Genomic DNA, 144,179 nt, shown 5'->3' on the forward strand with positions numbered 1-144,179 from the left:
AAAGCTTATTCTTGGACCAGAAGGAAGAATATAGGAAACTACATGAAAACATGAATAATTCAGTGAAAATGACTGTAAACAGATGAGAACTTGATTAGAACAGCTGAAAGAGATTCTCCAAGTCAGTTCTTAGTGTAGAAAAGGTAGCTAAGATAAGGGAAATCTGTAATTCCAGTTAAATTCACATGAAACACTGTATGAATCCTATATTCTTTACTTAAAGGAGACTAGAGTGGTAAATGTGTGTTATACAAGGCAGAATACCATTGAAATAGAGAAAGAAACACGTTCGGCAGCTTTGGAAAGCCTTACACTTCACTGAAATGTAGTACTACACTCTATCACACAGTTGAGAGACAATGTTCCCAAACTGCCTCAGTTCATAACAGTGTGTAGGAAGTTGTTTGATAAAGTGGGCAAAGCTTATACTTGGACCAGAAGGCTGAATATAGGAAACTACATGAAAACATGAATAATTCAGTGAAAATGACTGTAAACAGATGAGAATTTGTTTAGAACAGCTGAAAGAGAATCTCCAAGTCAGTTCTTAGTGTAGAAAAGGTAGCTAAGATAAGGGAAATCCTTAATTCGAGTTAAGATAACATCAAACAATGTATGAATCCTATATTGTTTACTTAAAGGAGACTAGAGTGGTAAATGTGTGTTATATAAGGCAGAATACCATTGAAATAGAGAAAGAAACACGTTCGGCAGCTTTGGAAATCCTTACACTTCACTGAAATGTAGTACTACACTCTATAACACAGTTGAGAGACAATGTTCCCCAGCTCCCTCAGTTCATAACAGTGTGTAGGAAGTTGTTTGATAAAGTGGGCAAAGCTTATTCTTGGACCAGAAGGAAGAATATAGGAAACTACATGAAAACATGAATAATTCAGTGAAAATGACTGTAAACAGATGAGAACTTGTTTAGAACAGCTGAAAGAGATTCTCCAAGTCAGTTCTTAGTGTAGAAAAGGTAGCTAAGATAAGGGAAATCTGTAATTCCAGTTAAATTCACATGAAACACTGTATGAATCCTATATTCTTTACTTAAAGGAGACTAGAGTGGTAAATGTGTGTTATACAAGGCAGAATACCATTGAAATAGAGAAAGAAACACGTTCGGCAGCTTTGGAAAGCCTTACACTTCACTGAAATGTAATACTACACTCTATCACACAGTTGAGAGACAATGTTCCCGAGCTGCCTCAGTTCATAACAGTGTGTAGGAAGTTGTTTGATAAAGTGGGCAAAGCTTATACTTGGGCCAGAAGGCAGAATATAGGAAACTACATGAAAACATGAATAATTCAGTGAAAATGACTGTAAACAGATGAGAACTTGTTTAGAACAGCTGAAAGAGATTCTCCAAGTTTGTTCTTAATGTAGAAAAGGTAGCTAAGATCCGGGAAATCCTTAATTGGAGTTAAGATCCCATGAAACACTGTATGAATCCTATATTCTTTACTTAAAGGAGACTAGAGTGGTAAATGTGTGTTATACAAGGCAGAATACCATTGAAATAGAGAAAGAAACACGTTCGGCAGCTTTGGAAAGCCTTACACTTCACTGAAATGTAGTACTACACTCTATAACACAGTTGAGAGACAATGTTCCCTAGCTGCCTCAGTTCATAACAGTGTGGAGGAAGTTGTTTGATAAAGTGGGCAAAGCTTATTCTTGGACCAGAAGGAAGAATATAGGAAACTACATGAAAACATGAATAATTCAGTGAAAATGACTGTAAACAGATGAGAATTTGTTTAGAACAGCTGAAAGAGATTCTCCAAGTCAGTTCTTAGTGTAGAAAAGGTAGCTAAGATCCGGGAAATCCTTAATTGGAGTTAAGATCCCATGAAACACTTTATGAATCCTATATTCTTTACTTAAAGGAGACTAGAGTGGTAAATGTGTGTTATACAAGGCAGAATACCATTGAAATAGAGAAAGAAACACGTTCGGCAGCTTTGGAAAGCCTTACACTTCACTGAAATGTAGTACTACACTCTATCACACAGTTGAGAGACAATGTTCCCGAGCTGCCTCAGTTCATAACAGTGTGTAGGAAGTTGTTTGATAAAGTGGGCAAAGCTTATACTTGGACCAGAAGGCAGAATATAGGAAACTACATGAAAACATGAATAATTCAGTGAAAATGACTGTAAACAGATGAGAACTTGTTTAGAACAGCTGAAAGAGAATCTCCAAGTCAGTTCTTAGTGTAGAAAAGGTAGCTAAGATAAGGGAAATCCTTAATTCGAGTTAAGATAACATCAAACACTGTATGAATCCTATATTGTTTACTTAAAGGAGACTAGAGTGGTAAATGTGTGTTATATAAGGCAGAATACCATTGAAATAGAGAAAGAAACACGTTCGGCAGCTTTGGAAAGCCTTACACTTCACTGAAATGTAGTACTACACTCTATAACACAGTTGAGAGACAATGTTCCCCAGCTCCCTCAGTTCATAACAGTGTGTAGGAAGTTGTTTGATAAAGTGGACAAAGCTTATTCTTGGACCAGAAGGAAGAATATAGGAAACTACATGAAAACATGAATAATTCAGTGAAAATGACTGTAAACAGATGAGAAATTGTTTAGAACAGATGAAAGAGAATCTCCAAGTCAGTTCTTAGTGTAGAAAAGGTAGCTAAGATAAGGGAAATCTGTAATTCCAGTTAAATTCACATGAAACACTGTATGAATCCTATATTCTTTACTTAAAGGAGACTAGAGTGGTAAATGTGTGTTATACAAGGCAGAATACCATTGAAATAGAGAAAGAAACACGTTCGGCAGCTTTGGAAAGCCTTACACTTCACTGAAATGTAGTACTACACTCTATCACACAGTTGAGAGACAATGTTCCCAAACTGCCTCAGTTCATAACAGTGTGTAGGAAGTTGTTTGATAAAGTGGGCAAAGCTTATACTTGGACCAGAAGGCTGAATATAGGAAACTACATGAAAACATGAATAATTCAGTGAAAATGACTGTAAACAGATGAGAATTTGTTTAGAACAGCTGAAAGAGAATCTCCAAGTCAGTTCTTAGTGTAGAAAAGGTAGCTAAGATAAGGGAAATCCTTAATTCGAGTTAAGATAACATCAAACACTGTATGAATCCTATATTGTTTACTTAAAGGAGACTAGAGTGGTAAATGTGTGTTATATAAGGCAGAATACCATTGAAATAGAGAAAGAAACAGGTTCCGCAGCTTTGGAAAGCCTTACACTTCACTGAAATGTAGTACTACAATCTATAACACAGTTGAGAGACAATGTTCCCCAGCTCCCTCAGTTCATAACAGTGTGTAGGAAGTTGTTTGATAAAGTGGACAAAGCTTATTCTTGGACCAGAAGGAAGAATATAGGAAACTACATGAAAACATGAATAATTCAGTGAAAATGACTGTAAACAGATGAGAACTTGTTTAGAACAGCTGAAAGAGATTCTCCAAGTCAGTTCTTAATGTAGAAAAGGTAGCTAAGATCCGGGAAATCCTTAATTGGAGTTAAGATCCCATGAAACACTGTATGAATCCTATATTCTTTACTTAAAGGAGACTAGAGTGGTAAATGTGTGTTATACAAGGCAGAATACCATTGAAATAGAGAAAGAAACACGTTCGGCAGCTTTGGAAAGCCTTACACTTCACTGAAATGTAGTACTACACTCTATAACACAGTTGAGAGACAAAGTTCCCTAGCTGCCTCAGTTCATAACAGTGTGGAGGAAGTTGTTTGATAAAGTGGGCAAAGCTTATTCTTGGACCAGAAGGAAGAATATAGGAAACTACATGAAAACATGAATAATTCAGTGAAAATGACTGTAAACAGATGAGAACTTGTTTAGAACAGCTGAAAGAGAATCTGCAAGTCAGTTCTTAGTGTAGAAAAGGTAGCTAAGATAAGGGAAATCCTTAATTCGAGTTAAGATAACATCAAACACTGTATGAATCCTATATTGTTTACTTAAAGGAGACTAGAGTGGTAAATGTGTGTTATATAAGGCAGAATACCATTGAAATAGAGAAAGAAACACGTTCGGCAGCTTTGGAAAGCCTTACACTTCACTGAAATGTAGTACTACACTCTATAACACAGTTGAGAGACAATGTTCCCCAGCTCCCTCAGTTCATAACAGTGTGTAGGAAGTTGTTTGATAAAGTGGACAAAGCTTATTCTTGGACCAGAAGGAAGAATATAGGAAACTACATGAAAACATGAATAATTCAGTGAAAATGACTGTAAACAGATGAGAACTTGTTTAGAACAGCTGAAAGAGAATCTCCAAGTCAGTTCTTAGTGTAGAAAAGGTAGCTAAGATAAGGGAAATCTGTAATTCCAGTTAAATTCACATGAAACACTGTATGAATCCTATATTGTTTACTTAAAGGAGACTAGAGTGGTAAATGTGTGTTATATAAGGCAGAATACCATTGAAATAGAGAAAGAAACACGTTCGGCAGCTTTGGAAAGCCTTACACTTCACTGAAATGTAGTACTACAATCTATAACACAGTTGAGAGACAATGTTCCCCAGCTCCCTCACTTCATAACAGTGTGTAGGAAGTTGTTTGATAAAGTGGACAAAGCTTATTCTTGGACCAGAAGGAAGAATATAGGAAACTACATGAAAACATGAATAATTCAGTGAAAATGACTGTAAACAGATGAGAACTTGTTTAGAACAGCTGAAAGAGATTCTCCAAGTCAGTTCTTAATGTAGAAAAGGTAGCTAAGATCCGGGAAATCCTTAATTGGAGTTAAGATCCCATGAAACACTGTATGAATCCTATATTCTTTACTTAAAGGAGACTAGAGTGGTAAATGTGTGTTATACAAGGCAGAATACCATTGAAATAGAGAAAGAAACACGTTCGGCAGCTTTGGAAAGCCTTACACTTCACTGAAATGTAGTACTACACTCTATAACACAGTTGAGAGACAAAGTTCCCTAGCTGCCTCAGTTCATAACAGTGTGGAGGAAGTTGTTTGATAAAGTGGGCAAAGCTTATTCTTGGACCAGAAGGAAGAATATAGGAAACTACATGAAAACATGAATAATTCAGTGAAAATGACTGTAAACAGATGAGAACTTGTTTAGAACAGCTGAAAGAGATTCTCCAAGTCAGTTCTTAGTGTACAAAAGGTAGCTAAGATCCGGGAAATCCTTAATTGGAGTTAAGATTCCATGAAACACTGTATGAATCCTATATTCTTTACTTAAAGGAGACTAGAGTGGTAAATGTGTGTTATACAAGGCAGAATACCATTGAAATAGAGAAAGAAACACGTTCGGCAGCTTTGGAAAGCCTTACACTTCACTGAAATGTAGTACTACACTCTATCACACAGTTGAGAGACAATGTTCCCGAGCTGCCTCAGTTCATAACAGTGTGTAGGAAGTTGTTTGATAAAGTGGGCAAAGCTTATACTTGGACCAGAAGGCAGAATATAGGAAACTACATGAAAACATGAATAATTCAGTGAAAATGACTGTAAACAGATGAGAACTTGTTTAGAACAGCTGAAAGAGAATCTCCAAGTCAGTTCTTAGTGTAGAAAAGGTAGCTAAGATAAGGGAAATCCTTAATTCGAGTTAAGATAACATCAAACACTGTATGAATCCTATATTGTTTACTTAAAGGAGACTAGAGTGGTAAATGTGTGTTATATAAGGCAGAATACCATTGAAATAGAGAAAGAAACACGTTCGGCAGCTTTGGAAAGCCTTACACTTCACTGAAATGTAGTACTACACTCTATAACACAGTTGAGAGACAATGTTCCCCAGCTCCCTCAGTTCATAACAGTGTGTAGGAAGTTGTTTGATAAAGTGGACAAAGCTTATTCTTGGACCAGAAGGAAGAATATAGGAAACTACATGAAAACATGAATAATTCAGTGAAAATGACTGTAAACAGATGAGAACTTGTTTAGAACAGCTGAAAGAGAATCTCCATGTCAGTTCTTAGTGTAGAAAAGGTAGCTAAGATAAGGGAAATCTGTAATTCCAGTTAAATTCACATGAAACACTGTATGAATCCTATATTGTTTACTTAAAGGAGACTAGAGTGGTAAATGTGTGTTATATAAGGCAGAATACCATTGAAATAGAGAAAGAAACACGTTCGGCAGCTTTGGAAAGCCTTACACTTCACTGAAATGTAGTACTACAATCTATAACACAGTTGAGAGACAATGTTCCCCAGCTCCCTCACTTCATAACAGTGTGTAGGAAGTTGTTTGATAAAGTGGACAAAGCTTATTCTTGGACCAGAAGGAAGAATATAGGAAACTACATGAAAACATGAATAATTCAGTGAAAATGACTGTAAACAGATGAGAACTTGTTTAGAACAGCTGAAAGAGATTCTCCAAGTCAGTTCTTAGTGTAGAAAAGGTAGCTAAGATAAGGGAAATCTGTAATTCCAGTTAAATTCACATGAAACACTGTATGAATCCTATATTCTTTACTTAAAGGAGACTAGAGTGGTAAATGTGTGTTATACAAGGCAGAATACCATTGAAATAGAGAAAGAAACACGTTCGGCAGCTTTGGAAAGCCTTACACTTCACTGAAATGTAGTACTACACTCTATCACACAGTTGAGAGACAATGTTCCCAAACTGCCTCAGTTCATAACAGTGTGTAGGAAGTTGTTTGATAAAGTGGGCAAAGCTTATACTTGGACCAGAAGGCTGAATATAGGAAACTACATGAAAACATGAATAATTCAGTGAAAATGACTGTAAACAGATGAGAATTTCTTTAGAACAGCTGAAAGAGAATCTCCAAGTCAGTTCTTAGTGTAGAAAAGGTAGCTAAGATAAGGGAAATTCTTAATTCGAGTTAAGATAACATCAAACACTGTATGAATCCTATATTGTTTACTTAAAGGAGACTAGAGTGGTAAATGTGTGTTATATAAGGCAGAATACCATTGAAATAGAGAAAGAAACACGTTCGGCAGCTTTGGAAAGCATTACACTTCACTGAAATGTAGTACTACACTCGATAACACAGTTGAGAGACAATGTTCCCCAGCTCCCTCGGTTCATAACAGTGTGTAGGAAGTTGTTTGATAAAGTGGGCAAAGCTTATTCTTGGACCAGAAGGAAGAATATAGGAAACTACATGAAAACATGAATAATTCAGTGAAAATGACTGTAAACAGATGAGAACTTGGTTAGAACAGCTGAAAGAGATTCTCCAAGTCAGTTCTTAGTGTAGAAAAGGTAGCTAAGATAAGGGAAATCCGTAATTCCTGTTAAATTCACATGAAACACTGTTTGAATCTTATATTCTTTACTTAAAGGAGACTAGAGTGGTAAATGTGTGTTATACAAGGCAGAATACCATTGAAATAGAGAAAGAAACACGTTCGGCAGCTTTGGAAAGCCTTACACTTCACTGAAATGTAATACTACACTCTATCACACAGTTGAGAGACAATGTTCCCGAGCTGCCTCAGTTCATAACAGTGTGTAGGAAGTTGTTTGATAAAGTGGGCAAAGCTTATACTTGGGCCAGAAGGCAGAATATAGGAAACTACATGAAAACATGAATAATTCAGTGAAAATGACTGTAAACAGATGAGAACTTGTTTAGAACAGCTGAAAGAGATTCTCCAAGTTTGTTCTTAATGTAGAAAAGGTAGCTAAGATCCGCAAATCCTTAATTGGAGTTAAGATCCCATGAAACACTGTATGAATCCTATATTCTTTACTTAAAGGAGACTAGAGTGGTAAATGTGTGTTATACAAGGCAGAATACCATTGAAATAGAGAAAGAAAAACGTTCGGCAGCTTTGGAAAGCCTTACACTTCACTGAAATGTAGTACTACACTCTATCACACAGTTGAGAGACAATGTTCCCGAAATGCCTCAGTTCATAACAGTGTGTAGGAAGTTGTTTGATAAAGTGGGCAAAGCTTATACTTGGACCAGAAGGCAGAATATAGGAAACTACATGAAAACATGAATAATTCAGTGAAAATGACTGTAAACAGATGAGAACTTGTTTAGAACAGCTGAAAGAGAATCTCCAAGTCAGTTCTTAGTGTAGAAAAGGTAGCTAAGATAAGGGAAATCCTTAATTCGAGTTAAGATAACATCAAACATTGTATGAATCCTATATTGTTTACTTAAAGGAGACTAGAGTGGTAAATGTGTGTTATATAAGGCAGAATACCATTGAAATAGAGAAAGAAACACGTTCGGCAGCTTTGGAAAGCCTTACACTTCACTGAAATGTAGTACTACACTCTATAACACAGTTGAGAGACAATGTTCCCCAGCCCCCTCGGTTCATAACAGTGTGTAGGAAGTTGTTTGATAAAGTGGGCAAAGCTTATTCTTGGACCAGAAGGAAGAATATAGGAAACTACATGAAAACATGAATAATTCAGTGAAAATGACTGTAAACAGATGAGAACTTGTTTAGAACAGCTGAAAGAGAATCTCCAAGTCAGTTCTTAGTGTAGAAAAGGTAGCTAAGATAAGGGAAATCCTTAATTCGAGTTAAGATAACATCAAACACTGTATGAATCCTATATTGTTTACTTAAAGGAGACTAGCGTGGTAAATGTGTGTTATATAAGGCAGAATACCATTGAAATAGAGAAAGAAACACGTTCGGCAGCTTTGGAAAGCCTTACACTTCACTGAAATGTAGTACTACACTCTATAACACAGTTGAGAGACAATGTTCCCCAGCTCCCTCAGTTCATAACAGTGTGTAGGAAGTTGTTTGATAAAGTGGGCAAAGCTTATTCTTGGACCAGAAGGAAGAATATAGGAAACTACATGAAAACGAATAATTCAGTGAAAATGACTGTAAAGAGATGAGAACTTGGTTAGAACAGGTGAAAGAGATTCTCCAAGTCAGTTCTTAGTGTAGAAAAGGTAGCTAAGATAAGGGAAATGCGTAATTCCTGTTAAATTCACATGAAACACTGTATGAATCTTATATTCTTTACTTAAAGGAGACTAGAGTGGTAAATGTCTGTTATACAAGGCAGAATACCATTGAAATAGAGAAAGAAAAACGTTCGGCAGCTTTGGAAAGCCTTACACTTCACTGAAATGTAGTACTACACTCTATAACACAGTTGAGAGACAATGTTCCCCAGCTCCCTCAGTTCATAACTGTGTGTAGAAAGTTGTTTGATAAAGTGGGCAAAGCTTATTCTTGGACCAGAAGGAAGAATATAGGAAACTACATGAAAACATGAATAATTCAGTGAAAATGACTGTAAACAGATGAGAACTTGTTTAGAACAGCTGAAAGAGATTCTCCAAGTCAGTTCTTAGTGTAGAAAAGGTAGCTAAGATAAGGGAAATCTGTAATTCCAGTTAAATTCACATGAAACACTGTATGAATCCTATATTCTTTACTTAAAGGAGACTAGAGTGGTAAATGTGTGTTATACAAGGCAGAATACCATTGAAATAGAGAAAGAAACACGTTCGGCAGCTTTGGAAAGCCTTACACTTCACTGAAATGTAGTACTACACTCTATCACACAGTTGAGAGACAATGTTCCCAAACTGCCTCAGTTCATAACAGTGTGTAGGAAGTTGTTTGATAAAGTGGGCAAAGCTTATACTTGGACCAGAAGGCTGAATATAGGAAACTACATGAAAACATGAATAATTCAGTGAAAATGACTGTAAACAGATGAGAATTTCTTTAGAACAGCTGAAAGAGAATCTCCAAGTCAGTTCTTAGTGTAGAAAAGGTAGCTAAGATAAGGGAAATTCTTAATTCGAGTTAAGATAACATCAAACACTGTATGAATCCTATATTGTTTACTTAAAGGAGACTAGAGTGGTAAATGTGTGTTATATAAGGCAGAATACCATTGAAATAGAGAAAGAAACACGTTCGGCAGCTTTGGAAAGCCTTACACTTCACTGAAATGTAGTACTACACTCTATAACACAGTTGAGAGACAATGTTCCCCAGCTCCCTCAGTTCATAACAGTGTGTAGGAAGTTGTTTGATAAAGTGGGCAAAGCTTATTCTTTGACCAGAAGGAAGAATATAGGAAACTACATGAAAACGAATAATTCAGTGAAAATGACTGTAAAGAGATGAGAACTTGGTTAGAACAGGTGAAAGAGATTCTCCAAGTCAGTTCTTAGTGTAGAAAAGGTAGCTAAGATAAGGGAAATGCGTAATTCCTGTTAAATTCACATGAAACACTGTATGAATCTTATATTCTTTACTTAAAGGAGACTAGAGTGGTAAATGTCTGTTATACAAGGCAGAATACCATTGAAATAGAGAAAGAAAAACGTTCGGCAGCTTTGGAAAGCCTTACACTTCACTGAAATGTAGTACTACACTCTATCACACAGTTGAGAGACAATGTTCCCGAACTGCCTCAGTTCATAACAGTGTGTAGGAAGTTGTTTGATAAAGTGGGCAAAGCTTATACTTGGACCAGAAGGCAGAATATAGGAAACTACATGAAAACATGAATAATTCAGTGAAAATGACTGTAAACAGATGAGAACTTGTTTAGAACAGCTGAAAGAGAATCTCCAAGTCAGTTCTTAGTGTAGAAAAGGTAGCTAAGATAAGGGAAATCCTTAATTCGAGTTAAGATAACATCAAACATTGTATGAATCCTATATTGTTTACTTAAAGGAGACTAGAGTGGTAAATGTGTGTTATATAAGGCAGAATACCATTGAAATAGAGAAAGAAACACGTTCGGCAGCTTTGGAAAGCCTTACACTTCACTGAAATGTAGTACTACACTCTATAACACAGTTGAGAGACAATGTTCCCCAGCTCCCTCAGTTCATAACTGTGTGTAGAAAGTTGTTTGATAAAGTGGGCAAAGCTTATTCTTGGACCAGAAGGAAGAATATAGGAAACTACATGAAAACATGAATAATTCAGTGAAAATGACTGTAAACAGATGAGAACTTGTTTAGAACAGCTGAAAGAGATTCTCCAAGTCAGTTCTTAGTGTAGAAAAGGTAGCTAAGATAAGGGAAATCTGTAATTCCAGTTAAATTCACATGAAACACTGTATGAATCCTATATTCTTTACTTAAAGGAGACTAGAGTGGTAAATGTGTGTTATACAAGGCAGAATACCATTGAAATAGAGAAAGAAACACGTTCGGCAGCTTTGGAAAGCCTTACACTTCACTGAAATGTAGTACTACACTCTATCACACAGTTGAGAGACAATGTTCCCAAACTGCCTCAGTTCATAACAGTGTGTAGGAAGTTGTTTGATAAAGTGGGCAAAGCTTATACTTGGACCAGAAGGCTGAATATAGGAAACTACATGAAAACATGAATAATTCAGTGAAAATGACTGTAAACAGATGAGAATTTCTTTAGAACAGCTGAAAGAGAATCTCCAAGTCAGTTCTTAGTGTAGAAAAGGTAGCTAAGATAAGGGAAATTCTTAATTCGAGTTAAGATAACATCAAACACTGTATGAATCCTATATTGTTTACTTAAAGGAGACTAGAGTGGTAAATGTGTGTTATATAAGGCAGAATACCATTGAAATAGAGAAAGAAACACGTTCGGCAGCTTTGGAAAGCATTACACTTCACTGAAATGTAGTACTACACTCGATAACACAGTTGAGAGACAATGTTCCCCAGCTCCCTCGGTTCATAACAGTGTGTAGGAAGTTGTTTGATAAAGTGGGCAAAGCTTATTCTTGGACCAGAAGGCAGAATATAGGAAACTACATGAAAACATGAATAATTCAGTGAAAATGACTGTAAACAGATGAGAACTTGGTTAGAACAGCTGAAAGAGATTCTCCAAGTCAGTTCTTAGTGTAGAAAAGGTAGCTAAGATAAGGGAAATCCGTAATTCCTGTTAAATTCACATGAAACACTGTTTGAATCTTATATTCTTTACTTAAAGGAGACTAGAGTGGTAAATGTGTGTTATACAAGGCAGAATACCATTGAAATAGAGAAAGAAACACGTTCGGCAGCTTTGGAAAGCCTTACACTTCACTGAAATGTAATACTACACTCTATCACACAGTTGAGAGACAATGTTCCCGAGCTGCCTCAGTTCATAACAGTGTGTAGGAAGTTGTTTGATAAAGTGGGCAAAGCTTATACTTGGGCCAGAAGGCAGAATATAGGAAACTACATGAAAACATGAATAATTCAGTGAAAATGACTGTAAACAGATGAGAACTTGTTTAGAACAGCTGAAAGAGATTCTCCAAGTCAGTTCTTAGTGTAGAAAAGGTAGCTAAGATAAGGGAAATCCGTAATTCCAGTTAAATTCACATGAAACACTGTATGAATCTTATATTCTTTACTTAAAGGAGACTAGAGGGGTAAATGTGTGTTATACAACGCAGAATACCATTGAAATAGAGAAAGAAACACGTTCGGCAGCTTTGGAAAGCCTTACACTTCACTGAAATGTAGTACTACATTCTATCACACAGTTGAGAGACAATGTTCCCTAGCTGCCTCAGTTCATAACAGTGTGTAGGAAGTTGTTTGATAAAGTGGGCAAAGCTTATTCTTGGACCAGAAGGAAGAATATAGGAAACTACATGAAAACGAATAATTCAGTGAAAATGACTGTAAACAGATGAGAACTTGGTTAGAACAGCTGAAAGAGATTCTCCAAGTCAGTTCTTAGTGTAGAAAAGGTAGCTAAGATAAGGGAAATCCGTAATTCCTGTTAAATTCACATGAAACACTGTATGAATCTTATATTCTTTACTTAAAGGAGACTAGAGTGGTAAATGTGTGTTATACAAGGCAGAATACCATTGAAATAGAGAAAGAAACACGTTCGGCAGCTTTGGAAAGCCTTACACTTCACTGAAATGTAGTACTACACTCTATCACACAGTTGAGAGACAATGTTCCCGAGCTGCCTCAGTTCATAACAGTGTGTAGGAAGTTGTTTGATAAAGTGGGCAAAGCTTATACTTGGGCCAGAAGGCAGAATATAGGAAACTACATGAAAACATGAATAATTCAGTGAAAATGACTGTAAACAGATGAGAACTTGTTTAGAACAGCTGAAAGAGATTCTCCAAGTTTGTTCTTAATGTAGAAAAGGTAGCTAAGATCCGGGAAATCCTTAATTGGAGTTAAGATCCCATGAAACACTGTATGAATCCTATATTCTTTACTTAAAGGAGACTAGAGTGGTAAATGTGTGTTATACAAGGCAGAATACCATTGAAATAGAGAAAGAAAAACGTTCGGCAGCTTTAAAAAGCCTTACACTTCACTGAAATGTAGTACTACACTCTATCACACAGTTGAGAGACAATGTTCCCGAACTGCCTCAGTTCATAACAATGTGTAGGAAGTTGTTTGATAAAGTGGGCAAAGCTTATACTTGGACCAGAAGGCAGAATATAGGAAACTACATGAAAACATGAATAATTCAGTGAAAATGACTGTAAACAGATGAGAACTTGTTTAGAACAGCTGAAAGAGAATCTCCAAGTCAGTTCTTAGTGTAGAAAAGGTAGCTAAGATAAGGGAAATCCTTAATTCGAGTTAAGATAACATCAAACATTGTATGAATCCTATATTGTTTACTTAAAGGAGACTAGAGTGGTAAATGTGTGTTATATAAGGCAGAATACCATTGAAATAGAGAAAGAAACACGTTCGGCAGCTTTGGAAAGCATTACACTTCACTGAAATGTAGTACTACACTCGATAACACAGTTGAGAGACAATGTTCCCCAGCTCCCTCGGTTCATAACAGTGTGTAGGAAGTTGTTTGATAAAGTGGGCAAAGCTTATTCTTGGACCAGAAGGCAGAATATAGGAAACTACATGAAAACATGAATAATTCAGTGAAAATGACTGTAAACAGATGAGAACTTGGTTAGAACAGCTGAAAGAGATTCTCCAAGTCAGTTCTTAGTGTAGAAAAGGTAGCTAAGATAAGGGAAATCCGTAATTCCTGTTAAATTCACATGAAACACTGTTTGAATCTTATATTCTTTACTTAAAGGAGACTAGAGTGGTAAATGTGTGTTATACAAGGCAGAATACCATTGAAATAGAGAAAGAAACACGTTCGGCAGCTTTGGAAAGCCTTACACTTCACTGAAATGTAATACTACACTCTATCACACAGTTGAGAGACAATGTTCCCTAGCTGCCTCAGTTCATAACAGTGTGTAGGAAGTTGTTTGATAAAGTGGGCAAAGCTTATACTTGGGCCAGAAGGCAGAATATAGGAAACTACATGAAAACATGAATAATTCAGTGAAAATGACTGTAAACAGATGAGAACTTGTTTAGAACAGCTGAAAGAGATTCTCCAAGTTTGTTCTTAATGTAGAAAAGGTAGCTAAGATCCGGGAAATCCTTAATTGGAGTTAAGATCCCATGAAACACTGTATGAATCCTATATTCTTTACTTAAAGGAGACTAGAGTGGTAAATGTGTGTTATACAAGGCAGAATACCATTGAAATAGAGAAAGAAAAACGTTCGGCAGCTTTGGAAAGCCTTACACTTCACTGAAATGTAGTACTACACTCTATCACACAGTTGAGAGACAATGTTCCCCAGCTCCCTCGGTTCATAACAGTGTGTAGGAAGTTGTTTGATAAAGTGGGCAAAGCTTATTCTTGGACCAGAAGGAAGAATATAGGAAACTACATGAAAACATGAATAATTCAGTGAAAATGACTGTAAACAGATGAGAACTTGTTTAGAACAGCTGAAAGAGATTCTCCAAGTCAGTTCTTAGTGTAGAAAAGGTAGCTAAGATAAGGGAAATCTGTAATTCCAGTTAAATTCCCATGAAACACTGTATGAATCCTATATTGTTTACTTAAAGGAGACTAGAGTGGTAAATGTGTGTTATACAAGGCAGAATACCATTGAAATAGAGAAAGAAACACGTTCGGCAGCTTTGGAAAGCCTTACACTTCACTGAAATGTAGTACTACACTCTATCACACAGTTGAGAGACAATGTTCCCGAGCTGCCTCAGTTCATAACAGTGTGTAGGAAGTTGTTTGATAAAGTGGGCAAAGCTTATACTTGGACCAGAAGGCAGAATATAGGAAACTACATGAAAACATGAATAATTCAGTGAAAATGACTGTAAACAGATGAGAACTTGTTTAGAACAGCTGAAAGAGAATCTCCAAGTCAGTTCTTAGTGTAGAAAAGGTAGCTAAGATAAGGGAAATCCTTAATTCGAGTTAAGATCCCATGAAACACTGTATGAATCCTATATTGTTTACTTAAAGGAGACTAGAGTGGTAAATGTGTGTTATACAAGGCAGAATACCATTGAAATAGAGAAACAAACACATTCGGCAGCTTTGGAAAGCCTTACACTTCACTGAAATGTAGTACTACACTCTATCACACAGTTGAGAGACAATGTTCCAGAGCTGCCTCAGTTCATAACAGTGTGTAGGAAGTTGTTTGATAAAGTGGGCAAAGCTTATACTTGGACCAGAAGGCAGAATATAGGAAACTACATGAAAACATGAATAATTCAGTGAAAATGACTGTAAACAGATGAGAACTTGTTTAGAACAGCTGAAAGAGAATCTCCAAGTCAGTTCTTAGTGTAGAAAAGGTAGCTAAGATAAGGGAAATCCTTAATTCGAGTTAAGATAACATCAAACATTGTATGAATCCTATATTGTTTACTTAAAGGAGACTAGAGTGGTAAATGTGTGTTATATAAGGCAGAATACCATTGAAATAGAGAAAGAAACACGTTCGGCAGCTTTGGAAAGCCTTACACTTCACTGAAATGTAGTACTACACTCTATAACACAGTTGAGAGACAATGTTCCCCAGCCCCCTCGGTTCATAACAGTGTGTAGGAAGTTGTTTGATAAAGTGGGCAAAGCTTATTCTTGGACCAGAAGGAAGAATATAGGAAACTACATGAAAACATGAATAATTCAGTGAAAATGACTGTAAACAGATGAGAACTTGTTTAGAACAGCTGAAAGAGAATCTCCAAGTCAGTTCTTAGTGTAGAAAAGGTAGCTAAGATAAGGGAAATCCTTAATTCGAGTTAAGATAACATCAAACACTGTATGAATCCTATATTGTTTACTTAAAGGAGACTAGCGTGGTAAATGTGTGTTATATAAGGCAGAATACCATTGAAATAGAGAAAGAAACACGTTCGGCAGCTTTGGAAAGCCTTACACTTCACTGAAATGTAGTACTACACTCTATAACACAGTTGAGAGACAATGTTCCCCAGCTCCCTCAGTTCATAACAGTGTGTAGGAAGTTGTTTGATAAAGTGGGCAAAGCTTATTCTTGGACCAGAAGGAAGAATATAGGAAACTACATGAAAACGAATAATTCAGTGAAAATGACTGTAAAGAGATGAGAACTTGGTTAGAACAGGTGAAAGAGATTCTCCAAGTCAGTTCTTAGTGTAGAAAAGGTAGCTAAGATAAGGGAAATGCGTAATTCCTGTTAAATTCACATGAAACACTGTATGAATCTTATATTCTTTACTTAAAGGAGACTAGAGTGGTAAATGTCTGTTATACAAGGCAGAATACCATTGAAATAGAGAAAGAAAAACGTTCGGCAGCTTTGGAAAGCCTTACACTTCACTGAAATGTAGTACTACACTCTATCACACAGTTGAGAGACAATGTTCCCGAACTGCCTCAGTTCATAACAGTGTGTAGGAAGTTGTTTGATAAAGTGGGCAAAGCTTATACTTGGACCAGAAGGCAGAATATAGGAAACTACATGAAAACATGAATAATTCAGTGAAAATGACTGTAAACAGATGAGAACTTGTTTAGAACAGCTGAAAGAGAATCTCCAAGTCAGTTCTTAGTGTAGAAAAGGTAGCTAAGATAAGGGAAATCCTTAATTCGAGTTAAGATAACATCAAACATTGTATGAATCCTATATTGTTTACTTAAAGGAGACTAGAGTGGTAAATGTGTGTTATATAAGGCAGAATACCATTGAAATAGAGAAAGAAACACGTTCGGCAGCTTTGGAAAGCCTTACACTTCACTGAAATGTAGTACTACACTCTATAACACAGTTGAGAGACAATGTTCCCCAGCTCCCTCAGTTCATAACTGTGTGTAGAAAGTTGTTTGATAAAGTGGGCAAAGCTTATTCTTGGACCAGAAGGAAGAATATAGGAAACTACATGAAAACATGAATAATTCAGTGAAAATGACTGTAAACAGATGAGAACTTGTTTAGAACAGCTGAAAGAGATTCTCCAAGTCAGTTCTTAGTGTAGAAAAGGTAGCTAAGATAAGGGAAATCTGTAATTCCAGTTAAATTCACATGAAACACTGTATGAATCCTATATTCTTTACTTAAAGGAGACTAGAGTGGTAAATGTGTGTTATACAAGGCAGAATACCATTGAAATAGAGAAAGAAACACGTTCGGCAGCTTTGGAAAGCCTTACACTTCACTGAAATGTAGTACTACACTCTATCACACAGTTGAGAGACAATGTTCCCAAACTGCCTCAGTTCATAACAGTGTGTAGGAAGTTGTTTGATAAAGTGGGCAAAGCTTATACTTGGACCAGAAGGCTGAATATAGGAAACTACATGAAAACATGAATAATTCAGTGAAAATGACTGTAAACAGATGAGAATTTCTTTAGAACAGCTGAAAGAGAATCTCCAAGTCAGTTCTTAGTGTAGAAAAGGTAGCTAAGATAAGGGAAATTCTTAATTCGAGTTAAGATAACATCAAACACTGTATGAATCCTATATTGTTTACTTAAAGGAGACTAGAGTGGTAAATGTGTGTTATATAAGGCAGAATACCATTGAAATAGAGAAAGAAACACGTTCGGCAGCTTTGGAAAGCCTTACACTTCACTGAAATGTAGTACTACACTCTATAACACAGTTGAGAGACAATGTTCCCCAGCTCCCTCAGTTCATAACAGTGTGTAGGAAGTTGTTTGATAAAGTGGGCAAAGCTTATTCTTTGACCAGAAGGAAGAATATAGGAAACTACATGAAAACGAATAATTCAGTGAAAATGACTGTAAAGAGATGAGAACTTGGTTAGAACAGGTGAAAGAGATTCTCCAAGTCAGTTCTTAGTGTAGAAAAGGTAGCTAAGATAAGGGAAATGCATAATTCCTGTTAAATTCACATGAAACACTGTATGAATCTTATATTCTTTACTTAAAGGAGACTAGAGTGGTAAATGTCTGTTATACAAGGCAGAATACCATTGAAATAGAGAAAGAAAAACGTTCGGCAGCTTTGGAAAGCCTTACACTTCACTGAAATGTAGTACTACACTCTATCACACAGTTGAGAGACAATGTTCCCGAACTGCCTCAGTTCATAACAGTGTGTAGGAAGTTGTTTGATAAAGTGGGCAAAGCTTATACTTGGACCAGAAGGCAGAATATAGGAAACTACATGAAAACATGAATAATTCAGTGAAAATGACTGTAAACAGATGAGAACTTGTTTAGAACAGCTGAAAGAGAATCTCCAAGTCAGTTCTTAGTGTAGAAAAGGTAGCTAAGATAAGGGAAATCCTTAATTCGAGTTAAGATAACATCAAACATTGTATGAATCCTATATTGTTTACTTAAAGGAGACTAGAGTGGTAAATGTGTGTTATATAAGGCAGAATACCATTGAAATAGAGAAAGAAACACGTTCGGCAGCTTTGGAAAGCCTTACACTTCACTGAAATGTAGTACTACACTCTATAACACAGTTGAGAGACAATGTTCCCCAGCTCCCTCAGTTCATAACTGTGTGTAGAAAGTTGTTTGATAAAGTGGGCAAAGCTTATTCTTGGACCAGAAGGAAGAATATAGGAAACTACATGAAAACATGAATAATTCAGTGAAAATGACTGTAAACAGATGAGAACTTGTTTAGAACAGCTGAAAGAGATTCTCCAAGTCAGTTCTTAGTGTAGAAAAGGTAGCTAAGATAAGGGAAATCTGTAATTCCAGTTAAATTCACATGAAACACTGTATGAATCCTATATTCTTTACTTAAAGGAGACTAGAGTGGTAAATGTGTGTTATACAAGGCAGAATACCATTGAAATAGAGAAAGAAACACGTTCGGCAGCTTTGGAAAGCCTTACACTTCACTGAAATGTAGTACTACACTCTATCACACAGTTGAGAGACAATGTTCCCAAACTGCCTCAGTTCATAACAGTGTGTAGGAAGTTGTTTGATAAAGTGGGCAAAGCTTATACTTGGACCAGAAGGCTGAATATAGGAAACTACATGAAAACATGAATAATTCAGTGAAAATGACTGTAAACAGATGAGAATTTCTTTAGAACAGCTGAAAGAGAATCTCCAAGTCAGTTCTTAGTGTAGAAAAGGTAGCTAAGATAAGGGAAATTCTTAATTCGAGTTAAGATAACATCAAACACTGTATGAATCCTATATTGTTTACTTAAAGGAGACTAGAGTGGTAAATGTGTGTTATATAAGGCAGAATACCATTGAAATAGAGAAAGAAACACGTTCGGCAGCTTTGGAAAGCATTACACTTCACTGAAATGTAGTACTACACTCGATAACACAGTTGAGAGACAATGTTCCCCAGCTCCCTCGGTTCATAACAGTGTGTAGGAAGTTGTTTGATAAAGTGGGCAAAGCTTATTCTTGGACCAGAAGGCAGAATATAGGAAACTACATGAAAACATGAATAATTCAGTGAAAATGACTGTAAACAGATGAGAACTTGGTTAGAACAGCTGAAAGAGATTCTCCAAGTCAGTTCTTAGTGTAGAAAAGGTAGCTAAGATAAGGGAAATCCGTAATTCCTGTTAAATTCACATGAAACACTGTTTGAATCTTATATTCTTTACTTAAAGGAGACTAGAGTGGTAAATGTGTGTTATACAAGGCAGAATACCATTGAAATAGAGAAAGAAACACGTTCGGCAGCTTTGGAAAGCCTTACACTTCACTGAAATGTAATACTACACTCTATCACACAGTTGAGAGACAATGTTCCCGAGCTGCCTCAGTTCATAACAGTGTGTAGGAAGTTGTTTGATAAAGTGGGCAAAGCTTATACTTGGGCCAGAAGGCAGAATATAGGAAACTACATGAAAACATGAATAATTCAGTGAAAATGACTGTAAACAGATGAGAACTTGTTTAGAACAGCTGAAAGAGATTCTCCAAGTCAGTTCTTAGTGTAGAAAAGGTAGCTAAGATAAGGGAAATCCGTAATTCCAGTTAAATTCACATGAAACACTGTATGAATCTTATATTCTTTACTTAAAGGAGACTAGAGGGGTAAATGTGTGTTATACAACGCAGAATACCATTGAAATAGAGAAAGAAACACGTTCGGCAGCTTTGGAAAGCCTTACACTTCACTGAAATGTAGTACTACATTCTATCACACAGTTGAGAGACAATGTTCCCTAGCTGCCTCAGTTCATAACAGTGTGTAGGAAGTTGTTTGATAAAGTGGGCAAAGCTTATTCTTGGACCAGAAGGAAGAATATAGGAAACTACATGAAAACGAATAATTCAGTGAAAATGACTGTAAACAGATGAGAACTTGGTTAGAACAGCTGAAAGAGATTCTCCAAGTCAGTTCTTAGTGTAGAAAAGGTAGCTAAGATAAGGGAAATCCGTAATTCCTGTTAAATTCACATGAAACACTGTATGAATCTTATATTCTTTACTTAAAGGAGACTAGAGTGGTAAATGTGTGTTATACAAGGCAGAATACCATTGAAATAGAGAAAGAAACACGTTCGGCAGCTTTGGAAAGCCTTACACTTCACTGAAATGTAGTACTACACTCTATCACACAGTTGAGAGACAATGTTCCCGAGCTGCCTCAGTTCATAACAGTGTGTAGGAAGTTGTTTGATAAAGTGGGCAAAGCTTATACTTGGGCCAGAAGGCAGAATATAGGAAACTACATGAAAACATGAATAATTCAGTGAAAATGACTGTAAACAGATGAGAACTTGTTTAGAACAGCTGAAAGAGATTCTCCAAGTTTGTTCTTAATGTAGAAAAGGTAGCTAAGATCCGGGAAATCCTTAATTGGAGTTAAGATCCCATGAAACACTGTATGAATCCTATATTCTTTACTTAAAGGAGACTAGAGTGGTAAATGTGTGTTATACAAGGCAGAATACCATTGAAATAGAGAAAGAAAAACGTTCGGCAGCTTTAAAAAGCCTTACACTTCACTGAAATGTAGTACTACACTCTATCACACAGTTGAGAGACAATGTTCCCGAACTGCCTCAGTTCATAACAATGTGTAGGAAGTTGTTTGATAAAGTGGGCAAAGCTTATACTTGGACCAGAAGGCAGAATATAGGAAACTACATGAAAACATGAATAATTCAGTGAAAATGACTGTAAACAGATGAGAACTTGTTTAGAACAGCTGAAAGAGAATCTCCAAGTCAGTTCTTAGTGTAGAAAAGGTAGCTAAGATAAGGGAAATCCTTAATTCGAGTTAAGATAACATCAAACATTGTATAAATCCTATATTGTTTACTTAAAGGAGACTAGAGTGGTAAATGTGTGTTATATAAGGCAGAATACCATTGAAATAGAGAAAGAAACACGTTCGGCAGCTTTGGAAAGCATTACACTTCACTGAAATGTAGTACTACACTCGATAACACAGTTGAGAGACAATGTTCCCCAGCTCCCTCGGTTCATAACAGTGTGTAGGAAGTTGTTTGATAAAGTGGGGAAAGCTTATTCTTGGACCAGAAGGCAGAATATAGGAAACTACATGAAAACATGAATAATTCAGTGAAAATGACTGTAAACAGATGAGAACTTGGTTAGAACAGCTGAAAGAGATTCTCCAAGTCAGTTCTTAGTGTAGAAAAGGTAGCTAAGATAAGGGAAATCCGTAATTCCTGTTAAATTCACATGAAACACTGTTTGAATCTTATATTCTTTACTTAAAGGAGACTAGAGTGGTAAATGTGTGTTATACAAGGCAGAATACCATTGAAATAGAGAAAGAAACACGTTCGGCAGCTTTGGAAAGCCTTACACTTCACTGAAATGTAATACTACACTCTATCACACAGTTGAGAGACAATGTTCCCGAGCTGCCTCAGTTCATAACAGTGTGTAGGAAGTTGTTTGATAAAGTGGGCAAAGCTTATACTTGGGCCAGAAGGCAGAATATAGGAAACTACATGAAAACATGAATAATTCAGTGAAAATGACTGTAAACAGATGAGAACTTGTTTAGAACAGCTGAAAGAGATTCTCCAAGTTTGTTCTTAATGTAGAAAAGGTAGCTAAGATCCGGGAAATCCTTAATTGGAGTTAAGATCCCATGAAACACTGTATGAATCCTATATTCTTTACTTAAAGGAGACTAGAGTGGTAAATGTGTGTTATACAAGGCAGAATACCATTGAAATAGAGAAAGAAACACGTTCGGCAGCTTTGGAAAGCCTTACACTTCACTGAAATGTAATACTACACTCTATCACACAGTTGAGAGACAATGTTCCCTAGCTGCCTCAGTTCATAACAGTGTGTAGGAAGTTGTTTGATAAAGTGGGCAAAGCTTATACTTGGGCCAGAAGGCAGAATATAGGAAACTACATGAAAACATGAATAATTCAGTGAAAATGACTGTAAACAGATGAGAACTTGTTTAGAACAGCTGAAAGAGATTCTCCAAGTTTGTTCTTAATGTAGAAAAGGTAGCTAAGATCCGGGAAATCCTTAATTGGAGTTAAGATCCCATGAAACACTGTATGAATCCTATATTCTTTACTTAAAGGAGACTAGAGTGGTAAATGTGTGTTATACAAGGCAGAATACCATTGAAATAGAGAAAGAAAAACGTTCGGCAGCTTTGGAAAGCCTTACACTTCACTGAAATGTAGTACTACACTCTATCACACAGTTGAGAGACAATGTTCCCCAGCTCCCTCGGTTCATAACAGTGTGTAGGAAGTTGTTTGATAAAGTGGGCAAAGCTTATTCTTGGACCAGAAGGAAGAATATAGGAAACTACATGAAAACATGAATAATTCAGTGAAAATGACTGTAAACAGATGAGAACTTGTTTAGAACAGCTGAAAGAGATTCTCCAAGTCAGTTCTTAGTGTAGAAAAGGTAGCTAAGATAAGGGAAATCTGTAATTCCAGTTAAATTCCCATGAAACACTGTATGAATCCTATATTGTTTACTTAAAGGAGACTAGAGTGGTAAATGTGTGTTATACAAGGCAGAATACCATTGAAATAGAGAAAGAAACACGTTCGGCAGCTTTGGAAAGCCTTACACTTCACTGAAATGTAGTACTACACTCTATCACACAGTTGAGAGACAATGTTCCCGAGCTGCCTCAGTTCATAACAGTGTGTAGGAAGTTGTTTGATAAAGTGGGCAAAGCTTATACTTGGACCAGAAGGCAGAATATAGGAAACTACATGAAAACATGAATAATTCAGTGAAAATGACTGTAAACAGATGAGAACTTGTTTAGAACAGCTGAAAGAGAATCTCCAAGTCAGTTCTTAGTGTAGAAAAGGTAGCTAAGATAAGGGAAATCCTTAATTCGAGTTAAGATCCCATGAAACACTGTATGAATCCTATATTGTTTACTTAAAGGAGACTAGAGTGGTAAATGTGTGTTATACAAGGCAGAATACCATTGAAATAGAGAAACAAACACATTCGGCAGCTTTGGAAAGCCTTACACTTCACTGAAATGTAGTACTACACTCTATCACACAGTTGAGAGACAATGTTCCAGAGCTGCCTCAGTTCATAACAGTGTGTAGGAAGTTGTTTGATAAAGTGGGCAAAGCTTATACTTGGACCAGAAGGCAGAATATAGGAAACTACATGAAAACATGAATAATTCAGTGAAAATGACTGTAAACAGATGAGAACTTGTTTAGAACAGCTGAAAGAGAATCTCCAAGTCAGTTCTTAGTGTAGAAAAGGTAGCTAAGATAAGGGAAATCCTTAATTCGAGTTAAGATAACATCAAACACTGTATGAATCCTATATTGTTTACTTAAAGGAGACTAGAGTGGTAAATGTGTGTTATATAAGGCAGAATACCATTGAAATAGAGAAAGAAACACGTTCGGCAGCTTTGGAAAGCCTTACACTTCACTGAAATGTAGTACTACAATCTATAACACAGTTGAGAGACAATGTTCCCCAGCTCCCTCACTTCATAACAGTGTGTAGGAAGTTGTTTGATAAAGTGGACAAAGCTTATTCTTGGACCAGAAGGAAGAATATAGGAAACTACATGAAAACATGAATAATTCAGTGAAAATGACTGTAAACAGATGAGAACTTGTTTAGAACAGCTGAAAGAGATTCTCCAAGTCAGTTCTTAGTGTAGAAAAGGTAGCTAAGATAAGGGAAATCTGTAATTCCAGTTAAATTCACATGAAACACTGTATGACTCCTATATTCTTTACTTAAAGGAGACTAGAGTGGTAAATGTGTGTTATACAAGGCAGAATACCATTGAAATAGAGAAAGAAACACGTTCGGCAGCTTTGGAAAGCCTTACACTTCACTGAAATGTAGTACTACACTCTATCACACAGTTGAGAGACAATGTTCCCAAACTGCCTCAGTTCATAACAGTGTGTAGGAAGTTGTTTGATAAAGTGGGCAAAGCTTATACTTGGACCAGAAGGCTGAATATAGGAAACTACATGAAAACATGAATAATTCAGTGAAAATGACTGTAAACAGATGAGAATTTGTTTAGAACAGCTGAAAGAGAATCTCCAAGTCAGTTCTTAGTGTAGAAAAGGTAGCTAAGATAAGGGAAATTCTTAATTCGAGTTAAGATAACATCAAACACTGTATGAATCCTATATTGTTTACTTAAAGGAGACTAGAGTGGTAAATGTGTGTTATATAAGGCAGAATACCATTGAAATAGAGAAAGAAACACGTTCGGCAGCTTTGGAAAGCCTTACACTTCACTGAAATGTAGTACTACACTCTATAACACAGTTGAGAGACAATGTTCCCCAGCTCCCTCGGTTCATAACAGTGTGTAGGAAGTTGTTTGATAAAGTGGGCAAAGCTTATTCTTGGACCAGAAGGAAGAATATAGGAAACTACATGAAAACATGAATAATTCAGTGAAAATGACTGTAAACAGATGAGAACTTGTTTAGAACAGCTGAAAGAGATTCTCCAAGTCAGTTCTTAGTGTAGAAAAGGTAGCTAAGATAAGGGAAATCCGTAATTCCAGTTAAATTCACATGAAACACTGTATGAATCTTATATTCTTTACTTAAAGGAGACTAGAGGGGTAAATGTGTGTTATACAAAGCAGAATACCATTGAAATAGAGAAAGAAACACGTTCGGCAGCTTTGGAAAGCCTTACACTTCACTGAAATGAAGTACTACACTCTATAACACAGTTGAGAGACAATGTTCCCTAGCTGCCTCAGTTCATAGCAGTGTGTAGGAAGTTGTTAGATAAAGTGGGCAAAGCTTATTCTTGGACCAGAAGGAAGAATATAGGAAACTACATGAAAACATGAATAATTCAGTGAAAATGACTGTAAACAGATGAGAACTTGTTTAGAACAGCTGAAAGAGATTCTCCAAGTTTGTTCTTAATGTAGAAAAGGTAGCTAAGATCCGGGAAATCCTTAATTGGAGTTAAGATCCCATGAAACACTGTATGAATCCTATATTCTTTACTTAAAGGAGACTAGAGTGGTAAATGTGTGTTATACAAGGCAGAATACCATTGAAATAGAGAAAGAAAAACGTTCGGCAGCTTTGGAAAGCCTTACACTTCACTGAAATGTAGTACTACACTCTATCACACAGTTGAGAGACAATGTTCCCCAGCTCCCTCGGTTCATAACAGTGTGTAGGAAGTTGTTTGATAAAGTGGGCAAAGCTTATTCTTGGACCAGAAGGAAGAATATAGGAAACTACATGAAAACATGAATAATTCAGTGAAAATGACTGTAAACAGATGAGAACTTGTTTAGAACAGCTGAAAGAGATTCTCCAAGTCAGTTCTTAGTGTAGAAAAGGTAGCTAAGATAAGGGAAATCTGTAATTCCAGTTAAATTCCCATGAAACACTGTATGAATCCTATATTGTTTACTTAAAGGAGACTAGAGTGGTAAATGTGTGTTATACAAGGCAGAATACCATTGAAATAGAGAAAGAAACACGTTCGGCAGCTTTGGAAAGCCTTACACTTCACTGAAATGTAGTACTACACTCTATAACACAGTTGAGAGACAATGTTCCCTAGCTGCCTCAGTTCATAACAGTGTGTAGGAAGTTGTTTGATAAAGTGGGCAAAGCTTATTCTTGGACCAGAAGGAAGAATATAGGAAACTACATGAAAACATGAATAATTCAGTGAAAATGACTGTAAACAGATGAGAACTTGTTTAGAACAGCTGAAAGAGATTCTCCAAGTCAGTTCTTAGTGTAGAAAAGGTAGCTAAGATCCGGGAAATCCTTAATTGGAGTTAAGATCCCATGAAACACTGTATGAATCCTATATTCTTTACTTAAAGGAGACTAGAGTGGTAAATGTGTGTTATACAAGGCAGAATACCATTGAAATAGAGAAAGAAACACGTTCGGCAGCTTTGGAAAGCCTTACACTTCACTGAAATGTAGTACTACACTCTATCACACAGTTGAGAGACAATGTTCCCGAGCTGCCTCAGTTCATAACAGTGTGTAGGAAGTTGTTTGATAAAGTGGGCAAAGCTTATACTCAGACCAGAAGGCAGAATATAGGAAACTACATGAAAACATGAATAATTCAGTGAAAATGACTGTAAACAGATGAGAACTTGTTTAGAACAGCTGAAAGAGAATCTCCAAGTCAGTTCTTAGTGTAGAAAAGGTAGCTAAGATAAGGGAAATCCTTAATTCGAGTTAAGATAACATCAAACACTGTATGAATCCTATATTGTTTACTTAAAGGAGACTAGAGTGGTAAATGTGTGTTATATAAGGAAGAATACCATTGAAATAGAGAAAGAAACACGTTCGGCAGCTTTGGAAAGCCTTACACTTCACTGAAATGTAGTACTACAATCTATAACACAGTTGAGAGACAATGTTCCCCAGCTCCCTCACTTCATAACAGTGTGTAGGAAGTTGTTTGATAAAGTGGACAAAGCTTATTCTTGGACCAGAAGGAAGAATATAGGAAACTACATGAAAACATGAATAATTCAGTGAAAATGACTGTAAACAGATGAGAACTTGTTTAGAACAGCTGAAAGAGATTCTCCAAGTCAGTTCTTAGTGTAGAAAAGGTAGCTAAGATAAGGGAAATCTGTAATTCCAGTTAAATTCACATGAAACACTGTATGACTCCTATATTCTTTACTTAAAGAAGACTAGAGTGGTAAATGTGTGTTATACAACGCAGAATACCATTGAAATAGAGAAAGAAACACGTTCGGCAGCTTTGGAAAGCCTTACACTTCACTGAAATGTAGTACTACATTCTATCACACAGTTGAGAGACAATGTTCCCTAGCTGCCTCAGTTCATAACAGTGTGTAGGAAGTTGTTTGATAAAGTGGGCAAAGCATATTCTTGGACCAGAAGGAAGAATATACGAAACTACATGAAAACGAATAATTCAGTGAAAATGACTGTAAACAGATGAGAACTTGGTTAGAACAGCTGAAAGAGATTCTCCAAGTCAGTTCTTAGTGTAGAAAAGGTAGCTAAGATAAGGGAAATCCTTAATTCGAGTTAAGATCCCATGAAACACTGTATGAATCCTATATTGTTTACTTAAAGGAGACTAGAGTGGTAAATGTGTGTTATATAAGGCAGAATAACATTGAAATAGAGAAAGAAACACGTTCGGCAGCTTTGGAAAGCCTTACACTTCACTGAAATGAAGTACTACACTCTATAACACAGTAGAGAGACAATGTTCCCCAGCTCCCTCAGTTCATAACAGTGTGTAGGAAGTTGTTTGATAAAGTTGGCAAAGCTTATTCTTGGACCAGAAGGAAGAATATAGGAAACTACATGAAAACATGAATAATTCAGTGAAAATGACTGTAAACAGATGAGAACTTGTTTAGAACAGCTGAAAGAGATTCTCCAAGTCAGTTCTTAGTGTAGAAAAGGTAGCTAAGATAAGGGAAATCTGTAATTCCAGTTAAATTCACATGAAACACTGTATGAATCCTATATTCTTTACTTAAAGGAGACTAGAGTGGTAAATGTGTGTTATACAAGGCAGAATACCATGGAAATAGAGAAAGAAACACGTTCGGCAGCTTTGGAAAGCCTTACACTTCACTGAAATGTAGTACTACACTCTATCACACAGTTGAGAGACAATGTTCCCAAACTGCCTCAGTTCATAACAGTGTGTAGGAAGTTGTTTGATAAAGTGGGCAAAGCTTATACTTGGACCAGAAGGCTGAATATAGGAAACTACATGAAAACATGAATAATTCAGTGAAAATGACTGTAAACAGATGAGAATTTGTTTAGAACAGCTGAAAGAGAATCTCCAAGTCAGTTCTTAGTGTAGAAAAGGTAGCTAAGATAAGGGAAATTCTTAATTCGAGTTAAGATAACATCAAACACTGTATGAATCCTATATTGTTTACTTAAAGGAGACTAGAGTGGGAAATGTGTGTTATATAAGGCAGAATACCATTGAAATAGAGAAAGAAACACGTTCGGCAGCTTTGGAAAGCCTTACACTTCACTGAAATGTAGGACTACACTCTATAACACAGTTGAGAGACAATGTTCCCCAGCTCCCTCGGTTCATAACAGTGTGTAGGAAGTTGTTTGATAAAGTGGGCAAAGCTTATTCTTGGACCAGAAGGAAGAATATAGGAAACTACATGAAAACATGAATAATTCAGTGAAAATGACTGTAAACAAATGAGAATTTGTTTAGAACAGCTGAAAGAGAATCTCCAAGTCAGTTCTTAGTGTAGAAAAGGTAGCTAAGATAAGGGAAATCCTTAATTCGAGTTAAGATCCCATGAAACACTGTATGAATCCTATATTGTTTACTTAAAGGAGACTAGAGTGGTAAATGTGTGTTATATAAGGCAGAATAACATTGAAATAGAGAAAGAAACACGTTCGGCAGCTTTGGAAAGCCTTACACTTCACTGAAATGAAGTACTACACTCTATAACACAGTTGAGAGACAATGTTCCCCAGCTCCCTCAGTTCATAACAGTGTGTAGGAAGTTGTTTGATAAAGTTGGCAAAGCTTATTCTTGGACCAGAAGGAAGAATATAGGAAACTACATGAAAACATGAATAATTCAGTGAAAATGACTGTAAACAGATGAGAACTTGTTTAGAACAGCTGAAAGAGATTCTCCAAGTCAGTTCTTAGTGTAGAAAAGGTAGCTAAGATCCGGGAAATCCTTAATTGGAGTTAAGATCCCATGAAACACTGTATGAATCCTATATTCTTTACTTAAAGGAGACTAGAGTGGTAAATGTGTGTTATACAAGGCAGAATACCATTGAAATAGAGAAAGAAACACGTTCGGCAGCTTTGGAAAGCCTTACACTTCACTGAAATGTAGTACTACACTCTATCACACAGTTGAGAGACAATGTTCCCGAGCTGCCTCAGTTCATAACAGTGTGTAGGAAGTTGTTTGATAAAGTGGGCAAAGCTTATACTTGGACCAGAAGGCAGAATATAGGAAACTACATGAAAACATGAATAATTCGGTGAAAATGACTGTAAACAGATGAGAACTTGTTTAGAACAGCTGAAAGAGAATCTCCAAGTCAGTTCTTAGTGTAGAAAAGGTAGCTAAGATAAGGGAAATCCTTAATTCGAGTTAAGATAACATCAAACACTGTATGAATCCTATATTGTTTACTTAAAGGAGACTAGAGTGGTAAATGTGTGTTATATAAGGCAGAATACCATTGAAATAGAGAAAGAAACACGTTCGGCAGCTTTGGAAAGCCTTACACTTCACTGAAATGTAGTACTACAATCTATAACACAGTTGAGAGACAATGTTCCCCAGCTCCCTCACTTCATAACAGTGTGTAGGAAGTTGTTTGATAAAGTGGACAAAGCTTATTCTTGGACCAGAAGGCAGAATATAGGAAACTACATGAAAACATGAATAATTCAGTGAAAATGACTCTAAACAGATGAGAACTTGTTTAGAACAGCTGAAAGAGATTCTCCAAGTCAGTTCTTAGTGTAGAAAAGGTAGCTAAGATAAGGGAAATCTGTAATTCCAGTTAAATTCACATGAAACACTGTATGAATCCTATATTCTTTACTTAAAGGAGACTAGAGTGGTAAATGTGTGTTATACAAGGCAGAATACCATGGAAATAGAGAAAGAAACACGTTCGGCAGCTTTGGAAAGCCTTACACTTCACTGAAATGTAGTACTACACTCTATCACACAGTTGAGAGACAATGTTCCCAAACTGCCTCAGTTCATAACAGTGTGTAGGAAGTTGTTTGATAAAGTGGGCAAAGCTTATTCTTGGACCAGAAGGAAGAATATAGGAAACTACATGAAAACGAATAATTCAGTGAAAATGACTGTAAACAGATGAGAACTTGGTTAGAACAGCTGAAAGAGATTCTCCAAGTCAGTTCTTAGTGTAGAAAAGGTAGCTAAGATAAGGGAAATCCGTAATTCCTGTTAAATTCACATGAAACACTGTATGAATCTTATATTCTTTACTTAAAGGAGACTAGAGTGGTAAATGTGTGTTATACAAGGCAGAATACCATTGAAATAGAGAAAGAAACACGTTCGGCAGCTTTGGAAAGCCTTACACTTCACTGAAATGTAGTACTACACTCTATCGCACAGTTGAGAGACAATGTTCCCGAGCTGCCTCAGTTCATAACAGTGTGTAGGAAGTTGTTTGATAAAGTGGGCAAAGCTTATACTTGGGCCAGAAGGCAGAATATAGGAAACTACATGAAAACATGAATAATTCAGTGAAAATGACTGTAAACAGATGAGAACTTGTTTAGAACAGCTGAAAGAGATTCTCCAAGTTTGTTCTTAATGTAGAAAAGGTAGCTAAGATCCGGGAAATCCTTAATTGGAGTTAAGATCCCATGAAACACGGTATGAATCCTATATTCTTTACTTAAAGGAGACTAGAGTGGTAAATGTGTGTTATACAAGGCAGAATACCATTGAAATAGAGATAGAAAAACGTTCGGCAGCTTTAAAAAGCCTTACACTTCACTGAAATGTAGTACTACACTCTATCACACAGTTGAGAGACAATGTTCCCGAACTGCCTCAGTTCATAACAGTGTGTAGGAAGTTGTTTGATAAAGTGGGCAAAGCTTATACTTGGACCAGAAGGCAGAATATAGGAAACTACATGAAAACATGAATAATTCAGAGAAAATGACTGCAAACAGATGAGAACTTGTTTAGAACAGAGGAAAGAGAATCTCCAAGTCAGTTCTTAGTGTAGAAAAGGTAGCTAAGATAAGGGAAATCCTTAATTCGAGTTAAGATAACATCAAACACTGTATGAATCCTATATTGTTTACTTAAAGGAGACTAGAGTGGTAAATGTGTGTTATATAAGGCAGAATACCATTGAAATAGAGAAAGAAACACGTTCGGCAGCTTTGGAAAGCCTTACACTTCACTGAAATGTAGTACTACAATCTATAACACAGTTGAGAGACAATGTTCCCCAGCTCCCTCACTTCATAACAGTGTGTAGGAAGTTGTTTGATAAAGTGGACAAAGCTTATTCTTGGACCAGAAGGCAGAATATAGGAAACTACATGAAAACATGAATAATTCAGTGAAAATGACTGTAAACAGATGAGAACTTGTTTAGAACAGCTGAAAGAGATTCTCCAAGTCAGTTCTTAGTGTAGAAAAGGTAGCTAAGATAAGGGAAATCTGTAATTCCAGTTAAATTCACATGAAACACTGTATGAATCCTATATTCTTTACTTAAAGGAGACTAGAGTGGTAAATGTGTGTTATACAAGGCAGAATACCATGGAAATAGAGAAAGAAACACGTTCGGCAGCTTTGGAAAGCCTTACACTTCACTGAAATGTAGTACTACACTCTATCACACAGTTGAGAGACAATGTTCCCAAACTGCCTCAGTTCATAACAGTGTGTAGGAAGTTGTTTGATAAAGTGGGCAAAGCTTATACTTGGACCAGAAGGCTGAATATAGGAAACTACATGAAAACATGAATAATTCAGTGAAAATGACTGTAAACAGATGAGAATTTGTTTAGAACAGCTGAAAGAGAATCTCCAAGTCAGTTCTTAGTGTAGAAAAGGTAGCTAAGATAAGGGAAATTCTTAATTCGAGTTAAGATAACATCAAACACTGTATGAATCCTATATTGTTTACTTAAAGGAGACTAGAGTGGTAAATGTGTGTTATATAAGGCAGAATACCATTGAAATAGAGAAAGAAACACGTTCGGCAGCTTTGGAAAGCCTTACACTTCACTGAAATGTAGGACTACACTCTATAACACAGTTGAGAGACAATGTTCCCCAGCTCCCTCGGTTCATAACAGTGTGTAGGAAGTTGTTTGATAAAGTGGGCAAAGCTTATTCTTGGACCAGAAGGAAGAATATAGGAAACTACATGAAAACATGAATAAATCAGTGAAAATGACTGTAAACAAATGAGAACTTGTTTAGAACAGCTGAAAGAGAATCTCCAAGTCAGTTCTTAGTGTAGAAAAGGTAGCTAAGATAAGGGAAATCCTTAATTCGAGTTAAGATCCCATGAAACACTGTATGAATCCTATATTGTTTACTTAAAGGAGACTAGAGTGGTAAATGTGTGTTATATAAGGCAGAATAACATTGAAATAGAGAAAGAAACACGTTCGGCAGCTTTGGAAAGCCTTACACTTCACTGAAATGAAGTACTACACTCTATAACACAGTAGAGAGACAATGTTCGCCAGCTCCCTCAGTTCATAACAGTGTGTAGGAAGTTGTTTGATAAAGTTGGCAAAGCTTATTCTTGGACCAGAAGGAAGAATATAGGAAACTACATGAAAACATGAATAATTCAGTGAAAATGACTGTAAACAGATGAGAACTTGTTTAGAACAGCTGAAAGAGATTCTCCAAGTCAGTTCTTAGTGTAGAAAAGGTAGCTAAGATCCGGGAAATCCTTAATTGGAGTTAAGATCCCATGAAACACTGTATGAATCCTATATTCTTTACTTAAAGGAGAGTAGAGTGGTAAATGTGTGTTATACAAGGCAGAATACCATTGAAATAGAGAAAGAAACACGTTCGGCAGCTTTGGAAAGCCTTACACTTCACTGAAATGTAGTACTACACTCTATCACACAGTTGAGAGACAATGTTCCCGAGCTGCCTCAGTTCATAACAGTGTGTAGGAAGTTGTTTGATAAAGTGGGCAAAGCTTATACTTGGACCAGAAGGCAGAATATAGGAAACTACATGAAAACATGAATAATTCGGTGAAAATGACTGTAAACAGATGAGAACTTGTTTAGAACAGCTGAAAGAGAATCTCCAAGTCAGTTCTTAGTGTAGAAAAGGTAGCTAAGATAAGGGAAATCCTTAATTCGAGTTAAGATAACATCAAACACTGTATGAATCCTATATTGTTTACTTAAAGGAGACTAGAGTGGTAAATGTGTGTTATATAAGGCAGAATACCATTGAAATAGAGAAAGAAACACGTTCGGCAGCTTTGGAAAGCCTTACACTTCACTGAAATGTAGTACTACAATCTATAACACAGTTGAGAGACAATGTTCCCCAGCTCCCTCACTTCATAACAGTGTGTAGGAAGTTGTTTGATAAAGTGGACAAAGCTTATTCTTGGACCAGAAGGCAGAATATAGGAAACTACATGAAAACATGAATAATTCAGTGAAAATGACTGTAAACAGATGAGAACTTGTTTAGAACAGCTGAAAGAGATTCTCCAAGTCAGTTCTTAGTGTAGAAAAGGTAGCTAAGATAAGGGAAATCTGTAATTCCAGTTAAATTCACATGAAACACTGTATGAATCCTATATTCTTTACTTAAAGGAGACTAGAGTGGTAAATGTGTGTTATACAAGGCAGAATACCATGGAAATAGAGAAAGAAACACGTTCGGCAGCTTTGGAAAGCCTTACACTTCACTGAAATGTAGTACTACACTCTATCACACAGTTGAGAGACAATGTTCCCAAACTGCCTCAGTTCATAACAGTGTGTAGGAAGTTGTTTGATAAAGTGGGCAAAGCTTATACTTGGACCAGAAGGCTGAATATAGGAAACTACATGAAAACATGAATAATTCAGTGAAAATGACTGTAAACAGATGAGAATTTGTTTAGAACAGCTGAAAGAGAATCTCCAAGTCAGTTCTTAGTGTAGAAAAGGTAGCTAAGATAAGGGAAATTCTTAATTCGAGTTAAGATAACATCAAACACTGTATGAATCCTATATTGTTTACTTAAAGGAGACTAGAGTGGTAAATGTGTGTTATATAAGGCAGAATACCATTGAAATAGAGAAAGAAACACGTTCGGCAGCTTTGGAAAGCCTTACACTTCACTGAAATGTAGTACTACACTCTATAACACAGTTGAGAGACAATGTTCGCCAGCTCCCTCGGTTCATAACAGTGTGTAGGAAGTTGTTTGATAAAGTGGGCAAAGCTTATTCTTGGACCAGAAGGAAGAATATAGGAAACTACATGAAAACATGAATAATTCAGTGAAAATGACTGTAAACAGATGAGAACTTGTTTAGAACAGCTGAAAGAGATTCTCCAAGTCAGTTCTTAGTGTAGAAAAGGTAGCTAAGATAAGGGAAATCCGTAATTCCAGTTAAATTCACATGAAACACTGTATGAATCTTATATTCTTTACTTAAAGGAGACTAGAGGGGTAAATGTGTGTTATACAACGCAGAATACCATTGAAATAGAGAAAGAAACACGTTCGGCAGCTTTGGAAAGCCTTACACTTCACTGAAATGTAGTACTACATTCTATCACACAGTTGAGAGACAATGTTCCCTAGCTGCCTCAGTTCATAACAGTGTGTAGGAAGTTGTTTGATAAAGTGGGCAAAGCTTATTCTTGGACCAGAAGGAAGAATATAGGAAACTACATGAAAACGAATAATTCAGTGAAAATGACTGTAAACAGATGAGAACTTGGTTAGAACAGCTGAAAGAGATTCTCCAAGTCAGTTCTTAGTGTAGAAAAGGTAGCTAAGATAAGGGAAATCCGTAATTCCTGTTAAATTCACATGAAACACTGTATGAATCTTATATTCTTTACTTAAAGGAGACTAGAGTGGTAAATGTGTGTTATACAAGGCAGAATACCATTGAAATAGAGAAAGAAACACGTTCGGCAGCTTTGGAAAGCCTTACACTTCACTGAAATGTAGTACTACACTCTATCGCACAGTTGAGAGACAATGTTCCCGAGCTGCCTCAGTTCATAACAGTGTGTAGGAAGTTGTTTGATAAAGTGGGCAAAGCTTATACTTGGGCCAGAAGGCAGAATATAGGAAACTACATGAAAACATGAATAATTCAGTGAAAATGACTGTAAACAGATGAGAACTTGTTTAGAACAGCTGAAAGAGATTCTCCAAGTTTGTTCTTAATGTAGAAAAGGTAGCTAAGATCCGGGAAATCCTTAATTGGAGTTAAGATCCCATGAAACACTGTATGAATCCTATATTCTTTACTTAAAGGAGACTAGAGTGGTAAATGTGTGTTATACAAGGCAGAATACCATTGAAATAGAGAAAGAAAAACGTTCGGCAGCTTTAAAAAGCCTTACACTTCACTGAAATGTAGTACTACACTCTATCACACAGTTGAGAGACAATGTTCCCGAACTGCTTCAGTTCATAACAGTGTGTAGGAAGTTGTTTGATAAAGTGGGCAAAGCTTATACTTGGACCAGAAGGCAGAATATAGGAAACTACATGAAAACATGAATAATTCAGTGAAAATGACTGTAAACAAATGAGAATTTGTTTAGAACAGCTGAAAGAGAATCTCCAAGTCAGTTCTTAGTGTAGAAAAGGTAGCTAAGATAAGGGAAATCCTTAATTCGAGTTAAGATCCCATGAAACACTGTATGAATCCTATATTGTTTACTTAAAGGAGACTAGAGTGGTAAATGTGTGTTATATAAGGCAGAATACCATTTAAATAGAGAAAGAAACACGTTCGGCAGCTTTGGAAAGCCTTACACTTCACTGAAATGAAGTACTACACTCTATAACACAGTTGAGAGACAATGTTCCCCAGCTCCCTCAGTTCATAACAGTGTGTAGGAAGTTGTTTGATAAAGTTGTCAAAGCTTATTCTTGGACCAGAAGGAAGAATATAGGAAACTACATGAAAACATGAATAATTCAGTGAAAATGACTGTAAACAGATGAGAACTTGTTTAGAACAGCTGAAAGAGATTCTCCAAGTCAGTTCTTAGTGTAGAAAAGGTAGCTAAGATCCGGGAAATCCTTAATTGGAGTTAAGATCCCATGAAACACTGTATGAATCCTATATTCTTTACTTAAAGGAGACTAGAGTGGTAAATGTGTGTTATACAAGGCAGAATACCATTGAAATAGAGAAAGAAACACGTTCGGCAGCTTTGGAAAGCCTTACACTTCACTGAAATGTAGTACTACACTCTATCACACAGTTGAGAGACAATGTTCCCGAGCTGCCTCAGTTCATAACAGTGTGTAGGAAGTTGTTTGATAAAGTGGGCAAAGCTTATACTTGGACCAGAAGGCAGAATATAGGAAACTACATGAAAACATGAATAATTCGGTGAAAATGACTGTAAACAGATGAGAACTTGTTTAGAACAGCTGAAAGAGAATCTCCAAGTCAGTTCTTAGTGTAGAAAAGGTAGCTAAGATAAGGGAAATCCTTAATTCGAGTTAAGATAACATCAAACACTGTATGAATCCTATATTGTTTACTTAAAGGAGACTAGAGTGGTAAATGTGTGTTATATAAGGCAGAATACCATTGAAATAGAGAAAGAAACACGTTCGGCAGCTTTGGAAAGCCTTACACTTCACTGAAATGTAGTACTACAATCTATAACACAGTTGAGAGACAATGTTCCCCAGCTCCCTCACTTCATAACAGTGTGTAGGAAGTTGTTTGATAAAGTGGACAAAGCTTATTCTTGGACCAGAAGGAAGAATATAGGAAACTACATGAAAACGAATAATTCAGTGAAAATGACTGTAAACAGATGAGAACTTGGTTAGAACAGCTGAAAGAGATTCTCCAAGTCAGTTCTTAGTGTAGAAAAGGTAGCTAAGATAAGGGAAATCCGTAATTCCTGTTAAATTCACATGAAACACTGTATGAATCTTATATTCTTTACTTAAAGGAGACTAGAGTGGTAAATGTGTGTTATACAAGGCAGAATACCATTGAAATAGAGAAAGAAACACGTTCGGCAGCTTTGGAAAGCCTTACACTTCACTGAAATGTAGTACTACACTCTATCGCACAGTTGAGAGACAATGTTCCCGAGCTGCCTCAGTTCATAACAGTGTGTAGGAAGTTGTTTGATAAAGTGGGCAAAGCTTATACTTGGGCCAGAAGGCAGAATATAGGAAACTACATGAAAACATGAATAATTCAGTGAAAATGACTGTAAACAGATGAGAACTTGTTTAGAACAGCTGAAAGAGATTCTCCAAGTTTGTTCTTAATGTAGAAAAGGTAGCTAAGATCCGGGAAATCCTTAATTGGAGTTAAGATCCCATGAAACACTGTATGAATTCTATATTCTTTACTTAAAGGAGACTAGAGTGGTAAATGTGTGTTATACAAGGCAGAATACCATTGAAATAGAGAAAGAAAAACGTTCGGCAGCTTTAAAAAGCCTTACACTTCACTGAAATGTAGTACTACACTCTATCACACAGTTGAGAGACAATGTTCCCGAACTGCCTCAGTTCATAACAGTGTGTAGGAAGTTGTTTGATAAAGTGGGCAAAGCTTATACTTGGACCAGAAGGCAGAATATAGGAAACTACATGAAAACATGAATAATTCAGTGAAAATGACTGTAAACAAATGAGAATTTGTTTAGAACAGCTGAAAGAGAATCTCCAAGTCAGTTCTTAGTGTAGAAAAGGTAGCTAAGATAAGGGAAATCCTTAATTCGAGTTAAGATCCCATGAAACACTGTATGAATCCTATATTGTTTACTTAAAGGAGACTAGAGTGGTAAATGTGTGTTATATAAGGCAGAATACCATTGAAATAGAGAAAGAAACACGTTCGGCAGCTTTGGAAAGCCTTACACTTCACTGAAATGAAGTACTACACTCTATAACACAGTTGAGAGACAATGTTCCCCAGCTCCCTCAGTTCATAACAGTGTGTAGGAAGTTGTTTGATAAAGTTGGCAAAGCTTATTCTTGGACCAGAAGGAAGAATATAGGAAACTACATGAAAACATGAATAATTCAGTGAAAATGACTGTAAACAGATGAGAACTTGTTTAGAACAGCTGAAAGAGATTCTCCAAGTCAGTTCTTAGTGTAGAAAAGGTAGCTAAGATAAGGGAAATCTGTAATTCCAGTTAAATTCACATGAAACACTGTATGAATCCTATATTCTTTACTTAAAGGAGACTAGAGTGGTAAATGTGTGTTATACAAGGCAGAATACCATGGAAATAGAGAAAGAAACACGTTCGGCAGCTTTGGAAAGCCTTACACTTCACTGAAATGTAGTACTACACTCTATCACACAGTTGAGAGACAATGTTCCCAAACTGCCTCAGTTCATAACAGTGTGTAGGAAGTTGTTTGATAAAGTGGGCAAAGCTTATACTTGGGCCAGAAGGCAGAATATAGGAAACTACAAGAAAACATGAATAATTCAGTGAAAATGACTGTAAACAGATGAGAACTTGTTTAGAACAGCTGAAAGAGATTCTCCAAGTTTGTTCTTAATGTAGAAAAGGTAGCTAAGATCCGGGAAATCCTTAATTGGAGTTAAGATCCCATGAAACACTGTATGAATCCTATATTCTTTACTTAAAGGAGACTAGAGTGGTAAATGTGTGTTATACAAGGCAGAATACCATTGAAATAGAGAAAGAAAAACGTTCGGCAGCTTTAAAAAGCCTTACACTTCACTGAAATGTAGTACTACACTCTATCACACAGTTGAGAGACAATGTTCCCGAACTGCCTCAGTTCATAACAGTGTGTAGGAAGTTGTTTGATAAAGTGGGCAAAGCTTATACTTGGACCAGAAGGCAGAATATAGGAAACTACATGAAAACATGAATAATTCAGTGAAAATGACTGTAAACAGATGAGAACTTGTTTAGAACAGCTGAAAGAGAATCTCCAAGTCAGTTCTTAGTGTAGAAAAGGTAGCTAAGATAAGGGAAATCCTTAATTCGAGTTAAGATAACATCAAACATTGTATGAATCCTATATTGTTTACTTAAAGGAGACTAGAGTGGTAAATGTGTGTTATATAAAGCAGAATACCATTGAAATAGAGAAAGAAACACGTTCGGCAGCTTTGGAAAGCCTTACACTTCACTGAAATGTAGTACTACACTCTATAACACAGTTGAGAGACAATGTTCCCCAGCTCCTTCAGTTCATAACAGTGTGTAGGAAGTTGTTTGATAAAGTGGGCAAAGCTTATTCTTGGACCAGAAGGAAGAATATAGGAAACTACATGAAAACATGAATAATTCAGTGAAAATGACTGTAAACAAATGAGAATTTGTTTAGAACAGCTGAAAGAGAATCTCCAAGTCAGTTCTTAGTGTAGAAAAGGTAGCTAAGATAAGGGAAATCCTTAATTCGAGTTAAGATCCCATGAAACACTGTATGAATCCTATATTGTTTACTTAAAGGAGACTAGAGTGGTAAATGTGTGTTATATAAGGCAGAATACCATTGAAATAGAGAAAGAAACACGTTCGGCAGCTTTGGAAAGCCTTACACTTCACTGAAATGAAGTACTACACTCTATAACACAGTTGAGGGACAATGTTCCCCAGCTCCCTCAGTTCATAACAGTGTGTAGGAAGTTGTTTGATAAAGTTGGCAAAGCTTATTCTTGGACCAGAAGGAAGAATATAGGAAACTACATGAAAACATGAATAATTCAGTGAAAATGACTGTAAACAGATGAGAACTTGTTTAGAACAGCTGAAAGAGATTCTCCAAGTCAGTTCTTAGTGTAGAAAAGGTAGCTAAGATCCGGGAAATCCTTAATTGGAGTTAAGATCCCATGAAACACTGTATGAATCCTATATTCTTTACTTAAAGGAGACTAGAGTGGTAAATGTGTGTTATACAAGGCAGAATACCATTGAAATAGAGAAAGAAACACGTTCGGCAGCTTTGGAAAGCCTTACACTTCACTGAAATGTAGTACTACACTCTATCACACAGTTGAGAGACAATGTTCCCGAGCTGCCTCAGTTCATAACAGTGTGTAGGAAGTTGTTTGATAAAGTGGGCAAAGCTTATACTTGGACCAGAAGGCAGAATATAGGAAACTACATGAAAACATGAATAATTCAGTGAAAATGACTGTAAACAGATGAGAACTTGTTTAGAACAGCTGAAAGAGAATCTCCAAGTCAGTTCTTAGTGTAGAAAAGGTAGCTAAGATAAGGGAAATCCTTAATTCGAGTTAAGATAACATCAAACACTGTATGAATCCTATATTGTTTACTTAAAGGAGACTAGAGTGGTAAATGTGTGTTATATAAGGCAGAATACCATTGAAATAGAGAAAGAAACACGTTCGGCAGCTTTGGAAAGCCTTACACTTAACTGAAATGTAGTACTACAATCTATAACACAGTTGAGAGACAATGTTCCCCAGCTCCCTCACTTCATAACAGTGTGTAGGAAGTTGTTTGATAAAGTGGACAAAGCTTATTCTTGGACCAGAAGGAAGAATATAGGAAACTACATGAAAACATGAATAATTCAGTGAAAATGACTGTAAACAAATGAGAACTTGTTTAGAACAGCTGAAAGAGATTCTCCAAGTCAGTTCTTAGTGTAGAAAAGGTAGCTAAGATAAGGGAAATCTGTAATTCCAGTTAAATTCACATGAAACACTGTATGAATCCTATATTCTTTACTTAAAGGAGACTAGAGTGGTAAATGTGTGTTATACAAGGCAGTATACCATGGAAATAGAGAAAGAAACACGTTCGGCAGCTTTGGAAATCCTTACACTTCACTGAAATGTAGTACTACACTCTATCACACAGTTCAGAGACAATGTTCCCAAACTGCCTCAGTTCATAACAGTGTGTAGGAAGTTGTTTGATAAAGTGGGCAAAGCTTATACTTGGACCAGAAGGCTGAATATAGGAAACTACATGAAAACATGAATAATTCAGTGAAAATGACTGTAAACAGATGAGAATTTGTTTAGAACAGCTGAAAGAGAATCTCCAAGTCAGTTCTTAGTGTAGAAAAGGTAGCTAAGATAAGGGAAATCCTTAATTCGAGTTAAGATAACATCAAACACTGTATGAATCCTATATTGTTTACTTAAAGGAGACTAGAGTGGTAAATGTGTGTTATATAAGGCAGAATACCATTGAAATAGAGAAAGAAACACGTTCGGCAGCTTTGGAAAGCCTTACACTTCACTGAAATGTAGTACTACACTCTATAACACAGTTGAGAGACAATGTTCCCCAGCTCCCTCGGTTCATAACAGTGTGTAGGAAGTTGTTTGATAAAGTGGGCAAAGCTTATTCTTGGACCAGAAGGAAGAATATAGGAAACTACATGAAAACATGAATAATTCAGTGAAAATGACTGTAAACAGATGAGAACTTGTTTAGAACAGCTGAAAGAGATTCTCCAAGTCAGTTCTTAGTGTAGAAAAGGTAGCTAAGATAAGGGAAATCCGTAATTCCAGTTAAATTCACATGAAACACTGTATGAATCTTATATTCTTTACTTAAAGGAGACTAGAGGGGTAAATGTGTGTTATACAACGCAGAATACCATTGAAATAGAGAAAGAAACACGTTCGGCAGCTTTGGAAAGCCTTACACTTCACTGAAATGTAGTACTACACTCTATCACACAGTTGAGAGACAATGTTCCCGAGCTGCCTCAGTTCATAACAGTGTGTAGGAAGTTGTTTGATAAAGTGGGCAAAGCTTATACTTGGACCAGAAGGCAGAATATAGGAAACTACATGAAAACATGAATAATTCGGTGAAAATGACTGTAAACAGATGAGAACTTGTTTAGAACAGCTGAAAGAGAATCTCCAAGTCAGTTCTTAGTGTAGAAAAGGTAGCTAAGATAAGGGAAATCCTTAATTCGAGTTAAGATAACATCAAACACTGTATGAATCCTATATTGTTTACTTAAAGGAGACTAGAGTGGTAAATGTGTGTTATATAAGGCAGAATACCATTGAAATAGAGAAAGAAACACGTTCGGCAGCTTTGGAAAGCCTTACACTTCACTGAAATGTAGTACTACAATCTATAACACAGTTGAGAGACAATGTTCCCCAGCTCCCTCACTTCATAACAGTGTGTAGGAAGTTGTTTGATAAAGTGGACAAAGCTTATTCTTGGACCAGAAGGCAGAATATAGGAAACTACATGAAAACATGAATAATTCAGTGAAAATGACTCTAAACAGATGAGAACTTGTTTAGAACAGCTGAAAGAGATTCTCCAAGTCAGTTCTTAGTGTAGAAAAGGTAGCTAAGATAAGGGAAATCTGTAATTCCAGTTAAATTCACATGAAACACTGTATGAATCCTATATTCTTTACTTAAAGGAGACTAGAGTGGTAAATGTGTGTTATACAAGGCAGAATACCATGGAAATAGAGAAAGAAACACGTTCGGCAGCTTTGGAAAGCCTTACACTTCACTGAAATGTAGTACTACACTCTATCACACAGTTGAGAGACAATGTTCCCAAACTGCCTCAGTTCATAACAGTGTGTAGGAAGTTGTTTGATAAAGTGGGCAAAGCTTATTCTTGGACCAGAAGGAAGAATATAGGAAACTACATGAAAACGAATAATTCAGTGAAAATGACTGTAAACAGATGAGAACTTGGTTAGAACAGCTGAAAGAGATTCTCCAAGTCAGTTCTTAGTGTAGAAAAGGTAGCTAAGATAAGGGAAATCCGTAATTCCTGTTAAATTCACATGAAACACTGTATGAATCTTATATTCTTTACTTAAAGGAGACTAGAGTGGTAAATGTGTGTTATACAAGGCAGAATACCATTGAAATAGAGAAAGAAACACGTTCGGCAGCTTTGGAAAGCCTTACACTTCACTGAAATGTAGTACTACACTCTATCGCACAGTTGAGAGACAATGTTCCCGAGCTGCCTCAGTTCATAACAGTGTGTAGGAAGTTGTTTGATAAAGTGGGCAAAGCTTATACTTGGGCCAGAAGGCAGAATATAGGAAACTACATGAAAACATGAATAATTCAGTGAAAATGACTGTAAACAGATGAGAACTTGTTTAGAACAGCTGAAAGAGATTCTCCAAGTTTGTTCTTAATGTAGAAAAGGTAGCTAAGATCCGGGAAATCCTTAATTGGAGTTAAGATCCCATGAAACACGGTATGAATCCTATATTCTTTACTTAAAGGAGACTAGAGTGGTAAATGTGTGTTATACAAGGCAGAATACCATTGAAATAGAGATAGAAAAACGTTCGGCAGCTTTAAAAAGCCTTACACTTCACTGAAATGTAGTACTACACTCTATCACACAGTTGAGAGACAATGTTCCCGAACTGCCTCAGTTCATAACAGTGTGTAGGAAGTTGTTTGATAAAGTGGGCAAAGCTTATACTTGGACCAGAAGGCAGAATATAGGAAACTACATGAAAACATGAATAATTCAGAGAAAATGACTGCAAACAGATGAGAACTTGTTTAGAACAGAGGAAAGAGAATCTCCAAGTCAGTTCTTAGTGTAGAAAAGGTAGCTAAGATAAGGGAAATCCTTAATTCGAGTTAAGATAACATCAAACACTGTATGAATCCTATATTGTTTACTTAAAGGAGACTAGAGTGGTAAATGTGTGTTATATAAGGCAGAATACCATTGAAATAGAGAAAGAAACACGTTCGGCAGCTTTGGAAAGCCTTACACTTCACTGAAATGTAGTACTACAATCTATAACACAGTTGAGAGACAATGTTCCCCAGCTCCCTCACTTCATAACAGTGTGTAGGAAGTTGTTTGATAAAGTGGACAAAGCTTATTCTTGGACCAGAAGGCAGAATATAGGAAACTACATGAAAACATGAATAATTCAGTGAAAATGACTGTAAACAGATGAGAACTTGTTTAGAACAGCTGAAAGAGATTCTCCAAGTCAGTTCTTAGTGTAGAAAAGGTAGCTAAGATAAGGGAAATCTGTAATTCCAGTTAAATTCACATGAAACACTGTATGAATCCTATATTCTTTACTTAAAGGAGACTAGAGTGGTAAATGTGTGTTATACAAGGCAGAATACCATGGAAATAGAGAAAGAAACACGTTCGGCAGCTTTGGAAAGCCTTACACTTCACTGAAATGTAGTACTACACTCTATCACACAGTTGAGAGACAATGTTCCCAAACTGCCTCAGTTCATAACAGTGTGTAGGAAGTTGTTTGATAAAGTGGGCAAAGCTTATACTTGGACCAGAAGGCTGAATATAGGAAACTACATGAAAACATGAATAATTCAGTGAAAATGACTGTAAACAGATGAGAATTTGTTTAGAACAGCTGAAAGAGAATCTCCAAGTCAGTTCTTAGTGTAGAAAAGGTAGCTAAGATAAGGGAAATTCTTAATTCGAGTTAAGATAACATCAAACACTGTATGAATCCTATATTGTTTACTTAAAGGAGACTAGAGTGGTAAATGTGTGTTATATAAGGCAGAATACCATTGAAATAGAGAAAGAAACACGTTCGGCAGCTTTGGAAAGCCTTACACTTCACTGAAATGTAGGACTACACTCTATAACACAGTTGAGAGACAATGTTCCCCAGCTCCCTCGGTTCATAACAGTGTGTAGGAAGTTGTTTGATAAAGTGGGCAAAGCTTATTCTTGGACCAGAAGGAAGAATATAGGAAACTACATGAAAACATGAATAAATCAGTGAAAATGACTGTAAACAAATGAGAACTTGTTTAGAACAGCTGAAAGAGAATCTCCAAGTCAGTTCTTAGTGTAGAAAAGGTAGCTAAGATAAGGGAAATCCTTAATTCGAGTTAAGATCCCATGAAACACTGTATGAATCCTATATTGTTTACTTAAAGGAGACTAGAGTGGTAAATGTGTGTTATATAAGGCAGAATAACATTGAAATAGAGAAAGAAACACGTTCGGCAGCTTTGGAAAGCCTTACACTTCACTGAAATGAAGTACTACACTCTATAACACAGTAGAGAGACAATGTTCGCCAGCTCCCTCAGTTCATAACAGTGTGTAGGAAGTTGTTTGATAAAGTTGGCAAAGCTTATTCTTGGACCAGAAGGAAGAATATAGGAAACTACATGAAAACATGAATAATTCAGTGAAAATGACTGTAAACAGATGAGAACTTGTTTAGAACAGCTGAAAGAGATTCTCCAAGTCAGTTCTTAGTGTAGAAAAGGTAGCTAAGATCCGGGAAATCCTTAATTGGAGTTAAGATCCCATGAAACACTGTATGAATCCTATATTCTTTACTTAAAGGAGACTAGAGTGGTAAATGTGTGTTATACAAGGCAGAATACCATTGAAATAGAGAAAGAAACACGTTCGGCAGCTTTGGAAAGCCTTACACTTCACTGAAATGTAGTACTACACTCTATCACACAGTTGAGAGACAATGTTCCCGAGCTGCCTCAGTTCATAACAGTGTGTAGGAAGTTGTTTGATAAAGTGGGCAAAGCTTATACTTGGACCAGAAGGCAGAATATAGGAAACTACATGAAAACATGAATAATTCGGTGAAAATGACTGTAAACAGATGAGAACTTGTTTAGAACAGCTGAAAGAGAATCTCCAAGTCAGTTCTTAGTGTAGAAAAGGTAGCTAAGATAAGGGAAATCCTTAATTCGAGTTAAGATAACATCAAACACTGTATGAATCCTATATTGTTTACTTAAAGGAGACTAGAGTGGTAAATGTGTGTTATATAAGGCAGAATACCATTGAAATAGAGAAAGAAACACGTTCGGCAGCTTTGGAAAGCCTTACACTTCACTGAAATGTAGTACTACAATCTATAACACAGTTGAGAGACAATGTTCCCCAGCTCCCTCACTTCATAACAGTGTGTAGGAAGTTGTTTGATAAAGTGGACAAAGCTTATTCTTGGACCAGAAGGCAGAATATAGGAAACTACATGAAAACATGAATAATTCAGTGAAAATGACTGTAAACAGATGAGAACTTGTTTAGAACAGCTGAAAGAGATTCTCCAAATCAGTTCTTAGTGTAGAAAAGGTAGCTAAGATAAGGGAAATCTGTAATTCCAGTTAAATTCACATGAAACACTGTATGAATCCTATATTCTTTACTTAAAGGAGACTAGAGTGGTAAATGTGTGTTATACAAGGCAGAATACCATGGAAATAGAGAAAGAAACACGTTCGGCAGCTTTGGAAAGCCTTACACTTCACTGAAATGTAGTACTACACTCTATCACACAGTTGAGAGACAATGTTCCCAAACTGCCTCAGTTCATAACAGTGTGTAGGAAGTTGTTTGATAAAGTGGGCAAAGCTTATACTTGGACCAGAAGGCTGAATATAGGAAACTACATGAAAACATGAATAATTCAGTGAAAATGACTGTAAACAGATGAGAATTTGTTTAGAACAGCTGAAAGAGAATCTCCAAGTCAGTTCTTAGTGTAGAAAAGGTAGCTAAGATAAGGGAAATTCTTAATTCGAGTTAAGATAACATCAAACACTGTATGAATCCTATATTGTTTACTTAAAGGAGACTAGAGTGGTAAATGTGTGTTATATAAGGCAGAATACCATTGAAATAGAGAAAGAAACACGTTCGGCAGCTTTGGAAAGCCTTACACTTCACTGAAATGTAGTACTACACTCTATAACACAGTTGAGAGACAATGTTCGCCAGCTCCCTCGGTTCATAACAGTGTGTAGGAAGTTGTTTGATAAAGTGGGCAAAGCTTATTCTTGGACCAGAAGGAAGAATATAGGAAACTACATGAAAACATGAATAATTCAGTGAAAATGACTGTAAACAGATGAGAACTTGTTTAGAACAGCTGAAAGAGATTCTCCAAGTCAGTTCTTAGTGTAGAAAAGGTAGCTAAGATAAGGGAAATCCGTAATTCCAGTTAAATTCACATGAAACACTGTATGAATCTTATATTCTTTACTTAAAGGAGACTAGAGGGGTAAATGTGTGTTATACAACGCAGAATACCATTGAAATAGAGAAAGAAACACGTTCGGCAGCTTTGGAAAGCCTTACACTTCACTGAAATGTAGTACTACATTCTATCACACAGTTGAGAGACAATGTTCCCTAGCTGCCTCAGTTCATAACAGTGTGTAGGAAGTTGTTTGATAAAGTGGGCAAAGCTTATTCTTGGACCAGAAGGAAGAATATAGGAAACTACATGAAAACGAATAATTCAGTGAAAATGACTGTAAACAGATGAGAACTTGGTTAGAACAGCTGAAAGAGATTCTCCAAGTCAGTTCTTAGTGTAGAAAAGGTAGCTAAGATAAGGGAAATCCGTAATTCCTGTTAAATTCACATGAAACACTGTATGAATCTTATATTCTTTACTTAAAGGAGACTAGAGTGGTAAATGTGTGTTATACAAGGCAGAATACCATTGAAATAGAGAAAGAAACACGTTCGGCAGCTTTGGAAAGCCTTACACTTCACTGAAATGTAGTACTACACTCTATCGCACAGTTGAGAGACAATGTTCCCGAGCTGCCTCAGTTCATAACAGTGTGTAGGAAGTTGTTTGATAAAGTGGGCAAAGCTTATACTTGGGCCAGAAGGCAGAATATAGGAAACTACATGAAAACATGAATAATTCAGTGAAAATGACTGTAAACAGATGAGAACTTGTTTAGAACAGCTGAAAGAGATTCTCCAAGTTTGTTCTTAATGTAGAAAAGGTAGCTAAGATCCGGGAAATCCTTAATTGGAGTTAAGATCCCATGAAACACTGTATGAATCCTATATTCTTTACTTAAAGGAGACTAGAGTGGTAAATGTGTGTTATACAAGGCAGAATACCATTGAAATAGAGAAAGAAAAACGTTCGGCAGCTTTAAAAAGCCTTACACTTCACTGAAATGTAGTACTACACTCTATCACACAGTTGAGAGACAATGTTCCCGAACTGCTTCAGTTCATAACAGTGTGTAGGAAGTTGTTTGATAAAGTGGGCAAAGCTTATACTTGGACCAGAAGGCAGAATATAGGAAACTACATGAAAACATGAATAATTCAGTGAAAATGACTGTAAACAAATGAGAATTTGTTTAGAACAGCTGAAAGAGAATCTCCAAGTCAGTTCTTAGTGTAGAAAAGGTAGCTAAGATAAGGGAAATCCTTAATTCGAGTTAAGATCCCATGAAACACTGTATGAATCCTATATTGTTTACTTAAAGGAGACTAGAGTGGTAAATGTGTGTTATATAAGGCAGAATACCATTTAAATAGAGAAAGAAACACGTTCGGCAGCTTTGGAAAGCCTTACACTTCACTGAAATGAAGTACTACACTCTATAACACAGTTGAGAGACAATGTTCCCCAGCTCCCTCAGTTCATAACAGTGTGTAGGAAGTTGTTTGATAAAGTTGGCAAAGCTTATTCTTGGACCAGAAGGAAGAATATAGGAAACTACATGAAAACATGAATAATTCAGTGAAAATGACTGTAAACAGATGAGAACTTGTTTAGAACAGCTGAAAGAGATTCTCCAAGTCAGTTCTTAGTGTAGAAAAGGTAGCTAAGATCCGGGAAATCCTTAATTGGAGTTAAGATCCCATGAAACACTGTATGAATCCTATATTCTTTACTTAAAGGAGACTAGAGTGGTAAATGTGTGTTATACAAGGCAGAATACCATTGAAATAGAGAAAGAAACACGTTCGGCAGCTTTGGAAAGCCTTACACTTCACTGAAATGTAGTACTACACTCTATCACACAGTTGAGAGACAATGTTCCCGAGCTGCCTCAGTTCATAACAGTGTGTAGGAAGTTGTTTGATAAAGTGGGCAAAGCTTATACTTGGACCAGAAGGCAGAATATAGGAAACTACATGAAAACATGAATAATTCGGTGAAAATGACTGTAAACAGATGAGAACTTGTTTAGAACAGCTGAAAGAGAATCTCCAAGTCAGTTCTTAGTGTAGAAAAGGTAGCTAAGATAAGGGAAATCCTTAATTCGAGTTAAGATAACATCAAACACTGTATGAATCCTATATTGTTTACTTAAAGGAGACTAGAGTGGTAAATGTGTGTTATATAAGGCAGAATACCATTGAAATAGAGAAAGAAACACGTTCGGCAGCTTTGGAAAGCCTTACACTTCACTGAAATGTAGTACTACAATCTATAACACAGTTGAGAGACAATGTTCCCCAGCTCCCTCACTTCATAACAGTGTGTAGGAAGTTGTTTGATAAAGTGGACAAAGCTTATTCTTGGACCAGAAGGAAGAATATAGGAAACTACATGAAAACGAATAATTCAGTGAAAATGACTGTAAACAGATGAGAACTTGGTTAGAACAGCTGAAAGAGATTCTCCAAGTCAGTTCTTAGTGTAGAAAAGGTAGCTAAGATAAGGGAAATCCGTAATTCCTGTTAAATTCACATGAAACACTGTATGAATCTTATATTCTTTACTTAAAGGAGACTAGAGTGGTAAATGTGTGTTATACAAGGCAGAATACCATTGAAATAGAGAAAGAAACACGTTCGGCAGCTTTGGAAAGCCTTACACTTCACTGAAATGTAGTACTACACTCTATCGCACAGTTGAGAGACAATGTTCCCGAGCTGCCTCAGTTCATAACAGTGTGTAGGAAGTTGTTTGATAAAGTGGGCAAAGCTTATACTTGGGCCAGAAGGCAGAATATAGGAAACTACATGAAAACATGAATAATTCAGTGAAAATGACTGTAAACAGATGAGAACTTGTTTAGAACAGCTGAAAGAGATTCTCCAAGTTTGTTCTTAATGTAGAAAAGGTAGCTAAGATCCGGGAAATCCTTAATTGGAGTTAAGATCCCATGAAACACTGTATGAATTCTATATTCTTTACTTAAAGGAGACTAGAGTGGTAAATGTGTGTTATACAAGGCAGAATACCATTGAAATAGAGAAAGAAAAACGTTCGGCAGCTTTAAAAAGCCTTACACTTCACTGAAATGTAGTACTACACTCTATCACACAGTTGAGAGACAATGTTCCCGAACTGCCTCAGTTCATAACAGTGTGTAGGAAGTTGTTTGATAAAGTGGGCAAAGCTTATACTTGGACCAGAAGGCAGAATATAGGAAACTACATGAAAACATGAATAATTCAGTGAAAATGACTGTAAACAAATGAGAATTTGTTTAGAACAGCTGAAAGAGAATCTCCAAGTCAGTTCTTAGTGTAGAAAAGGTAGCTAAGATAAGGGAAATCCTTAATTCGAGTTAAGATCCCATGAAACACTGTATGAATCCTATATTGTTTACTTAAAGGAGACTAGAGTGGTAAATGTGTGTTATATAAGGCAGAATACCATTGAAATAGAGAAAGAAACACGTTCGGCAGCTTTGGAAAGCCTTACACTTCACTGAAATGAAGTACTACACTCTATAACACAGTTGAGAGACAATGTTCCCCAGCTCCCTCAGTTCATAACAGTGTGTAGGAAGTTGTTTGATAAAGTTGGCAAAGCTTATTCTTGGACCAGAAGGAAGAATATAGGAAACTACATGAAAACATGAATAATTCAGTGAAAATGACTGTAAACAGATGAGAACTTGTTTAGAACAGCTGAAAGAGATTCTCCAAGTCAGTTCTTAGTGTAGAAAAGGTAGCTAAGATAAGGGAAATCTGTAATTCCAGTTAAATTCACATGAAACACTGTATGAATCCTATATTCTTTACTTAAAGGAGACTAGAGTGGTAAATGTGTGTTATACAAGGCAGAATACCATGGAAATAGAGAAAGAAACACGTTCGGCAGCTTTGGAAAGCCTTACACTTCACTGAAATGTAGTACTACACTCTATCACACAGTTGAGAGACAATGTTCCCAAACTGCCTCAGTTCATAACAGTGTGTAGGAAGTTGTTTGATAAAGTGGGCAAAGCTTATACTTGGGCCAGAAGGCAGAATATAGGAAACTACAAGAAAACATGAATAATTCAGTGAAAATGACTGTAAACAGATGAGAACTTGTTTAGAACAGCTGAAAGAGATTCTCCAAGTTTGTTCTTAATGTAGAAAAGGTAGCTAAGATCCGGGAAATCCTTAATTGGAGTTAAGATCCCATGAAACACTGTATGAATCCTATATTCTTTACTTAAAGGAGACTAGAGTGGTAAATGTGTGTTATACAAGGCAGAATACCATTGAAATAGAGAAAGAAAAACGTTCGGCAGCTTTAAAAAGCCTTACACTTCACTGAAATGTAGTACTACACTCTATCACACAGTTGAGAGACAATGTTCCCGAACTGCCTCAGTTCATAACAGTGTGTAGGAAGTTGTTTGATAAAGTGGGCAAAGCTTATACTTGGACCAGAAGGCAGAATATAGGAAACTACATGAAAACATGAATAATTCAGTGAAAATGACTGTAAACAGATGAGAACTTGTTTAGAACAGCTGAAAGAGAATCTCCAAGTCAGTTCTTAGTGTAGAAAAGGTAGCTAAGATAAGGGAAATCCTTAATTCGAGTTAAGATAACATCAAACATTGTATGAATCCTATATTGTTTACTTAAAGGAGACTAGAGTGGTAAATGTGTGTTATATAAAGCAGAATACCATTGAAATAGAGAAAGAAACACGTTCGGCAGCTTTGGAAAGCCTTACACTTCACTGAAATGTAGTACTACACTCTATAACACAGTTGAGAGACAATGTTCCCCAGCTCCTTCAGTTCATAACAGTGTGTAGGAAGTTGTTTGATAAAGTGGGCAAAGCTTATTCTTGGACCAGAAGGAAGAATATAGGAAACTACATGAAAACATGAATAATTCAGTGAAAATGACTGTAAACAAATGAGAATTTGTTTAGAACAGCTGAAAGAGAATCTCCAAGTCAGTTCTTAGTGTAGAAAAGGTAGCTAAGATAAGGGAAATCCTTAATTCGAGTTAAGATCCCATGAAACACTGTATGAATCCTATATTGTTTACTTAAAGGAGACTAGAGTGGTAAATGTGTGTTATATAAGGCAGAATACCATTGAAATAGAGAAAGAAACACGTTCGGCAGCTTTGGAAAGCCTTACACTTCACTGAAATGAAGTACTACACTCTATAACACAGTTGAGGGACAATGTTCCCCAGCTCCCTCAGTTCATAACAGTGTGTAGGAAGTTGTTTGATAAAGTTGGCAAAGCTTATTCTTGGACCAGAAGGAAGAATATAGGAAACTACATGAAAACATGAATAATTCAGTGAAAATGACTGTAAACAGATGAGAACTTGTTTAGAACAGCTGAAAGAGATTCTCCAAGTCAGTTCTTAGTGTAGAAAAGGTAGCTAAGATCCGGGAAATCCTTAATTGGAGTTAAGATCCCATGAAACACTGTATGAATCCTATATTCTTTACTTAAAGGAGACTAGAGTGGTAAATGTGTGTTATACAAGGCAGAATACCATTGAAATAGAGAAAGAAACACGTTCGGCAGCTTTGGAAAGCCTTACACTTCACTGAAATGTAGTACTACACTCTATCACACAGTTGAGAGACAATGTTCCCGAGCTGCCTCAGTTCATAACAGTGTGTAGGAAGTTGTTTGATAAAGTGGGCAAAGCTTATACTTGGACCAGAAGGCAGAATATAGGAAACTACATGAAAACATGAATAATTCAGTGAAAATGACTGTAAACAGATGAGAACTTGTTTAGAACAGCTGAAAGAGAATCTCCAAGTCAGTTCTTAGTGTAGAAAAGGTAGCTAAGATAAGGGAAATCCTTAATTCGAGTTAAGATAACATCAAACACTGTATGAATCCTATATTGTTTACTTAAAGGAGACTAGAGTGGTAAATGTGTGTTATATAAGGCAGAATACCATTGAAATAGAGAAAGAAACACGTTCGGCAGCTTTGGAAAGCCTTACACTTAACTGAAATGTAGTACTACAATCTATAACACAGTTGAGAGACAATGTTCCCCAGCTCCCTCACTTCATAACAGTGTGTAGGAAGTTGTTTGATAAAGTGGACAAAGCTTATTCTTGGACCAGAAGGAAGAATATAGGAAACTACATGAAAACATGAATAATTCAGTGAAAATGACTGTAAACAAATGAGAACTTGTTTAGAACAGCTGAAAGAGATTCTCCAAGTCAGTTCTTAGTGTAGAAAAGGTAGCTAAGATAAGGGAAATCTGTAATTCCAGTTAAATTCACATGAAACACTGTATGAATCCTATATTCTTTACTTAAAGGAGACTAGAGTGGTAAATGTGTGTTATACAAGGCAGTATACCATGGAAATAGAGAAAGAAACACGTTCGGCAGCTTTGGAAATCCTTACACTTCACTGAAATGTAGTACTACACTCTATCACACAGTTCAGAGACAATGTTCCCAAACTGCCTCAGTTCATAACAGTGTGTAGGAAGTTGTTTGATAAAGTGGGCAAAGCTTATACTTGGACCAGAAGGCTGAATATAGGAAACTACATGAAAACATGAATAATTCAGTGAAAATGACTGTAAACAGATGAGAATTTGTTTAGAACAGCTGAAAGAGAATCTCCAAGTCAGTTCTTAGTGTAGAAAAGGTAGCTAAGATAAGGGAAATCCTTAATTCGAGTTAAGATAACATCAAACACTGTATGAATCCTATATTGTTTACTTAAAGGAGACTAGAGTGGTAAATGTGTGTTATATAAGGCAGAATACCATTGAAATAGAGAAAGAAACACGTTCGGCAGCTTTGGAAAGCCTTACACTTCACTGAAATGTAGTACTACACTCTATAACACAGTTGAGAGACAATGTTCCCCAGCTCCCTCGGTTCATAACAGTGTGTAGGAAGTTGTTTGATAAAGTGGGCAAAGCTTATTCTTGGACCAGAAGGAAGAATATAGGAAACTACATGAAAACATGAATAATTCAGTGAAAATGACTGTAAACAGATGAGAACTTGTTTAGAACAGCTGAAAGAGATTCTCCAAGTCAGTTCTTAGTGTAGAAAAGGTAGCTAAGATAAGGGAAATCCGTAATTCCAGTTAAATTCACATGAAACACTGTATGAATCTTATATTCTTTACTTAAAGGAGACTAGAGGGGTAAATGTGTGTTATACAACGCAGAATACCATTGAAATAGAGAAAGAAACACGTTCGGCAGCTTTGGAAAGCCTTACACTTCACTGAAATGTAGTACTACACTCTATCACACAGTTGAGAGACAATGTTCCCGAACTGCCTCAGTTCATAACAGTGTGTAGGAAGTTGTTTGATAAAGTGGGCAAAGCCTATACTTGGACCAGAAGGCAGAATATAGGAAACTACATGAAAACATGAATAATTCAGTGAAAATGACTGTAAACAGATGAGAACTTGTTTAGAACAGCTGAAAGAGATTCTCCAAGTCAGTTCTTAGTGTAGAAAAGGTAGCTAAGATAAGGGAAATCCTTAATTCGAGTTAAGATAACATCAAACATTGTATGAATCCTATATTGTTTACTTAAAGGAGACTAGAGTGGTAAATGTGTGTTATATAAGGCAGAATACCATTGAAATAGAGAAAGAAACACGTTCGGCAGCTTTGGAAAGCCTTACACTTCACTGAAATGTAGTACTACACTCTATCACACAGTTGAGAGACAATGTTCCCTAGCTGCCTCAGTTCATAACAGTGTGTAGGAAGTTGTTTGATAAAGTGGGCAAAGCTTATTCTTGGACCAGAAGGAAGAATATAGGAAACTACATGAAAACGAATAATTCAGTGAAAATGACTGTAAACAGATGAGAACTTGGTTAGAACAGCTGAAAGAGATTCTCCAAGTCAGTTCTTAGTGTAGAAAAGGTAGCTAAGATAAGGGAAATCCGTAATTCCTGTTAAATTCACATGAAACACTGTATGAATCTTATATTCTTTACTTAAAGGAGACTAGAGTGGTAAATGTGTGTTATACAAGGCAGAATACCATTGAAATAGAGAAAGAAACACGTTCGGCAGCTTTGGAAAGCCTTACACTTCACTGAAATGTAGTACTACACTCTATCGCACAGTTGAGAGACAATGTTCCCGAGCTGCCTCAGTTCATAACAGTGTGTAGGAAGTTGTTTGATAAAGTGGGCAAAGCTTATACTTGGGCCAGAAGGCAGAATATAGGAAACTACATGAAAACATGAATAATTCAGTGAAAATGACTGTAAACAGATGAGAACTTGTTTAGAACAGCTGAAAGAGATTCTCCAAGTTTGTTCTTAATGTAGAAAAGGTAGCTAAGATCCGGGAAATCCTTAATTGGAGTTAAGATCCCATGAAACACTGTATGAATCCTATATTCTTTACTTAAAGGAGACTAGAGTGGTAAATGTGTGTTATACAAGGCAGAATACCATTGAAATATAGAAAGAAAAACGTTCGGCAGCTTTAAAAAGCCTTACACTTCACTGAAATGTAGTACTACACTCTATCACACAGTTGAGAGACAATGTTCCCGAACTGCCTCAGTTCATAACAGTGTGTAGGAAGTTGTTTGATAAAGTGGGCAAAGCTTATACTTGGACCAGAAGGCAGAATATAGGAAACTACATGAAAACATGAATAATTCAGTGAAAATGACTGTAAACAGATGAGAACTTGTTTAGAACAGCTGAAAGAGAATCTCCAAGTCAGTTCTTAGTGTAGAAAAGGTAGCTAAGATAAGGGAAATCCTTAATTCGAGTTAAGATAACATCAAACATTGTATGAATCCTATATTGTTTACTTAAAGGAGACTAGAGTGGTAAATGTGTGTTATATAAGGCAGAATACCATTGAAATAGAGAAAGAAACACGTTCGGCAGCTTTGGAAAGCCTTACACTTCACTGAAATGTAGTACTACACTCTATAACACAGTTGAGAGACAATGTTCCCCAGCTCCCTCAGTTCATAACAGTGTGTAGGAAGTTGTTTGATAAAGTGGGCAAAGCTTATTCTTGGACCAGAAGGAAGAATATAGGAAACTACATGAAAACATGAATAATTCAGTGAAAATGACTGTAAACAAATGAGAATTTGTTTAGAACAGCTGAAAGAGAATCTCCAAGTCAGTTCTTAGTGTAGAAAAGGTAGCTAAGATCCGGGAAATCCTTAATTGGAGTTAAGATCCCATGAAACACTGTATGAATCCTATATTCTTTACTTAAAGGAGACTAGAGTGGTAAATGTGTGTTATACAAGGCAGAATACCATTGAAATAGAGAAAGAAACACGTTCGGCAGCTTTGGAAAGCCTTACACTTCACTGAAATGTAGTACTACAATCTATAACACAGTTGAGAGACAATGTTCCCCAGCTCCCTCACTTCATAACAGTGTGTAGGAAGTTGTTTGATAAAGTGGAAAAAGCTTATTCTTGGACCAGAAGGAAGAATATAGGAAACTACATGAAAACATGAATAATTCAGTGAAAATGACTGTAAACAAATGAGAACTTGTTTAGAACAGCTGAAAGAGATTCTCCAAGTCAGTTCTTAGTGTAGAAAAGGTAGCTAAGATAAGGGAAATCTGTAATTCCAGTTAAATTCACATGAAACACTGTATGAATCCTATATTCTTTACTTAAAGGAGACTAGAGTGGTAAATGTGTGTTATACAAGGCAGTATACCATGGAAATAGAGAAAGAAACACGTTCGGCAGCTTTGGAAATCCTTACACTTCACTGAAATGTAGTACTACACTCTATCACACAGTTCAGAGACAATGTTCCCAAACTGCCTCAGTTCATAACAGTGTGTAGGAAGTTGTTTGATAAAGTGGGCAAAGCTTATACTTGGACCAGAAGGCTGAATATAGGAAACTACATGAAAACATGAATAATTCAGTGAAAATGACTGTAAACAGATGAGAATTTGTTTAGAACAGCTGAAAGAGAATCTCCAAGTCAGTTCTTAGTGTAGAAAAGGTAGCTAAGATAAGGGAAATTCTTAATTCGAGTTAAGATAACATCAAACACTATATGAATCCAATATTGTTTACTTAAAGGAGACTAGAGTGGTAAATGTGTGTTATATAAGGCAGAATACCATTGAAATAGAGAAAGAAACACGTTCGGCAGCTTTGGAAAGCCTTACACTTCACTGAAATGTAGTACTACACTCTATAACACAGTTGAGAGACAATGTTCCCCAGCTCCCTCGGTTCATAACAGTGTGTAGGAAGTTGTTTGATAAAGTGGGCAAAGCTTATTCTTGGACCAGAAGGAAGAATATAGGAAACTACATGAAAACATGAATAATTCAGTGAAAATGACTGTAAACAGATGAGAACTTGTTTAGAACAGCTGAAAGAGATTCTCCAAGTCAGTTCTTAGTGTAGAAAAGGTAGCTAAGATAAGGCAAATCCGTAATTCCAGTTAAATTCACATGAAACACTGTATGAATCTTATATTCTTTACTTAAAGGAGACTAGAGGGGTAAATGTATGTTATACAACGCAGAATACCATTGAAATAGAGAAAGAAACACGTTCGGCAGCTTTGGAAAGCCTTACACTTCACTGAAATGTAGTACTACATTCTATCACACAGTTGAGAGACAATGTTCCCTAGCTGCCTCAGTTCATAACAGTGTGTAGGAAGTTGTTTGATAAAGTGGGCAAAGCTTATTCTTGGACCAGAAGGAAGAATATAGGAAACTACATGAAAACGAATAATTCAGTGAAAATGACTGTAAACAGATGAGAACTTGGTTAGAACAGCTGAAAGAGATTCTCCAAGTCAGTTCTTAGTGTAGAAAAGGTAGCTAAGATAAGGGAAATCCGTAATTCCTGTTAAATTCACATGAAACACTGTATGAATCTTATATTCTTTACTTAAAGGAGACTAGAGTGGTAAATGTGTGTTATACAAGGCAGAATACCATTGAAATAGAGAAAGAAAAACGTTCGGCAGCTTTGGAAAGCCTTACACTTCACTGAAATGTAGTACTACACTCTATCACACAGTTGAGAGACAATGTTCCCGAACTGCCTCAGTTCATAACAGTGTGTAGGAAGTTGTTTGATAAAGTGGGCAAAGCTTATACTTGGACCAGAAGGCAGAATATAGGAAACTACATGAAAACATGAATAATTCAGTGAAAATGACTGTAAACAGATGAGAACTTGTTTAGAACAGCTGAAAGAGATTCTCCAAGTTTGTTCTTAATGTAGAAAAGGTAGCTAAGATCCGGGAAATCCTTAATTGGAGTTAAGATCCCATGAAACACTGTATGAATCCTATATTCTTTACTTAAAGAAGACTAGAGTGGTAAATGTGTGTTATACAAGGCAGAATACCATTGAAATAGGGAAAGAAAAACGTTCGGCAGCTTTAAAAAGCCTTACACTTCACTGAAATGTAGTACTACACTCTATCACACAGTTGAGAGACAATGTTCCCGAACTGCCTCAGTTCATAACAGTGTGTAGCAAGTTGTTTGATAAAGTGGGCAAAGCTTATACTTGGACCAGAAGGCAGAATATAGGAAACTACATGAAAACATGAATAATTCAGTGAAAATGACTGTAAACAGATGAGAACTTGTTTAGAACAGCTGAAAGAGAATCTCCAAGTCAGTTCTTAGTGTAGAAAAGGTAGCTAAGATAAGGGAAATCCGTAATTCCAGTTAAATTCACATGAAACACTGTATGAATCTTATATTCTTTACTTAAAGGAGACTAGAGTGGTAAATGTGTGTTATACAAGGCAGAATACCATTGAAATAGAGAAAGAAACACGTTCGGCAGCTTTGGAAAGCCTTACACTTCACTGAAATGTAGTACTACACTCTATCACACAGTTGAGAGACAATGTTCCCGAGCTGCCTCAGTTCATAACAGTGTGTAGGAAGTTGTTTGATAAAGTGGGCAAAGCTTATACTTGGACCAGAAGGCTGAATATAGGAAACTACATGAAAACATGAATAATTCAGTGAAAATGACTGTAAACAGATGAGAATTTGTTTAGAACAGCTGAAAGAGAATCTCCAAGTCAGTTCTTAGTGTAGAAAAGGTAGCTAAGATAAGGGAAATTCTTAATTCGAGTTAAGATAACATCAAACACTGTATGAATCCTATATTGTTTACTTAAAGGAGACTAGAGTGGTAAATGTGTGTTATATAAGGTAGAATACCATTGAAATAGAGAAAGAAACACGTTCGGCAGCTTTGGAAAGCCTTACACTTCACTGAAATGTAGTACTACACTCTATAACACAGTTGAGAGACAATGTTCCCCAGCTCCCTCGGTTCATAACAGTGTGTAGGAAGTTGTTTGATAAACTGGGCAAAGCTTATTCTTGGACCAGAAGGAAGAATATAGGAAACTACATGAAAACATGAATAATTCAGTGAAAATGACTGTAAACAGATGAGAACTTGTTTAGAACAGCTGAAAGAGATTCTCCAAGTCAGTTCTTAGTGTAGAAAAGGTAGCTAAGATAAGGGAAATCCGTAATTCCAGTTAAATTCACATGAAACACTGTATGAATCTTATATTCTTTACTTAAAGGAGACTAGAGTGGTAAATGTGTGTTATACAATGCAGAATACCATTGAAATAGAGAAAGAAACACGTTCGGCAGCTTTGGAAAGCCTTACACTTCACTGAAATGTAGTACTACATTCTATCACACAGTTGAGAGACAATGTTCCCTAGCTGCCTCAGTTCATAACAGTGTGTAGGAAGTTGTTTGATAAAGTGGGCAAAGCTTATACTTGGACCAGAAGGCTGAATAAAGGAAACTACATGAAAACATGAATAATTCAGTGAAAATGACTGTAAACAGATGAGAATTTGTTTAGAACAGCTGAAAGAGAATCTCCAAGTCAGTTCTTAGTGTAGAAAAGGTAGCTAAGATAAGGGAAATTCTTAATTCGAGTTAAGATAACATCAAACACTGTATGAATCCTATATTGTTTACTTAAAGGAGACTAGAGTGGTAAATGTGTGTTATATAAGGCAGAATACCATTGAAATAGAGAAAGAAACACGTTCGGCAGCTTTGGAAAGTCTTACACTTCACTGAAATGTAGTACTACACTCTATAACACAGTTGAGAGACAATGTTCCCCAGCTCCCTCGGTTCATAACAGTGTGTAGGAGGTTGTTTGATAAAGTGGGCAAAGCTTATTCTTGGACCAGAAGGAAGAATATAGGAAACTACATGAAAACATGAATAATTCAGTGAAAATGACTGTAAACAGATGAGAACTTGTTTAGAACAGCTGAAAGAGATTCTCCAAGTCAGTTCTTAGTGTAGAAAAGGTAGCTAAGATAAGGGAAATCTGTAATTCCAGTTAAATTCACATGAAACACTGTATGAATCCTATATTCTTTACTTAAAGGAGACTAGAGTGGTAAATGTGTGTAATACAAGGCAGAATACCATTGAAATAGAGAAAGAAACACGTTCGGCAGCTTTGGAAAGCCTTACACTTCACTGAAATGTAGTACTACACTCTATCACACAGTTGAGAGACAATGTTCCCGAGCTGCCTCAGTTCATAACAGTGTGTAGGAAGTTGTTTGATAAAGTGGGCAAAGCTTATACTTGGACCAGAAGGCAGAATATAGGAAACTACATGAAAACATGAATAATTCAGTGAAAATGACTGTAAACAGATGAGAACTTGTTTAGAAGAGCTGAAAGAGAATCTCCAAGTCAGTTCTTAGTGTAGAAAAGGTAGCTAAGATAAGGGAAATCCTTAATTCGAGTTAAGATCCCATGAAACACTGTATGAATCCTATATTGTTTACTTAAAGGAGACTAGAGTGGTAAATGTGTGTTATATAAGGCAGAATACCATTGAAATAGAGAAAGAAACACGTTCGGCAGCTTTGGAAAGCCTTACACTTCACTGAAATGTAGTACTACACTCTGTAACACAGTTGAGAGACAATGTTCCCCAGCTCCCTCAGTTCATAACAGTGTGTAGGAAGTTGTTTGATAAAGTTGGCAAAGCTTATTCTTGGACCAGAAGGAAGAATATAGGAAACTACATGAAAACATGAATAATTCAGTGAAAATGACTGTAAACAGATGAGAACTTGTTTAGAACAGCTGAAAGAGATTCTCCAAGTCAGTTCTTAGTGTAGAAAAGGTAGCTAAGATCCGGGAAATCCTTAATTGGAGTTAAGATGCCATGAAACACTGTATGAATCCTATATTCTTTACTTAAAGGAGACTAGAGTGGTAAATGTGTGTTATACAAGGCAGAATACCATTGAAATAGAGAAAGAAACACGTTCGGCAGCTTTGGAAAGCCTTACACTTCACTGAAATGTAGTACTACACTCTATCACACAGTTGAGAGACAATGTTCCCCAGCTCCCTCACTTCATAACAGTGTGTAGGAAGTTGTTTGATAAAGTGGACAAAGCTTATTCTTGGACCAGAAGGAAGAATATAGGAAACTACATGAAAACATGAATAATTCAGTGAAAATGACTGTAAACAGATGAGAACTTGTTTAGAACAGCTGAAAGAGATTCTCCAAGTCAGTTCTTAGTGTAGAAAAGGTAGCTAAGATAAGGGAAATCTGTAATTCCAGTTAAATTCACATGAAACACTGTATGAATCCTATATTCTTTACTTAAAGGAGACTAGAGTGGTAAATGTGTGTTATACAAGGCAGAATACCATTGAAATAGAGAAAGAAACACGTTCGGCAGCTTTGGAAAGCCTTAGACTTCACTGAAATGTAGTACTACACTCTATCACACAGTTGAGAGACAATGTTCCCGAGCTGCCTCAGTTCATAACAGTGTGTAGGAAGTTGTTTGATAAAGTGGGCAAAGCTTATACTTGGACCAGAAGGCAGAATATAGGAAACTACATGAAAACATGAATAATTCAGTGAAAATGACTGTAAACAGATGAGAACTTGTTTAGAACAGCTGAAAGAGAATCTCCAAGTCAGTTCTTAGTGTAGAAAAGGTAGCTAAGATAAGGGAAATCCTTAATTCGAGTTAAGATCCCATGAAACACTGTATGAATCCTATATTGTTTACTTAAAGGAGACTAGAGTGGTAAATGTGTGTTATATAAGGCAGAATACCATTGAAATAGAGAAAGAAACACGTTCGGCAGCTTTGGAAAGCCTTACACTTCACTGAAATGTAGTACTACACTCTATAACACAGTTGAGAGACAATGTTCCCCAGCTCCCTCGGTTCATAACAGTGTGTAGGAAGTTGTTTGATAAAGTGGGCAAAGCTTATTCTTGGACCAGAAGGAAGAATATAGGAAACTACATGAAAACATGAATAATTCAGTGAAAATGACTGTAAACAGATGAGAACTTGTTTAGAACAGCTGAAAGAGATTCTCCAAGTCAGTTCTTAGTGTAGAAAAGGTAGCTAAGATAAGGGAAATCCGTAATTCCAGTTAAATTCACATGAAACACTGTATGAATCTTATATTCTTTACTTAAAGGAGACTAGAGGGGTAAATGTGTGTTATACAACGCAGAATACCATTGAAATAGAGAAAGAAACACGTTCGGCAGCTTTGGAAAGCCTTACACTTCACTGAAATGTAGTACTACATTCTATCACACAGTTTAGAGACAATGTTCCCTAGCTGCCTCAGTTCATAACAGTGTGTAGGAAGTTGTTTGATAAAGTGGGCAAAGCTTATTCTTGGACCAGAAGGAAGAATATAGGAAACTACATGAAAACGAATAATTCAGTGAAAATGACTGTAAACAGATGAGAACTTGGTTAGAACAGCTGAAAGAGATTCTCCAAGTCAGTTCTTAGTGTAGAAAAGGTAGCTAAGATAAGGGAAATCCGTAATTCCTGTTAAATTCACATGAAACACTGTATGAATCTTATATTCTTTACTTAAAGGAGACTAGAGTGGTAAATGTGTGTTATACAAGGCAGAATACCATTGAAATAGAGAAAGAAACACGTTCGGCAGCTTTGGAAAGCCTTACACTTCACTGAAATGTAGTACTACACTCTATCACACAGTTGAGAGACAATGTTCCCGAGCTGCCTCAGTTCATAACAGTGTGTAGGAAGTTGTTTGATAAAGTGGGCAAAGCTTATACTTGGGCCAGAAGGCAGAATATAGGAAACTACATGAAAACATGAATAATTCAGTGAAAATGACTGTAAACAGATGAGAACTTGTTTAGAACAGCTGAAAGAGATTCTCCAAGTCAGTTCTTAGTGTAGAAAAGGTAGCTAAGATAAGGGAAATCCGTAATTCCAGTTAAATTCACATGAAACACTGTATGAATCTTATATTCTTTACTTAAAGGAGACTAGAGGGGTAAATGTGTGTTATACAACGCAGAATACCATTGAAATAGAGAAAGAAACACGTTCGGCAGCTTTGGAAAGCCTTACACTTCACTGAAATGTAGTACTACATTCTATCACACAGTTTAGAGACAATGTTCCCTAGCTGCCTCAGTTCATAACAGTGTGTAGGAAGTTGTTTGATAAAGTGGGCAAAGCTTATTCTTGGACCAGAAGGAAGAATATAGGAAACTACATGAAAACGAATAATTCAGTGAAAATGACTGTAAACAGATGAGAACTTGGTTAGAACAGCTGAAAGAGATTCTCCAAGTCAGTTCTTAGTGTAGAAAAGGTAGCTAAGATAAGGGAAATCCGTAATTCCTGTTAAATTCACATGAAACACTGTATGAATCTTATATTCTTTACTTAAAGGAGACTAGAGTGGTAAATGTGTGTTATACAAGGCAGAATACCATTGAAATAGAGAAAGAAACACGTTCGGCAGCTTTGGAAAGCCTTACACTTCACTGAAATGTAGTACTACACTCTATCACACAGTTGAGAGACAATGTTCCCGAGCTGCCTCAGTTCATAACAGTGTGTAGGAAGTTGTTTGATAAAGTGGGCAAAGCTTATACTTGGACCAGAAGGCAGAATATAGGAAACTACATGAAAACATGAATAATTCAGTGAAAATGACTGTAAACAGATGAGAACTTGTTTAGAAGAGCTGAAAGAGAATCTCCAAGTCAGTTCTTAGTGTAGAAAAGGTAGCTAAGATAAGGGAAATCCTTAATTCGAGTTAAGATCCCATGAAACACTGTATGAATCCTATATTGTTTACTTAAAGGAGACTAGAGTGGTAAATGTGTGTTATATAAGGCAGAATACCATTGAAATAGAGAAAGAAACACGTTCGGCAGCTTTGGAAAGCCTTACACTTCACTGAAATGTAGTACTACACTCTGTAACACAGTTGAGAGACAATGTTCCCCAGCTCCCTCAGTTCATAACAGTGTGTAGGAAGTTGTTTGATAAAGTTGGCAAAGCTTATTCTTGGACCAGAAGGAAGAATATAGGAAACTACATGAAAACATGAATAATTCAGTGAAAATGACTGTAAACAGATGAGAACTTGTTTAGAACAGCTGAAAGAGATTCTCCAAGTCAGTTCTTAGTGTAGAAAAGGTAGCTAAGATCCGGGAAATCCTTAATTGGAGTTAAGATGCCATGAAACACTGTATGAATCCTATATTCTTTACTTAAAGGAGACTAGAGTGGTAAATGTGTGTTATACAAGGCAGAATACCATTGAAATAGAGAAAGAAACACGTTCGGCAGCTTTGGAAAGCCTTACACTTCACTGAAATGTAGTAATACACTCTATCACACAGTTGAGAGACAATGTTCCCCAGCTCCCTCACTTCATAACAGTGTGTAGGAAGTTGTTTGATAAAGTGGACAAAGCTTATTCTTGGACCAGAAGGAAGAATATAGGAAACTACATGAAAACATGAATAATTCAGTGAAAATGACTGTAAACAGATGAGAACTTGTTTAGAACAGCTGAAAGAGATTCTCCAAGTCAGTTCTTAGTGTAGAAAAGGTAGCTAAGATAAGGGAAATCTGTAATTCCAGTTAAATTCACATGAAACACTGTATGAATCCTATATTCTTTACTTAAAGGAGACTAGAGTGGTAAATGTGTGTTATACAAGGCAGAATACCATTGAAATAGAGAAAGAAACACGTTCGGCAGCTTTGGAAAGCCTTAGACTTCACTGAAATGTAGTACTACACTCTATCACACAGTTGAGAGACAATGTTCCCGAGCTGCCTCAGTTCATAACAGTGTGTAGGAAGTTGTTTGATAAAGTGGGCAAAGCTTATACTTGGACCAGAAGGCAGAATATAGGAAACTACATGAAAACATGAATAATTCAGTGAAAATGACTGTAAACAGATGAGAACTTGTTTAGAACAGCTGAAAGAGAATCTCCAAGTCAGTTCTTAGTGTAGAAAAGGTAGCTAAGATAAGGGAAATCCTTAATTCGAGTTAAGATCCCATGAAACACTGTATGAATCCTATATTGTTTACTTAAAGGAGACTAGAGTGGTAAATGTGTGTTATATAAGGCAGAATACCATTGAAATAGAGAAAGAAACACGTTCGGCAGCTTTGGAAAGCCTTACACTTCACTGAAATGTAGTACTACACTCTATAACACAGTTGAGAGACAATGTTCCCCAGCTCCCTCGGTTCATAACAGTGTGTAGGAAGTTGTTTGATAAAGTGGGCAAAGCTTATTCTTGGACCAGAAGGAAGAATATAGGAAACTACATGAAAACATGAATAATTCAGTGAAAATGACTGTAAACAGATGAGAACTTGTTTAGAACAGCTGAAAGAGATTCTCCAAGTCAGTTCTTAGTGTAGAAAAGGTAGCTAAGATAAGGGAAATCCGTAATTCCAGTTAAATTCACATGAAACACTGTATGAATCTTATATTCTTTACTTAAAGGAGACTAGAGGGGTAAATGTGTGTTATACAACGCAGAATACCATTGAAATAGAGAAAGAAACACGTTCGGCAGCTTTGGAAAGCCTTACACTTCACTGAAATGTAGTACTACATTCTATCACACAGTTTAGAGACAATGTTCCCTAGCTGCCTCAGTTCATAACAGTGTGTAGGAAGTTGTTTGATAAAGTGGGCAAAGCTTATTCTTGGACCAGAAGGAAGAATATAGGAAACTACATGAAAACGAATAATTCAGTGAAAATGACTGTAAACAGATGAGAACTTGGTTAGAACAGCTGAAAGAGATTCTCCAAGTCAGTTCTTAGTGTAGAAAAGGTAGCTAAGATAAGGGAAATCCGTAATTCCTGTTAAATTCACATGAAACACTGTATGAATCTTATATTCTTTACTTAAAGGAGACTAGAGTGGTAAATGTGTGTTATACAAGGCAGAATACCATTGAAATAGAGAAAGAAACACGTTCGGCAGCTTTGGAAAGCCTTACACTTCACTGAAATGTAGTACTACACTCTATCGCACAGTTGAGAGACAATGTTCCCGAGCTGCCTCAGTTCATAACAGTGTGTAGGAAGTTGTTTGATAAAGTGGGCAAAGCTTATACTTGGGCCAGAAGGCAGAATATAGGAAACTACATGAAAACATGAATAATTCAGTGAAAATGACTGTAAACAGATGAGAACTTGTTTAGAACAGCTGAAAGAGATTCTCCAAGTCAGTTCTTAGTGTAGAAAAGGTAGCTAAGATAAGGGAAATCCGTAATTCCAGTTAAATTCACATGAAACACTGTATGAATCTTATATTCTTTACTTAAAGGAGACTAGAGGGGTAAATGTGTGTTATACAACGCAGAATACCATTGAAATAGAGAAAGAAACACGTTCGGCAGCTTTGGAAAGCCTTACACTTCACTGAAATGTAGTACTACATTCTATCACACAGTTTAGAGACAATGTTCCCTAGCTGCCTCAGTTCATAACAGTGTGTAGGAAGTTGTTTGATAAAGTGGGCAAAGCTTATTCTTGGACCAGAAGGAAGAATATAGGAAACTACATGAAAACGAATAATTCAGTGAAAATGACTGTAAACAGATGAGAACTTGGTTAGAACAGCTGAAAGAGATTCTCCAAGTCAGTTCTTAGTGTAGAAAAGGTAGCTAAGATAAGGGAAATCCGTAATTCCTGTTAAATTCACATGAAACACTGTATGAATCTTATATTCTTTACTTAAAGGAGACTAGAGTGGTAAATGTGTGTTATACAAGGCAGAATACCATTGAAATAGAGAAAGAAACACGTTCGGCAGCTTTGGAAAGCCTTACACTTCACTGAAATGTAGTACTACACTCTATCGCACAGTTGAGAGACAATGTTCCCGAGCTGCCTCAGTTCATAACAGTGTGTAGGAAGTTGTTTGATAAAGTGGGCAAAGCTTATACTTGGGCCAGAAGGCAGAATATAGGAAACTACATGAAAACATGAATAATTCAGTGAAAATGACTGTAAACAGATGAGAACTTGTTTAGAACAGCTGAAAGAGATTCTCCAAGTCAGTTCTTAGTGTAGAAAAGGTAGCTAAGATCCGGGAAATCCTTAATTGGAGTTAAGATGCCATGAAACACTGTATGAATCCTATATTCTTTACTTAAAGGAGACTAGAGTGGTAAATGTGTGTTATACAAGGCAGAATACCATTGAAATAGAGAAAGAAACACGTTCGGCAGCTTTGGAAAGCCTTACACTTCACTGAAATGTAGTAATACACTCTATCACACAGTTGAGAGACAATGTTCCCCAGCTCCCTCACTTCATAACAGTGTGTAGGAAGTTGTTTGATAAAGTGGACAAAGCTTATTCTTGGACCAGAAGGAAGAATATAGGAAACTACATGAAAACATGAATAATTCAGTGAAAATGACTGTAAACAGATGAGAACTTGTTTAGAACAGCTGAAAGAGATTCTCCAAGTCAGTTCTTAGTGTAGAAAAGGTAGCTAAGATAAGGGAAATCTGTAATTCCAGTTAAATTCACATGAAACACTGTATGAATCCTATATTCTTTACTTAAAGGAGACTAGAGTGGTAAATGTGTGTTATACAAGGCAGAATACCATTGAAATAGAGAAAGAAACACGTTCGGCAGCTTTGGAAAGCCTTAGACTTCACTGAAATGTAGTACTACACTCTATCACACAGTTGAGAGACAATGTTCCCGAGCTGCCTCAGTTCATAACAGTGTGTAGGAAGTTGTTTGATAAAGTGGGCAAAGCTTATACTTGGACCAGAAGGCAGAATATAGGAAACTACATGAAAACATGAATAATTCAGTGAAAATGACTGTAAACAGATGAGAACTTGTTTAGAACAGCTGAAAGAGAATCTCCAAGTCAGTTCTTAGTGTAGAAAAGGTAGCTAAGATAAGGGAAATCCTTAATTCGAGTTAAGATCCCATGAAACACTGTATGAATCCTATATTGTTTACTTAAAGGAGACTAGAGTGGTAAATGTGTGTTATATAAGGCAGAATACCATTGAAATAGAGAAAGAAACACGTTCGGCAGCTTTGGAAAGCCTTACACTTCACTGAAATGTAGTACTACACTCTATAACACAGTTGAGAGACAATGTTCCCCAGCTCCCTCGGTTCATAACAGTGTGTAGGAAGTTGTTTGATAAAGTGGGCAAAGCTTATTCTTGGACCAGAAGGAAGAATATAGGAAACTACATGAAAACATGAATAATTCAGTGAAAATGACTGTAAACAGATGAGAACTTGTTTAGAACAGCTGAAAGAGATTCTCCAAGTCAGTTCTTAGTGTAGAAAAGGTAGCTAAGATAAGGGAAATCCGTAATTCCAGTTAAATTCACATGAAACACTGTATGAATCTTATATTCTTTACTTAAAGGAGACTAGAGGGGTAAATGTGTGTTATACAACGCAGAATACCATTGAAATAGAGAAAGAAACACGTTCGGCAGCTTTGGAAAGCCTTACACTTCACTGAAATGTAGTACTACATTCTATCACACAGTTTAGAGACAATGTTCCCTAGCTGCCTCAGTTCATAACAGTGTGTAGGAAGTTGTTTGATAAAGTGGGCAAAGCTTATTCTTGGACCAGAAGGAAGAATATAGGAAACTACATGAAAACGAATAATTCAGTGAAAATGACTGTAAACAGATGAGAACTTGGTTAGAACAGCTGAAAGAGATTCTCCAAGTCAGTTCTTAGTGTAGAAAAGGTAGCTAAGATAAGGGAAATCCGTAATTCCTGTTAAATTCACATGAAACACTGTATGAATCTTATATTCTTTACTTAAAGGAGACTAGAGTGGTAAATGTGTGTTATACAAGGCAGAATACCATTGAAATAGAGAAAGAAACACGTTCGGCAGCTTTGGAAAGCCTTACACTTCACTGAAATGTAGTACTACACTCTATCGCACAGTTGAGAGACAATGTTCCCGAGCTGCCTCAGTTCATAACAGTGTGTAGGAAGTTGTTTGATAAAGTGGGCAAAGCTTATACTTGGGCCAGAAGGCAGAATATAGGAAACTACATGAAAACATGAATAATTCAGTGAAAATGACTGTAAACAGATGAGAACTTGTTTAGAACAGCTGAAAGAGATTCTCCAAGTCAGTTCTTAGTGTAGAAAAGGTAGCTAAGATAAGGGAAATCCGTAATTCCAGTTAAATTCACATGAAACACTGTATGAATCTTATATTCTTTACTTAAAGGAGACTAGAGGGGTAAATGTGTGTTATACAACGCAGAATACCATTGAAATAGAGAAAGAAACACGTTCGGCAGCTTTGGAAAGCCTTACACTTCACTGAAATGTAGTACTACATTCTATCACACAGTTTAGAGACAATGTTCCCTAGCTGCCTCAGTTCATAACAGTGTGTAGGAAGTTGTTTGATAAAGTGGGCAAAGCTTATTCTTGGACCAGAAGGAAGAATATAGGAAACTACATGAAAACGAATAATTCAGTGAAAATGACTGTAAACAGATGAGAACTTGGTTAGAACAGCTGAAAGAGATTCTCCAAGTCAGTTCTTAGTGTAGAAAAGGTAGCTAAGATAAGGGAAATCCGTAATTCCTGTTAAATTCACATGAAACACTGTATGAATCTTATATTCTTTACTTAAAGGAGACTAGAGTGGTAAATGTGTGTTATACAAGGCAGAATACCATTGAAATAGAGAAAGAAACACGTTCGGCAGCTTTGGAAAGCCTTACACTTCACTGAAATGTAGTACTACACTCTATCGCACAGTTGAGAGACAATGTTCCCGAGCTGCCTCAGTTCATAACAGTGTGTAGGAAGTTGTTTGATAAAGTGGGCAAAGCTTATACTTGGGCCAGAAGGCAGAATATAGGAAACTACATGAAAACATGAATAATTCAGTGAAAATGACTGTAAACAGATGAGAACTTGTTTAGAACAGCTGAAAGAGATTCTCCAAGTTTGTTCTTAATGTAGAAAAGGTAGCTAAGATAAGGGAAATCCTTAATTCGAGTTAAGATCCCATGAAACACTGTATGAATCCTATATTGTTTACTTAAAGGAGACTAGAGTGGTAAATGTGTGTTATATAAGGCAGAATACCATTGAAATAGAGAAAGAAACACGTTCGGCAGCTTTGGAAAGCCTTACACTTCACTGAAATGTAGTACTACACTCTGTAACACAGTTGAGAGACAATGTTCCCCAGCTCCCTCAGTTCATAACAGTGTGTAGGAAGTTGTTTGATAAAGTTGGCAAAGCTTATTCTTGGACCAGAAGGAAGAATATAGGAAACTACATGAAAACATGAATAATTCAGTGAAAATGACTGTAAACAGATGAGAACTTGTTTAGAACAGCTGAAAGAGATTCTCCAAGTCAGTTCTTAGTGTAGAAAAGGTAGCTAAGATCCGGGAAATCCTTAATTGGAGTTAAGATGCCATGAAACACTGTATGAATCCTATATTCTTTACTTAAAGGAGACTAGAGTGGTAAATGTGTGTTATACAAGGCAGAATACCATTGAAATAGAGAAAGAAACACGTTCGGCAGCTTTGGAAAGCCTTACACTTCACTGAAATGTAGTACTACACTCTATCACACAGTTGAGAGACAATGTTCCCTAGCTGCCTCAGTTCATAACAGTGTGTAGGAAGTTGTTTGATAAAGTGGGCAAAGCTTATTCTTGGACCAGAAGGAAGAATATAGGAAACTACATGAAAACGAATAATTCAGTGAAAATGACTGTAAACAGATGAGAACTTGGTTAGAACAGCTGAAAGAGATTCTCCAAGTCAGTTCTTAGTGTAGAAAAGGTAGCTAAGATAAGGGAAATCCGTAATTCCTGTTAAATTCACATGAAACACTGTATGAATCTTATATTCTTTACTTAAAGGAGACTAGAGTGGTAAATGTGTGTTATACAAGGCAGAATACCATTGAAATAGAGAAAGAAACACGTTCGGCAGCTTTGGAAAGCCTTACACTTCACTGAAATGTAGTACTACACTCTATCGCACAGTTGAGAGACAATGTTCCCGAGCTGCCTCAGTTCATAACAGTGTGTAGGAAGTTGTTTGATAAAGTGGGCAAAGCTTATACTTGGGCCAGAAGGCAGAATATAGGAAACTACATGAAAACATGAATAATTCAGTGAAAATGACTGTAAACAGATGAGAACTTGTTTAGAACAGCTGAAAGAGATTCTCCAAGTCAGTTCTTAGTGTAGAAAAGGTAGCTAAGATAAGGGAAATCCGTAATTCCAGTTAAATTCACATGAAACACTGTATGAATCTTATATTCTTTACTTAAAGGAGACTAGAGGGGTAAATGTGTGTTATACAACGCAGAATACCATTGAAATAGAGAAAGAAACACGTTCGGCAGCTTTGGAAAGCCTTACACTTCACTGAAATGTAGTACTACATTCTATCACACAGTTTAGAGACAATGTTCCCTAGCTGCCTCAGTTCATAACAGTGTGTAGGAAGTTGTTTGATAAAGTGGGCAAAGCTTATTCTTGGACCAGAAGGAAGAATATAGGAAACTACATGAAAACGAATAATTCAGTGAAAATGACTGTAAACAGATGAGAACTTGGTTAGAACAGCTGAAAGAGATTCTCCAAGTCAGTTCTTAGTGTAGAAAAGGTAGCTAAGATAAGGGAAATCCGTAATTCCTGTTAAATTCACATGAAACACTGTATGAATCTTATATTCTTTACTTAAAGGAGACTAGAGTGGTAAATGTGTGTTATACAAGGCAGAATACCATTGAAATAGAGAAAGAAACACGTTCGGCAGCTTTGGAAAGCCTTACACTTCACTGAAATGTAGTACTACACTCTATCGCACAGTTGAGAGACAATGTTCCCGAGCTGCCTCAGTTCATAACAGTGTGTAGGAAGTTGTTTGATAAAGTGGGCAAAGCTTATACTTGGGCCAGAAGGCAGAATATAGGAAACTACATGAAAACATGAATAATTCAGTGAAAATGACTGTAAACAGATGAGAACTTGTTTAGAACAGCTGAAAGAGATTCTCCAAGTTTGTTCTTAATGTAGAAAAGGTAGCTAAGATCCGGGAAATCCTTAATTGGAGTTAAGATCCCATGAAACACTGTATGAATCCTATATTCTTTACTTAAAGGAGACTAGAGTGGTAAATGTGTGTTATATAAGGCAGAATACCATTGAAATAGAGAAAGAAACACGTTCGGCAGCTTTGGAAAGCCTTACACTTCACTGAAATGTAGTACTACACTCTATAACACAGTTGAGAGACAATGTTCCCCAGCTCCCTCAGTTCATAACAGTGTGTAGGAAGTTGTTTGATAAAGTGGGCAAAGCTTATTCTTGGACCAGAAGGAAGAATATAGGAAACTACATGAAAACATGAATAATTCAGTGAAAATGACTGTAAACAAATGAGAATTTGTTTAGAACAGCTGAAAGAGAATCTCCAAGTCAGTTCTTAGTGTAGAAAAGGTAGCTAAGATAAGGGAAATCCTTAATTCGAGTTAAGATCCCATGAAACACTGTATGAATCCTATATTGTTTACTTAAAGGAGACTAGAGTGGTAAATGTGTGTTATATAAGGCAGAATACCATTGAAATAGAGAAAGAAACACGTTCGGCAGCTTTGGAAAGCCTTACACTTCACTGAAATGTAGTACTACAATCTATAACACAGTTGAGAGACAATGTTCCCCAGCTCCCTCACTTCATAACAGTGTGTAGGAAGTTGTTTGATAAAGTTGGCAAAGCTTATTCTTGGACCAGAAGGAAGAATATAGGAAACTACAGGAAAACATGAATAATTCAGTGAAAATGACTGTAAACAGATGAGAACTTGTTTAGAACAGCTGAAAGAGATTCTCCAAGTCAGTTCTTAGTGTAGAAAAGGTAGCTAAGATCCGGGAAATCCTTAATTGGAGTTAAGATCCCATGAAACACTATGAATCCTATATTCTTTACTTAAAGGAGACTAGAGTGGTAAATGTGTGTTATACAAGGCAGAATACCATTGAAATAGAGAAAGAAACACGTTCGGCAGCTTTGGAAAGCCTTACACTTCACTGAAATGTAGTACTACACTCTATCACACAGTTGAGAGACAATGTTCCCGAGCTGCCTCAGTTCATAACAGTGTGTAGGAAGTTGTTTGATAAAGTGGGCAAAGCTTATACTTGGACCAGAAGGCAGAATATAGGAAACTACATGAAAACATGAATAATTCAGTGAAAATGACTGTAAACAGATGAGAAGTTGTTTAGAACAGCTGAAAGAGAATCTCCAAGTCAGTTCTTAGTGTAGAAAAGGTAGCTAAGATAAGGGAAATCCTTAATTCGAGTTAAGATAACATCAAACACTGTATGAATCCTATATTGTTTACTTAAAGGAGACTAGAGTGGTAAATGTGTGTTATATAAGGCAGAATACCATTGAAATAGAGAAAGAAACACGTTCGGCAGCTTTGGAAAGCCTTACACTTCACTGAAATGTAGTACTACACTCTATAACACAGTTGAGAGACAATGTTCCCCAGCTCCCTCGGTTCATAACAGTGTGTAGGAAGTTGTTTGATAAAGTGGGCAAAGTTTATTCTTGGACCAGAAGGAAGAATATAGGAAACTACATGAAAACATGAATAATTCAGTGAAAATGACTGTAAACAGATGAGAACTTGTTTAGAACAGCTGAAAGAGATTCTCCAAGTCAGTTCTTAGTGTAGAAAAGGTAGCTAAGGTAAGGGAAATCCGTAATTCCAGTTAAATTCACATGAAACACTGTATGAATCTTATATTCTTTACTTAAAGGAGACTAGAGGGGTAAATGTGTGTTATACAACGCAGAATACCATTGAAATAGAGAAAGAAACACGTTCGGCAGCTTTGGAAAGCCTTACACTTCACTGAAATGTAGTACTACATTCTATCACACAGTTGAGAGACAATGTTCCCTAGCTGCCTCAGTTCATAACAGTGTGTAGGAAGTTGTTTGATAAAGTGGGCAAAGCTTATTCTTGGACCAGAAGGAAGAATATAGGAAACTACATGAAAACGAATAATTCAGTGAAAATGACTGTAAACAGATGAGAACTTGGTTAGAACAGCTGAAAGAGATTCTCCAAGTCAGTTCTGAGTGTAGAAAAGGTAGCTAAGATAAGGGAAATCCGCAATTCCTTTTAAATTCACATGAAACACTGTATGAATCTTATATTCTTTACTTAAAGGAGACTAGAGTGGTAAATGTGTGTTATACAAGGCAGAATACCATTGAAATAGAGAAAGAAAAACGTTCGGCAGCTTTGGAAAGCCTTACACTTCACTGAAATGTAGTACTACACTCTATCACACAGTTGAGAGACAATGTTCCCGAACTGCCTCAGTTCATAACAGTGTGTAGGAAGTTGTTTGATAAAGTGGGCAAAGCTTATACTTGGACCAGAAGGCAGAATATAGGAAACTACATGAAAACATGAATAATTCAGTGAAAATGACTGTAAACAGATGAGAACTTGTTTAGAACAGCTGAAAGAGAATCTCCAAGTCAGTTCTTAGTGTAGAAAAGGTAGCTAAGATAAGGGAAATCCTTAATTCGAGTTAAGATAACATCAAACATTGTATGAATCCTATATTGTTTACTTAAAGGAGACTAGAGTGGTAAATGTGTGTTATATAAGGCAGAATACCATTGAAATAGAGAAAGAAACACGTTCGGCAGCTTTGGAAAGCTTTACACTTCACTGAAATGTAGTACTACACTCTATCACACAGTTGAGAGACAATGTTCCCCAGCTCCCTCAGTTCATAACTGTGTGTAGAAAGTTGTTTGATAAAGTGGGCAAAGCTTATTCTTGGACCAGAAGGAAGAATATAGGAAACTACATGAAAACATGAATAATTCAGTGAAAATGACTGTAAACAGATGAGAACTTGTTTAGAACAGCTGAAAGAGATTCTCCAAGTCAGTTCTTAGTGTAGAAAAGGTAGCTAAGATAAGGGAAATCTGTAATTCCAGTTAAATTCACATGAAACACTGTATGAATCCTATATTCTTTACTTAAAGGAGACTAAAGTGGTAAATGTGTGTTATACAAGGCAGAATACCATTGAAATAGAGAAAGAAACACGTTCGGCAGCTTTGGAAAGCCTTACACTTCACTGAAATGTAGTACTACACTCTATCACACAGTTGAGAGACAATGTTCCCAAACTGCCTCAGTTCATAACAGTGTGTAGGAAGTTGTTTGATAAAGTGGGCAAAGCTTATACTTGGACCAGAAGGCTGAATAAAGGAAACTACATGAAAACATGAATAATTCAGTGAAAATGACTGTAAACAGATGAGAATTTGTTTAGAACAGCTGAAAGAGAATCTCCAAATCAGTTCTTAGTGTAGAAAAGGTAGCTAAGATAAGGGAAATTCTTAATTCGAGTTAAGATAACATCAAACACTGTATGAATCCTATATTGTTTACTTAAAGGAGACTAGAGTGGTAAATGTGTGTTATATAAGACAGAATACCATTGAAATAGAGAAAGAAACACGTTCGGCAGCTTTGGAAAGCCTTACACTTCACTGAAATGTAGTACTACACTCTATAACACAGTTGAGAGACAATGTTCCCCAGCTCCCTCGGTTCATAACAGTGTGTAGGAAGTTGTTTGATAAAGTGGGCAAAGCTTATTCTTGGACCAGAAGGAAGAATATAGGAAACTACATGAAAACATGAATAATTCAGTGAAAATGACTGTAAACAGATGAGAACTTGTTTAGAACAGCTGAAAGAGATTCTCCAAGTCAGTTCTTAGTGTAGAAAAGGTAGCTAAGATAAGGGAAATCCGAAATTCCAGTTAAATTCACATGAAACACTGTATGAATCTTATATTCTTTACTTAAAGGAGACTAGAGGGGTAAATGTGTGTTATACAACGCAGAATACCATTGAAATAGAGAAAGAAACACGTTCGGCAGCTTTGGAAAGCCTTACACTTCACTGAAATGTAGTACTACATTCTATCACACAGTTGAGAGACAATGTTCCCTAGCTGACTCAGTTCATAACAGTGTGTAGGAAGTTGTTTGATAAAGTGGGCAAAGCTTATTCTTGGACCAGAAGGAAGAATATAGGAAACTACATGAAAACGAATAATTCAGTGAAAATGACTGTAAACAGATGAGAACTTGGTTAGAACAGCTGAAAGAGATTCTCCAAGTCAGTTCTTAGTGTAGAAAAGGTAGCTAAGATAAGGGAAATCCGTAATTCCTGTTAAATTCACATGAAACACTGTATGAATCTTATATTCTTTACTTAAAGGAGACTAGAGTGGTAAATGTGTGTTATACAAGGCAGAATACCATTGAAATAGAGAAAGAAACACGTTCGGCACCTTTGGAAAGCCTTACACTTCACTGAAATGTAGTACTACACTCTATCGCACAGTTGAGAGACAATGTTCCCGAGCTGCCTCAGTTCATAACAGTGTGTAGGAAGTTGTTTGATAAAGTGGGCAAAGCTTATACTTGGGCCAGAAGGCAGAATATAGGAAACTACATGAAAACATGAATAATTCAGTGAAAATGACTGTAAACAGATGAGAACTTGTTTAGAACAGCTGAAAGAGATTCTCCAAGTCAGTTCTTAGTGTAGAAAAGGTAGCTAAGATAAGGGAAATCTGTAATTCCAGTTAAATTCACATGAAACACTGTATGAATCCTATATTCTTTACTTAAAGGAGACTAGAGTGGTAAATGTGTGTTATACAAGGCAGAATACCATGGAAATAGAGAAAGAAACACGTTCGGCAGCTTTGGAAAGCCTTACACTTCACTGAAATGTAGTACTACACTCTATCACACAGTTGAGAGACAATGTTCCCAAACTGCCTCAGTTCATAACAGTGTGTAGGAAGTTGTTTGATAAAGTGGGCAAAGCTTATACTTGGACCAGAAGGCTGAATATAGGAAACTACATGAAAACATGAATAATTCAGTGAAAATGACTGTAAACAGATGAGAATTTGTTTAGAACAGCTGAAAGAGAATCTCCAAGTCAGTTCTTAGTGTAGAAAAGGTAGCTAAGATAAGGGAAATTCTTAATTCGAGTTAAGATAACATCAAACACTGTATGAATCCTATATTGTTTACTTAAAGGAGACTAGAGTGGTAAATGTGTGTTATATAAGGCAGAATACCATTGAAATAGACAAAGAAACACGTTCGGCAGCTTTGGAAAGCCTTACACTTCACTGAAATGTAGTACTACACTCTATAACACAGTTGAGAGACAATGTTCCCCAGCTCCCTCGGTTCATAACAGTGTGTAGGAAGTTGTTTGATAAAGTGGGCAAAGCTTATTCTTGGACCAGAAGGAAGAATATAGGAAACTACATGAAAACATGAATAATTCAGTGAAAATGACTGTAAACAGATGAGAACTTGTTTAGAACAGCTGAAAGAGATTCTCCAAGTCAGTTCTTAGTGTAGAAAAGGTAGCTAAGATAAGGGAAATCCGTAATTCCAGTTAAATTCACATGAAACACTGTATGAATCTTATATTCTTTACTTAAAGGAGACTAGAGGGGTAAATGTGTGTTATACAACGCAGAATACCATTGAAATAGAGAAAGAAACACGTTCGGCAGCTTTGGAAAGCCTTACACTTCACTGAAATGTAGTACTACACTCTATCACACAGTTGAGAGACAATGTTCCCAAACTGCCTCAGTTCATAACAGTGTGTAGGAAGTTGTTTGATAAAGTGGGCAAAGCTTATACTTGGACCAGAAGGCTGAATATAGGAAACTACATGAAAACATGAATAATTCAGTGAAAATGACTGTAAACAGATGAGAATTTGTTTAGAACAGCTGAAAGAGAATCTCCAAGTCAGTTCTTAGTGTAGAAAAGGTAGCTAAGATAAGGGAAATTCTTAATTCGAGTTAAGATAACATCAAACACTGTATGAATCCTATATTGTTTACTTAAAGGAGACTAGAGTGGTAAATGTGTGTTATATAAGGCAGAATACCATTGAAATAGAGAAAGAAACACGTTCGGCAGCTTTGGAAAGCCTTACACTTCACTGAAATGTAGTACTACACTCTATAACACAGTTGAGAGACAATGTTCCCCAGCTCCCTCGGTTCATAACAGTGTGTAGGAAGTTGTTTGATAAAGTGGGCAAAGCTTATTCTTGGACCAGAAGGAAGAATATAGGAAACTACATGAAAACATGAATAATTCAGTGAAAATGACTGTAAACAGATGAGAACATGTTTAGAACAGCTGAAAGAGATTCTCCAAGTCAGTTCTTAGTGTAGAAAAGGTAGCTAAGATAAGGGAAATCCGTAATTCCAGTTAAATTCACATGAAACACTGTATGAATCCTATATTCTTTACTTAAAGGAGACTAGAGTGGTAAATGTGTGTTATACAAGGCAGAATACCATGGAAATAGAGAAAGAAACACGTTCGGCAGCTTTGGAAAGCCTTACACTTCACTGAAATGTAGTACTACACTCTATCACACAGTTGAGAGACAATGTTCCCAAACTGCCTCAGTTCATAACAGTGTGTAGGAAGTTGTTTGATAAAGTGGGCAAAGCTTATACTTGGACCAGAAGGCTGAATATAGGAAACTACATGAAAACATGAATAATTCAGTGAAAATGACTGTAAACAGATGAGAATTTGTTTAGAACAGCTGAAAGAGAATCTCCAAGTCAGTTCTTAGTGTAGAAAAGGTAGCTAAGATAAGGGAAATTCTTAATTCGAGTTAAGATAACATCAAACACTGTATGAATCCTATATTGTTTACTTAAAGGAGACTAGAGTGGTAAATGTGTGTTATATAAGGCAGAATACCATTGAAATAGAGAAAGAAACACGTTCGGCAGCTTTGGAAAGCCTTACACTTCACTGAAATGTAGTACTACACTCTATAACACAGTTGAGAGACAATGTTCCCCAGCTCCCTCGGTTCATAACAGTGTGTAGGAAGTTGTTTGATAAAGTGGGCAAAGCTTATTCTTGGACCAGAAGGAAGAATATAGGAAACTACATGAAAACATGAATAATTCAGTGAAAATGACTGTAAACAGATGAGAACTTGTTTAGAACAGCTGAAAGAGATTCTCCAAGTCAGTTCTTAGTGTAGAAAAGGTAGCTAAGATAAGGGAAATCCGTAATTCCAGTTAAATTCACATGAATCACTGTATGAATCTTATATTCTTTACTTAAAGGAGACTAGAGGGGTAAATGTGTGTTATACAACGCAGAATACCATTGAAATAGAGAAAGAAACACGTTCGGCAGCTTTGGAAAGCCTTACACTTCACTGAAATGTAGTACTACACTCTATCACACAGTTGAGAGACAATGTTCCCAAACTGCCTCAGTTCATAACAGTGTGTAGGAAGTTGTTTGATAAAGTGGGCAAAGCTTATACTTGGACCAGAAGGCTGAATATAGGAAACTACATGAAAACATGAATAATTCAGTGAAAATGACTGTAAACAGATGAGAATTTGTTAAGAACAGCTGAAAGAGAATCTCCAAGTCAGTTCTTAGTGTAGAAAAGGTAGCTAAGATAAGGGAAATTCTTAATTCGAGTTAAGATAACATCAAACACTGTATGAATCCTATATTGTTTACTTAAAGGAGACTAGAGTGGTAAATGTGTGTTATATAAGGCAGAATACCATTGAAATAGAGAAAGAAACACGTTCGGCAGCTTTGGAAAGCCTTACACTTCACTGAAATGTAGTACTACACTCTATAACACAGTTGAGAGACAATGTTCCCCAGCTCCCTCGGTTCATAACAGTGTGTAGGAAGTTGTTTGATAAAGTGGGCAAAGCTTATTCTTGGACCAGAAGGAAGAATATAGGAAACTACATGAAAACATGAATAATTCAGTGAAAATGACTGTAAACAGATGAGAACTTGTTTAGAACAGCTGAAAGAGATTCTCCAAGTCAGTTCTTAGTGTAGAAAAGGTAGCTAAGATAAGGGAAATCCGTAATTCCAGTTAAATTCACATGAAACACTGTATGAATCCTATATTCTTTACTTAAAGGAGACTACAGTGGTAAATGTGTGTTATACAAGGCAGAATACCATGGAAATAGAGAAAGAAACACGTTCGGCAGCTTTGGAAAGCCTTACACTTCACTGAAATGTAGTACTACACTCTATCACACAGTTGAGAGACAATGTTCCCAAACTGCCTCAGTTCATAACAGTGTGTAGGAAGTTGTTTGATAAAGTGGGCAAAGCTTATACTTGGACCAGAAGGCTGAATATGGGAAACTACATGAAAACATGAATAATTCAGTGAAAATGACTGTAAACAGATGAGAATTTGTTTACAACAGCTGAAAGAGAATCTCCAAGTCAGTTCTTAGTGTAGAAAAGGTAGCTAAGATAAGGGAAATTCTTAATTCGAGTTAAGATAACATCAAACACTGTATGAATCCTATATTGTTTACTTAAAGGAGACTAGAGTGGTAAATGTGTGTTATATAAGGCAGAATACCATTGAAATAGAGAAAGAAACACGTTCGGCAGCTTTGGAAAGCCTTACACTTCACTGAAATGTAGTACTACACTCTATAACACAGTTGAGAGACAATGTTCCCCAGCTCCCTCGGTTCATAACAGTGTGTAGGAAGTTGTTTGATAAAGTGGGCAAAGCTTATTCTTGGACCAGAAGGAAGAATATAGGAAACTACATGAAAACATGAATAATTCAGTGAAAATGACTGTAAACAGATGAGAACTTGTTTAGAACAGCTGAAAGAGATTCTCCAAGTCAGTTCTTAGTGTAGAAAAGGTAGCTAAGATAAGGGAAATCCGTAATTCCAGTTAAATTCACATGAAACACTGTATGAATCTTATATTCTTTACTTAAAGGAGACTAGAGGGGTAAATGTGTGTTATACAACGCAGAATACCATTGAAATAGAGAAAGAAACACGTTCGGCAGCTTTGGAAAGCCTTACACTTCACTGAAATGTAGTACTACACTCTATCACACAGTTGAGAGACAATGTTCCCAAACTGCCTCAGTTCATAACAGTGTGTAGGAAGTTGTTTGATAAAGTGGGCAAAGCTTATACTTGGACCAGAAGGCTGAATATAGGAAACTACATGAAAACATGAATAATTCAGTGAAAATGACTGTAAACAGATGAGAATTTGTTTAGAACAGCTGAAAGAGAATCTCCAAGTCAGTTCTTAGTGTAGAAAAGGTAGCTAAGATAAGGGAAATTCTTAATTCGAGTTAAGATAACATCAAACACTGTATGAATCCTATATTGTTTACTTAAAGGAGACTAGTGTGGTAAATGTGTGTTATATAAGGCAGAATACCATTGAAATAGAGAAAGAAACACGTTCGGCAGCTTTGGAAAGCCTTACACTTCACTGAAATGTAGTACTACACTCTATAACACAGTTGAGAGACAATGTTCCCCAGCTCCCTCGGTTCATAACAGTGTGTAGGAAGTTGTTTGATAAAGTGGGCAAAGCTTATTCTTGGACCAGAAGGAAGAATATAGGAAACTACATGAAAACATGAATAATTCAGTGAAAATGACTGTAAACAGATGAGAACTTGTTTAGAACAGCTGAAAGAGATTCTCCAAGTCAGTTCTTAGTGTAGAAAAGGTAGCTAAGATAAGGGAAATCCGTAATTCCAGTTAAATTCACATGAAACACTGTATGAATCTTATATTCTTTACTTAAAGGAGACTAGAGGGGTAAATGTGTGTTATACAACGCAGAATACCATTGAAATAGAGAAAGAAACACGTTCGGCAGCTTTGGAAAGCCTTACACTTCACTGAAATGTAGTACTACATTCTATCACACAGTTGAGAGACAATGTTCCCTAGCTGCCTCAGTTCATAACAGTGTGTAGGAAGTTGTTTGATAAAGTGGGCAAAGCTTATTCTTGGACCAGAAGGAAGAATATAGGAAACTACATGAAAACGAATAATTCAGTGAAAATGACTGTAAACAGATGAGAACTTGGTTAGAACAGCTGAAAGAGATTCTCCAAGTCAGTTCTTAGTGTAGAAAAGGTAGCTAAGATAAGGGAAATCCGTAATTCCTGTTAAATTCACATGAAACACTGTATGAATCTTATATTCTTTACTTAAAGGAGACTAGAGTGGTAAATGTGTGTTATACAAGGCAGAATACCATTGAAATAGAGAAAGAAACACGTTCGGCAGCTTTGGAAAGCCTTACACTTCACTGAAATGTAGTACTACACTCTATCGCACAGTTGAGAGACAATGTTCCCGAGCTGCCTCAGTTCATAACAGTGTGTAGGAAGTTGTTTGATAAAGTGGGCAAAGCTTATACTTGGGCCAGAAGGCAGAATATAGGAAACTACATGAAAACACGAATAATTCAGTGAAAATGACTGTAAACAGATGAGAACTTGTTTAGAACAGCTGAAAGAGATTCTCCAAGTTTGTTCTTAATGTAGAAAAGGTAGCTAAGATCCGGGAAATCCTTAATTGGAGTTAAGATCCCATGAAACACTGTATGAATCCTATATTCTTTACTTAAAGGAGACTAGAGTGGTAAATGTGTGTTATACAAGGCAGAATACCATTGAAATAGAGAAAGAAAAACGTTCGGCAGCTTTAAAAAGCCTTACACTTCACTGAAATGTAGTACTACACTCTATCGCACAGTTGAGAGACAATGTTCCCGAGCTGCCTCAGTTCATAACAGTGTGTAGGAAGTTGTTTGATAAAGTGGGCAAAGCTTATACTTCGGCCAGAAGGCAGAATATAGGAAACTACATGAAAACACGAATAATTCAGTGAAAATGACTGTAAACAGATGAGAACTTGTTTAGAACAGCTGAAAGAGATTCTCCAAGTTTGTTCTTAATGTAGAAAAGGTAGCTAAGATCCGGGAAATCCTTAATTGGAGTTAAGATCCCATGAAACACTGTATGAATCCTATATTCTTTACTTAAAGGAGACTAGAGTGGTAAATGTGTGTTATACAAGGCAGAATACCATTGAAATAGAGAAAGAAAAACGTTCGGCAGCTTTAAAAAGCCTTACACTTCACTGAAATGTAGTACTACACTCTATCACACAGTTGAGAGACAATGTTCCTGAACTGCCTCAGTTCATAACAGTGTGTAGGAAGTTGTTTGATAAAGTGGGCAAAGCTTATACTTGGACCAGAAGGCAGAATATAGGAAACTACATGAAAACATGAATAATTCAGTGAAAATGACTGTAAACAGATGAGAACTTGTTTAGAACAGCTGAAAGAGAATCTCCAAGTCAGTTCTTAGTGTAGAAAAGGTAGCTAAGATAAGGGAAATCCTTAATTCGAGTTAAGATAACATCAAACATTGTATGAATCCTATATTGTTTACTTAAAGGAGACTAGAGTGGTAAATGTGTGTTATATAAGGCAGAATACCATTGAAATAGAGAAAGAAACACGTTCGGCAGCTTTGGAAAGCCTTACACTTCACTGAAATGTAGTACTACACTCTATAACACAGTTGAGAGACAATGTTCCCCAGCTCCCTCAGTTCATAACAGTGTGTAGGAAGTTGTTTGATAAAGTGGGCAAAGCTTATTCTTGGACCAGAAGGAAGAATATAGGAAACTACATGAAAACATGAATAATTCAGTGAAAATGACTGTAAACAAATGAGAACTTGTTTAGAACAGCTGAAAGAGATTCTCCAAGTCAGTTCTTAGTGTAGAAAAGGTAGCTAAGATAAGGGAAATCCGTAATTCCACTTAAATTCACATGAAACACTGTATGAATCTTATATTCTTTACTTAAAGGAGACTAGAGTGGTAAATGTGTGTTATACAAGGCAGAATACCATTGAAATAGAGAAAGAAACACGTTCGGCAGCTTTGGAAAGCCTTACACTTCACTGAAATGTAGTACTACACTCTATCACACAGTTGAGAGACAATGTTCCCGAGCTGCCTCAGTTCATAACAGTGTGTAGGAAGTTGTTTGATAAAGTGGGCAAAGCTTATACTTGGACCAGAAGGCTGAATATAGGAAACTACATGAAAACATGAATAATTCAGTGAAAATGACTGTAAACAGATGAGAATTTGTTTAGAACAGCTGAAAGAGAATCTCCAAGTCAGTTCTTAGTGTAGAAAAGGTAGCTAAGATAACGGAAATCCTTAATTCGAGTTAAGATAACATCAAACATTGTATGAATCCTATATTGTTTACTTAAAGGAGACTAGAGTGGTAAATGTGTGTTATATAAGGCAGAATACCATTGAAATAGAGAAAGAAACACGTTCGGCAGCTTTGGAAAGCCTTACACTTCACTGAAATGTAGTACTACACTCTATCACACAGTTGAGAGACAATGTTCCCCAGCTCCCTCAGTTCATAACAGTGTGTAGGAAGTTGTTTGATAAAGTGGACAAAGCTTATTCTTGGACCAGAAGGAAGAATATAGGAAACTACATGAAAACACGAATAATTCAGTGAAAATGACTGTAAACAGATGAGAACTTGTTTAGAACAGCTGAAAGAGATTCTCCAAGTTTGTTCTTAATGTAGAAAAGGTAGCTAAGATCCGGGAAATCCTTAATTGGAGTTAAGATCCCATGAAACACTGTATGAATCCTATATTCTTTACTTAAAGGAGACTAGAGTGGTAAATGTGTGTTATACAAGGCAGAATACCATTGAAATAGAGAAAGAAAAACGTTCCGCAGCTTTAAAAAGCCTTACACTTCACTGAAATGTAGTACTACACTCTATCACACAGTTGAGAGACAATGTTCCCGAACTGCCTCCGTTCATAACAGTGTGTAGGAAGTTGTTTGATAAAGTGGGCAAAGCTTATACTTGGACCAGAAGGCAGAATATAGGAAACTACATGAAAACATGAATAATTCAGTGAAAATGACTGTAAACAGATGAGAACTTGTTTAGAACAGCTGAAAGAGAATCTCCAAGTCAGTTCTTAGTGTAGAAAAGGTAGCTAAGATAAGGGAAATCCTTAATTCGAGTTAAGATAACATCAAACATTGTATGAATCCTATATTGTTTACTTAAAGGAGACTAGAGTGGTAAATGTGTGTTATATAAGGCAGAATACCATTGAAATAGAGAAAGAAACACGTTCGGCAGCTTTGGAAAGCCTTACACTTCACTGAAATGTAGTACTACACTCTATAACACAGTTGAGAGACAATGTTCCCCAGCTCCCTCAGTTCATAACAGTGTGTAGGAAGTTGTTTGATAAAGTGGGCAAAGCTTATTCTTGGACCAGAAGGAAGAATATAGGAAACTACATGAAAACATGAATAATTCAGTGAAAATGACTGTAAACAAATGAGAATTTGTTTAGAACAGCTGAAAGAGATTCTCCAAGTCAGTTCTTAGTGTAGAAAAGGTAGCTAAGATAAGGGAAATCCGTAATTCCAGTTAAATTCACATGAAACACTGTATGAATCTTATATTCTTTACTTAAAGGAGACTAGAGGGGTAAATGTGTGTTATACAACGCAGAATACCATTGAAATAGAGAAAGAAACACGTTCGGCAGCTTTGGAAAGCCTTACACTTCACTGAAATGTAGTACTACATTCTATCACACAGTTGAGAGACAATGTTCCCTAGCTGCCTCAGTTCATAACAGTGTGTAGGAAGTTGTTTGATAAAGTGGGCAAAGCTTATTCTTGGACCAGAAGGAAGAATATAGGAAACTACATGAAAACGAATAATTCAGTGAAAATGACTGTAAACAGATGAGAACTTGGTTAGAACAGCTGAAAGAGATTCTCCAAGTCAGTTCTTAGTGTAGAAAAGGTAGCTAAGATAAGGGAAATCCGTAATTCCTGTTAAATTCACATGAAACACTGTATGAATCTTATATTCTTTACTTAAAGGAGACTAGAGTGGTAAATGTGTGTTATACAAGGCAGAATACCATTGAAATAGAGAAAGAAACACGTTCGGCAGCTTTGGAAAGCCTTACACTTCACTGAAATGTAGTACTACACTCTATCGCACAGTTGAGAGACAATGTTCCCGAGCTGCCTCAGTTCATAACAGTGTGTAGGAAGTTGTTTGATAAAGTGGGCAAAGCTTATACTTGGGCCAGAAGGCAGAATATAGGAAACTACATGAAAACACGAATAATTCAGTGAAAATGACTGTAAACAGATGAGAACTTGTTTAGAACAGCTGAAAGAGATTCTCCAAGTTTGTTCTTAATGTAGAAAAGGTAGCTAAGATCCGGGAAATCCTTAATTGGAGTTAAGATCCCATGAAACACTGTATGAATCCTATATTCTTTACTTAAAGGAGACTAGAGTGGTAAATGTGTGTTATACAAGGCAGAATACCATTGAAATAGAGAAAGAAAAACGTTCGGCAGCTTTAAAAAGCCTTACACTTCACTGAAATGTAGTACTACACTCTATCACACAGTTGAGAGACAATGTTCCCGAACTGCCTCAGTTCATAACAGTGTGTAGGAAGTTGTTTGATAAAGTGGGCAAAGCTTATACTTGGACCAGAAGGCAGAATATAGGAAACTACATGAAAACATGAATAATTCAGTGAAAATGACTGTAAACAGATGAGAACTTGTTTAGAACAGCTGAAAGAGAATCTCCAAGTCAGTTCTTAGTGTAGAAAAGGTAGCTAAGATAAGGGAAATCCTTAATTCGAGTTAAGATAACATCAAACATTGTATGAATCCTATATTGTTTACTTAAAGGAGACTAGAGTGGTAAATGTGTGTTATATAAGGCAGAATACCATTGAAATAGAGAAAGAAACACGTTCGGCAGCTTTGGAAAGCCTTACACTTCACTGAAATGTAGTACTACACTCTATAACACAGTTGAGAGACAATGTTCCCCAGCTCCCTCAGTTCATAACAGTGTGTAGGAAGTTGTTTGATAAAGTGGGCAAAGCTTATTCTTGGACCAGAAGGAAGAATATAGGAAACTACATGAAAACATGAATAATTCAGTGAAAATGACTGTAAACAAATGAGAACTTGTTTAGAACAGCTGAAAGAGATTCTCCAAGTCAGTTCTTAGTGTAGAAAAGGTAGCTAAGATAAGGGAAATCCGTAATTCCACTTAAATTCACATGAAACACTGTATGAATCTTATATTCTTTACTTAAAGGAGACTAGAGTGGTAAATGTGTGTTATACAAGGCAGAATACCATTGAAATAGAGAAAGAAACACGTTCGGCAGCTTTGGAAAGCCTTACACTTCACTGAAATGTAGTACTACACTCTATCGCACAGTTGAGAGACAATGTTCCCGAGCTGCCTCAGTTCATAACAGTGTGTAGGAAGTTGTTTGATAAAGTGGGCAAAGCTTATACTTGGGCCAGAAGGCAGAATATAGGAAACTACATGAAAACACGAATAATTCAGTGAAAATGACTGTAAACAGATGAGAACTTGTTTAGAACAGCTGAAAGAGATTCTCCAAGTTTGTTCTTAATGTAGAAAAGGTAGCTAAGATCCGGGAAATCCTTAATTGGAGTTAAGATCCCATGAAACACTGTATGAATCCTATATTCTTTACTTAAAGGAGACTAGAGTGGTAAATGTGTGTTATACAAGGCAGAATACCATTGAAATAGAGAAAGAAAAACGTTCGGCAGCTTTAAAAAGCCTTACACTTCACTGAAATGTAGTACTACACTCTATCACACAGTTGAGAGACAATGTTCCCGAACTGCCTCAGTTCATAACAGTGTGTAGGAAGTTGTTTGATAAAGTGGGCAAAGCTTATACTTGGACCAGAAGGCAGAATATAGGAAACTACATGAAAACATGAATAATTCAGTGAAAATGACTGTAAACAGATGAGAACTTGTTTAGAACAGCTGAAAGAGAATCTCCAAGTCAGTTCTTAGTGTAGAAAAGGTAGCTAAGATAAGGGAAATCCTTAATTCGAGTTAAGATAACATCAAACATTGTATGAATCCTATATTGTTTACTTAAAGGAGACTAGAGTGGTAAATGTGTGTTATATAAGGCAGAATACCATTGAAATAGAGAAAGAAACACGTTCGGCAGCTTTGGAAAGCCTTACACTTCACTGAAATGTAGTACTACACTCTATAACACAGTTGAGAGACAATGTTCCCCAGCTCCCTCAGTTCATAACAGTGTGTAGGAAGTTGTTTGATAAAGTGGGCAAAGCTTATTCTTGGACCAGAAGGAAGAATATAGGAAACTACATGAAAACATGAATAATTCAGTGAAAATGACTGTAAACAAATGAGAACTTGTTTAGAACAGCTGAAAGAGATTCTCCAAGTCAGTTCTTAGTGTAGAAAAGGTAGCTAAGATAAGGGAAATCCGTAATTCCACTTAAATTCACATGAAACACTGTATGAATCTTATATTCTTTACTTAAAGGAGACTAGAGTGGTAAATGTGTGTTATACAAGGCAGAATACCATTGAAATAGAGAAAGAAACACGTTCGGCAGCTTTGGAAAGCCTTACACTTCACTGAAATGTAGTACTACACTCTATCACACAGTTGAGAGACAATGTTCCCGAGCTGCCTCAGTTCATAACAGTGTGTAGGAAGTTGTTTGATAAAGTGGGCAAAGCTTATACTTGGACCAGAAGGCTGAATATAGGAAACTACATGAAAACATGAATAATTCAGTGAAAATGACTGTAAACAGATGAGAATTTGTTTAGAACAGCTGAAAGAGAATCTCCAAGTCAGTTCTTAGTGTAGAAAAGGTAGCTAAGATAACGGAAATCCTTAATTCGAGTTAAGATAACATCAAACATTGTATGAATCCTATATTGTTTACTTAAAGGAGACTAGAGTGGTAAATGTGTGTTATATAAGGCAGAATACCATTGAAATAGAGAAAGAAACACGTTCGGCAGCTTTGGAAAGCCTTACACTTCACTGAAATGTAGTACTACACTCTATAACACAGTTGAGAGACAATGTTCCCCAGCTCCCTCAGTTCATAACAGTGTGTAGGAAGTTGTTTGATAAAGTGGACAAAGCTTATTCTTGGACCAGAAGGAAGAATATAGGAAACTACATGAAAACACGAATAATTCAGTGAAAATGACTGTAAACAGATGAGAACTTGTTTAGAACAGCTGAAAGAGATTCTCCAAGTTTGTTCTTAATGTAGAAAAGGTAGCTAAGATCCGGGAAATCCTTAATTGGAGTTAAGATCCCATGAAACACTGTATGAATCCTATATTCTTTACTTAAAGGAGACTAGAGTGGTAAATGTGTGTTATACAAGGCAGAATACCATTGAAATAGAGAAAGAAAAACGTTCCGAAGCTTTAAAAAGCCTTACACTTCACTGAAATGTAGTACTACACTCTATCACACAGTTGAGAGACAATGTTCCCGAACTGCCTCAGTTCATAACAGTGTGTAGGAAGTTGTTTGATAAAGTGGGCAAAGCTTATACTTGGACCAGAAGGCAGAATATAGGAAACTACATGAAAACATGAATAATTCAGTGAAAATGACTGTAAACAGATGAGAACTTGTTTAGAACAGCTGAAAGAGAATCTCCAAGTCAGTTCTTAGTGTAGAAAAGGTAGCTAAGATAAGGGAAATCCTTAATTCGAGTTAAGATAACATCAAACATTGTATGAATCCTATATTGTTTACTTAAAGGAGACTAGAGTGGTAAATGTGTGTTATATAAGGCAGAATACCATTGAAATAGAGAAAGAAACACGTTCGGCAGCTTTGGAAAGCCTTACACTTCACTGAAATGTAGTACTACACTCTATAACACAGTTGAGAGACAATGTTCCCCAGCTCCCTCAGTTCATAACAGTGTGTAGGAAGTTGTTTGATAAAGTGGGCAAAGCTTATTCTTGGACCAGAAGGAAGAATATAGGAAACTACATGAAAACATGAATAATTCAGTGAAAATGACTGTAAACAAATGAGAACTTGTTTAGAACAGCTGAAAGAGATTCTCCAAGTCAGTTCTTAGTGTAGAAAAGGTAGCTAAGATAAGGGAAATCCGTAATTACTGTTAAATTCACATGAAACACAGTATGAATCCTATATTGTTTACTTAAAGGGACTAGAGTGGTAAATGTGTGTTATACAAGGCAGAATACCATTGAAATAGAGAAAGAAACACGTTCGGCAGCTTTGGAAAGCCTTACACTTCACTGAAATGTAGTACTACACTCTATCACACAGTTGAGAGACAATGTTCCCTAGCTGCCTCAGTTCATAACAGTGTGTAGGAAGTTGTTTGATAAAGTGGGCAAAGCTTATTCTTGGACCAGAAGGCAGAATATAGGAAACTACATGAAAACGAATAATTCAGTGAAAATGACTGTAAACAGATGAGAACTTGTTTAGAACAGCTGAAAGAGAATATCCAAGTCAGTTCTTAGTGTAGAAAAGGTAGCTAAGATAAGGGAAATCATTAATTCGAGTTAAGATAACATCAAACACTGTATGAATGCTATATTCATTACTTAAAAGGAGACTAGAGTGGTAAATGTGTGTTATATAAGGCAGAATACCATTGAAATAGAGAAAGAAACACGTTCGGCAGCTTTGGAAAGCCTTACACTTCACTGAAATGTAGTACGACACTCTATAACACAGTTGAGAGACAATGTTCCCTAGCTGCATTAATTCATAACAATGTGTAGGAAGTTGTTTCATAAAGTGGGCAAAGCTTATACTTGGACCAGAAGGCAGAATATAGGAAACTACATGAAAAAAAGGAATAATTCAGTGAAAATGACTGTAAACAGATGAGAACTTGTTTAGAACAGCTGAAAGTGATTCTCCAAGTCTGTTCTTAATTTAGAAAAGGTAGCTAAGATCCGGGAAATCCTTAATTCGAGTTAAGATCACATGAAACACTGTATGAATCCTATATTCTTTACTTAAAGGAGACTAGAGTGGTAAATGTGTGTTATATAAGGCAGAATACCATTGAAATAGAGAAAGAAACACGTTCGGCAGCTTTGGAAAGCCTTACACTTCACTGAAATGTAGTACTACACTCTATAACACAGTTGAGAGACAATGTTCCCGAACTGCCTCAGTTCATAACAATGTGTAGGAAGTTGTTTGATAAAGTGGGCAAAGCTTATACTTGGACCAGAAGGCAGAATATAGGAAACTACATGAAAACATGAATAATTCAGTAAAAATGACTGTAAACAGATGAGAACTTGTTTAGAACAGCTGAAAGAGATTCTCCAAGTCAGTTCTTAATGTAGAAAAGGTAGCTAAGATCCGGGAAATCCTTAATTCGAGTTAAGATCACATGAAACACTGTATGAATCCTATATTCTTTACTTAAAGGAGACTAGAGTGGTAAATGTGTGTTATACAAGGCAGAATACCATTGAAATAGAGAAAGAAAAACGTTCGGCAGCTTTGGAAAGCCTTACACTTCACTGAAATGTAGTACTACACTCTATAACACAGTTGAGAGACAATGTTCCCCAGCTCCCTCAGTTCATAACAGTGTGTAGGAAGTTGTTTGATAAAGTGGACAAAGCTTATTCTTGGACCAGAAGGCAGAATATAGGAAACTACATGAAAACATGAATAATTCAGTGAAAATGACTGTAAACAGATGAGAACTTGTTTAGAACAGCTGAAAGAGATTCTCCAAGTTTGTTCTTAATGTAGAAAAGGTAGCTAAGATCCGGGAAATCCTTAATTGGAGTTAAGATCCCATGAAACACTGTATGAATCCTATATTCTTTACTTAAAGGAGACTAGAGTGGTAAATGTGTGTTATACAAGGCAGAATACCATTGAAATAGAGAAAGAAAAACGTTCGGCAGCTTTAAAAAGCCTTACACTTCACTGAAATGTAGTACTACAATCTATCACACAGTTGAGAGACAATGTTCCCGAACTGCCTCAGTTCATAACAGTGTGTAGGAAGTTGTTTGATAAAGTGGGCAAAGCTTATACTTGGACCAGAAGGCAGAATATAAGAAACTACATGAAAACATGAATAATTCAGTGAAAATGACTGTAAACAGATGAGAACTTGTTTAGAACAGCTGAAAGAGAATCTCCAAGTCAGTTCTTAGTGTAGAAAAGGTAGCTAAGATAAGGGAAATCCTTAATTCGAGTTAAGATAACATCAAACATTGTATGAATCCTATATTGTTTACTTAAAGGAGACTAGAGTGGTAAATGTGTGTTATATAAGGCAGAATACCATTGAAATAGAGAAAGAAACACGTTCGGCAGCTTTGGAAAGCCTTACACTTCACTGAAATGTAGTACTACACTCTATAACACAGTTGAGAGACAATGTTCCCCAGCTCCCTCGGTTCATAACAGTGTGTAGGAAGTTTTTTGATAAAGTGGGCAAAGCTTTTTCTTGGACCAGAAGGAAGAATATAGGAAACTACATGAAAACATGAATAATTCAGTGAAAATGACTGTAAACAGATGAGAACTTGTTTAGAACAGCTGAAAGAGATTCTCCAAGTCAGTTCTTAGTGTAGAAAAGGTAGCTAAGATAAGGGAAATCCGTAATTCCAGTTAAATTCACATGAAACACTGTATGAATCTTATATTCTTTACTTAAAGGAGACTAGAGTGGTAAATGTGTGTTATACAAGGCAGAATACCATTGAAATAGAGAAAGAAACACGTTCGGCAGCTTTGGAAAGCCTTACACTTCACTGAAATGTAGTACTACACTCTATAACACAGTTGAGAGACAATGTTCCCCAGCTCCCTCAGTTCATAACAGTGTGTAGGAAGTTGTTTGATAAAGTGGACAAAGCTTTTTCTTGGACCAGAAGGAAGAATATAGGAAACTACATGAAAACATGAATAATTCAGTGAAAATGACTGTAAACAGATGAGAACTTGTTTAGAACAGCTGAAAGAGATTCTCCAAGTCAGTTCTTAGTGTAGAAAAGGTAGCTAAGATAAGGGAAATCCGTAATTCCAGTTAAATTCACATGAAACACAGTATGAATCCTATATTCTTTACTTAAAGGAGACTAGAGTGGTAAATGTGTGTTATACAAGGCAGAATACCATTGAAATAGAGAAAGAAACACGTTCGGCAGCTTTGGAAAGCCTTACACTTCACTGAAATGTAGTACTACACTCTATCACACAGTTGAGAGACAATGTTCCCGAGCTGCCTCAGTTCATAACAGTGTGTAGGAAGTTGTTTGATAAAGTGGGCAAAGCTTATACTTGGAACAGAAGGCAGAATATAGGAAACTACATGAAAACATGAATAATTCAGTGAAAATGACTGTAAACAGATGAGAACTTGTTTAGAACAGCTGAAAGAGAATCTCCAAGTCAGTTCTTAGTGTAGAAAAGGTAGCTAAGATAAGGGAAATCCTTAATTCGAGTTAAGATAACATCAAACATTGTATGAATCCTATATTGTTTACTTAAAGGAGACTAGAGTGGTAAATGTGTGTTATATAAGGCAGAATACCATTGAAATAGAGAAAGAAACACGTTCGGCAGCTTTGGAAAGCCTTACACTTCACTGAAATGTAGTACTACACTCTATAACACAGTTGAGAGACAATGTTCCCCAGCTCCCTCAGTTCATAACAGTGTGTAGGAAGTTGTTTGATAAAGTGGACAAAGCTTATTCTTGGACCAGAAGGAAGAATATAGGAAACTACATGAAAACATGAATAATTCAGTGAAAATGACTGTAAACAGATGAGAACTTGTTTAGAACAGCTGAAAGTGATTCTCCAAGTCAGTTCTTAGTGTAGAAAAGGTAGCTAAGATAAGGGAAATCCGTAATTCCAGTTAAATTCACATGAAACACAGTATGAATCCTATATTCTTTACTTAAAGGAGACTAGAGTGGTAAATGTGTGTTATACAAGGCAGAATACCATTGAAATAGAGAAAGAAACACGTTCGGCAGCTTTGGAAAGCCTTACACTTCACTGATATGTAGTACTACACTCTATAACACAGTTGAGAGACAATGTTCCCTAGCTGCCTCAGTTCATAACAGTGTGTAGGAAGTTTTTTGATAAAGTTGGCAAAGCTTATACTTGGACCAGAAGGCAGAATATAGGAAACTACATGAAAACATGAATAATTCATAGAAAATGACTGTAAACAGATGAGAACTTGTTTAGAACAGCTGAAAGAGAATCTCCAAGTCAGTTCTTAGTGTAGAAAAGGTAGCTAAGATAAGGGAAATCCTTAATTCGAGTTAAGATAACATCAAACACTGTATGAATCCTATATTGTTTACTTAAAGGAGACTAGAGTGGTAAATGTGTGTTATATAAGGCAGAATACCATTGAAATAGAGAAAGAAACACGTTCGGCAGCTTTGGAAAGCCTTACACTTCACTGAAATGTAGTACTACACTCTATAACACAGTTGAGAGAAAATGTTACCTAGCTGCCTTAGTTCATAACAATGTGTAGGAAGTTGTTTGATAAAGTGGGCAAAGCTTATACTTGGACCAGAAGGCAGAATATAGGAAACTACATGAAAACATGAATAATTCAGTGAAAATGACTGTAAACAGATGAGAACTTGTTTAGAACAGCTGAAAGAGATTCTCCAAGTCTGTTCTTAATGTAGAAAAGGTAGCTAAGATCCGGGAAATCCTTAATTCGAGTTAAGATCACATGAAACACTGTATGAATCCTATATTCTTTACTTAAAGGAGACTAGAGTGGTAAATGTGTGTTATACAAGGCAGAATACCATTGAAATAGAGAAAGAAACACGTTCGGCAGCTTTGGAAAGCCTTACACTTCACTGAAATGTAGTACTACACTCTATAACACATTTGAGAGACAATGTTCCCCAGCTCCCTCAGTTCATAACAGTGTGTAGGAAGTTGTTTGATAAAGTGGACAAAGCTTATTCTTGGACCAGAAGGAAGAATATAGGAAACTACATGAAAACATGAATAATTCAGTGAAAATGACTGTAAACAGATGAGAACTTGTTTAGAACAGCTGAAAGAGATTCTCCAAGTTTGTTCTTAATGTAGAAAAGGTAGCTAAGATCCGAGAAATCCTTAATTGGAGTTAAGATCCCATGAAACACTGTATGAATCCTATATTCTTTACTTAAAGGAGACTAGAGTGGTAAATGTGTGTTATACAAGGCAGAATACCATTGAAATAGAGAAAGAAAAACGTTCGGCAGCTTTAAAAAGCCTTACACTTCACTGAAATGTAGTACTACACTCTATCACACAGTTGAGAGACAATGTTCCCTAGCTGCCTCAGATCATAACAGTGTGTAGGAAGTTGTTTGATAAAGTGGGCAAAGCTTATTCTTGGACCAGAAGGAAGAATATAGGAAACTACATGAAAACATGAATAATTCAGTGAAAATGACTGTAAACAGATGAGAACTTGGTTAGAACAGCTGAAAGAGATTCTCCAAGTCAGTTCTTAGTGTAGAAAAGGTAGCTAAGATAAGGGAAATCCGAAATTCCTGTTAAATTCACATGAAACACTGTATGAATCTTATATTCTTTACTTAAAGGAGACTAGAGTGGTAAATGTGTGTTATACAAGGCAGAATACCATTGAAATAGAGAAAGAAACACGTTCGGCAGCTTTGGAAAGCCTTACACTTCACTGAAATGTAGTACTACACTCTATAACACAGTTGAGAGAAAATGTTACCTAGCTGCCTTAGTTCATAACAATGTGTAGGAAGTTGTTTGATAAAGTGGGCAAAGCTTATACTTGGACCAGAAGGCAGAATATAGGAAACTACATGAAAACATGAATAATTCATAGAAAATGACTGTAAACAGATGAGAACTTGTTTAGAACAGCTGAAAGAGAATCTCCAAGTCAGTTCTTAGTGTAGAAAAGGTAGCTAAGATAAGGGAAATCCTTAATTCGAGTTAAGATAACATCAAACACTGTATGAATCCTATATTGTTTACTTAAAGGAGACTAGAGTGGTAAATGTGTGTTATATAAGGCAGAATACCATTGAAATAGAGAAAGAAACACGTTCGGCAGCTTTGGAAAGCCTTACACTTCACTGAAATGTAGTACTACCCTCTATAACACAGTTGAGAGAAAATGTTACCTAGCTGCCTTAGTTCATAACAATGTGTAGGAATTTGTTTGATAAAGTGGGCAAAGCTTATACTTGGACCAGAAGGCAGAATATAGGAAACTACATGAAAACATGAATAATTCAGTGAAAATGACTGTAAACAGATGAGAACTTGTTTAGAACAGCTGAAAGAGATTCTCCAAGTCTGTTCTTAATGTAGAAAAGGTAGCTAAGATCCGGGAAATCCTTAATTCGAGTTAAGATCACATGAAACACTGTATGAATCCTATATTCTTTACTTAAAGGAGACTAGAGTGGTAAATGTGTGTTATACAAGGCAGAATACCATTGAAATAGAGAAAGAAACACGTTCGGCAGCTTTGGAAAGCCTTACACTTCACTGAAATGTAGTACTACACTCTATAACACATTTGAGAGACAATGTTCCCCAGCTCCCTCAGTTCATAACAGTGTGTAGGAAGTTGTTTGATAAAGTGGACAAAGCTTATTCTTGGACCAGAAGGAAGAATATAGGAAACTACATGAAAACATGAATAATTCAGTGAAAATGACTGTAAACAGATGAGAACTTGTTTAGAACAGCTGAAAGAGATTCTCCAAGTTTGTTCTTAATGTAGAAAAGGTAGCTAAGATCCGGGAAATCCTTAATTGGAGTTAAGATCCCATGAAACACTGTATGAATCCTATATTCTTTACTTAAAGGAGACTAGAGTGGTAAATGTGTGTTATACAAGGCAGAATACCATTGAAATAGAGAAAGAAACACGTTCGGCAGCTTTGGAAAGCCTTACACTTCACTGAAATGTAGTACTACACTCTATCACACAGTTGAGAGACAATGTTCCCGAGCTGCCTCAGTTCATAACAGTGTGTAGGAAGTTGTTTGATAAAGTGGGCAAAGCTTATACTTGGACCAGAAGGCTGAATATAGGAAACTACATGAAAACATGAATAATTCAGTGAAAATGACTGTAAACAGATGAGAATTTGTTTAGAACAGCTGAAAGAGAATCTCCAAGTCAGTTCTTAGTGTAGAAAAGGTAGCTAAGATAAGGGAAATTCTTAATTCGAGTTAAGATAACATCAAACACTGTATGAATCCTATATTGTTTACTTAAAGGAGACTAGAGTGGTAAATGTGTGTTATATAAGGCAGAATACCATTGAAATAGAGAAAGAAACACGTTCGGAAGCTTTGGAAAGCCTTACACTTCACTGAAATGTAGTACTACACTCTATAACACAGTTGAGAGACAATGTTCCCCAGCTCCCTCGGTTCATAACAGTGTGTAGGAAGTTGTTTGATAAAGTGGGCAAAGCTTATTCTTGGACCAGAAGGAAGAATATAGGAAACTACATGAAAACATGAATAATTCAGTGAAAATGACTGTAAACAGATGAGAACTTGTTTAGAACAGCTGAAAGAGATTCTCCAAGTCAGTTCTTAGTGTAGAAAAGGTAGCTAAGATAAGGGAAATCCGTAATTCCAGTTAAATTCACATGAAACACTGTATGAATCTTATATTCTTTACTTAAAGGAGACTAGAGTGGTAAATGTGTGTTATACAACGCAGAATACCATTGAAATAGAGAAAGAAACACGTTCGGCAGCTTTGGAAAGCCTTACACTTCACTGAAATGTAGTACTACATTCTATCACACAGTTGAGAGACAATGTTCCCTAGCTGCCTCAGTTCATAACAGTGTGTAGGAAGTTGTTTGATAAAGTGGGCAAAGCTTATACTTGGACCAGAAGGCTGAATATAGGAAACTACATGAAAAAATGAATAATTCAGTGAAAATGACTGTAAACAGATGAGAATTTGTTTAGAACAGCTGAAAGAGAATCTCCAAGTCAGTTCTTAGTGTAGAAAAGGTAGCTAAGATAAGGGAAATTCTTAATTCGAGTTAAGATAACATCAAACACTGTATGAATCCTATATTGTTTACTTAAAGGAGACTAGAGTGGTAAATGTGTGTTATATAAGGCAGAATACCATTGAAATAGAGAAAGAAACACGTTCGGCAGCTTTGGAAAGCCTTACACTTCACTGAAATGTAGTACTACACTCTATAACACAGTTGAGAGACAATGTTCCCTAGCTGCCTCAGTTAATAACAGTGTGTAGGAAGTTGTTTGATAAAGTGGGCAAAGCTTATTCTTGGACCAGAAGGAAGAATATAGGAAACTACATGAAAACGAATAATTCAGTGAAAATGACTGTAAACAGATGAGAACTTGGTTAGAACAGCTGAAAGAGATTCTCCAAGTCAGTTCTTAGTGTAGAAAAGGTAGCTAAGATAAGGGAAATCCGTAATTCCTGTTAAATTCACATGAAACACTGTATGAATCTTATATTCTTTACTTAAAGGAGACTAGAGTGGTAAATGTGTGTTATACAAGGCAGAATACCATTGAAATAGAGAAAGAAACACGTTCGGCAGCTTTGGAAAGCCTTACACTTCACTGAAATGTAGTACTACACTCTATCGCACAGTTGAGAGACAATGTTCCCCAGCTGCCTCAGTTCATAACAGTGTGTAGGAAGTTGTTTGATAAAGTTGGCAAAGCTTATACTTGGACCAGAAGGCAGAATATAGGAAACTACATGAAAACATGAATAATTCATAGAAAATGACTGTAAACAGATGAGAACTTGTTTAGAACAGCTGAAAGAGAATCTCCAAGTCAGTTCTTAGTGTAGAAAAGGTAGCTAAGATAAGGGAAATCCTTAATTCGAGTTAAGATAACATCAAACACTGTATGAATCCTATATTGTTTACTTAAAGGAGACTAGAGTGGTAAATGTATGTTATATAAGGCAGAATACCATTGAAATAGAGAAAGAAACACGTTCGGCAGCTTTGGAAAGCCTTACACTTCACTGAAATGTAGTACTACACTCTATAACACAGTTGAGAGAAAATGTTACCTAGCTGCCTTAGTTCATAACAATGTGTAGGAAGTTGTTTGATAAAGTGGGCAAAGCTTATACTTGGACCAGAAGGCAGAATATAGGAAACTACATGAAAACATGAATAATTCAGTGAAAATGACTGTAAACAGATGAGAACTTGTTTAGAACAGCTGAAAGAGATTCTCCAAGTCTGTTCTTAATGTAGAAAAGGTAGCTAAGATCCGGGAAATCCTTAATTCGAGTTAAGATCACATGAAACACTGTATGAATCCTATATTCTTTACTTATAGGAGACTAGAGTGGTAAATGTGTGTTATACAAGGCAGAATACCATTGAAATAGAGAAAGAAACACGTTCGGCAGCTTTGGAAAGCCTTACACTTCACTGAAATGTAGTACTACACTCTATAACACAGTTGAGAGACAATGTTCCCCAGCTCCCTCAGTTCATAACAGTGTGTAGGAAGTTGTTTGATAAAGTGGACAAAGCTTATTCTTGGACCAGAAGGAAGAATATAGGAAACTACATGAAAACATGAATAATTCAGTGAAAATGACTGTAAACAGATGAGAACTTGTTTAGAACAGCTGAAAGAGATTCTCCAAGTCAGTTCTTAGTGTAGAAAAGGTAGCTAAGATAAGGGAAATCCGTAATTCCAGTTAAATTCACATGAAACACAGTATGAATCCTATATTCTTTACTTAAAGGAGACTAGAGTGGTAAATGTGTGTTATACAAGGCAGAATACCATTGAAATAGAGAAAGAAACACGTTCGGCAGCTTTGGAAAGCCTTACACTTCACTGAAATGTAGTACTACACTCTATCACACAGTTGACAGACAATGTTCCCGAGCTGCCTCAGTTCATAACAGTGTGTAGGAAGTTGTTTGATAAAGTGGGCAAAGCTTATACTTGGAACAGAAGGCAGAATATAGGAAACTACATGAAAACATGAATAATTCAGTGAAAATGACTGTAAACAGATGAGAACTTGTTTAGAACAGCTGAAAGAGAATCTCCAAGTCAGTTCTTAGTGTAGAAAAGGTAGCTAAGATAAGGGAAATCCTTAATTCGAGTTAAGATAACATCAAACATTGTATGAATCCTATATTGTTTACTTAAAGGAGACTAGAGTGGTAAATGTGTGTTATATAAGGCAGAATACCATTGAAATAGAGAAAGAAACACGTTCGGCAGCTTTGGAAAGCCTTACACTTCACTGAAATGTAGTACTACACTCTATAACACAGTTGAGAGACAATGTTCCCCAGCTCCCTCAGTTCATAACATTGTGTAGGAAGTTGTTTGATAAAGTGGACAAAGCTTATTCTTGGACCAGAAGGAAGAATATAGGAAACTACATGAAAACATGAATAATTCAGTGAAAATGACTGTAAACAGATGAGAACTTGTTTAGAACAGCTGAAAGTGATTCTCCAAGTCAGTTCTTAGTGTAGAAAAGGTAGCTAAGATAAGGGAAATCCGTAATTCCAGTTAAATTCACATGAAACACAGTATGAATCCTATATTCTTTACTTAAAGGAGACTAGAGTGGTAAATGTGTGTTATACAAGGCAGAATACCATTGAAATAGAGAAAGAAACACGTTCGGCAGCTTTGGAAAGCCTTACACTTCACTGAAATGTAGTACTACACTCTATAACACAGTTGAGAGACAATGTTCCCTAGCTGCCTCAGTTCATAACAGTGTGTAGGAAGTTTTTTGATAAAGTTGGCAAAGCTTATACTTGGACCAGAAGGCAGAATATAGGAAACTACATGAAAACATGAATAATTCATAGAAAATGACTGTAAACAGATGAGAACTTGTTTAGAACAGCTGAAAGAGAATCTCCAAGTCAGTTCTTAGTGTAGAAAAGGTAGCTAAGATAAGGGAAATCCTTAATTCGAGTTAAGATAACATCAAACACTGTATGAATCCTATATTGTTTACTTAAAGGAGACTAGAGTGGTAAATGTGTGTTATATAAGGCAGAATACCATTGAAATAGAGAAAGAAACACGTTCGGCAGCTTTGGAAAGCCTTACACTTCACTGAAATGTAGTACTACACTCTATAACACAGTTGAGAGACAATGTTCCCTAGCTGCCTCAGTTAATAACAGTGTGTAGGAAGTTGTTTGATAAAGTGGGCAAAGCTTATTCTTGGACCAGAAGGAAGAATATAGGAAACTACATGAAAACGAATAATTCAGTGAAAATGACTGTAAACAGATGAGAACTTGGTTAGAACAGCTGAAAGAGATTCTCCAAGTCAGTTCTTAGTGTAGAAAAGGTAGCTAAGATAAGGGAAATCCGTAATTCCTGTTAAATTCACATGAAACACTGTATGAATCTTATATTCTTTACTTAAAGGAGACTAGAGTGGTAAATGTGTGTTATACAAGGCAGAATACCATTGAAATAGAGAAAGAAACACGTTCGGCAGCTTTGGAAAGCCTTACACTTCACTGAAATGTAGTACTACACTCTATCGCACAGTTGAGAGACAATGTTCCCCAGCTGCCTCAGTTCATAACAGTGTGTAGGAAGTTGTTTGATAAAGTGGACAAAGCTTATTCTTGGACCAGAAGGAAGAATATAGGAAACTACATGAAAACATGAATAATTCAGTGAAAATGACTGTAAACAGATGAGAACTTGTTTAGAACAGCTGAAAGAGATTCTCCAAGTTTGTTCTTAATGTAGAAAAGGTAGCTAAGATCCGGGAAATCCTTAATTGGAGTTAAGATCCCATGAAACACTGTATGAATCCTATATTCTTTACTTAAAGGAGACTAGAGTGGTAAATGTGTGTTATACAAGGCAGAATACCATTGAAATAGAGAAAGAAAAACGTTCGGCAGCTTTAAAAAGCCTTACACTTCACTGAAATGTAGTACTACACTCTATCACACAGTTGAGAGACAATGTTCCCGAACTGCCTCAGTTCATAACAGTGTGTAGGAAGTTGTTTGATAAAGTGGGCAAAGCTTATACTTGGACCAGAAGGCAGAATATAGGAAACTACATGAAAACATGAATAATTCAGTGAAAATGACTGTAAACAGATGAGAACTTGTTTAGAAAAGCTGAAAGAGAATCTCCAAGTCAGTTCTTAGTGTAGAAAAGGTAGCTAAGATAAGGGAAATCCTTAATTCGAGTTAAGATAACATCAAACATTGTATGAATCCTATATTGTTTACTTAAAGGAGACTAGAGTGGTAAATGTGTGTTATATAAGGCAGAATACCATTGAAATAGAGAAAGAAACACGTTCGGCAGCTTTGGAAAGCCTTACACTTCACTGAAATGTAGTACTACACTCTATAACACAGTTGAGAGACAATGTTCCCCAGCTCCCTCAGTTCATAACAGTGTGTAGGAAGTTGTTTGATAAAGTGGGCAAAGCTTATACTTGGACCAGAAGGCTGAATATAGGAAACTACATGAAAACATGAATAATTCAGTGAAAATGACTGTAAACAGATGAGAATTTGTTTAGAACAGCTGAAAGAGAATCTCCAAGTCAGTTCTTAGTGTAGAAAAGGTAGCTAAGATAAGGGAAATTCTTAATTCGAGTTAAGATAACATCAAACACTGTATGAATCCTATATTGTTTACTTAAAGGAGACTAGAGTGGTAAATGTGTGTTATATAAGGCAGAATACCATTGAAATAGAGAAAGAAACACGTTCGGAAGCTTTGGAAAGCCTTACACTTCACTGAAATGTAGTACTACACTCTATAACACAGTTGAGAGACAATGTTCCCCAGCTCCCTCGGTTCATAACAGTGTGTAGGAAGTTGTTTGATAAAGTGGGCAAAGCTTATTCTTGGACCAGAAGGAAGAATATAGGAAACTACATGAAAACATGAATAATTCAGTGAAAATGACTGTAAACAGATGAGAACTTGTTTAGAACAGCTGAAAGAGATTCTCCAAGTCAGTTCTTAGTGTAGAAAAGGTAGCTAAGATAAGGGAAATCCGTAATTCCAGTTAAATTCACATGAAACACTGTATGAATCTTATATTCTTTACTTAAAGGAGACTAGAGTGGTAAATGTGTGTTATACAACGCAGAATACCATTGAAATAGAGAAAGAAACAAGTTCGGCAGCTTTGGAAAGCCTTACACTTCACTGAAATGTAGTACTACATTCTATCACACAGTTGAGAGACAATGTTCCCTAGCTGCCTCAGTTCATAACAGTGTGTAGGAAGTTGTTTGATAAAGTGGGCAAAGCTTATACTTGGACCAGAAGGCTGAATATAGGAAACTACATGAAAAAATGAATAATTCAGTGAAAATGACTGTAAACAGATGAGAATTTGTTTAGAACAGCTGAAAGAGAATCTCCAAGTCAGTTCTTAGTGTAGAAAAGGTAGCTAAGATAAGGGAAATTCTTAATTCGAGTTAAGATAACATCAAACACTGTATGAATCCTATATTGTTTACTTAAAGGAGACTAGAGTGGTAAATGTGTGTTATATAAGGCAGAATACCATTGAAATAGAGAAAGAAACACGTTCGGCAGCTTTGGAAAGCCTTACACTTCACTGAAATGTAGTACTACACTCTATAACACAGTTGAGAGACAATGTTCCCTAGCTGCCTCAGTTAATAACAGTGTGTAGGAAGTTGTTTGATAAAGTGGGCAAAGCTTATTCTTGGACCAGAAGGAAGAATATAGGAAACTACATGAAAACGAATAATTCAGTGAAAATGACTGTAAACAGATGAGAACTTGGTTAGAACAGCTGAAAGAGATTCTCCAAGTCAGTTCTTAGTGTAGAAAAGGTAGCTAAGATAAGGGAAATCCGTAATTCCTGTTAAATTCACATGAAACACTGTATGAATCTTATATTCTTTACTTAAAGGAGACTAGAGTGGTAAATGTGTGTTATACAAGGCAGAATACCATTGAAATAGAGAAAGAAACACGTTCGGCAGCTTTGGAAAGCCTTACACTTCACTGAAATGTAGTACTACACTCTATCGCACAGTTGAGAGACAATGTTCCCCAGCTGCCTCAGTTCATAACAGTGTGTAGGAAGTTGTTTGATAAAGTTGGCAAAGCTTATACTTGGACCAGAAGGCAGAATATAGGAAACTACATGAAAACATGAATAATTCATAGAAAATGACTGTAAACAGATGAGAACTTGTTTAGAACAGCTGAAAGAGAATCTCCAAGTCAGTTCTTAGTGTAGAAAAGGTAGCTAAGATAAGGGAAATCCTTAATTCGAGTTAAGATAACATCAAACACTGTATGAATCCTATATTGTTTACTTAAAGGAGACTAGAGTGGTAAATGTGTGTTATATAAGGCAGAATACCATTGAAATAGAGAAAGAAACACGTTCGGCAGCTTTGGAAAGCCTTACACTTCACTGAAATGTAGTACTACACTCTATAACACAGTTGAGAGAAAATGTTACCTAGCTGCCTTAGTTCATAACAATGTGTAGGAAGTTGTTTGATAAAGTGGGCAAAGCTTATACTTGGACCAGAAGGCAGAATATAGGAAACTACATGAAAACATGAATAATTCAGTGAAAATGACTGTAAACAGATGAGAACTTGTTTAGAACAGCTGAAAGAGATTCTCTAAGTCTGTTCTTAATGTAGAAAAGGTAGCTAAGATCCGGGAAATCCTTAATTCGAGTTAAGATCACATGAAACACTGTATGAATCCTATATTCTTTACTTAAAGGAGACTAGAGTGGTAAATGTGTGTTATACAAGGCAGAATACCATTGAAATAGAGAAAGAAACACGTTCGGCAGCTTTGGAAAGCCTTACACTTCACTGAAATGTAGTACTACACTCTATAACACAGTTGAGAGACAATGTTCCCCAGCTCCCTCAGTTCATAACAGTGTGTAGGAAGTTGTTTGATAAAGTGGACAAAGCTTATTCTTGGACCAGAAGGAAGAATATAGGAAACTACATGAAAACATGAATAATTCAGTGAAAATGACTGTAAACAGATGAGAACTTGTTTAGAACAGCTGAAAGAGATTCTCCAAGTCAGTTCTTAGTGTAGAAAAGGTAGCTAAGATAAGGGAAATCCGTAATTCCAGTTAAATTCACATGAAACACAGTATGAATCCTATATTGTTTACTTAAAGGAGACTAGAGTGGTAAATGTGTGTTATACGAGGCAGAATACCATTGAAATAGAGAAAGAAACACGTTCGGCAGCTTTGGAAAGCCTTACACTTCACTGAAATGTAGTACTACACTCTATCACACAGTTGAGAGACAATGTTCCCGAGCTGCCTCAGTTCATAACAGTGTGTAGGAAGTTGTTTGATAAAGTGGGCAAAGCTTATACTTGGAACAGAAGGCAGAATATAGGAAACTACATGAAAACATGAATAATTCAGTGAAAATGACTGTAAACAGATGAGAACTTGTTTAGAACAGCTGAAAGAGAATCTCCAAGTCAGTTCTTAGTGTAGAAAAGGTAGCTAAGATAAGGGAAATCCTTAATTCGAGTTAAGATAACATCAAACATTGTATGAATCCTATATTGTTTACTTAAAGGAGACTAGACTGGTAAATGTGTGTTATATAAGGCAGAATACCATTGAAATAGAGAAAGAAACACGTTCGGCAGCTTTGGAAAGCCTTACACTTCACTGAAATGTAGTACTACACTCTATCACACAGTTGAGAGACAATGTTCCCGAGCTGCCTCAGTTCATAACAGTGTGTAGGAAGTTGTTTGATAAAGTGGGCAAAGCTTATACTTGGACCAGAAGGCAGAATATAGGAAACTACATGAAAACATGAATAATTCAGTGAAAATGACTGTAAACAGTTGAGAACTTGTTTAGAACAGCTGAAGGAGAATCTCCAAGTCAGTTCTTAGTGTAGAAAAGGTAGCTAAGATAAGGGAAATCCTTAATTCGAGTTAAGATAACATCAAACACTGTATGAATCCTATATTGTTTACTTAAAGGAGACTAGAGTGGTAAATGTGTGTTATATAATGCAGAATACCATTTAAATAGAGAAAGAAACACGTTCGGCAGCTTTGGAAAGCCTTACACTTCACTGAAATGTAGTACTACACTCTATAACACATTTGAGAGACAATGTTCCCCAGCTCCCTCAGTTCATAACAGTGTGTAGGAAGTTGTTTGATAAAGTGGACAAAGCTTATTCTTGGACCAGAAGGAAGAATATAGGAAACTACATGAAAACATGAATAAATCAGTGAAAATGACTGTAAACAGATGAGAACTTGTTTAGAACAGCTGAAAGAGATTCTCCAAGTCAGTTCTTAGTGTAGAAAAGGTAGCTAAGATAAGGGAAATCCGTAATTACAGTTAAATTCACATGAAACACAGTATGAATCCTATATTGTTTACTTAAAGGAGACTAGAGTGGTAAATGTGTGTTATATAAGGAAGAATACCATTGAAATAGAGAAAGAAACAAGGTCGGCAGCTTTGGAAAGCCTTACACTTCACTGAAATGTAGTACTACACTCTATCACACAGTTGAGAGACAATGTTCCCTAGCTGCCTCAGTTCATAACAGTGTGTAGGAAGTTGTTTGATAAAGTGGGCAAAGCTTATACTTGGACCAGAAGGCAGAATATAGGAAACTAAATGAAAACATGAATAATTCAGTGAAAATGACTGTAAACACATGAGAACTTGTTTAGAACAGCTCAAAGAGATTCTCCAAGTCAGTTCTTAGTGTAGAAAAGGTAGCTAAGATAAGGGAAATCCGTAATTCCAGTTAAATTCACATGAAACACTGTATGAATCTTATATTCTTTACTTAAGGGAGACTAGAGTGGTAAATGTGTGTTTTACAAGGCAGAATACCATTGAAATAGAGAAAGAAACACGTTCGGCAGCTTTGGAAAGCCTTACACTTCACTGAAATGTAGTACTACACTCTATAACACAGTTGAGAGGCAATGTTCCCCAGCTCCCTCAGTTCATAACAGTGTGTATGAAGTTGTTTGTTAAAGTGGACAAAGCTTATTCTTGGACCAGAAGGAAGAATATAGGAAACTACATGAAAACATGAATAATTCAGTGAAAATGACTGTAAACAGATGAGAACTTGTTTAGAACAGCTGAAAGAGATTCTACAAGTCTGTTCATAATGTAGAAAAGGTAGCTAAGATCCGGGAAATCCTTAATTGGAGTTAAGATCCCATGAAACACTGTATGAATCTTATATTCTTTACTTAAAGGAGACTAGAGTGGTAAATGTGTGTTATACAAGGCAGAATACCATTGAAATAGAGAAAGAAACACGTTCGGCAGCTTTGGAAAGCCTTACACTTCACTGAAATGTAGTACTACACTCTATCACACAGTTGAGAGACAATCTTCCCTAGCTGCCTCAGTTCATAACAGTGTGTAGGAAGTTGTTTGATAAAGTGGGCAAAGCATATACTTGGACCAGAAGGCAGAATATAGGAAACTACATGAAAACATGAATAATTCAGTGAAAATGACTGTAAACAGATGAGAACTTGTTTAGAACAGCTGAAAGAGAATATCCAAGTCAGTTCTTAGTGTAGAAAAGGTACCTAAGATAAGGGAAATCCTTAATTCGAGTTAAGATAACATCAAACACTGTATGAATCCTATATTCATTACTTAAAAGGAGACTAGAGTGGTAAATGTGTGTTATACAAGGCAGAATACCATTGAAATAGAGAAAGAAACACGTTCGGCAGCTTTGGAAAGCCTTACACTTCACTGAAATGTAGTACTACACTCTATCACACAGTTGAGAGACAATGTTCCCGAGCTGCCTCAGTTCATAACAGTGCGTAGGAAGTTGTTTGATAAAGTGGGCAAAGCTTATACTTGGACCAGAAGGCAGAATATAGGAAACTACATGAAAACATGAATAATTCAGTGAAAATGACTGTAAACAGATGAAAACTTGTTTAGAACAGCTGAAAGAGAATCTCCAAGTCACTTCTTAGTGTAGAAAAGGTAGCTAAGATAAGGGAAATCCTTAATTCGAGTTAAGATAACATCAAACATTGTATGAATCCTATATTGTTTACTTAAAGGAGACTAGACTGGTAAATGTGTGTTATATAAGGCAGAATACCATTGAAATAGAGAAAGAAACACGTTCGGCAGCTTTGGAAAGCCTTACACTTCACTGAAATGTAGTACTACACTCTATAACACAGTTGAGAGACAATGTTCCCCAGCTCCCTCAGTTCATAACAGTGTGTAGGAAGTTGTTTGATAAAGTGGACAAAGCTTATTCTTGGACCAGAAGGAAGAATATAGGAAACTACATGAAAACATGAATAATTCAGTGAAAATGACTGTAAACAGATGAGAACTTGTTTAGAACAGCTGAAAGTGATTTTCCAAGTCAGTTCTTAGTGTAGAAAAGGTAGCTAAGATAAGGGAAATCCATAATTCCAGTTAAATTCACATGAAACACAGTATGAATCCTATATTCTTTACTTAAAGGAGACTAGAGTGGTAAATGTGTGTTATACAAGGCAGAATACCATTGAAATAGAGAAAGAAACACGTTCGGCAGCTTTGGAAAGCCTTACACTTCACTGAAATGTAGTACTACACTCTATCACACAGTTGAGAGACAATGTTCCCGAGCTGCCTCAGTTCATAACAGTGTGTAGGAAGTTGTTTGATAAAGTGGGCAAAGCTTATACTTGGACCAGAAGGCAGAATATAGGAAACTACATGAAAACATGAATAATTCAGTGAAAATGACTGTAAACAGTTGAGAACTTGTTTAGAACAGCTGAAGGAGAATCTCCAAGTCAGTTCTTAGTGTAGAAAAGGTAGCTAAGATAAGGGAAATCCTTAATTCGAGTTAAGATAACATCAAACACTGTATGAATCCTATATTGTTTACTTAAAGGAGACTAGAGTGGTAAATGTGTGTTATATAAGGCAGAATACCATTTAAATAGAGAAAGAAACACGTTCGGCAGCTTTGGAAAGCCTTACACTTCACTGAAATGTAGTACTACACTCTATCACACAGTTGAGAGACAATGTTCCCTAGCTGCATCAGTTCATAACAGTGTGTAGGAAGTTGTTTGATAAAGTGGACAAAGCTTATTCTTGGACCAGAAGGAAGAATATAGGAAACTACATGAAAACATGAATAAATCAGTGAAAATGACTGTAAACAGATGAGAACTTGTTTAGAACAGCTGAAAGAGATTCTCCAAGTCAGTTCTTAGTGTAGAAAAGGTAGCTAAGATAAGGGAAATCCGTAATTACAGTTAAATTCACATGAAACACAGTATGAATCCTATATTGTTTACTTAAAGGAGACTAGAGTGGTAAATGTGTGTTATATAAGGAAGAATACCATTGAAATAGAGAAAGAAACAAGGTCGGCAGCTTTGGAAAGCCTTACACTTCACTGAAATGTAGTACTACACTCTATAAAACAGTTGAAAGACAATGTTCCCCAGCTCCCTCAGTTCATAACAGTGTCTAGGAAGTTGTTTGATAAAGTGGGCAAAGCTTATTCTTGGACCAGAAGGAAGAATATAGGAAACTACATGAAAACATGAATAATTCAGTGAAAATGACTGTAAACAGATGAGAACTTGTTTAGAACAGCTGAAAGAGATTCTCCAAGTCAGTTCTTAGTGTAGAAAAGGTAGCTAAGATAAGGGAAATCCGTAATTCCAGTTAAATTCACATGAAACACTGTATGAATCTTATATTCTTTACTTAAGGGAGACTAGAGTGGTAAATGTGTGTTTTACAAGGCAGAATACCATTGAAATAGAGAAAGAAACACGTTCGGCAGCTTTGGAAAGCCTTACACTTCACTGAAATGTAGTAGTACACTCTATCACACAGTTGAGAGACAATGTTCCCTAGGTGCCTCAGTTCATAACAGTGTGTAGGAAGTTGTTTGATAAAGTGGGCAAAGCTTATACTTGGACCAGAAGGCAGAATATAGGAAACTACATGAAAACATGAATAATTCAGTGAAAATGACTGTAAACACATGAGAACTTGTTTAGAACAGCTCAAAGAGATTCTCCAAGTCAGTTCTTAGTGTAGAAAAGGTAGCTAAGATAAGGGAAATCCGTAATTCCAGTTAAATTCACATGAAACACTGTATGAATCTTATATTCTTTACTTAAGGGAGACTAGAGTGGTAAATGTGTGTTTTACAAGGCAGAATACCATTGAAATAGAGAAAGAAACACGTTCGGCAGCTTTGGAAAGCCTTACACTTCACTGAAATGTAGTACTACACTCTATAACACAGTTGAGAGGCAATGTTCCCCATCTCCCTCAGTTCATAACAGTGTGTAGGAAGTTGTTTGATAAAGTGGACAAAGCTTATACTTGGACCAGAAGGAAGAATATAGGAAACTACATGAAAACATGAATAATTCAGTGAAAATGACTGTAAACAGATGAGAACTTGTTTAGAACAGCTGAAAGAGATTCTACAAGTCTGTTCTTAATGTAGAAAAGGTAGCTAAGATCCGGGAAATCCTTAATTGGAGTTAAGATCCCATGAAACACTGTATGAATCTTATATTCTTTACTTAAAGGAGACTAGAGTGGTAAATGTGTGTTATACAAGGCAGAATACCATTGAAATAGAGAAAGAAACACGTTCGGCAGCTTTGGAAAGCCTTACACTTCACTGAAATGTAGTACTACACTCTATCACACAGTTGAGAGACAATCTTCCCTAGCTGCCTCAGTTCATAACAGTGTGTAGGAAGTTGTTTGATAAAGTGGGCAAAGCATATACTTGGACCAGAAGGCAGAATATAGGAAACTACATGAAAACATGAATAATTCAGTGAAAATGACTGTAAACAGATGAGAACTTGTTTAGAACAGCTGAAGGAGAATCTCCAAGTCAGTTCTTAGTGTAGAAAAGGTAGCTAAGATAAGGGAAATCCTTAATTCGAGTTAAGATAACATCAAACACTGTATGAATCCTATATTGTTTACTTAAAGGAGACTAGAGTGGTAAATGTGTGTTATATAAGGCAGAATACCATTGAAATAGAGAAAGAAACACGTTCGGCAGCTTTGGAAAGCCTTACACTTCACTGAAATGTAGTACTACACTCTATAACACAGTTGAGAGACAATGTTCCCCAGCTCCCTCAGTTCATAACAGTGTGTAGGAAGTTGTTTGATAAAGTGGGCAAAGCTTATACTTGGGCCAGAAGGCAGAATATAGGAAACTACATGAAAACATGAATAATTCAGTGAAAATGACTGTAAACAGATGAGAACTTGTTTAGAACAGCTGAAAGAGATTCTCCAAGTCAGTTCTTAGTGTAGAAAAGGTAGCTAAGATAAGGGAAATCCGTAATTCCAGTTAAATTCACATGAAATACTGTATGAATCTTATATTCTTTACTTAAGGGAGACTAGAGTGGTAAATGTGTGTTTTACAAGGCAGAATACCATTGAAATAGAGAAAGAAACACGTTCGGCAGCTTTGGAAAGCCTTACACTTCACTGAAATGTAGTAATACACTCTATCACACAGTTGAGAGACAATGTTCCCTAGCTGCCTCAGTTCATAACAGTGTGTAGGAAGTTGTTTGATAAAGTGGGCAAAGCTTATACTTGGACCAGAAGGCAGAATATAGGAAACTACATGAAAACATGAATAATTCAGTGAAAATGACTGTAAACACATGAGAACTTGTTTAGAACAGCTCAAAGAGATTCTCCAAGTCAGTTCTTAGTGTAGAAAAGGTAGCTAAGATAAGGGAAATCCGTAATTCCAGTTAAATTCACATGAAACACTGTATGAATCTTATATTCTTTACTTAAGGGAGACTAGAGTGGTAAATGTGTGTTTTACAAGGCAGAATACCATTGAAATAGAGAAAGAAACACGTTCGGCAGCTTTGGAAAGCCTTACACTTCACTGAAATGTAGTACTACACTCTATAACACAGTTGAGAGACAATGTTCCCCAGCTCCCTCAGTTCATAACAGTGTGTAGGAAGTTGTTTGATAAAGTGGACAAAGCTTATTCTTGGACCAGAAGGAAGAATATAGGAAACTACATGAAAACATGAATAATTCAGTGAAAATGACTGTAAACAGATGAGAACTTGTTTAGAACAGCTGAAAGAGATTCTACAAGTCTGTTCTTAATGTAGAAAAGGTAGCTAAGATCCGGGAAATCCTTAATTGGAGTTAAGATCCCATGAAACACTGTATGAATCTTATATTCTTTACTTAAAGGAGACTAGAGTGGTAAATGTGTGTTATACAAGGCAGAATACCATTGAAATAGAGAAAGAAACACGTTCGGCAGCTTTGGAAAGCCTTACACTTCACTGAAATGTAGTACTACACTCTATCACACAGTTGAGAGACAATGTTCCCTAGCTGCCTCAGTTCATAACAGTGTGTAGGAAGTTGTTTGATAAAGTGGGCAAAGCATATACTTGGACCAGAAGGCAGAATATAGGAAACTACATGAAAACATGAATAATTCAGTGAAAATGACTGTAAACAGATGAGAACTTGTTTAGAACAGCTGAAAGAGAATATCCAAGTCAGTTCTTAGTGTAGAAAAGGTACCTAAGATAAGGGAAATCCTTAATTCGAGTTAAGATAACATCAAACACTGTATGAATCCTATATTCATTACTTAAAAGGAGACTAGAGTGGTAAATGTGTGTTATACAAGGCAGAATACCATTGAAATAGAAAAAGAAACACGTTCGGCAGCTTTGGAAAGCCTTACACTTCACTGAAATGTAGTACTACACTCTATAACACAGTTGAGAGACAATGTTCCCGAGCTGCCTCAGTTCATAACAGTGTGTAGGAAGTTGTTTGATAAAGTGGGCAAAGCTTATACTTGGGCCAGAAGGCAGAATATAGGAAACTACATGAAAACATGAATAATTCAGTGAAAATGACTGTAAACAGATGAGAATTTGTTTAGAACAGCTGAAAGAGATTCTCCAAGTCAGTTCTTAGTGTAGAAAAGTTAGCTAAGAAAAGGGAAATCTGTAATTCCAGTTAAATTCACATGAAACACTGTATGAATCCTATATTCTTTACTTAAAGGAGACTATAGTGGTAAATGTGTGTTATACAAGGCAGAATACCATTGAAATAGAGAAAGAAACACGTTCGGCAGCTTTGGAAAGCCTTACACTTCACTGAAATGTAGTACTACACTCTATCACACAGTTGAGAGACAATGTTACCGAACTGCCTCAGTTCATAACAGTGTGTAGGAAGTTGTTTGATAAAGTGGGCAAAGCTTATACTTGGACCAGAAGGCTGAATATAGGAAACTACATGAAAACATGAATAATTCAGTGAAAATGACTGTAAACAGATGAGAACTTGTTTAGAACAGCTGAAAGAGAATATCCAAGTCAGTTCTTAGTGTAGAAAAGGTACCTAAGATAAGGGAAATCCTTAATTCGAGTTAAGATAACATCAAACACTGTATGAATCCTATATTCATTACTTAAAAGGAGACTAGAGTGGTAAATGTGTGTTATACAAGGCAGAATACCATTGAAATAGAGAAAGAAACAGGTTCGGCAGCTTTGGAAAGCCTTACACTTCACTGAAATGTAGTACTACACTCTATAACACAGTTAAGAGACAATGTTCCCGAGCTGCCTCAGTTCATAACAGTGTGTAGGAAGTTGTTTGATAAAGTGGGCTAAGCTTATACTTGGGCCAGAAGGCAGAATATAGGAAACTACATGAAAACATGAATAATTCAGTGAAAATGACTGTAAACAGATGAGAATTTGTTTAGAACAGCTGAAAGAGATTCTCCAAGTCAGTTCTTAGTGTAGAAAAGTTAGCTAAGATAAGGGAAATCTGTAATTCCAGTTAAATTCACATGAAACACTGTATGAATCCTATATTCTTTACTTAAAGGAGACTATAGTGGTAAATGTGTGTTATACAAGGCAGAATACCATTGAAATAGAGAAAGAAACATGTTCGGCAGCTTTGGAAAGCCTTACACTTCACTGAAATGTAGTACTACACTCTATCACACAGTTGAGAGACAATGTTACCGAACTGCCTCAGTTCATAACAGTGTGTAGGAAGTTGTTTGATAAAGTGGGCAAAGCTTATACTTGGACCAGAAGGCTGAATATAGGAAACTACATGAAAACATGAATAATTCAGTGAAAAGGACTGTAAACAGATGAGAATTTCTTTAGAACAGCTGAAAGAGAATCTCCAAGTCAGTTCTTAGTGTGAAAAGGTAGCTAAGATAAGGGAAATCCTTAATTCGAGTTAAGATAACATCAAGCACTGTATGAATCCTATATTGTTTACTTAAAGGAGACTAGAGTGGTAAATGTGTGTTATATAAGGCAGAATACCATTGAAATAGAGAAAGAAACACGTTCGGCAGCTTTGGAAAGCCTTACACTTCACTGAAATGTAGTACTACACTCTATAACACAGTTGAGAGACAATGTTCCCCAGCTCCCTCAGTTCATAACAGTGTGTAGGAAGTTGTTTGATAAAGTGGGCAAAGCTTATTCTTGGACCAGAAGGAAGAATATAGGAAACTACATGAAAACATGAATAATTCAGTGAAAATGACTGTAAAGAGATGAGAACTTGTTTAGAACAGCTGAAAGAGATTCTCCAAGTCAGTTCTTAGTGTAGAAAAGGTAGCTAAGATAAGGGAAATCCGTAATTCCAGTTAAATTCACATGAAACACTGTATGAATCTTATATTCTTTACTTAAAGGAGACTAGAGTGGTAAATGTGTGTTATACAAGGCAGAATACCATTGAAATAGAGAAAGAAACACGTTCGGCAGCTTTGGAAAGCCTTACACTTCACTGAAATGTAGTACTACACTCTATAACACAGTTGAGAGACAATGTTCCCGAGCTGCCTCAGTTCATAACAGTGTGTAGGAAGTTGTTTGATAAAGTGGGCAAAGCTTATACTTGGGCCAGAAGGCTGAATATAGGAAACTACATGAAACATGAATAATTCAGTGAAAAGGACTGTAAACAGATGAGAATTTCTTTAGAACAGCTGAAAGAGAATCTCCAAGTCAGTTCTTAGTGTGAAAAGGTAGCTAAGATAAGGGAAATCCTTAATTCGAGTTAAGATAACATCAAGCACTGTATGAATCCTATATTGTTTACTTAAAGGAGACTAGAGTGGTAAATGTGTGTTATATAAGGCAGAATACCATTGAAATAGAGAAAGAAACACGTTCGGCAGCTTTGGAAAGCCTTACACTTCACTGAAATGTAGTACTACACTCTATAACACAGTTGAGAGACAATGTTCCCCAGCTCCCTCAGTTCATAACAGTGTGTAGGAAGTTGTTTGATAAAGTGGGCAAAGCTTATTCTTGGACCAGAAGGAAGAATATAGGAAACTACATGAAAACATGAATAATTCAGTGAAAATGACTGTAAAGAGATGAGAACTTGTTTAGAACAGCTGAAAGAGATTCTCCAAGTCAGTTCTTAGTGTAGCAAAGGTAGCTAAGATAAGGGAAATCCGTAATTCCAGTTAAATTCACATGAAACACTGTATGAATCTTATATTCTTTACTTAAAAGAGACTAGAGTGGTAAATGTGTGTTATACAAGGCAGAATACCATTGAAATAGAGAAAGAAACACGTTCGGCAGCTTTGGAAAGCCTTACACTTCACTGAAATGTAGTACTACACTCTATCACACAGTTGAGAGACAATGTTCCCTAGCTGCCTCAGTTCATAACAGTGTGTAGGAAGTTGTTTGATAAAGTGGGCAAAGCTTATACTTGGACCAGAAGGCAGAATATAGGAAACTACATGAAAACATGAATAATTCAGTGAAAATGACTGTAAACACATGAGAACTTGTTTAGAACAGCTGAAAGAGAATATCCAAGTCAGTTCTTAGTGTAGAAAAGGTAGCTAAGATAAGGGAAATCCTTAATTCGAGTTAAGATAACATCAAACACTGTATAAATCATATATTCATTACTTAAAAGGAGACTAGAGTGGTAAATGTGTGTTATACAAGGCAGAATACCATTGAAATAGAGAAAGAAACACGTTCGGCAGCTTTGGAAAGCCTTACACTTCACTGAAATGTAGTACTACACTCTATCACACAGTTGAGAGACAATGTTCCCGAGCTGCCTCAGTTCATAACAGTGCGTAGGAAGTTGTTTGATAAAGTGGGCAAAGCATATACTTGGACCAGAAGGCAGAATATAGGAAACTACATGAAAACATGAATAATTCAGTGAAAATGACTGTAAACAGATGAGAACTTGTTTAGAACAGCTGAAAGAGAATATCCAAGTCAGTTCTTAGTGTAGAAAAGGTACCTAAGATAAGGGAAATCCTTAATTCGAGTTAAGATAACATCAAACACTGTATGAATCCTATATTCATTACTTAAAAGGAGACTAGAGTGGTAAATGTGTGTTATACAAGGCAGAATACCATTGAAATAGAGAAAGAAACACGTTCGGCAGCTTTGGAAAGCCTTACACTTCACTGAAATGTAGTACTACACTCTATAACACAGTTGAGAGACAATGTTCCCGAGCTGCCTCAGTTCATAACAGTGTGTAGGAAGTTGTTTGATAAAGTGGGCAAAGCTTATACTTGGGCCAGAAGGCAGAATATAGGAAACTACATGAAAACATGAATAATTCAGTGAAAATGACTGTAAACAGATGAGAATTTGTTTAGAACAGCTGAAAGAGATTCTCCAAGTCAGTTCTTAGTGTAGAAAAGTTAGCTAAGAAAAGGGAAATCTGTAATTCCAGTTAAATTCACATGAAACACTGTATGAATCCTATATTCTTTACTTAAAGGAGACTATAGTGGTAAATGTGTGTTATACAAGGCAGAATACCATTGAAATAGAGAAAGAAACACGTTCGGCAGCTTTGGAAAGCCTTACACTTCACTGAAATGTAGTACTACACTCTATCACACAGTTGAGAGACAATGTTACCGAACTGCCTCAGTTCATAACAGTGTGTAGGAAGTTGTTTGTTAAAGTTGGCAAAGCTTATACTTGGACCAGAAGGCTGAATATAGGAAACTACATGAAAACATGAATAATTCAGTGAAAAGGACTGTAAACAGATGAGAATTTCTTTAAAACAGCTGAAAGAGAATCTCCAAGTCAGTTCTTAGTGTGAAAAGGTAGCTAAGATAAGGGAAATCCTTAATTCGAGTTAAGATAACATCAAGCACTGTATGAATCCTATATTGTTTACTTAAAGGAGACTAGAGTGGTAAATGTGTGTTATATAAGGCAGAATACCATTGAAATAGAGAAAGAAACACGTTCGGCAGCTTTGGAAAGCCTTACACTTCACTGAAATGTAGTACTACACTCTATAACACAGTTGAGAGACAATGTTCCCCAGCTCCCTCAGTTCATAACAGTGTGTAGGAAGTTGTTTGATAAAGTGGACAAAGCTTATTCTTGGACCAGAAGGAAGAATATAGGAAACTATATGAAAACATGAATAATTCAGTGAAAATGACTGTAAACAGATGAGAACTTGTTTAGAACAGCTGAAAGAGATTCTCCAAGTCAGTTCTTAGTGTAGAAAAGGTAGCTAAGATAAGAGAAATCCGTAATTCCAGTTAAATTCACATGAAACACTGTATGAATCTTATATTCTTTACTTACAGGAGACTAGAGTGGTAAATGTGTGTTATACAAGGCAGAATACCATTGAAATAGAGAAAGAAACACGTTCGGCAGCTTTGGAAAGCCTTACACTTCACTGATATGTAGTACTACACTCTATCACACAGTTGAGAGACAATGTTCCCTAGCTGCCTCAGTTCATAACAGTGTGTAGGAAGTTGTTTGATAAAGTGGGCAAAGCATATACTTGGACCAGAAGGCAGAATATAGGAAACTACATGAAAACATGAATAATTCAGTGAAAATGACTGTAAACAGATGAGAACTTGTTTAGAACAGCTGAAAGAGAATATCCAAGTCAGTTCTTAGTGTAGAAAAGGTACCTAAGATAAGGGAAATCCTTAATTCGAGTTAAGATAACATCAAACACTGTATGAATCCTATATTCATTACTTAAAAGGAGACTAGAGTGGTAAATGTGTGTTATACAAGGCAGAATACCATTGAAATAGAGAAAGAAACACGTTCGGCAGCTTTGGAAAGCCTTACACTTCACTGAAATGTAGTACTACACTCTATAACACAGTTGAGAGACAATGTTCCCGAGCTGCCTCAGTTCATAACAGTGTGTAGGAAGTTGTTTGATAAAGTGGGCTAAGCTTATACTTGGGCCAGAAGGCAGAATATAGGAAACTAGATGAAAACATGAATAATTCAGTGAAAATGACTGTAAACAGATGAGAATTTGTTTAGAACAGCTGAAAGAGATTCTCCAAGTCAGTTCTTAGTGTAGAAAAGTTAGCTAAGATAAGGGAAATCTGTAATTCCAGTTAAATTCACATGAAACACTGTATGAATCCTATATTCTTTACTTAAAGGAGACTATAGTGGTAAATGTGTGTTATACAAGGCAGAATACCATTGAAATAGAGAAAGAAACACGTTCGGCAGCTTTGGAAAGCCTTACACTTCACTGAAATGTAGTACTACACTCTATCACACAGTTGAGAGACAATGTTACCGAACTGCCTCAGTTCATAACAGTGTGTAGGAAGTTGTTTGATAAAGTGGGCAAAGCTTATACTTGGACCAGAAGGCTGAATATAGGAAACTACATGAAAACATGAATAATTCAGTGAAAAGGACTGTAAACAGATGAGAATTTCTTTAGAACAGCTGAAAGAGAATCTCCAAGTCAGTTCTTAGTGTGAAAAGGTAGCTAAGATAAGGGAAATCCTTAATTCGAGTTAAGATAACATCAAGCACTGTATGAATCCTATATTGTTTACTTAAAGGAGACTAGAGTGGTAAATGTGTGTTATATAAGGCAGAATACCATTGAAATAGAGAAAGAAACACGTTCGGCAGCTTTGGAAAGCCTTACACTTCACTGAAATGTAGTACTACACTCTATAACACAGTTGAGAGACAATGTTCCCGAGCTGCCTCAGTTCATAACAGTGTGTAGGAAGTTGTTTGATAAAGTGGGCAAAGCTTATACTTGGGCCAGAAGGCAGAATATAGGAAACTACATGAAAACATGAATAATTCAGTGAAAATGACTGTAAACAGATGAGAACTTGTTTAGAACAGCTGAAAGAGATTCTCCAAGTCTGTTCTTAATGTAGAAAAGGTAGTTAAGATCCGGGAAATCCTTAATTGGAGTTAAGATCCCATGAAACACTGTATGAATCCTATATTCCTTACTTAAAGGAGACTAGTGTGGTAAATGTGTGTTATACAAGGCAGAATACCATTGAAATAGAGAAAGAAACACGTTCGGCAGCTTTGGAAAGCCTTACACTTCACTGAAATGTAGTACTACACTCTATCACACAGTCGAGAGACAATGTTCCCGAACTGCCTCAGTTCATAACAGTGTGTAGGAAGTTGTTTGATAAAGTGGGCAAAGCTTATACTTGGACCAGAAGGCTGAATATAGGAAACTACATGAAAAAATGAATAATTCAGTGAAAATGACTGTAAACAGATGAGAATTTCTTTAGAACAGCTGAAAGAGAATCTCCAAGTCAGTTCTTAGTGTAGAAAAGGTAGCTAAGATAAGGGAAATCCTTAATTCGAGTTAAGATAACATCACACACTGTATGAATCCTATATTGTTTACTTAAAGGAGACTAGAGTGGTAAATGTGTGTTATATAAGGCAGAATACCATTGAAATAGAGAAAGAAACAAGGTCGGCAGCTTTGGAAAGCCTTACACTTCACTGAAATGTAGTACTACACTCTATAAAACAGTTGAAAGACAATGTTCCCCAGCTCCCTCAGTTCATAACAGTGTGTAGGAAGTTGTTTGATAAAGTGGGCAAAGCTTATTCTTGGACCAGAAGGAAGAATATAGGAAACTACATGAAAACATGAATAATTCAGTGAAAATGACTGTAAACAGATGAGAACTTGTTTAGAACAGCTGAAAGAGATTCTCCAAGTCAGTTCTTAGTGTAGAAAAGGTAGCTAAGATAAGGGAAATCCGTAATTCCAGTTAAATTCACATGAAACACTGTATGAATCTTATATTCTTTACTTAAGGGAGACTAGAGTGGAAAATGTGTGTTTTACAAGGCAGAATACCATTGAAATAGAGAAAGAAACACGTTCGGCAGCTTTGGAAAGCCTTACACTTCACTGAAATGTAGTACTACACTCTATCACACAGTTGAGAGACAATGTTCCCTAGCTGCCTCAGTTCATAACACTGTGTAGGAAGTTGTTTGATAAAGTGGGCAAAGCTTATACTTGGACCAGAAGGCAGAATATAGGAAACTACATGAAAACATGAATAATTCAGTGAAAATGACTGTAAACACATGAGAACTTGTTTAGAACAGCTGAAAGAGAATCTCCAAGTCAGTTCTTAGTGTAGAAAAGGTAGCTAAGATAAGGGAAATCCTTAATTCGAGTTAAGATAACATCAAACACTGTATGAATCCTATATTGTTTACTTAAAGGAGACGAGAGTGGTAAATGTGTGTTATATAAGGCAGAATACTATTGAAATAGAGAAAGAAACACGTTCGGCAGCTTTGGAAAGCCTTACACTTCACTGAAATGTAGTACTACACTCTATAACACAGTTGAGAGACAATGTTCCCCAGCTCCCTCAGTTCATAACAGTGTGTAGGAAGTTGTTTGAGAAAGTGGACAAAGCTTATACTTGGACCAGAAGGCAGAATATAGGAAACAACATGAAAACATGAATAATTCATTGAAAATGACTGTAAACAGATGAGAACTTGTTTAGAACAGCTGAAAGAGAATCTCCAAGTCAGTTCTTAGTGTAGAAAATGTAGCTAAGATAAGAGAAATCCTTAATTCGAGTTAAGATAACATCAAACACTGTATGAATCCTATATTGTTTACTTAAAGGAGACTAGAGTGGTAAATGTGTGTTATATGAGGCAGAATACCATTGAAATAGAGAAAGAAACACGTTCGGCAGCTTTGGAAAGCCTTACGCTTCACTGAAATGTAGTACTACACTCTATCACACAGTTGAGAGACAATGTTCCCGAGCTGCCTCAGTTCAGAACAGTGTGTAGGAAGTTGTTTGATAAAGTGGGCAAAGCTTATACTTGGGCCAGAAGGCAGAATATAGGAAACTACATGAAAACATGAATAATTCAGTGAAAATGACTGTAAACAGATGAGAACTTGTTTAGAACAGCTGAAAGAGATTCTCCAAGTCTGTTCTTAATGTAGAAAAGGTAGCTAAGATCCGGGAAATCCTTAATTCGAGTTAAGATCACATGAAACACTGTATGAATCCTATATTCTTTACTTAAAGGAGACTAGAGTGGTAAATGTGTGTTATACAATGCAGAATACCATTGAAATAGAGAAAGAAACACGTTCGGCAGCTTTGGAAAGCCTTACACTTCACTGAAATGTAGTACTACACTCTATAACACAGTTGAGAGACAATGTTCCCTAGCTGCCTCAGTACATAACAGTGTGTAGGAAGTTGTTTGATAAAGTGGGCAAAGCTTATACTTGGACCAGAAGGCAGAATATAGGAAACTACATGAAAACATGAATAATTCATTGAAAATGACTGTAAACAGATGAGAACTTGTTTAGAACAGCTGAAAGAGAATCTCCAAGTCAGTTCTTAGTGTAGAAAATGTAGCTAAGATAAGAGAAATCCTTAATTCGAGTTAAGATAACATCAAACACTGTATGAATCCTATATTGTTTACTTAAAGGAGACTAGAGTGGTAAATGTGTGTTATATAAGGCAGAATACCATTGAAATAGAGAAAGAAACACGTTCGGCAGCTTTAGAAAGCCTTACACCTCACTGAAATGTAGTACTACACTCTATCACACATTTGAGAGACAATGTTCCCGAGCTGCCTCAGTTCATAACAGTGTGTAGGAAGTTGTTTGATAAAGTGGGCAAAGCTTATACTTGGGCCAGAAGGCAGAATATAGGAAACTACATGAAAACATGAATAATTCATTGAAAATGACTGTAAACAGATGAGAAATTGTTTAGAACAGCTGAAAGAGAATCTCCAAGTCAGTTCTTAGTGTAGAAAATGTAGCTAAGATAAGAGAAATCCTTAATTCGAGTTAAGATAACATCAAACACTGTATGAATCCTATGTTGTTTACTTAAAGGAGACTAGAGTGGTAAATGTGTATTATATAAGTCAGAATACCATTGAAATAGAGAAAGAAACACGTTCGGCAGCTTTGGAAAGCCTTACACCTCACTGAAATGTAGTACTACACTCTATAACACAGTTGAGAGACAATGTTCCCTAGCTGCCTCAGTTCATAAAAGTGTGTAGGAAGTTGTTTGATAAAGTGGGCAAAGCTTATACTTGGACCAGAAGGCAGAATAGAGGAAACTACATGAAAACATGAATAATTCATTGAAAATGACTGTAAACTGATGAGAACTTGTTTAGAACAGCTGAAAGAGAATCTCCAAGTCAGTTCTTAGTATAGAAAAGGTAGCTAAGATAAGGGAAATCCTTAATTCGAGTTAAGATCACATGAAACACTGTATGAATCCTATATTCTTTACTTAAAGGAGACTAGAGTGGTAAATGTCTGTTATACAAGGCAGAATACCATTGAAATAGAGAAAGAAACACGTTCGGCAGCTTTGGAAAGCCTTACACTTCAATGAAATGTAGTACTACACTCTATCACACAGTTGAGAGACAATGTTCCCGAGCTGCCTCAGTTCAGAACAGTGTGTAGGAAGTTGTTTGATAAAGTGGGCAAAGCTTATACTTGGGCCAGAAGGCAGAATATAGGAAACTACATGAAAACATGAATAATTCAGTGAAAATGACTGTAAACAGATGAGAACTTGTTTAGAACAGCTGAAAGAGATTCTCCAAGTCTGTTCTTAATGTAGAAAAGGTAGCTAAGATCCGGGAAATCCTTAATTCGAGTTAAGATCACATGAAACACTGTATGAATCCTATATTCTTTACTTAAAGGAGACTAGAGTGGTAAATGTGTGTTATACAACGCAGAATACCATTGAAATAGAGAAAGAAACACGTTCGGCAGCTTTGGAAAGCCTTACACTTCACTGAAATGTAGTACTACACTCTATAACACAGTTGAGAGACAAGGTTCCCTAGCTGCCTCAGTTCATAACAGTGTGTAGGAAGTTGTTTGATAAAGTGGGCAAAGCTTATACTTGGACCAGAAGGCAGAATATAGGAAACTACATGAAAACATGAATAATTCATTGAAAATGACTGTAAACAGATGAGAACTTGTTTAGAACAGCTGAAAGAGAATCTCCAAGTCAGTTCTTAGTGTAGAAAATGTAGCTAAGATAAGAGAAATCCTTAATTCGAGTTAAGATAACATCAAACACTGTATGAATCCTATATTGTTTACTTAAAGGAGACTAGAGTGGTAAATGTGTGTTATATAAGGCAAAATACCATTGAAATAGAGAAAGAAACACGTTCGGCAGCTTTAGAAAGCCTTACACCTCACTGAAATGTAGTACTACACTCTATCACACATTTGAGAGACAATGTTCCCGAGCTGCCTCAGTTCATAACAGTGTGTAGGAAGTTGTTTGATAAAGTGGGCAAAGCTTATACTTGGGCCAGAAGGCAGAATATAGGAAACTACATGAAAACATGAATAATTCATTGAAAATGACTGTAAACAGATGAGAAATTGTTTAGAACAGCTGAAAGAGAATCTCCAAGTCAGTTCTTAGTGTAGAAAATGTAGCTAAGATAAGGGAAATCCTTAATTCGAGTTAAGATAACATCAAACACTGTATGAATCCTATATTGTTTACTTAAAGGAGACGAGAGTGGTAAATGTGTGTTATATAAGGCAGAATACTATTGAAATAGAGAAAGAAACACGTTCGGCAGCTTTGGAAAGCCTTACACTTCACTGAAATGTAGTACTACACTCTATAACACAGTTGAGAGACAATGTTCCCCAGCTCCCTCAGTTCATAACAGTGTGTAGGAAGTTGTTTGAGAAAGTGGACAAAGCTTATACTTGGACCAGAAGGCAGAATATAGGAAACAACATGAAAACATGAATAATTAATTGAAAATGACTGTAAACAGATGAGAACTTGTTTAGAACAGCTGAAAGAGAATCTCCAAGTCAGTTCTTAGTGTAGAAAATGTAGCTAAGATAAGAGAAATCCTTAATTCGAGTTAAGATAACATCAAACACTGTATGAATCCTATATTGTTTACTTAAAGGAGACTAGAGTGGTAAATGTGTGTTATATGAGGCAGAATACCATTGAAATAGAGAAAGAAACACGTTCGGCAGCTTTGGAAAGCCTTACGCTTCACTGAAATGTAGTACTACACTCTATCACACAGTTGAGAGACAATGTTCCCGAGCTGCCTCAGTTCAGAACAGTGTGTAGGAAGTTGTTTGATAAAGTGGGCAAAGCTTATACTTGGGCCAGAAGGCAGAATATAGGAAACTACATGAAAACATGAATAATTCAGTGAAAATGACTGTAAACAGATGAGAACTTGTTTAGAACAGCTGAAAGAGATTCTCCAAGTCTGTTCTTAATGTAGAAAAGGTAGCTAAGATCCGGGAAATCCTTAATTCGAGTTAAGATCACATGAAACACTGTATGAATCCTATATTCTTTACTTAAAGGAGACTAGAGTGGTAAATGTGTGTTATACAATGCAGAATACCATTGAAATAGAGAAAGAAACACGTTTGGCAGCTTTGGAAAGCCTTACACTTCACTGAAATGTAGTACTACACTCTATAACACAGTTGAGAGACAATGTTCCCTAGCTGCCTCAGTACATAACAGTGTGTAGGAAGTTGTTTGATAAAGTGGGCAAAGCTTATACTTGGACCAGAAGGCAGAATATAGGAAACTACATGAAAACATGAATAATTCATTGAAAATGACTGTAAACAGATGAGAACTTGTTTAGAACAGCTGAAAGAGAATCTCCAAGTCAGTTCTTAGTGTAGAAAATGTAGCTAAGATAAGAGAAATCCTTAATTCGAGTTAAGATAACATCAAACACTGTATGAATCCTATATTGTTTACTTAAAGGAGACTAGAGTGGTAAATGTGTGTTATATAAGGCAGAATACCATTGAAATAGAGAAAGAAACACGTTCGGCAGCTTTAGAAAGCCTTACACCTCACTGAAATGTAGTACTACACTCTATCACACATTTGAGAGACAATGTTCCCGAGCTGCCTCAGTTCATAACAGTGTGTAGGAAGTTGTTTGATAAAGTGGGCAAAGCTTATACTTGGGCCAGAAGGCAGAATATAGGAAACTACATGAAAACATGAATAATTCATTGAAAATGACTGTAAACAGATGAGAAATTGTTTAGAACAGCTGAAAGAGAATCTCCAAGTCAGTTCTTAGTGTAGAAAATGTAGCTAAGATAAGAGAAATCCTTAATTCGAGTTAAGATAACATCAAACACTGTATGAATCCTATGTTGTTTACTTAAAGGAGACTAGAGTGGTAAATGTGTATTATATAAGGCAGAATACCATTGAAATAGAGAAAGAAACACGTTCGGCAGCTTTGGAAAGCCTTACACCTCACTGAAATGTAGTACTACACTCTATAACACAGTTGAGAGACAATGTTCCCTAGCTGCCTCAGTTCATAAAAGTGTGTAGGAAGTTGTTTGATAAAGTGGGCAAAGCTTATACTTGGACCAGAAGGCAGAATAGAGGAAACTACATGAAAACATGAATAATTCATTGAAAATGACTGTAAACTGATGAGAAATTGTTTAGAACAGCTGAAAGAGAATCTCCAAGTCAGTTCTTAGTATAGAAAAGGTAGCTAAGATAAGGGAAATCCTTAATTCGAGTTAAGATCACATGAAACACTGTATGAATCCTATATTCTTTACTTAAAGGAGACTAGAGTGGTAAATGTCTGTTATACAAGGCAGAATACCATTGAAATAGAGAAAGAAACACGTTCGGCAGCTTTGGAAAGCCTTACACTTCAATGAAATGTAGTACTACACTCTATCACACAGTTGAGAGACAATGTTCCCGAGCTGCCTCAGTTCAGAACAGTGTGTAGGAAGTTGTTTGATAAAGTGGGCAAAGCTTATACTTGGGCCAGAAGGCAGAATATAGGAAACTACATGAAAACATGAATAATTCAGTGAAAATGACTGTAAACAGATGAGAACTTGTTTAGAACAGCTGAAAGAGATTCTCCAAGTCTGTTCTTAATGTAGAAAAGGTAGCTAAGATCCGGGAAATCCTTAATTCGAGTTAAGATCACATGAAACACTGTATGAATCCTATATTCTTTACTTAAAGGAGACTAGAGTGGTAAATGTGTGTTATACAACGCAGAATACCATTGAAATAGAGAAAGAAACACGTTCGGCAGCTTTGGAAAGCCTTACACTTCACTGAAATGTAGTACTACACTCTATAACACAGTTGAGAGACAATGTTCCCTAGCTGCCTCAGTTCATAACAGTGTGTAGGAAGTTGTTTGATAAAGTGGGCAAAGCTTATACTTGGACCAGAAGGCAGAATATAGGAAACTACATGAAAACATGAATAATTCATTGAAAATGACTGTAAACAGATGAGAACTTGTTTAGAACAGCTGAAAGAGAATCTCCAAGTCAGTTCTTAGTGTAGAAAATGTAGCTAAGATAAGAGAAATCCTTAATTCGAGTTAAGATAACATCAAACACTGTATGAATCCTATATTGTTTACTTAAAGGAGACTAGAGTGGTAAATGTGTGTTATATAAGGCAAAATACCATTGAAATAGAGAAAGAAACACGTTCGGCAGCTTTAGAAAGCCTTACACCTCACTGAAATGTAGTACTACACTCTATCACACATTTGAGAGACAATGTTCCCGAGCTGCCTCAGTTCATAACAGTGTGTAGGAAGTTGTTTGATAAAGTGGGCAAAGCTTATACTTGGGCCAGAAGGCAGAATATAGGAAACTACATGAAAACATGAATAATTCATTGAAAATGACTGTAAACAGATGAGAAATTGTTTAGAACAGCTGAAAGAGAATCTCCAAGTCAGTTCTTAGTGTAGAAAATGTAGCTAAGATAAGAGAAATCCTTAATTCGAGTTAAGATAACATCAAACACTGTATGAATCCTATGTTGTTTACTTAAAGGAGACTAGAGTGGTAAATGTGTATTATATAAGGCAGAATACCATTGAAATAGAGAAAGAAACACGTTCGGCAGCTTTGGAAAGCCTTACACCTCACTGAAATGTAGTACTACACTCTATAACACAGTTGAGAGACAATGTTCCCTAGCTGCCTCAGTTCATAAAAGTGTGTAGGAAGTTGTTTGATAAAGTGGGCAAAGCTTATACTTGGACCAGAAGGCAGAATAGAGGAAACTACATGAAAACATGAATAATTCATTGAAAATGACTGTAAACTGATGAGAACTTGTTTAGAACAGCTGAAAGAGAATCTCCAAGTCAGTTCTTAGTATAGAAAAGGTAGCTAAGATAAGGGAAATCCTTAATTCGAGTTAAGATCACATGAAACACTGTATGAATCCTATATTCTTTACTTAAAGGAGACTAGAGTGGTAAATGTCTGTTATACAAGGCAGAATACCATTGAAATAGAGAAAGAAACACGTTCGGCAGCTTTGGAAAGCCTTACACTTCACTGAAATGTAGTACTACACTCTATCACACAGTTGAGAGACAATGTTCCCGAGCTGCCTCAGTTCAGAACAGTGTGTAGGAAGTTGTTTGATAAAGTGGGCAAAGCTTATACTTGGGCCAGAAGGCAGAATATAGGAAACTACATGAAAACATGAATAATTCAGTGAAAATGACTGTAAACAGATGAGAACTTGTTTAGAACAGCTGAAAGAGATTCTCCAAGTCAGTTCTTAGTGTAGAAAAGGTAGCTAAGATAAGGGAAATCCTTAATTCGAGTTAAGATAACATCACACACTGTATGAATCCTATATTGTTTACTTAAAGGAGACTAGAGTGGTAAATGTGTGTTATATAAGGCAGAATACCATTGAAATAGAGAAAGAAACAAGGTCGGCAGCTTTGGAAAGCCTTACACTTCACTGAAATGTAGTACTACACTCTATAAAACAGTTGAAAGACAATGTTCCACAGCTCCCTCAGTTCATAACAGTGTGTAGGAAGTTGTTTGATAAAGTGGGCAAAGCTTATTCTTGGACCAGAAGGAAGAATATAGGAAACTACATGAAAACATGAATAATTCAGTGAAAATGACTGTAAACAGATGAGAACTTGTTTAGAACAGCTGAAAGAGATTCTCCAAGTCAGTTCTTAGTGTAGAAAAGGTAGCTAAGATAAGGGAAATCCGTAATTCCAGTTAAATTCACATGAAACACTGTATGAATCTTATATTCTTTACTTAAGGGAGACTAGAGTGGTAAATGTGTGTTTTACAAGGCAGAATACCATTGAAATAGAGAAAGAAACACGTTCGGCAGCTTTGGAAAGCCTTACACTTCACTGAAATGTAGTACTACACTCTATCACACAGTTGAGAGACAATGTTCCCTAGCTGCCTCAGTTCATAACACTGTGTAGGAAGTTGTTTGATAAAGTGGGCAAAGCTTATACTTGGACCAGAAGGCAGAATATAGGAAACTACATGAAAACATGAATAATTCAGTGAAAATGACTGTAAACACATGAGAACTTGTTTAGAACAGCTGAAAGAGAATCTCCAAGTCAGTTCTTAGTGTAGAAAAGGTAGCTAAGATAAGGGAAATCCTTAATTCGAGTTAAGATAACATCAAACACTGTATGAATCCTATATTGTTTACTTAAAGGAGACGAGAGTGGTAAATGTGTGTTATATAAGGCAGAATACTATTGAAATAGAGAAAGAAACACGTTCGGCAGCTTTGGAAAGCCTTACACTTCACTGAAATGTAGTACTACACTCTATAACACAGTTGAGAGACAATGTTCCCCAGCTCCCTCAGTTCATAACAGTGTGTAGGAAGTTGTTTGAGAAAGTGGACAAAGCTTATACTTGGACCAGAAGGCAGAATATAGGAAACAACATGAAAACATGAATAATTCATTGAAAATGACTGTAAACAGATGAGAACTTGTTTAGAACAGCTGAAAGAGAATCTCCAAGTCAGTTCTTAGTGTAGAAAATGTAGCTAAGATAAGAGAAATCCTTAATTCGAGTTAAGATAACATCAAACACTGTATGAATCCTATATTGTTTACTTAAAGGAGACTAGAGTGGTAAATGTGTGTTATATGAGGCAGAATACCATTGAAATAGAGAAAGAAACACGTTCGGCAGCTTTGGAAAGCCTTACGCTTCACTGAAATGTAGTACTACACTCTATCACACAGTTGAGAGACAATGTTCCCGAGCTGCCTCAGTTCAGAACAGTGTGTAGGAAGTTGTTTGATAAAGTGGGCAAAGCTTATACTTGGGCCAGAAGGCAGAATATAGGAAACTACATGAAAACATGAATAATTCAGTGAAAATGACTGTAAACAGATGAGAACTTGTTTAGAACAGCTGAAAGAGATTCTCCAAGTCTGTTCTTAATGTAGAAAAGGTAGCTAAGATCCGGGAAATCCTTAATTCGAGTTAAGATGACATGAAACACTGTATGAATCCTATATTCTTTACTTAAAGGAGACTAGAGTGGTAAATGTGTGTTATACAATGCAGAATACCATTGAAATAGAGAAAGAAACACGTTCGGCAGCTTTGGAAAGCCTTACACTTCACTGAAATGTAGTACTACACTCTATCACACAGTTGAGAGACAATGTTCCCTAGCTGCCTCAGTACATAACAGTGTGTAGGAAGTTGTTTGATAAAGTGGGCAAAGCTTATACTTGGACCAGAAGGCAGAATATAGGAAACTACATGAAAACATGAATAATTCATTGAAAATGACTGTAAACAGATGAGAACTTGTTTAGAACAGCTGAAAGAGAATCTCCAAGTCAGTTCTTAGTGTAGAAAATGTAGCTAAGATAAGAGAAATCCTTAATTCGAGTTAAGATAACATCAAACACTGTATGAATCCTATATTGTTTACTTAAAGGAGACTAGAGTGGTAAATGTGTGTTATATAAGGCAGAATACCATTGAAATAGAGAAAGAAACACGTTCGGCAGCTTTAGAAAGCCTTACACCTCACTGAAATGTAGTACTACACTCTATCACACATTTGAGAGACAATGTTCCCGAGCTGCCTCAGTTCATAACAGTGTGTAGGAAGTTGTTTGATAAAGTGGGCAAAGCTTATACTTGGGCCAGAAGGCAGAATATAGGAAACTACATGAAAACATGAATAATTCATTGAAAATGACTGTAAACAGATGAGAAATTGTTTAGAACAGCTGAAAGAGAATCTCCAAGTCAGTTCTTAGTGTAGAAAATGTAGCTAAGATAAGAGAAATCCTTAATTCGAGTTAAGATAACATCAAACACTGTATGAATCCTATGTTGTTTACTTAAAGGAGACTAGAGTGGTAAATGTGTATTATATAAGTCAGAATACCATTGAAATAGAGAAAGAAACACGTTCGGCAGCTTTGGAAAGCCTTACACCTCACTGAAATGTAGTACTACACTCTATAACACAGTTGAGAGACAATGTTCCCTAGCTGCCTCAGTTCATAAAAGTGTGTAGGAAGTTGTTTGATAAAGTGGGCAAAGCTTATACTTGGACCAGAAGGCAGAATAGAGGAAACTACATGAAAACATGAATAATTCATTGAAAATGACTGTAAACTGATGAGAACTTGTTTAGAACAGCTGAAAGAGAATCTCCAAGTCAGTTCTTAGTATAGAAAAGGTAGCTAAGATAAGGGAAATCCTTAATTCGAGTTAAGATCACATGAAACACTGTATGAATCCTATATTCTTTACTTAAAGGAGACTAGAGTGGTAAATGTCTGTTATACAAGGCAGAATACCATTGAAATAGAGAAAGAAACACGTTCGGCAGCTTTGGAAAGCCTTACACTTCAATGAAATGTAGTACTACACTCTATCACACAGTTGAGAGACAATGTTCCCGAGCTGCCTCAGTTCAGAACAGTGTGTAGGAAGTTGTTTGATAAAGTGGGCAAAGCTTATACTTGGGCCAGAAGGCAGAATATAGGAAACTACATGAAAACATGAATAATTCAGTGAAAATGACTGTAAACAGATGAGAACTTGTTTAGAACAGCTGAAAGAGATTCTCCAAGTCTGTTCTTAATGTAGAAAAGGTAGCTAAGATCCGGGAAATCCTTAATTCGAGTTAAGATCACATGAAACACTGTATGAATCCTATATTCTTTACTTAAAGGAGACTAGAGTGGTAAATGTGTGTTATACAACGCAGAATACCATTGAAATAGAGAAAGAAACACGTTCGGCAGCTTTGGAAAGCCTTACACTTCACTGAAATGTAGTACTACACTCTATAACACAGTTGAGAGACAAGGTTCCCTAGCTGCCTCAGTTCATAACAGTGTGTAGGAAGTTGTTTGATAAAGTGGGCAAAGCTTATACTTGGACCAGAAGGCAGAATATAGGAAACTACATGAAAACATGAATAATTCATTGAAAATGACTGTAAACAGATGAGAACTTGTTTAGAACAGCTGAAAGAGAATCTCCAAGTCAGTTCTTAGTGTAGAAAATGTAGCTAAGATAAGAGAAATCCTTAATTCGAGTTAAGATAACATCAAACACTGTATGAATCCTATATTGTTTACTTAAAGGAGACTAGAGTGGTAAATGTGTGTTATATAAGGCAAAATACCATTGAAATAGAGAAAGAAACACGTTCGGCAGCTTTAGAAAGCCTTACACCTCACTGAAATGTAGTACTACACTCTATCACACATTTGAGAGACAATGTTCCCGAGCTGCCTCAGTTCATAACAGTGTGTAGGAAGTTGTTTGATAAAGTGGGCAAAGCTTATACTTGGGCCAGAAGGCAGAATATAGGAAACTACATGAAAACATGAATAATTCATTGAAAATGACTGTAAACAGATGAGAAATTGTTTAGAACAGCTGAAAGAGAATCTCCAAGTCAGTTCTTAGTGTAGAAAATGTAGCTAAGATAAGGGAAATCCTTAATTCGAGTTAAGATAACATCAAACACTGTATGAATCCTATATTGTTTACTTAAAGGAGACGAGAGTGGTAAATGTGTGTTATATAAGGCAGAATACTATTGAAATAGAGAAAGAAACACGTTCGGCAGCTTTGGAAAGCCTTACACTTCACTGAAATGTAGTACTACACTCTATAACACAGTTGAGAGACAATGTTCCCCAGCTCCCTCAGTTCATAACAGTGTGTAGGAAGTTGTTTGAGAAAGTGGACAAAGCTTATACTTGGACCAGAAGGCAGAATATAGGAAACAACATGAAAACATGAATAATTCATTGAAAATGACTGTAAACAGATGAGAACTTGTTTAGAACAGCTGAAAGAGAATCTCCAAGTCAGTTCTTAGTGTAGAAAATGTAGCTAAGATAAGAGAAATCCTTAATTCGAGTTAAGATAACATCAAACACTGTATGAATCCTATATTGTTTACTTAAAGGAGACTAGAGTGGTAAATGTGTGTTATATGAGGCAGAATACCATTGAAATAGAGAAAGAAACACGTTCGGCAGCTTTGGAAAGCCTTACGCTTCACTGAAATGTAGTACTACACTCTATCACACAGTTGAGAGACAATGTTCCCGAGCTGCCTCAGTTCAGAACAGTGTGTAGGAAGTTGTTTGATAAAGTGGGCAAAGCTTATACTTGGGCCAGAAGGCAGAATATAGGAAACTACATGAAAACATGAATAATTCAGTGAAAATGACTGTAAACAGATGAGAACTTGTTTAGAACAGCTGAAAGAGATTCTCCAAGTCTGTTCTTAATGTAGAAAAGGTAGCTAAGATCCGGGAAATCCTTAATTCGAGTTAAGATCACATGAAACACTGTATGAATCCTATATTCTTTACTTAAAGGAGACTAGAGTGGTAAATGTGTGTTATACAATGCAGAATACCATTGAAATAGAGAAAGAAACACGTTTGGCAGCTTTGGAAAGCCTTACACTTCACTGAAATGTAGTACTACACTCTATAACACAGTTGAGAGACAATGTTCCCTAGCTGCCTCAGTACATAACAGTGTGTAGGAAGTTGTTTGATAAAGTGGGCAAAGCTTATACTTGGACCAGAAGGCAGAATATAGGAAACTACATGAAAACATGAATAATTCATTGAAAATGACTGTAAACAGATGAGAACTTGTTTAGAACAGCTGAAAGAGAATCTCCAAGTCAGTTCTTAGTGTAGAAAATGTAGCTAAGATAAGAGAAATCCTTAATTCGAGTTAAGATAACATCAAACACTGTATGAATCCTATATTGTTTACTTAAAGGAGACTAGAGTGGTAAATGTGTGTTATATAAGGCAGAATACCATTGAAATAGAGAAAGAAACACGTTCGGCAGCTTTAGAAAGCCTTACACCTCACTGAAATGTAGTACTACACTCTATCACACATTTGAGAGACAATGTTCCCGAGCTGCCTCAGTTCATAACAGTGTGTAGGAAGTTGTTTGATAAAGTGGGCAAAGCTTATACTTGGGCCAGAAGGCAGAATATAGGAAACTACATGAAAACATGAATAATTCAGTGAAAATGACTGTAAACAGATGAGAAATTGTTTAGAACAGCTGAAAGAGAATCTCCAAGTCAGTTCTTAGTGTAGAAAATGTAGCTAAGATAAGAGAAATCCTTAATTCGAGTTAAGATAACATCAAACACTGTATGAATCCTATGTTGTTTACTTAAAGGAGACTAGAGTGGTAAATGTGTATTATATAAGGCAGAATACCATTGAAATAGAGAAAGAAACACGTTCGGCAGCTTTGGAAAGCCTTACACCTCACTGAAATGTAGTACTACACTCTATAACACAGTTGAGAGACAATGTTCCCTAGCTGCCTCAGTTCATAAAAGTGTGTAGGAAGTTGTTTGATAAAGTGGGCAAAGCTTATACTTGGACCAGAAGGCAGAATAGAGGAAACTACATGAAAACATGAATAATTCATTGAAAATGACTGTAAACTGATGAGAACTTGTTTAGAACAGCTGAAAGAGAATCTCCAAGTCAGTTCTTAGTATAGAAAAGGTAGCTAAGATAAGGGAAATCCTTAATTCGAGTTAAGATCACATGAAACACTGTATGAATCCTATATTCTTTACTTAAAGGAGACTAGAGTGGTAAATGTCTGTTATACAAGGCAGAATACCATTGAAATAGAGAAAGAAACACGTTCGGCAGCTTTGGAAAGCCTTACACTTCAATGAAATGTAGTACTACACTCTATCACACAGTTGAGAGACAATGTTCCCGAGCTGCCTCAGTTCAGAACAGTGTGTAGGAAGTTGTTTGATAAAGTGGGCAAAGCTTATACTTGGGCCAGAAGGCAGAATATAGGAAACTACATGAAAACATGAATAATTCAGTGAAAATGACTGTAAACAGATGAGAACTTGTTTAGAACAGCTGAAAGAGATTCTCCAAGTCTGTTCTTAATGTAGAAAAGGTAGCTAAGATCCGGGAAATCCTTAATTCGAGTTAAGATCACATGAAACACTGTATGAATCCTATATTCTTTACTTAAAGGAGACTAGAGTGGTAAATGTGTGTTATACAACGCAGAATACCATTGAAATAGAGAAAGAAACACGTTCGGCAGCTTTGGAAAGCCTTACACTTCACTGAAATGTAGTACTACACTCTATAACACAGTTGAGAGACAATGTTCCCTAGCTGCCTCAGTTCATAACAGTGTGTAGGAAGTTGTTTGATAAAGTGGGCAAAGCTTATACTTGGACCAGAAGGCAGAATATAGGAAACTACATGAAAACATGAATAATTCATTGAAAATGACTGTAAACAGATGAGAACTTGTTTAGAATAGCTGAAAGAGAATCTCCAAGTCAGTTCTTAGTGTAGAAAATGTAGCTAAGATAAGAGAAATCCTTAATTCGAGTTAAGATAACATCAAACACTGTATGAATCCTATATTGTTTACTTAAAGGAGACTAGAGTGGTAAATGTGTGTTATATAAGGCAAAATACCATTGAAATAGAGAAAGAAACACGTTCGGCAGCTTTAGAAAGCCTTACACCTCACTGAAATGTAGTACTACACTCTATCACACATTTGAGAGACAATGTTCCCGAGCTGCCTCAGTTCATAACAGTGTGTAGGAAGTTGTTTGATAAAGTGGGCAAAGCTTATACTTGGGCCAGAAGGCAGAATATAGGAAACTACATGAAAACATGAATAATTCATTGAAAATGACTGTAAACAGATGAGAAATTGTTTAGAACAGCTGAAAGAGAATCTCCAAGTCAGTTCTTAGTGTAGAAAATGTAGCTAAGATAAGAGAAATCCTTAATTCGAGTTAAGATAACATCAAACACTGTATGAATCCTATGTTGTTTACTTAAAGGAGACTAGAGTGGTAAATGTGTATTATATAAGGCAGAATACCATTGAAATAGAGAAAGAAACACGTTCGGCAGCTTTGGAAAGCCTTACACCTCACTGAAATGTAGTACTACACTCTATAACACAGTTGAGAGACAATGTTCCCTAGCTGCCTCAGTTCATAAAAGTGTGTAGGAAGTTGTTTGATAAAGTGGGCAAAGCTTATACTTGGACCAGAAGGCAGAATAGAGGAAACTACATGAAAACATGAATAATTCATTGAAAATGACTGTAAACTGATGAGAACTTGTTTAGAACAGCTGAAAGAGAATCTCCAAGTCAGTTCTTAGTATAGAAAAGGTAGCTAAGATAAGGGAAATCCTTAATTCGAGTTAAGATCACATGAAACACTGTATGAATCCTATATTCTTTACTTAAAGGAGACTAGAGTGGTAAATGTCTGTTATACAAGGCAGAATACCATTGAAATAGAGAAAGAAACACGTTCGGCAGCTTTGGAAAGCCTTACACTTCACTGAAATGTAGTACTACACTCTATCACACAGTTGAGAGACAATGTTCCCGAGCTGCCTCAGTTCAGAACAGTGTGTAGGAAGTTGTTTGATAAAGTGGGCAAAGCTTATACTTGGGCCAGAAGGCAGAATATAGGAAACTACATGAAAACATGAATAATTCAGTGAAAATGACTGTAAACAGATGAGAACTTGTTTAGAACAGCTGAAAGAGATTCTCCAAGTCAGTTCTTAGTGTAGAAAAGGTAGCTAAGATAAGGGAAATCCTTAATTCGAGTTAAGATAACATCACACACTGTATGAATCCTATATTGTTTACTTAAAGGAGACTAGAGTGGTAAATGTGTGTTATATAAGGCAGAATACCATTGAAATAGAGAAAGAAACAAGGTCGGCAGCTTTGGAAAGCCTTACACTTCACTGAAATGTAGTACTACACTCTATAAAACAGTTGAAAGACAATGTTCCACAGCTCCCTCAGTTCATAACAGTGTGTAGGAAGTTGTTTGATAAAGTGGGCAAAGCTTATTCTTGGACCAGAAGGAAGAATATAGGAAACTACATGAAAACATGAATAATTCAGTGAAAATGACTGTAAACAGATGAGAACTTGTTTAGAACAGCTGAAAGAGATTCTCCAAGTCAGTTCTTAGTGTAGAAAAGGTAGCTAAGATAAGGGAAATCCGTAATTCCAGTTAAATTCACATGAAACACTGTATGAATCTTATATTCTTTACTTAAGGGAGACTAGAGTGGTAAATGTGTGTTTTACAAGGCAGAATACCATTGAAATAGAGAAAGAAACACGTTCGGCAGCTTTGGAAAGCCTTACACTTCACTGAAATGTAGTACTACACTCTATCACACAGTTGAGAGACAATGTTCCCTAGCTGCCTCAGTTCATAACACTGTGTAGGAAGTTGTTTGATAAAGTGGGCAAAGCTTATACTTGGACCAGAAGGCAGAATATAGGAAACTACATGAAAACATGAATAATTCAGTGAAAATGACTGTAAACACATGAGAACTTGTTTAGAACAGCTGAAAGAGAATCTCCAAGTCAGTTCTTAGTGTAGAAAAGGTAGCTAAGATAAGGGAAATCCTTAATTCGAGTTAAGATAACATCAAACACTGTATGAATCCTATATTGTTTACTTAAAGGAGACGAGAGTGGTAAATGTGTGTTATATAAGGCAGAATACTATTGAAATAGAGAAAGAAACACGTTCGGCAGCTTTGGAAAGCCTTACACTTCACTGAAATGTAGTACTACACTCTATAACACAGTTGAGAGACAATGTTCCCCAGCTCCCTCAGTTCATAACAGTGTGTAGGAAGTTGTTTGAGAAAGTGGACAAAGCTTATACTTGGACCAGAAGGCAGAATATAGGAAACAACATGAAAACATGAATAATTCATTGAAAATGACTGTAAACAGATGAGAACTTGTTTAGAACAGCTGAAAGAGAATCTCCAAGTCAGTTCTTAGTGTAGAAAATGTAGCTAAGATAAGAGAAATCCTTAATTCGAGTTAAGATAACATCAAACACTGTATGAATCCTATATTGTTTACTTAAAGGAGACTAGAGTGGTAAATGTGTGTTATATGAGGCAGAATACCATTGAAATAGAGAAAGAAACACGTTCGGCAGCTTTGGAAAGCCTTACGCTTCACTGAAATGTAGTACTACACTCTATCACACAGTTGAGAGACAATGTTCCCGAGCTGCCTCAGTTCAGAACAGTGTGTAGGAAGTTGTTTGATAAAGTGGGCAAAGCTTATACTTGGGCCAGAAGGCAGAATATAGGAAACTACATGAAAACATGAATAATTCAGTGAAAATGACTGTAAACAGATGAGAACTTGTTTAGAACATCTGAAAGAGATTCTCCAAGTCTGTTCTTAATGTAGAAAAGGTAGCTAAGATCCGGGAAATCCTTAATTCGAGTTAAGATGACATGAAACACTGTATGAATCCTATATTCTTTACTTAAAGGAGACTAGAGTGGTAAATGTGTGTTATACAATGCAGAATACCATTGAAATAGAGAAAGAAACACGTTCGGCAGCTTTGGAAAGCCTTACACTTCACTGAAATGTAGTACTACACTCTATAACACAGTTGAGAGACAATGTTCCCTAGCTGCCTCAGTACATAACAGTGTGTAGGAAGTTGTTTGATAAAGTGGGCAAAGCTTATACTTGGACCAGAAGGCAGAATATAGGAAACTACATGAAAACATGAATAATTCATTGAAAATGACTGTAAACAGATGAGAACTTGTTTAGAACAGCTGAAAGAGAATCTCCAAGTCAGTTCTTAGTGTAGAAAATGTAGCTAAGATAAGAGAAATCCTTAATTCGAGTTAAGATAACATCAAACACTGTATGAATCCTATATTGTTTACTTAAAGGAGACTAGAGTGGTAAATGTGTGTTATATAAGGCAGAATACCATTGAAATAGAGAAAGAAACACGTTCGGCAGCTTTGGAAAGCCTTACACTTCACTGAAATGTAGTACTACACTCTATAAAACAGTTGAAAGACAATGTTCCACAGCTCCCTCAGTTCATAACAGTGTGTAGGAAGTTGTTTGATAAAGTGGGCAAAGCTTATTCTTGGACCAGAAGGAAGAATATAGGAAACTACATGAAAACATGAATAATTCAGTGAAAATGACTGTAAACAGATGAGAACTTGTTTAGAACAGCTGAAAGAGATTCTCCAAGTCAGTTCTTAGTGTAGAAAAGGTAGCTAAGATAAGGGAAATCCGTAATTCCAGTTAAATTCACATGAAACACTGTATGAATCTTATATTCTTTACTTAAGGGAGACTAGAGTGGTAAATGTGTGTTTTACAAGGCAGAATACCATTGAAATAGAGAAAGAAACACGTTCGGCAGCTTTGGAAAGCCTTACACTTCACTGAAATGTAGTACTACACTCTATCACACAGTTGAGAGACAATGTTCCCTAGCTGCCTCAGTTCATAACACTGTGTAGGAAGTTGTTTGATAAAGTGGGCAAAGCTTATACTTGGACCAGAAGGCAGAATATAGGAAACTACATGAAAACATGAATAATTCAGTGAAAATGACTGTAAACACATGAGAACTTGTTTAGAACAGCTGAAAGAGAATCTCCAAGTCAGTTCTTAGTGTAGAAAAGGTAGCTAAGATAAGGGAAATCCTTAATTCGAGTTAAGATAACATCAAACACTGTATGAATCCTATATTGTTTACTTAAAGGAGACGAGAGTGGTAAATGTGTGTTATATAAGGCAGAATACTATTGAAATAGAGAAAGAAACACGTTCGGCAGCTTTGGAAAGCCTTACACTTCACTGAAATGTAGTACTACACTCTATAACACAGTTGAGAGACAATGTTCCCCAGCTCCCTCAGTTCATAACAGTGTGTAGGAAGTTGTTTGAGAAAGTGGACAAAGCTTATACTTGGACCAGAAGGCAGAATATAGGAAACAACATGAAAACATGAATAATTCATTGAAAATGACTGTAAACAGATGAGAACTTGTTTAGAACAGCTGAAAGAGAATCTCCAAGTCAGTTCTTAGTGTAGAAAATGTAGCTAAGATAAGAGAAATCCTTAATTCGAGTTAAGATAACATCAAACACTGTATGAATCCTATATTGTTTACTTAAAGGAGACTAGAGTGGTAAATGTGTGTTATATGAGGCAGAATACCATTGAAATAGAGAAAGAAACACGTTCGGCAGCTTTGGAAAGCCTTACGCTTCACTGAAATGTAGTACTACACTCTATCACACAGTTGAGAGACAATGTTCCCGAGCTGCCTCAGTTCAGAACAGTGTGTAGGAAGTTGTTTGATAAAGTGGGCAAAGCTTATACTTGGGCCAGAAGGCAGAATATAGGAAACTACATGAAAACATGAATAATTCAGTGAAAATGACTGTAAACAGATGAGAACTTGTTTAGAACAGCTGAAAGAGATTCTCCAAGTCTGTTCTTAATGTAGAAAAGGTAGCTAAGATCCGGGAAATCCTTAATTCGAGTTAAGATGACATGAAACACTGTATGAATCCTATATTCTTTACTTAAAGGAGACTAGAGTGGTAAATGTGTGTTATACAATGCAGAATACCATTGAAATAGAGAAAGAAACACGTTCGGCAGCTTTGGAAAGCCTTACACTTCACTGAAATGTAGTACTACACTCTATAACACAGTTGAGAGACAATGTTCCCTAGCTGCCTCAGTACATAACAGTGTGTAGGAAGTTGTTTGATAAAGTGGGCAAAGCTTATACTTGGACCAGAAGGCAGAATATAGGAAACTACATGAAAACATGAATAATTCATTGAAAATGACTGTAAACAGATGAGAACTTGTTTAGAACAGCTGAAAGAGAATCTCCAAGTCAGTTCTTAGTGTAGAAAATGTAGCTAAGATAAGAGAAATCCTTAATTCGAGTTAAGATAACATCAAACACTGTATGAATCCTATATTGTTTACTTAAAGGAGACTAGAGTGGTAAATGTGTGTTATATAAGGCAGAATACCATTGAAATAGAGAAAGAAACACGTTCGGCAGCTTTAGAAAGCCTTACACCTCACTGAAATGTAGTACTACACTCTATCACACATTTGAGAGACAATGTTCCCGAGCTGCCTCAGTTCATAACAGTGTGTAGGAAGTTGTTTGATAAAGTGGGCAAAGCTTATACTTGGGCCAGAAGGCAGAATATAGGAAACTACATGAAAACATGAATAATTCATTGAAAATGACTGTAAACAGATGAGAAATTGTTTAGAACAGCTGAAAGAGAATCTCCAAGTCAGTTCTTAGTGTAGAAAATGTAGCTAAGATAAGAGAAATCCTTAATTCGAGTTAAGATAACATCAAACACTGTATGAATCCTATGTTGTTTACTTAAAGGAGACTAGAGTGGTAAATGTGTATTATATAAGGCAGAATACCATTGAAATAGAGAAAGAAACACGTTCGGCAGCTTTGGAAAGCCTTACACCTCACTGAAATGTAGTACTACACTCTATAACACAGTTGAGAGACAATGTTCCCTAGCTGCCTCAGTTCATAAAAGTGTGTAGGAAGTTGTTTGATAAAGTGGGCAAAGCTTATACTTGGACCAGAAGGCAGAATAGAGGAAACTACATGAAAACATGAATAATTCATTGAAAATGACTGTAAACTGATGAGAACTTGTTTAGAACAGCTGAAAGAGAATCTCCAAGTCAGTTCTTAGTATAGAAAAGGTAGCTAAGATAAGGGAAATCCTTAATTCGAGTTAAGATCACATGAAACACTGTATGAATCCTATATTCTTTACTTAAAGGAGACTAGAGTGGTAAATGTCTGTTATACAAGGCAGAATACCATTGAAATAGAGAAAGAAACACGTTCGGCAGCTTTGGAAAGCCTTACACTTCAATGAAATGTAGTACTACACTCTATCACACAGTTGAGAGACAATGTTCCCGAGCTGCCTCAGTTCAGAACAGTGTGTAGGAAGTTGTTTGATAAAGTGGGCAAAGCTTATACTTGGGCCAGAAGGCAGAATATAGGAAACTACATGAAAACATGAATAATTCAGTGAAAATGACTGTAAACAGATGAGAACTTGTTTAGAACAGCTGAAAGAGATTCTCCAAGTCTGTTCTTAATGTAGAAAAGGTAGCTAAGATCCGGGAAATCCTTAATTCGAGTTAAGATCACATGAAACACTGTATGAATCCTATATTCTTTACTTAAAGGAGACTAGAGTGGTAAATGTGTGTTATACAACGCAGAATACCATTGAAATAGAGAAAGAAACAGGTTCGGCAGCTTTGGAAAGCCTTACACTTCACTGAAATGTAGTACTACACTCTATAACACAGTTGAGAGACAATGTTCCCTAGCTGCCTCAGTTCATAACAGTGTGTAGGAAGTTGTTTGATAAAGTGGGCAAAGCTTATACTTGGACCAGAAGGCAGAATATAGGAAACTACATGAAAACATGAATAATTCAGTGAAAATGACTGTAAACAGATGAGAACTTGTTTAGAACAGCTGAAAGAGAATCTCCAAGTCAGTTCTTAGTGTAGAAAATGTAGCTAAGATAAGAGAAATCCTTAATTCGAGTTAAGATAACATCAAACACTGTATGAATCCTATATTGTTTACTTAAAAAAGACTAGAGTGGTAAATGTGTGTTATATAAGGCAAAATACCATTGAAATAGAGAAAGAAACACGTTCGGCAGCTTTAGAAAGCCTTACACCTCACTGAAATGTAGTACTACACTCTATCACACATTTGAGAGACAATGTTCCCGAGCTGCCTCAGTTCATAACAGTGTGTAGGAAGTTGTTTGATAAAGTGGGCAAAGCTTATACTTGGGCCAGAAGGCAGAATATAGGAAACTACATGAAAACATGAATAATTCATTGAAAATGACTGTAAACAGATGAGAAATTGTTTAGAACAGCTGAAAGAGAATCTCCAAGTCAGTTCTTAGTGTAGAAAATGTAGCTAAGATAAGAGAAATCCTTAATTCGAGTTAAGATAACATCAAACACTGTATGAATCCTATGTTGTTTACTTAAAGGAGACTAGAGTGGTAAATGTGTGTTATATAAGGCAGAATACCATTGAAATAGAGAAAGAAACACGTTCGGCAGCTTTGGAAAGCCTTACACCTCACTGAAATGTAGTACTACACTCGATAACACAGTTGAGAGACAATGTTCCCGAGCTGCCTCAGTTCATAACAGTGTGTAGGAAGTTGTTTGGTAAAGTGGGCAAAGCTTATACTTGGGCCAGAAGGCAGAATATAGGAAACTACATGAAAACATGAATAATTCAGTGAAAATGACTGTAAACAGATGAGAACTTGTTTAGAACAGCTGAAAGAGAATCTCCAAGTCAGTTCTTAGTGCAGAAAAGGTAGCTGAGATAAGGGAAATCCTTAATTCGAGTTAAGATAACATCAAACACTGTATGAATCCTATATTGTTTACTTAAAGGAGACTAGAGTGGTAAATGTGTGTTATATAAGGCAGAATACCATTGAAATTAAGAAAGAAACACGTTCGGCAGCTTTGGAAAGCCTTACGCTTCACTGAAATGTAGTACTACACTCTATCACACAGTTGAGAGACAATGTTCCCGAGCTGCCTCAGTTCAGAACAGTGTGTAGGAAGTTGTTTGATAAAGTGGGCAAAGCTTATACTTGGACCAGAAGGCAGAATAT

Source organism: Pipistrellus hanaki (genome assembly GCF_964339955.1).
Source record: "Pipistrellus hanaki genome assembly, chromosome: 5".
NCBI lineage: Eukaryota > Metazoa > Chordata > Mammalia > Chiroptera > Vespertilionidae > Pipistrellus > Pipistrellus hanaki.